Source organism: Plasmodium brasilianum, chromosome 2 (assembly GCF_023973825.1).
Source record: "Plasmodium brasilianum strain Bolivian I chromosome 2, whole genome shotgun sequence".
NCBI classification, from domain to species: Eukaryota; Apicomplexa; class Aconoidasida; order Haemosporida; family Plasmodiidae; genus Plasmodium; species Plasmodium brasilianum.
The window spans coordinates 163107-287822 of NC_090115.1; the positions used below are offsets into that span (position 1 = coordinate 163107).

At 26.5% G+C, this 124716-nt stretch overlaps 22 protein-coding genes and 1 pseudogene across 23 annotated transcripts; 12 read left to right on the forward strand and 11 right to left on the reverse strand.

Annotated features, from left to right (window-relative positions):
- Positions 1-1879: 1879 nt before the first annotated feature.
- MKS88_000640 (PIR protein) lies at positions 1880-4888 on the reverse strand (the record flags this gene model as incomplete). Its single annotated transcript, XM_067217610.1, has 5 exons — positions 1880-2003; positions 3262-3331; positions 3462-3606; positions 3721-4560; positions 4841-4888. 5 exons carry the CDS (start codon positions 4886-4888, stop codon positions 1880-1882), a joined length of 1227 nt encoding a protein of 408 aa, XP_067075426.1.
- Positions 4889-9270: 4382 nt separating this feature from the next.
- MKS88_000641 (PIR protein) lies at positions 9271-10648 on the reverse strand (the record flags this gene model as incomplete). Its single annotated transcript, XM_067217621.1, has 3 exons — positions 9271-9462; positions 9857-10512; positions 10642-10648. The coding sequence occupies 3 exons, from the start codon at positions 10646-10648 to the stop codon at positions 9271-9273; spliced, it is 855 nt and encodes a 284-aa protein (XP_067075427.1).
- Positions 10649-14035: 3387 nt separating this feature from the next.
- On the reverse strand, positions 14036-15341 carry MKS88_000642 (uncharacterized protein; the record flags this gene model as incomplete). Its single annotated transcript, XM_067217631.1, has 3 exons — positions 14036-14217; positions 14841-15097; positions 15328-15341. The coding sequence occupies 3 exons, from the start codon at positions 15339-15341 to the stop codon at positions 14036-14038; spliced, it is 453 nt and encodes a 150-aa protein (XP_067075428.1).
- A 1390-nt stretch (positions 15342-16731) lies between these two features.
- Positions 16732-17457, forward strand: MKS88_000643 (uncharacterized protein; the record flags this gene model as incomplete). The annotated part of the gene is made up of 2 exons (XM_067217642.1): positions 16732-17246; positions 17298-17457. 2 exons carry the CDS (start codon positions 16732-16734, stop codon positions 17455-17457), a joined length of 675 nt encoding a protein of 224 aa, XP_067075429.1.
- A 2272-nt stretch (positions 17458-19729) lies between these two features.
- MKS88_000644 (uncharacterized protein) lies at positions 19730-21019 on the reverse strand (the record flags this gene model as incomplete). Its single annotated transcript, XM_067217652.1, has 2 exons — positions 19730-20575; positions 20888-21019. 2 exons carry the CDS (start codon positions 21017-21019, stop codon positions 19730-19732), a joined length of 978 nt encoding a protein of 325 aa, XP_067075430.1.
- A 1688-nt stretch (positions 21020-22707) lies between these two features.
- MKS88_000645 lies at positions 22708-24007 on the forward strand (annotated as a pseudogene). The gene is made up of 3 exons: positions 22708-22782; positions 23558-23582; positions 23784-24004. Coding segments are annotated over exons 1-3 (321 nt in total).
- A 1541-nt stretch (positions 24008-25548) lies between these two features.
- MKS88_000646 (uncharacterized protein) lies at positions 25549-26646 on the forward strand (the record flags this gene model as incomplete). The annotated part of the gene is made up of 2 exons (XM_067217673.1): positions 25549-25655; positions 26076-26646. The coding sequence occupies 2 exons, from the start codon at positions 25549-25551 to the stop codon at positions 26644-26646; spliced, it is 678 nt and encodes a 225-aa protein (XP_067075431.1).
- A 6061-nt stretch (positions 26647-32707) lies between these two features.
- Positions 32708-33747, forward strand: MKS88_000647 (uncharacterized protein; the record flags this gene model as incomplete). The annotated part of the gene is made up of 2 exons (XM_067217683.1): positions 32708-32911; positions 33118-33747. 2 exons carry the CDS (start codon positions 32708-32710, stop codon positions 33745-33747), a joined length of 834 nt encoding a protein of 277 aa, XP_067075432.1.
- Positions 33748-38171: 4424 nt separating this feature from the next.
- Positions 38172-43421, reverse strand: MKS88_000648 (ABC transporter C family member 1; the record flags this gene model as incomplete). The annotated part of the gene is made up of 1 exon (XM_067217695.1): positions 38172-43421. The coding sequence occupies one exon, from the start codon at positions 43419-43421 to the stop codon at positions 38172-38174; it is 5250 nt and encodes a 1749-aa protein (XP_067075433.1).
- An 8518-nt stretch (positions 43422-51939) lies between these two features.
- Positions 51940-52470, reverse strand: MKS88_000649 (uncharacterized protein; the record flags this gene model as incomplete). The annotated part of the gene is made up of 1 exon (XM_067217705.1): positions 51940-52470. The coding sequence occupies one exon, from the start codon at positions 52468-52470 to the stop codon at positions 51940-51942; it is 531 nt and encodes a 176-aa protein (XP_067075434.1).
- Positions 52471-54354: 1884 nt separating this feature from the next.
- On the forward strand, positions 54355-57084 carry MKS88_000650 (uncharacterized protein; the record flags this gene model as incomplete). The annotated part of the gene is made up of 5 exons (XM_067217716.1): positions 54355-54458; positions 54613-54713; positions 54833-55703; positions 56095-56160; positions 56922-57084. 5 exons carry the CDS (start codon positions 54355-54357, stop codon positions 57082-57084), a joined length of 1305 nt encoding a protein of 434 aa, XP_067075435.1.
- Positions 57085-58551: 1467 nt separating this feature from the next.
- MKS88_000651 (eukaryotic translation initiation factor 4E) lies at positions 58552-62018 on the reverse strand (the record flags this gene model as incomplete). Its single annotated transcript, XM_067217727.1, has 8 exons — positions 58552-58958; positions 59204-59366; positions 59484-59547; positions 59749-59879; positions 60003-60086; positions 60244-60331; positions 60559-60683; positions 60969-62018. 8 exons carry the CDS (start codon positions 62016-62018, stop codon positions 58552-58554), a joined length of 2112 nt encoding a protein of 703 aa, XP_067075436.1.
- A 1673-nt stretch (positions 62019-63691) lies between these two features.
- Positions 63692-64042, forward strand: MKS88_000652 (uncharacterized protein; the record flags this gene model as incomplete). The annotated part of the gene is made up of 1 exon (XM_067217737.1): positions 63692-64042. One exon carries the CDS (start codon positions 63692-63694, stop codon positions 64040-64042), a length of 351 nt encoding a protein of 116 aa, XP_067075437.1.
- Positions 64043-65818: 1776 nt separating this feature from the next.
- On the forward strand, positions 65819-67713 carry MKS88_000653 (UMP-CMP kinase; the record flags this gene model as incomplete). Its single annotated transcript, XM_067217748.1, has 5 exons — positions 65819-66133; positions 66280-66367; positions 66570-66659; positions 66816-67301; positions 67541-67713. 5 exons carry the CDS (start codon positions 65819-65821, stop codon positions 67711-67713), a joined length of 1152 nt encoding a protein of 383 aa, XP_067075438.1.
- A 1592-nt stretch (positions 67714-69305) lies between these two features.
- Positions 69306-70784, reverse strand: MKS88_000654 (uncharacterized protein; the record flags this gene model as incomplete). Its single annotated transcript, XM_067217759.1, has 1 exon — positions 69306-70784. One exon carries the CDS (start codon positions 70782-70784, stop codon positions 69306-69308), a length of 1479 nt encoding a protein of 492 aa, XP_067075439.1.
- Positions 70785-73605: 2821 nt separating this feature from the next.
- MKS88_000655 (P-loop containing nucleoside triphosphate hydrolase) lies at positions 73606-78347 on the forward strand (the record flags this gene model as incomplete). The annotated part of the gene is made up of 4 exons (XM_067217770.1): positions 73606-73618; positions 73900-74084; positions 74245-74299; positions 74479-78347. The coding sequence occupies 4 exons, from the start codon at positions 73606-73608 to the stop codon at positions 78345-78347; spliced, it is 4122 nt and encodes a 1373-aa protein (XP_067075440.1).
- Positions 78348-83943: 5596 nt separating this feature from the next.
- Positions 83944-90436, forward strand: MKS88_000656 (kinesin-8B; the record flags this gene model as incomplete). The annotated part of the gene is made up of 5 exons (XM_067217781.1): positions 83944-88560; positions 89055-89117; positions 89408-89590; positions 89687-89842; positions 90023-90436. 5 exons carry the CDS (start codon positions 83944-83946, stop codon positions 90434-90436), a joined length of 5433 nt encoding a protein of 1810 aa, XP_067075441.1.
- A 1146-nt stretch (positions 90437-91582) lies between these two features.
- On the forward strand, positions 91583-92248 carry MKS88_000657 (adenylate kinase-like protein 1; the record flags this gene model as incomplete). The annotated part of the gene is made up of 1 exon (XM_067217791.1): positions 91583-92248. One exon carries the CDS (start codon positions 91583-91585, stop codon positions 92246-92248), a length of 666 nt encoding a protein of 221 aa, XP_067075442.1.
- Positions 92249-93268: 1020 nt separating this feature from the next.
- On the reverse strand, positions 93269-95439 carry MKS88_000658 (uncharacterized protein; the record flags this gene model as incomplete). Its single annotated transcript, XM_067217803.1, has 4 exons — positions 93269-93844; positions 94322-94905; positions 95078-95123; positions 95344-95439. 4 exons carry the CDS (start codon positions 95437-95439, stop codon positions 93269-93271), a joined length of 1302 nt encoding a protein of 433 aa, XP_067075443.1.
- A 1270-nt stretch (positions 95440-96709) lies between these two features.
- Positions 96710-98093, forward strand: MKS88_000659 (uncharacterized protein; the record flags this gene model as incomplete). The annotated part of the gene is made up of 3 exons (XM_067217814.1): positions 96710-96827; positions 97538-97551; positions 97767-98093. The coding sequence occupies 3 exons, from the start codon at positions 96710-96712 to the stop codon at positions 98091-98093; spliced, it is 459 nt and encodes a 152-aa protein (XP_067075444.1).
- Positions 98094-102503: 4410 nt separating this feature from the next.
- On the forward strand, positions 102504-103841 carry MKS88_000660 (chromatin assembly factor 1 subunit C; the record flags this gene model as incomplete). Its single annotated transcript, XM_067217825.1, has 1 exon — positions 102504-103841. The coding sequence occupies one exon, from the start codon at positions 102504-102506 to the stop codon at positions 103839-103841; it is 1338 nt and encodes a 445-aa protein (XP_067075445.1).
- A 1993-nt stretch (positions 103842-105834) lies between these two features.
- On the reverse strand, positions 105835-112340 carry MKS88_000661 (phosphatidylinositol-4-phosphate 5-kinase; the record flags this gene model as incomplete). Its single annotated transcript, XM_067217836.1, has 8 exons — positions 105835-105872; positions 106081-106130; positions 106317-106355; positions 106561-106640; positions 106797-107194; positions 107376-107508; positions 107660-110097; positions 110177-112340. The coding sequence occupies 8 exons, from the start codon at positions 112338-112340 to the stop codon at positions 105835-105837; spliced, it is 5340 nt and encodes a 1779-aa protein (XP_067075446.1).
- A 3902-nt stretch (positions 112341-116242) lies between these two features.
- On the reverse strand, positions 116243-122912 carry MKS88_000662 (uncharacterized protein; the record flags this gene model as incomplete). Its single annotated transcript, XM_067217847.1, has 3 exons — positions 116243-116326; positions 116512-119108; positions 119195-122912. 3 exons carry the CDS (start codon positions 122910-122912, stop codon positions 116243-116245), a joined length of 6399 nt encoding a protein of 2132 aa, XP_067075447.1.
- Positions 122913-124716: the final 1804 nt, after the last annotated feature.

A 124716-nucleotide genomic window follows, 5' to 3' on the forward strand; every position in this document is an offset into this window, starting at 1 on the left:
ATAATAATAATAATAATGATAATAATAATGATAATAATAATGATAATAATAATGATAATAATAATGATAATAATAATGATAATAATAATGATAATAATAATGATAATAATAATAATGATAATGATATGAAAAAGTATGTAGAACGCTTTCATTTTCGTTATGAGCTACCTCCTAATGGATTAAAAATATTCTTTTGATCGTTGTATATGCACACATGGGGCATAACATTAAAAATCTTTTTTTTATTTTGCATACATTTTATATGTTTTGAAAGTATAATAAGATTGAAAAAAAGTAAATTAATTTTATTTTTGACGAATTTGTTAAATTAATTTTCTTGTTTCTTCCTGATATAATAATTTTAATACCCACACAAATATTACACCAATATTACTTTCTCGTAAAAATTACATAATTATATTTTTACGCATAAAAAGGTACTATTATTAGTGTTACTAAAATATATTAAAAAAGATAAAAAAAGAAGAAAAAAGATAAAAAAAGAAGAAAAAAGATAAAAAAAGAAGAAAAAAGATAAAAAAGAAGAAAAAAGATAAAAGCTAAGAGTATGTTTATACGTATTTTGTGAAAAATTTCGTCGCATTTTTTAAGCGTGGAGTATTTTATTTAACTATAACAAATAAACCCGCAAAAAGGAGATAAAATGCTACGTAAATTAATTAAAGTATTTTTAATATTAATAAGATTACAAACATGATGGTACATTTATATAAATAAATAAACAAATGGACAATAGAACAAAATATAGTATAGTACAATATGGTGTTGATATGATCTGGTGTTATACAATGCAATGCAAAATGAGCTGATAAATTTAAACATTTTTGAACAAAAAAAAGAAAAGAAAAAAAAAAAGAAAAAAAAAAGAAAAGAAAAGAAAAGAAAAGGAATTTTTTTAATTTTAATAAAATACATTAACATATTTTAGAAACGTGTAGTCATAAACATTTTCTAAAAAAATTATTTTTAATGTATTTATTACACACACTGCATTATTTTTATTATTTCCATTTTGCTATGTGTAAATATAGCACTGTCCTTCAGATGAACATGAAAGGGGGGGGGATATAACACTAAAATACGTTGCCACATTTTTGTTGGTATATTAATAAATTTATCAATGTATTTTAACCTCCAATATATTTGAGATAAACACTCTGAAGAACATGCATTTTTACAAAAACAAAAAAAAAAAAAAAAAAAAAATACTTATACACAAATTTTGCTTTTTAATTAATGCGCAAATTATATGTACACAACCTCCACATCTTCATACATTGGTAGCCCTTTCCTTCAAAAGATTCGTCTAAATATTGAACTCTTTCCATTTTATTGTGAAATAACTTACGCAAATTCTCTATCTGCATTACAGTTAAATTTCAATCCTGGTATATAAATTGCATGACTAATTGTATATTTATATAACTTGAAGGCAAATTATAGTACACCAAAAAAAATAAAATAAAATATACAACTTAAGCCACTTTTTTATTTAATTATACATACATATATAAAGTATACATTTATATACTTGCATGTATATATGTATATCACCCAGAGGTAAAACACCACACCACCAACATCACTACCTTTTTTAACAATAAAGATGATAACAGTTAACTACAAATTCTAATTCAACTATTACTTGAACAATTTAACCCCAACATCTTCATTACAATAATATAATACTATTTTTTCTGGTAATCATATATTGTTCAAACAGTTTAAATATGATGAAGAAAATCTAAAAACTCCAATATGTCTTTATATAATCCATTTCGCCGTTACAAAACTCGATGCGTTAACATGAAGCATGTACAATATATATAATATACCACATATAATATACAATATACTATTATATTATGCTGTAAACTCTTAACCTTAACATACGGTAACACCCTAAACCTTCCTTCAAGTATCCTCTACATCTTTTGCCATAATAAAGTAATTCATCATTACTAAGTTGAATTTTCGTGGAGCTAACACATAGGGGGGTAACACATAGGAATAACACATAGGGGTAACACATAGGAATAACACATAGGGGTAACACATAGGAATAACTCATAGGAGTAACACATAGGAATAACACATAGGAATAACTCATAGGAGTAACACATAGGAATAACTCATAGGAGTAACAATTACTCGTCATTTCATTTCATATTTACTCACTTTCACCAAATAATTCCTAGATGGTCCCATATTTAACTTTCCGTATAAACTACAATATAACTTATATTTTGTGCACTTCCCACTTACTTATGTATTCAATTATATAGTCAATACTGCTAAAAAAAAAATTAAAAAAAGCCATTCCCATTCTTTCATATATGCATTATTTCTACGGAGCACTTAGTCATATTCATACACATTCTAGTTTTCCTTAACGTCGACTATATATATATATATATATATATTTATATATTTATATATATATCAGCTGTTTATGTGTTCACTGAACCTCCCCCCATTTGGACAACGCTTTTCTTTAAGTACACAATACTACTGATGAGTTTTTTTATAAAATGCTTTGTGTCTATGAGTGCTATTAGATGAGCTCATAATAAAGCAGCACTGTTCATAAATGGAAGTTTCGTCTTTTTATTTACTCGCCATATGTTATTCCTAATTCACAAAAGACTATAAAAAAAGTTCAGAGAAACCCTTTAGCTTCACTCCATGTATGTACATATATACATGTAAATACTACGTTTGTATTTTTTTTTTTTTTTTTTTTTTTTTTTTTTTTCCATTCCCTCTCCCCGTCTCTGCTCCATTATTAATGTACAACTAGCCGTTTTAGTAACAATCGAATATTTCGCTTATTCTCCATCGACGCATATTTTTAATAAAACAAATCCTATTGGTAAACTTCAAATCTTTAAAATAATAAATATCCTAAATGGCATTTTTTGTTTTCTTAATATTTGATAAAAAATAAATTAAACCTCAACTTATTCAAATCATCGAATTGCTAATCCTAAGAGGACTGTATCCCAAGTTTACATACATATACATATACATATATACACATACATACATATACATATACATATATACACATACATACATATACATATATACACATACATACATATACATATATACACATACATACATATACATATATACACATACATACATATACATATACATATATACACATACATACATAATTCTCATTTTTGCAAAGTAAAAACGACATACTTGATCAACCACATACTTTTTTCTCACTGTCCAACCTCCAAAGCATCCTCATCATCTGAAAATTCTTCGTCCTCATATTCCGACTCTGAATTTCCATCTATTCCTCTTGTTCTGTTTTTTGGAAGGTGTATGTAAGACCCCAGGGGCGTAAACTAAGGATAAACAAAAAAAAAAAAATAAAAAATAAATAAGTAAAAAAAAAATAAAAAAATATAATAAAAAAGTACATTTCAAATTATAGTTACAACCACAACTTCTGCTGTTACAACTGCTGCTATCACAACTGCTGCTATCACAACTGCTGCTATCACAACTGCTGCTATCACAACTGCTGCTATCACAACTGCTGCTATCACAACTGCTGATAACACACTTGAGAACGGGGAAAAACCACGATAAAACATTTCTATCCAAAATAAGATGCAACATAAAGGAAACATCCGCAGAGTACCACTTTCAAATGAGCAGCAGCATGTCTTTACTAACCTTATACAAAATGAAAAAAATGAGTAGTATGCCCAATAATGAATAGCCAATTATCATGGTAACCATAAAAGGGGAAAATCCTTCCGCTTTAACATTATTAACAAAACCACGAACAAGCTTACGGACAAACCCACTATCTTTATATTGAGTTTGCAACACAGAACACTTAACTCGACTTCCTACTAAACCATCCACTTTGATAGTATTACCCCTATAACTTATTTCGGGGAATACCCTATCATCATAATTCTTTTTAAATTTATTTATAACTTCACATACATGTTCTGGAATCTCTTCATCCGTTATATCAGTTGAGCATAAAGCAGGGTAATAGATATCATATATATCTAAACAGTCATTGGTATATTGACAATATGATTTATACTTTGGATCAGTTTCATATCCATTTTTCAATTCTTCTAAAAAATCTCCTAAACTATTTGAAAAATAATGTAACTTCAATACGTTTTTTAAAATTTCATTATCATTATTTAAAATTTCAACATTATCAATATGACCATTTATCTTTTTATGAAATATTCTTCCAAATTTTATCATAAATTCACGTATGTTTTCTAAATTTAAATTATTGGAACCATTATTATTAATTTTTTTGTATGACCAGTTAATAAAATTTGTCCATCTACTATGATTTTTATATATATCATGTCCACTTAAATTTATATTTTCTAAAAAACCAAAAAAGGTTTTACATATATCCTCATTAACTTGGTCCTCTGACGATTTGGCTAATTCCTTGCATAATGAATTGTATTTATTCACATATGAGTCCTCATTAATGTTATCATCCCCAGGCCATTTGTTCAAAAATAATTCGTACTAAAAAAAGAAAAATTGGCAAATTGATAAACTAACAAAATGATATACAGACGAATGATGTACTAACACAGTGATATACTAACAAACGAATAAACTCATAATCAAATAAATACATAAACGCATAAACGAGTATGTATTAATGTGCTAATTATTGCTTCCATATATGAGTTTTATTTTTATTTTATTTTTTTTTTTTTTCTCCTGCTTCTTTAGCAGTAGACTGACGAACAATCCAAACAATAGTGTAAACATATGGAGTTAACAAAAAATGGGAATATACCTGTTGTTTCAATTGATTACGAACTATACTTATTTGATTTTTAGCCATCTTAAATGATTATAATTTAGATTTTTCGTAAGTCTATATTTATCATTATATGTAAGTACCTTCATAATTATATCAATTAAAAAACAAAAAATAAGATAACGTACAATTTTTTATCAACATATATCATCCTGAAATTTTGTTAACTTTAAAATATGAACTACAAATCTTTTTGTTGCTAGATCCACTCCTCAATTTTCCTTATTATATGATGAAAACATTTCAATAAAATATTCAAAATACTAAACAAATATTACAGAAAATACTACGATAAATGATGCAATGAATACAACAATGCATATGATAGTACGTACTATAATAAGTACAATGAATAATACAATGCATATGATAGTACGTACTATAATAAGTACAATGAATAATACAATGAATATGATAGTACGTACTACAATAAGTACAATGAATAATACAATGAATATGATAGTACGTACTACAATAAGTACAATGAATACTACTATAAAAATTAAAATAAATACAATAACAATTAAGAATAATACTTCAATAAATAATACAAATAAAGGCTTTTCATATATACCTATATAAATATATAACGTTATACAAAAAGAACCTTTTTAATTACATAACAAAAAAAAAATTTATTTGGGGCTATATTTATATATATATATTACATATTCTCAGCTTAACTCCTTTTATATATAAATATATATGTATGTATGTATGTATGTATGTATGTATGTATGTATGTATGTATGTATGTATGTATGTATGTATGTATGTATGTATGTATGTATGTATGTATGTATGTATGTATGTATGTATGTATGTATGTATGTATGTATGTATGTATGTATGTATGTATGTATGTATGTATGTATGTATGTATATATATATATATATATAGTATGTATATATTTATGTATGTATGTATGTATGTATGTATGTATGTATGATGTATGTATGTATGTATTGTATTATGATATGATGTATGTATGTATGTATGTATGTATGATGTAATGTTATTGTATTGTATGTATGTATGTATGGAGTATGTATGTATGTATGTATGTATGTATGTATGTATGTTATGTATGTTATGTAAGTATGTATGTATGTTATGTATGTTATGTAAGTATGTATGTATGTTATGTATGTTATGTAAGTATGTATGTATGTTATGTAAGTATGTATGTATGTTATGTATGTATGTTATGTATGTATGTTATGTATGTATGTAATGTATGTATGTATGTATGTTATGTATGTAATGTATGTATGTATATATATATATATATATTATGTATATATTTATTATGTATATATTTATTATGTATATATTTCATCGGAAAATATTATTGCGTACATTTTTCATTTAATAAAATACACATACAAAAATTATATAAGCATAATAAATATATTTATTCCATTTTTCGAAGGCACAACAAAATATAGAACAGCATATATTTTATAACTTGAACATAAAAAATTATATTAAACATATGCATTTATAAGTATATATAAATATATCTACATGTACATGTATATGCAAATATATATAATGTAAATTAGCCCTTACATATATGTACTTTTCACGTAAAAAATATTGTTTTTATCCCTTCAAAAATATCATTCGGGTCATAAATAAAAAATATATTTACATATATATATATATATATAACATTAGGGGAACAAAATTACCCCGTTGTACCATTTTTTAAATGTAAACTACTACTGTATTACTTATTCAATTTTAATTGTTTCATTTTGAAAAAGTCGTAATTAATAAAATGGTATTTTTTTTTTTTTTTTTTTTTTTTTTTATTTCCATGTATTTAAAGAAGCCAAATAAAAGTTCGTACCAGCAAGTATTCTTTTTTCTCATTTAAAAAATTATCTGTTATGTTGAAAAAGAATAAATTTTATTTATTATGAGAATAGTAATAATATAATAGAAATAAATGTCTGACAAATTTTTACAAATTGTTATTAACTAATATAAAAAAAAATATTTCATATATATTATATACTGTCTCAAACAATTTAACGTAAATATTTTTCCAATTGATAAAATGTATATTGAATACCTTTTAGATAAATTTTAATTATCTTAAATGGTCTACGTAAAATTATTGTACATTTATATATGTATATATATATAATATATATATTTTTATATTTATGTATTATGTACTGCTCCCATTTTAAACTCTACCATAATGTGAATATATATTCTTTTTTTTTTTTTTTTTGTTTTCTCCTATATAATAAGCCCTTTAAAATATCGTAATAAATATAGAAAATTTTTGTGTTATTATAGACCCTCGAACTTAAAAAAAAATTTATAGTATATTTATTATAATTTATTTATTTTATAATAAAAAAGGAATAAATAAAAAATACGTTATTTTGGTAGGGGGGGGGGAGCGAAATCCTTCATTTTTAATTATTTTTAAAAGAAAGGGAAAAAAAAACGTAATTGGGAAATTTATCGCACAGTTTTTATTTCAAAAATAATAGATTATCATATATATAATAATAGAAATGATAATTCATTGTGTTATAATAACATATAATGTATGATGTAATAAAATGTACAGAATTAGTATAATTCATAATAATAGCACTCTTTTTTTTTTTTTTCTTTATTTTTTTTTTTTTTTTAACATTCCTTGGTTAAATAAAAATAATAGTTGTTAAAAATAGTAAAAATTGTTTCCTCATTATTTATACCATTTCATTATGTTATTCTTTATTAACCTATTTTTTCTTCAACCTCAATGACAATCATTTCAATAAACATGACGACATTTTGCTTAAAAATAAAAAAATAATAAATTAACTTTAAGTATCAATATTTTTGTCGACATTATTTTTTTTTTTTTTTTTTTTTTTTTTTTTTTCCCCTTCCCTTTTTCGATAATATTAATCATATTATATCATTTCTATAAAAACAAATTAATTTAATCTACTTTGAGAAAATAAAATGGATTAATTTCTTCACAATCAGCACTACAATATGTATATATACACGTACAATGTTAGTGTCCTATGGAAGATATAATAAAACACCATACTAAACAAAATAAATACGAATTTATTCATTTTGTATTTTGTCCAATTTTATGTGGAATGTTCGGATAAGTAAAAATTGTTAATTATATCAAAATAAGGGTACATCATTATACTTACAATGCATTTATAGAATTGGCATACTTTTTTAATTTAACTCAACCAAAAAATTGAAACAAAATTGAGCAAAACGAAACATTGCAAAACGAAACATGGCAAAACGAAACAATGCCATCAAATGAAAAAAAGGACATAATATTTAAGTATGATGAAAACTGTTCCAACATAATTAAATATATATATTTTTTTTTTTGAGCTACAATTAAAATATATATATATATATATATATATATATATATTTTTTTTTTTTTTTTTTTGGCAGCTATATTGTTATATTTACGTGCAAAAATTTTATAAATGATAACGTAAAATATATACAATTTGCTGATATGCGTAAATCGTAACGTGAAAGTTGCTCACGCCGCAAATAAACTATGAAAGAAATAAGCATGTGCATATATGTTTACATATAAACATACGTACATATATGTATATGTATATATATATATATATATATATATATATATGTATGTATACATTAAAAAGTTGAAAGCGAATATCTTAACGACAAAACAAATAGCGTAAAAATGACGCGCTAAATTAATGGGAAGTATAACAAATAAACATAATGAAAATACAAATGAAAACATTTTTTACAAATTATTATGTGCACATAAATATAATCCATTTTAACATTTAATTTTTTTTTTTTTTTTTGCGTATATTTAAGAATATCTTTTTGTTATACTGCAAGGTGCATATATATGTATATATACATATGCATATTTATATTTTTATATTTTTATATTTTTTTTTTTTGCACGACACTATAGCCACATACATATATATAAAGGGATAAAAGTCTAAGCATTATTGGTTTTTTCCACTAAAACAGGAAATTGAAATAAGCATTTTACTCGTAAAGGTATGCTCTCTAATTTGTCCATAAGAATACATTAACGCGCTTCCGTATGTGCATATACTTGTGCATAGGTGCGTATATGTATATATTATTTTCCTTCCACGTTTACACACTATGTATTCACGTTTACTTCTATTTCGGTACCTTTGCATAATTTATAAATACGTTACAGTTACGTGCAAATTACATTAACGGTTCATAATTTGCCAAGGTTTACCAATTTGCCAAGGTTTACCAATTTGCCAAGGTCTACCAATTTGCCAAAATTTACCAGTTTTAGCTTTTTCCCCTTTTCCTCAAAAATACCACTTTTGCGTATATGTCCACTTGGTACTTGTACCAAATGAAACTTAACTAATTATTTATATTCTACCTTCATATAATTACGAGGGAAATAATCCATATCAATGGACATAGTGCTCTCCTGTGGGGGCTCATTATCAGTACCATCTTTAAGCATTTGTTCGGCGTAATCTCTTTCCACCTTGTGCCAGGCCCTTTTTAATTTCCTTCGTAATCTTGGATTAATGTGTTTCCCAAATGGGGTAAACTGATTTTTTCAAAAAAAAAAAAAAAAAAAAGAAAAGAAAAGAAATTTTAACACGAAATTAGATATGACAAAAATGGATAAAAAATGCTAAGATGAAATTAGATATGACAAAAATGGATAAAAAATGATAATAACGAAATTGGATATGACAAAAATGGATAAAAAATGATAATAACGAAATTGGATAAGAACTGCCCAATTTTAAATGTGCAGTCTATGTATGGTAGTACAACTTTTGCTAAAAATTTATATATATACATATATTATATATATATATATATATATATATATATATATATATATATATATATATAGATAGATAGATAGATACACATATATATATATACATTTTCCGCGCAGTATATCCACAATTTGCTGCAAAACTTTCACTTACCTTATACAAAACGAAACCAGCCAAATAAATTCCAAACAAAAAGAGTAATGAGACCACAACATTACCTAAAGGTGTTAATTCAGATGTTTGTTCATTATAAAAACTCCAAACAAATCGTTTATATAATGGATCATCTAGTGAACATCTTACTTGAGCCCCTTCTTCAAATTCTATTAAAGAACCCACTTTATTATGTGATTTCAAAGGTCTATAGAGTGTTTTCTCATATCTATCCGAAAAAATGTACAATTCGTTACACACGGCACTACTTTTATAACCACTTTCCAGTGAATTTTTACAAAATTCTTTTTTAAATTTTCTATATATATCAAGGCAATCATTTACAAATTTACAACTGTCTTTGTAATATTTATTACCCTGATATGATAATATATCTTGAATATAACCAACATTCTTAGAAAAAAAATGTAATTTTAAAAAATCTGTCAAGTTATCATGATTATTTAAAATATCATCTAAATTTTGAGTAACTCTATATTTTTCTAAACCTGAAACAGGTAAATTTTCATTATCTTGGTTTTCGTAAAAATTTACAGAAGTTTTTCCACTATCATAAAACCATTTAACAAAGTCCATCCATGCTTCATGTGTTTCTTCATTTTTAATATTTCCCAACTGAATGGTTTTATTATATACTGAAAAAAAAAAAAAAAAAAAAAAAAAAAATATATATATATATATATATATATATATATAAATTTTTTTTTTTAAATACAAACCCTATAATATTTTGTTCGGCTTATATAACAACAAATTAGTCTTACTAAACATTGTTTGTTACCTGGATACATGGGCCATGCTTTCAAAAAAGGATACTAAAAAATGGTAAAAACAAATAAATAAATGAACATAGAACAAATATATGTATGTACTTGCTTTGCTCATATATACATTTTCCTGTATTACACGGCGATTATATAATCAAATAAACAAACTGTAACAATTTCAATAAAAAATGGAATTATACTTTATTTTTCAAAAGATCAATAGGACTTGGCCCTTTCTTTTCAGACATGTTTAAATAATAAAATAATATGCTTCTTTTTTTTTTTTTTTTTTTTTTTTTTGGGGGGTGTGGGATGGTTTATTAATACATAAAAGTTATAAGATAAGAACTAACAGTATTCCCCTATTTTGGTACTACTTACCTTTTTTCACTATTTAGGCATATAAACGTATGAACACAAATAAACATGTATAAGAATATACATATACATATATATATATATATTTCAAAACAGGAGCTACATCCTAATTATTAATATAGATCTAAGGTGTAACTGTGTCATTCATATTATATTTTATTTCATTATATATCATTATAACTATAAAGAACCTTAATTTAAACAAAAAAAAAAAAAAAATTTTTTTTAATTAACTACTATATATACAAAAGCAATGAATAAATAATGCAGAAGTCAAATATAAGTGCTTCAATTTTTCATTCATAAAATAATTATAATAAATATAATTGCATTAATATATGCATACACGTACATATAAACGTATGCATATATGAATATATGCTACATAACAGTAGAACCAGTTTTTATATTTTTTTTTTTTTTTTTTGTTCTATCTGTTAATTAATATATGATATTTCATCTATTGAAATATGTACATTATTTTTTCCTCCCTTAGGATAAGTTTTAATCAAAATTTACATAAATAAATATATAAAAATATATATAAATACATATATATATATATATATATATATATATATATATATATATGACTAGATTATAAATAAATTATATAAAACATGCTTTATTTAACTATTAATTTTTGTTCTTTTTTTTGTTCAAAAAATTAGTAAGATGAATGAAAATAATATCGTTTCTCCTAATTTTATTTTTCTAAATTATAAATAAATACTACATATTATACTATGCCAGTTTGATTTACCAACGATCAATTTTCCTATATCGTTCAATGCAAAATAAAAAAAAATATAGATTAATAAAAAAATAAAATTAAGAAATAGAATACTATAGAATAATTAAAAAAAAGAATACTATAAAATAATTAAAAAATAGAATAATAAAGAAATTAGAACAATAGAATTATTAAAAAGTAGAATAACAGAATAATTAAAAAATAGAATAATAAAAAAATTAGAACAATAGAATTATTAAAAAGTAAAATAACAGAATAATTAAAAAATAGAACAGGAGAATAATAGAATAATATTAAATTTCGAATAAAAGAAAAGGGGGAGACTTTAACAGTCAAAAAAAAAAAAGTACATAAATAATTATTCAATATTTAAAAACAAGCCCTTGGGGGGCCTAAGTGGAAAAAATATATTTTTATATATATAATAAAATAATGGGAAATGTTCGTTTTTGCCATATCTAAAAAAAGAATACGTAAACGTACATATATTTTCCATATGCATAGTACCATTATATATATATATATATATATATGTATATTTATTTATTTATTTATTTATTAATATATAAGTATGTATGTATGTATGTATGTTATGCACTTATGTCCTAGTAATTTCCTTAATTATATCGAACTTTGTATAATTTAAAAAAATTTCATGGACTTCATAATTGAAGTATTTTATGTACTCACTTTCAAATTATTCTTCAATTTTTCAATTATTACGAGGCAACATACAACTTTTTCTTTTTCTTTTTTTTTTTTTTATTATTATTATATTAACATTTCCACTGCCAGTTTGTTATCCTTGCGAATAGGCGCTGTTTTTACGCCCCCAGTTGCTGTATATATAAGTTTACATTCATATTTTACGTATATACATGAACATGTACATATATATGGGTACTTATATATACATAGATATATATTTATACGTACTTATATGTACATGAACATATATATGAATACTTATAAATGCATACATATATATTTATATATGTATAAGAAAGTTGTGTCAAATTTTTTCATCGAAAAGGTTTTGCATAATGCATTGCCAATTGTCTCAAAGTTATAGTAAAAAAAAAAAAAAAAAGAAAAAGAAAAAGTTAGCAGTTTTTACATTCTGACGTTGCAAATTTAAATAAAAAAATAGCTCCATATAATAAAGTAAAATTAGAATTATATATTTATCGTCAAAATGTGTTAATTAGTTCCTATAACATTTTTTATTATTTTTTTTATTTTTATTTTTATTTTTTTTTCTCACAAAATTGTTTTAAAATGAAACATAAATCATTACCATCTTGCATAAGATATTAAATTTGTTTAATGTATGTTAAATCACACGTCAACAGCTAAGTCTAACTACCTTTTAGTAATGGTTTACACCAAGCGTAGTAGGAAAAGGTCCATAACGAGCTTTTGAAAAAAATATATACCCATATGTAAACATATATATATATACATGTACATATATGCACATATGTACATATGTTTTTATTTTTTTATTTATTTATTTTTTTTTTTTTTTTTGACCTAAAATAGCTAACCCGTATGTAAAAATTTAACACTATAAGTACAACTTCGATGCTATTGCAATATTATAATTAATTTAAAATTTGGGATGTTAAATTGGGTTATACCTTAACAAAAAAAAAAAAAAAAAAAAAGGTAGATGAAATGTACTTCCGATATTAGCACTATCATTATTACTATTGTTGTTACTATTGTTTTACTATTATTGTTACTGTTCATGTATGGAATGATGTTTCCCTTTCTCATGAATGTACGAATAAGAGTGAACATGTGTTAATGTTGCATGTATGTATGCATATATATATATATACACTACTATTTTGAGCTCTTTTTTGATCTCTTTTTTGATCTCTTTTTTGTTGTACTGCCCCAACGTGTGCACTCTGTTTGCTTTCATTATTCCAAGGCAGACGGGGGTTATATACACCACTGATTTTCCATTATTATTCTCGCCATGAAATGATAAAGTTTATTTTAATAGAGTAAAAAAAAAAAAAAAAAAATTAAAATCATACATTTTATTGCACCATAATGCGTTTAATTATTTGCTTATAATTTATATTTGTCCTAAAGTTTATTTATTTTATTTATTTTTTTTTTTAATATAGAATACACAATTCTGTTTATTAGTTAATTTTTATTTTTGTTCATCTCATGTTTCGAATTTATTATAGGGGTAAGGGGGGGGGTTACCATACAGAAGCCCACCATCAAATATCATTAATGCTAAATCCGTTTAATTATTACCTTGACTATTGCATTATCAATAGCTTTATCACTTGCTTTATCAATTACTTTATCACTTGCTTTATCAATTGCTTTATCAATTGCTTTATCATTTGCTTTGTCAATTACTTTTACTCCATTGTCCATTACTTTAATTATCATGTTAGCTGTTTTCTTATTGACTTAAATTCCGTTTTCAAGTTCATTTTATGGTTACATGGTTATACTATTTCACAATAGTGAGGACCCTCAGTAATCCTCTTTTTTTAAGGAACTATCATAATGCCGCTGTTTTAGTAGCTTATATTTCTAATCATAGTTACCATATTAGTGTTAGTGGCTCCTTAATTATTTCTAAAATTAGTATATAAAATATTTTTCTTTTTTCCATTTATTTTTTCATTTATTTTAAATACGTTCAATTTCTTTTGATTAGGCGGTGTGTACAATACACTTATCATCATTTTACCGTTTGTGCAAATAAGAAATATTGCTATATTTTTTTACCCCTTTATTTCGCTATTCTCTAGGAATAGAAACGTTGATATGCTGATTATAATAATTGTACCGATAACGTTAATGTAAGCTTTATTACTGTGCTACTCACGAGTAATAAGAAATACACCACTTTATGTTTTTATTCCAAAAATTTCATTATTTATCTACCTTGTTAATATTATCTTCTATTCCTTTGAAAAATTATAATACCATTAAAGAATAATCAACAAGTTTCTTACTATCATAAGTTTTACTATTTTCTGTGGATATTAATATGTCTAATTTTCACTCACACGCATAATAGTACTCCATTTTGATACATCATTTGATGCAGCATTTGATACATCATTTGATACAGCATTTGATACAGCATTTGATACAGCATTTGATACAGCATTTGATACAGCATTTGATACATCATTTGATACAGCATTTGATACAGCATTTGATACAGCATTTGATACAGCATTTGATACAGCATTTGATACAGCATTTGATACAGCATTTGATACAGCATTTGATACATCATTTGATACAGCATTTGCTGCTGACTTATTTCCAAGACTATAACAAATCCAAAAAAAAAAAAAAAAAAAAAAAAATTATTATTCGCATTGTAGAAAGGTGTTAAAATATGTAAATATTTATATGTCCATGTACATAAATATATGAACACACATAACTAGAATGGTACATACAAACATATATATATATATATATATACATACATGTGTATACATACATGTGTATACATACATGTGTATACATACGGGCGCATATGCGCTTCTTCCCACCTAAATGATAACATTTTCCTTTTTAAAAAAGAAAAGAACAACCACTGCTGAAATGTGCAATACATAAATATCTTTGTTAAAAACGTAATTATAAAAAGACAAAAATTACATGTTCAAAATATATTATGAACTGTGCATAAAAAAAGGGTACACCTTTTTAAATATTCTGTTTTTGCTCTTGTAAATAGAACGAATTGACGAACTGAGGAATTTAATAAAATTGTCAAGCAGAAAACTAAAGGGGGTTACAACCAAATTTTATAGACCGCAAAAAGTAAGTTGCTTGTTATATATACGAGGTTGTAGGCGCGCATAAATATACTATACAAAAGTACTCGTGGATCGGTGAGGAAAGAACAGTAAGCATTGGACAGTGAACAAAACAGGATGATGTTCCTTTACAGCAATTAAACAAATCCTTAACGTTCCAATATGATTATGAGATGCTTAAGTAATTCTGTTTTTTCTATAAGCATATCATATGGTAAATTTACAAAATATAATTATTATTTTCAATCATATAAAATATATGGGGTAGTTCTGTTGACCCAAAAATACATTTATGTAAAAATCGTTTTCTTTAACATACTTATTTTATTTTCATCATAATATGATATATCCTACCTTTTTCCTTTTTAAAATATAACATACGGTTTAGCGGTTAATTTATTATATATATGTACATATACATATATACGTACATATATACATACAGTAATACTGCTACCCTACTTAATTTAATTAATTTATTTCCCCCTTTATTGCATTATAGAAGTATGGTTTATAGAAACTTTATTTGAACTATTATAAAATGATTACTTATCAATTAGCCCCGTTTTATTACTCTGTTATTATTATTTTTTTGCCCATTTCGGTTTGCACATTTCTTAAGGATAAAAAAATAAGGTTAACATGTAAATATGTATACATATATATATGTGTATATATAAATGTATATATATACGACTATATATGGTAATATAAAAGCACCGCGCATGTTGAAATTCTCCACTTAGCAGTTCTTTTTCTTACAATAATATTCATGCATTTTAACCTTTTCACGTATAAATATATGTGCATATATGTATGCACATTTTTATCCATGCATATAATTATGTATGTACATATTTACACATGTACATATTTATGCATGTACATATTTATGCATGTACATATTTATGCATGTACATATATATACATGTACATATATATACATGTACATATATATACATTTATATAATGTGTACTTCGTTTTGTTTACACATAACACTAAGATTGTGTTTCTTCAATTATAAAAGAAAAATAAAATAAGAAAAACGAGAAAAAAAAAAAAAAAAATGTTCAGACCATTATATAACAAAAGGTAATAAAGACAGAAAAAAAAAAAAAAAAAATCCATATGAAATGGAAGAAGATCCAGAATTCAAATTAGAATCATCAGAACAACCGGCGGGGGAAGGAATTTATGACCAACATAAAACCTCATCTAAAAAAATGCCGAATGTATATGAACCATTAATAACTCCTACCGTTGCACAGATGTTGTACACGGGACTACCAAACAAAAATACACAAGGAACGAGTTCTAATATACCAACACAGAAAATACCAGAGAATTCAGGATTAAGCCCGTCGGGAAAACATCAGGGGGGGCAGAGGAATGAACAACAAGAACCCCCCTGTAAGCCACTAAAGGAAGTATATGAACCATTAATAACTCCTAGCGTTGCTCAAATGTTGTATACAGAAAAACCAAACGAAAGCGCGAACCAAAAAGGGGAAGGGGAATGTGAAGAAGAAAGCGAAGAAGAAAGCGAAGAAGAAAGTGAAGAAGACAGCGAAGAAGAAAGTGAAGAAGACAGCGAAAAAAGCGAAAGTACAAGCGAAGATGTAAGTGAAGAAGGGGCCACAGATGGGCAGTGATGCAACAAGGATGAGGAGGACTCTTCCATTGATGATTCTTCCAATAGCGATGAAGAAAATGAAAGAAAAGAAGATGAATACTCAACAAATAAACGGGGAAATTATAAAAACTTACTTGAAAACTATAACGAAAGTGAAAATTTATTTAGTCAACCTATGAACAAAGAAAGTATTTCATACTTAAACGAATTAAAGAATGAACAATAATGAGATGTAAAAGGATAAATATATATATATAGATAGATAGATAGATAACACACAACAAATCAATAGTAGGAAAAATGCACAATATATAGTTTTCCAAAAAACTTTTATTAGGGGATCATATTGCATAACATAAATTTATGCAGCTCTTACGAACCCCGTACCATTTTCATGTTAGTGCAAATTCGAAAAGTGCACACATATACGTATGTACATATTGTATATATACATATATGGAGTATGCTTAATAACATTGGCAATGGATGGAGAGAGGACAACAACTGTATGTTTACGCCCTAAACCTATTTGTTAATCTTGCTTTTTTTCCCCATCATTTTTATTTTGTTTCTGTTCCATTTTTTGTCCCTTCTTGTTTCCTTTTTTTTTTTTTGTTTTTTGTGTTTTACTAAGACTTTCAATATAAGTCAATATTTTCTTATGGAAATATATTTTTTTTTTTTTTTTAGTATTATATTATATATATATATATAATATATATATTATATACAGAAATATATTTTTATGTTCCTTTAAATTTTACATATTTTTGTTATATAATTATTTATTTTATTTATTTATTTTTTTTTTTTTTTTGTCATAATATTTTAAAACATATTGCAATTTTAATTTATATTACATGTTCCTGTGATAATGAACTATGTTCACAAATATATTCTACTACATACACACATAAAATATATTCTTATATGTGTACAGACTTATTTTATTATATGCATATATATGCAAATAACAAAATAACTCATACCATATAATAATAAGCACTTTCAATAAATAAAATCCCTTTTCTTCCGTATTTTATATTAATACTATATACACCTCTCCAAAGTTTTTAACTATCGAGACTGTTATGTTTTATATTTCATATTTTATGTTTTATATTTCATATTTTATGTTTTTATTTTTTTTTTTTTTTGTTTTTATTTTTCTCATAATTGTTAGCTAATATTTTTACTACTCCAAAACGAACGGGCGAAATAAACAGCCACTGGTATAAGTTTACCTCCCTGGGTATTATACAAAAATTGAGAAAACAATTTAATGCATATTATTTGCATACTATATTAATTTTTAAAAAAATAATAATAAAATAAAATAAAATAATCTTATACTTGTAATGTTTATATTTCCAAAGGATGAAAAAACAGTCAAAAGGCATGTGTTATATTGCAGTAGTTGTTTTAATATATATATATATATATATATATATATATATATATATATATGTGTGTATATATGTATGAGTATATATATGCGTATACATATGGGTATACATATATATATTTGTATATGTATGAGTATATGCATATATATAACATACACATGCGCGTTGCATAAATTTTAAGAGTATCACATTTGCCTTACAGTGACAGACAATTTACGTAAAATTTTTGTGAGCACAATAGGAATATGCACAAATTACTTTTATTTTATATATTTTTGAATTTTTTAAAACACATGTATTATTATGCTTTTTTATATTCAGCTTAATAAATATTTTTGATAAATTAAAAAAATATAAAAAATAAAAATGAGTATTTAATTCAAAAAGAGACAAATAAAAAATATGTCCATGTGTAATGAAAGATGGTAATGTATAAATTTTAATAAAATTCTTTAAAATTAAGGAAACCTGGACTCAGTAGGCTCTTTAAAACGCGCACACGTGCATATAGATATATGTATTCATGTATGTACATGTATGTATGCACGTTTTACATACATAAAAAAAAAAAAAAAAAAAAAAAAAAGAAGGAATAAACCACTTTAAAAAAGCAAATATAAAGAGAGAGAAATTCCCCATAACAGTCATACACATATACATACAATACAATTGCCATGTTAATTTAAATTAATTGGTGTGTATGATTAAAACAGATTGCATATTAACAAATAATATTAACGTAATTATATATTCAACAGGTAAATAAAAAGGGTCAAAATTCATACATTCATAAATATGGTATCATGGATATATAATATATTTTTGTGCTATACTGTATTAGAATTATTGAGCATATCCACAACTGTACTTCAAATTTAGAGGTTCTTATAAAGGGGGTACTACCATTACTGCATAGAAAATATATACATATCGGTATAGTACAAACGTACATACATACACAAATACACGCGTACGTACATGTATATATAACCCATACACATATGTGTATGTGGGCAAAACTTTTGGAGGAAAAACTTTTATATTACGGCTTGTTGTATACTCAATTTTTTAATTTCATTCCTCATTCTTTTTTCATTTATTTCTTAAAGATATGAAAATGTACGGATATGCAAATGGGGCAAATATTGCTATGAAAATGGCCTGTAGACTTAAGCCTAACAACAAAGTTGTAAGTGCTGCTGTTATCATAGAAATAACTGGTATAAATGGAATAATAAATTTTATTACTTTCATTGTTTTAGTATTTAATATCCGTTGAGCCTTATCTACAATTTTTCGAAAGAGCTTCTTGTTTTTTATATTATCACATGTGTATTTAAATATTTTATCAATTTTAATGGAATTAATGTTTTTTATATACGATTCAGTAAATGGGTTCATTATATCATCTCTATGGTTGCGCAATTCGTTACTAGACCCCTCACTCGGTGCATAACTCGGTACATTCGATAGATTAACACTAGACCCCTCACTCGGTGCATAACTCAGTACATTCGATAGATTAACACTAGACCCCTCACTCGGTGCATAACTCAGTACATTCGATAGATTAACACTAGACCCCTCACTCGGTGCATAACTCAGTACATTCGATAGATTAACACTAGACCCCTCACTCGGTGCATAACACAATACACTATGTAACTTGTCATTTGACTTTCCATACGTTTTATAGGACCATTCATCATACATTCCATCGAGTAGTTTCGTAGTCAACTTATCACGCGTTCCATCGTACATGTTATCTAATATCCCATCTTGTACCTCCCCATATAATGAATGCATAAAGGGGGTGGTCATTACTTTACCTCCTCCAAATTTAAATGTATTCTTAAGTGCCAATGATCTACCTTTAGATAGGATATCGATTAAATTGTCTTCTTGATTTTCCTTATTCCATATTTTGCAACTAGAACACTGAAAAATTAGGTAAATAAAAATTTATGTATATTTTAATTTGCGCGCATAAACGAGCATTTTAACCGGGAAAAAACATACACATGTATAAGCACATGCGTATGCACGCGTATGAGCACAAGTATAATCCCATACATATGAACATACTTATGTAGTGTAGTAGGGACAAACTCCCCCCCCCCCACACACACACAGTGTTTCATACATATGTGTGTATTTTCCTACATTTTCTTGGTAGAACAATAACCATATTAAATAAGCAAAAATACATATTTTCGTAACAGCAAATAAATGATTTCCTTCTTGAGGCACCTGAGAGTGTTCAAATGAAATAGTCTTAAAATCATCTATGGGATTCAAACCTTTATTTTCATCATCCTCCCCTGTATGATATGTAGAATCAATATATGATGAAGTCATGATGATACTATTTTTCCTTATCATTTTTTTTATTTTTTTCAGAATTAAAAACGTGTAATTTAAAATATGAAGGCAGACGCATTTGATCTTTTCATATCATATTTAATAATTTAAAGGTACACACTGCTTTTTTCTGTACGTACGTCTATACATACACGTACACATGTACACATGTATATATGTATTAACATATGTACATATGCGCATAGTTGTATAACCAAAGTTGATAACTATATATAAATGCTAATAAATAAACAAAAATATATGTATATATATATATATATATATAAAAGAGTAAATCCCACGCTGTAAAAATGGAAAGAATCGCTTAAAATCAAATCCTAATAAAACGCATTATTTTGAAGTTTTTATAATAATATGATAAATTATATGAATACGTAAAATATATTCACTAATCAAAGCTAAACCACAAAGGTATTCGTGCGTTAAATATGTACTTTTGCAGAAGTACGAATATTACGTGCGCATATATATATATATATATATATATATTCATTTATTCATTTATATTTATTCAGTTATATTTTTATATTTTTAATTATTCAGTTATATTTTTATATTTTTAATTATTAAATTATATTTTTATATTTATTCATTTATATTTTTAATTATTCAGTTATATTTTTATTTATTGAGTTATATTTTTATTTATTCATTTATATTTTTTTTTTTTTTTTTATTTATATTTTTATCTATTTTTCTAATGAACGTGGTGATACATATAATTCAGACTCATCTCATCGTCATAATAATGCTCTTCTTTCCAACAAAAAAAAAACAAAATAGAATAAAATAAAATAAAATAAACAAAAATAAAATAAAATAAACAAAAATAAAATAAAATAAACAAAAATAAAATAAAATAAACAAAAATAAAATAAAATAAACAAAAATAAAATAAAAGAACAAGAGAACAAAAGAACAGACCAGAGCAGACCAGAACAGAACAGAACAGAACAGAACAAACGCATAAAAAATATTTAAATGAACATAAAAAAGAATCCAAAATTAAAGAATTCTTTAAAATTATACAAATGACAGTGCTCCATTGTGACTTCACAAAAAGTTTCGTTCCGTTGTAGTGCTTAATGAATAATGTATATTCATTTTTTTATAACAAGAATAGTAGAAAGAAAATAAAACAAAATTAGAAATAAAACAAAATTAGAAATAAAATAAAAGTAAAAAACGAAAAAAAACGAAAAAAAAACATTTGCAATGTTGTAAAATTTAAAGTACAAATATTTTATTCAGTTGGAAGAACATATAATATAGTATATTCACCAATATACACGTATATACATATGTACATTTATACATATATATACAATTCAAACAAATCTTGGGCAGTAGTTTAACTAATCAAAAACACAAAATGCATTAATATATTAATAAATTGCATTTTTTTTTTTTTTTTTTTTTTTTTGAATACTGTAATAATTATATGGGCCAAATATAAATGTCATCGTATTGCCAAATTGTGATTAAGTAAAAATGTAGTAATTATTTATGTTTTTTATAAAAAAAAAAAAAAAAAAAAAAAAAATAGCTATTAAACTTATTATTTTTCATCATTAATTTTATCATTTTATTTTACAAAAACGAATGATAACTTCATATGAGATTATGAAAAACATAAGCATGAAGAACGGAAAAAATTAATTAACGATATATGCCGTAAAAGTGAAATAATGAAAGCGCAAAAAAATGCAACATCAAACGAACAGAACAAACAAGTTGAAGTACAGAACGAAATACTACGTGAAGTAAAACTTTTTTTTACAACAGAACAAAAACTAGATCGACAATACTCCTTAGTATTTTGTTAGAGCATTTAACATTTAATAATTATGGTCTTTGCAATGAAAAAAATACTACCGGAGCACAGCAATACACGGATAAACGAATAAAATTGTTTTCAAAAGATGAAATTAAAAATTAAAAATAGAAGATAAAAGATAAAAAATAAAAGATACATAATAAAAGATAATAAAAGATAAAAAATAAAAGATAATAAAAGATACAAAATAAAAGATAATAAAAGATAAAAAATAAAAGATAATAAAAGATACAAAATAAAAGAGAATAAAAGATAAAAAATAATCATGTACGTTAACCCCTCTGATTTGTCAAAAAGCCTCTTTAAAGTACATTCACTTATTACACATAGCAACATAGACTATTTTATTTCTTTTGAGTTTATTAAATTATCATTACTGTTATTTACTTATGTTTGATGTTCAATCAAAATATAAAATAGTGTTAAAATACCATATAATATAACATGGAAATTTTATTTTTTATATATATACTTTTAAAATAAAAATAATACTATTGTTTTTATTTATACTTTATAACGCGTATTCACATATACATATATATATATATATATATATATATATATATATATATATGTAGCACATATGATATTGCTCCAAAAAATAATAATAAAATATTAGCACATTTAAAGTACACATTTGCATATATGTGTTTATATATATATGTATATATATATGTATATCGTTTTTCCTTTTTCTCCAGGAGGTTCAACTTTTTAAAGACGACTGTAATTACAGTATAATTTATTTACACAGAACTGTTATTCTATTTTTAAAAATTTCTTCCTTTTTTTTGTTAACTTCATTTTAAATGAAAAATAAGGAAAAAGCTGAAGTGTATTTTACTACACCAAATAGTAGATTAAAAGGAATATTCTAAAATTGGCTAATAAAAAAAAAAAAAAAATGGAAAATAAAAAAAGAAATAGAAAACGAAATAGAAAACGAAATAGAAAACGAAATAGAAAACGAAATAGAAAAAGAAATTGAAAAAGAAATTGAAAACAAAATAGAAAAAGAAATTGAAAAAGAAATAGAAAAAGAAATTGAAAAAGAAATTGAAAAAGAAATAGAAAAAGAAAAAGAACTAGAAAAAAAAAACACACCTGATAAATTAATTATGTATAAAACGTACAAACTAATAATCCAGTAACTCTAACCTTTGTACGAATTTTCAAAAATTTAAAAATATAATTACTGCCATTATATGTAGTAATTCGATAAATTATTAGTACGATAAACAAATGTAATTCAAGAGTAAAGAGGCGAACATGTTCTCTTAAGTAAATAATATAAAATATGATTAATAAAAAAAATAAAACAAAATAAAATAATTTCCACTACTTTTTATAATATTATATATATATATATATATATATTGTATACCATTATATTTTTTCCTTTTTCCACGCCATATATAATAATAATATATAAATGTGCGTATCAGAAATACGTTAAAGATTCTTAATTTTCATATTTGTAAAACTCCATAAAAATATAATAATATTATTTTAAAAAAAAAAGTCTTACTATTTTTAATTTTGTACATAATATACATAGCAGCCCATACCAATTTAATACATTATGATGCAGAAGTTATATTATTGTTAATCCCTATAAACTTTACCGGGATAAAATATAATACTTACTAGTTCAGTGAATTGAAATTGGATTAAGATAATAATCGTACTACCACTACTTCTAACAATAATCATAATATTGGTGAGTGTTCTTATTATAATATATATTTATATGTATGAATAAAAATTGAAATTATGGAATATTCTGAAAAATGGCTGTACAAAAAATAAGTACAAGAACGCGATCACTCTAGTTTTGTACTTTTAATGCATGCTTAACGTAATTTATCATGTACTTTATAAATATTTATATATTTTAGTAGTACATAATTTTTAAGTTTATATTCTAAAATATATATAAATCTAGATATATATAGATATAGATATCTATATCTATATATATATAAAAAAAAAAAAAAAAAAATTATAAGATTAAAATTTATATATAATAATATATATATGTATATAGCTACATGTACGCATAAAATTATAACAAATATTTGACGGGAAATACCTTTTTTTTTTTCTTAAAAAAAAATTATATTATTAATGTTCAATTTTAAAACAGTTTCAGCTGAGATGAATAAAATGGTAGCACAACTTTACAATGGCAATTCTTATTTATTAGCTAAAAATATAAATAAATAAATAAATATATCTACATATATATTTACATTTATATATATAGTTATATTTGGTACCTTTATATATTATTAAAAAATTTTAAATGAGAAAATTAAAAAGATTTTTTTCTTTCTAGACCTTTACGTTCTTTTTTTTTTTTTTTTTTCCTTTTCCTTATCTCTAAAAAAATGTAAAAAATTATACATGCATAATAACACAATAAAACAATGATGTAGTGATGCAGTAATATTCTATTTTTATTATTTTATAATATAATTTTTTTTTTTCATTATATATACATTTATACAATTATACACATACATTTTTAAATTTTAAAAATTTCTGTTTTTGAAAAAGAGAGTGTATATATATATTATATATACCTATGTAGATATATATAATTGTTAAAAAAAAAAAAAAAAGGAACAGCGAATGACTTCCATATAGTTAAATAAATCTTTTCAAAATTTTAGAGAAATAATTATTTAAAATGAAGAAATGCAACATTAAAACAAACGATAATTCGACTTCTACAAATAAATATGATCAAGCAAAAAAAGGACAAGTTATAACCATCTTACCTCTAACATTTTTGATGTTAAAATGTAAAAATACAAGAATACACATGATTTTTATTTTATTAAGTATTATAGTTATAAGCTCTATGTATTTGCCTTCCCATTTTTCTTACAACATGAAGTAAAACTTAATAGATATTTGCATCCCCTGTCGTACGTATATATGTGTGTATGGATGTGCGTTTATGGGTATACATATGGGTATTTATGTATGTATGAGTATGCATGTATATATATGGGTACACGTTAAACGCATACGTGTGTTAAGCACACGTAACGAATTTGCGCGCATTTACCTTATTGCCCGTAATTTTTTATATGCAAAAATAAAAAATAAAATAAAATGATAAAATAATGAACACCACTTAACGTAGCATTAATAACGACTACAATTGCAGTTGTAATAATAGTAATGGAAGTAACTTCTTTTTTGTTATAGAAATGCAGTGCAGTATGTGTGTGGAAAAAATGAAACTCCCTATTATAGTAGTAAAAAAGGAAGGCAGATATACGAACGAATATTAGAGGCAGAACGAGTATGTGCATTTGATAAGCTTGGTCGTTTGTACGGCGAAGAAGATGAAGAAATGAATAATACGTTAAATTTATTGGCCAATTACCCAACGGTAGCTTATACAGAACCGGAATCATATGAACTAGCAGAAGAAGTACATAATATTCAACTAGACGATTTAGTTTTTAGAGTAAATCAAATGTGGCATGAGACTGTTGAGAATATGATACAAAGGTATACTGCATATGCTGAGGAACATAACATTGATGAAAGTTGTAGGGATGAAATGTGGAATCAAGGATGGTATAGATATTTATACAGTATACATGGGGATTTGAACTATTTCTTACACGATGAGCATCTCAGTTTAGAAACAAGAGAGCAGTTAGCAGAAGAATTAATTAGAGGTGCTAAGGAAGACTTTTTATGGTTTTTAAATATGGTCAAGGAGGAATGGGATCGAATCCACCAATCGGAAATTATTGTGGAAGTGTAAAAGGTGTAAAAAAAGGGAAAAAGGAAAAACAAAAAAAAAAAAAAAAAATTTTATATTGCATGAAAAGAAGGATAATATTGTAACATGCGTAATGTAAGCATAACGTGAGCGTATTATATGCATAACGTATGTGCATGTATGCACGTACATATGGATATGCAGCAAGAGATCATACTATTTTTACTTTCGACCTTCGGACCTTGAAAATAAATCCCCACACAAATAATATATTTTAAGTTTTTGTTTTTGTTTTTTTTGTGTCTTACTTTTTATCATCTTTTTATGGAATTATTTATCATCTTCATATTATTATAATTATATCACTGTTAACTTTTTTTTTTTTTTTTTTTTTTTTTTTTTTGTAAAATAAGTGAAATAATTATTTATTATTAAACCTTTGAAAATGTTTCATAATTATAAAACGTATATTTTAAAGAATAAATAAAAATAAAATAATATGAAGTAAAAACTTGAAGAAAGACCTAGCTTATTAATGCCCAAAGCTGAATTTTAATCAGTAGAACATGATAAGCGTGCATCATAATGACTGTTATATAAAAACATATTACAAATACAAATATAAATATAATATATATATATATATATATATATATATATATATATATATATATATATATATATATATATATATACTTATGTTCTCGCATACATATGTTGTAGCTTATATTTAAATTATATTATTTTTATATTTATTTTTATTTTCTTAAGTTAAATAGAAATGTACTACCACATAGTTCTTACCCTCCACTATATTATTTTAAAAATTTGGAAAATATTCCTCATAAACATTGAAAAGGAAACCCATATATATATATAATTCAAACTTTCACTTTAAAAAAAAAAAAAAAAAATTATCCAAATAAACAAGAAAATTGCTTTTATTAACACTGCAAATATATACCTGTTTATTTATATACATATATATATGTATATATTTATGTATTATCCAGAATGCCCCGACTTCACTAATTAGTTCGTTCATTTTTGTTTAATTTCCATGATTATCTATTATTCTATAAGAGAATGGACATGTAAATACAGACTTACATTTTTAAATGGAAAAAAAAAAATAAATAAATAAATAAAAAAATAAATAAATAAATAAATAAAAAAATACATTTTTATTATATTTCTCTCAATTTTTAAAAACTTACATTTAATTATGCTAAAACTACCGTTTAACAGTTTTTTATTTTCTATTTGTTCTTGTATACATATTTTTCACAAATTTTAATTTTCTTCAAATAATATAATATATAAAAAAACGTTAATTTTGAAATATATACTTTGTGTTAGTAAATTAAAAGATTATTATTTTGTTAAAACTATAAAAAATATATTAATGGAAATCTAGCATGCATAGAATAATAAAAGGTAGTACATATAATAATGTTATTCCCCTGAACTAGTCAATATACGGCATGAAAAAATAGAACATAATAATAAAATATAAAACTTAATGAAATATAATAAAATATAAAACTTAATGAAATATAATAAAATATAATGAAATGTAATATAATAAAATAACAGAATAAGAAGCTTTTTTTTTTTTTTTTTTGTATTTACCGCTGTAGAATTTTTAAAAAATTTGTATTTTTTTTTTTATATATAATAAAAAAAAAAATTAAAGATACTTTTTTTCTAACATTAATAAATATATTTTAAAATACAATATATAACACAAATTATTTCAAAAATTAGAACTCTCCTTTTTTTTTTTTTTTTTTTTGTAGTTTTACGAATAATATATATATTTAATACGTTTACATATTTATGAACATACACGTGAAAAATTACGTATTTCTTTTAAATTTTAGTCCAAATATATATATATATATATATATATATGTACGTATATTACATCGCCTTTATATTTATTTATCTCACAACGGAAATAAGAATACTTTAAAAATTTATTTCAATGGAGTTGTAAAATTAAATTTTTTCTACACCATAAGAGATTACATTTTTTAATTTATAAGATATATATATTTTTTTTTATTATTATTTTATGTACTCTCCAAAAATATATATAATAGTACATTAAAAAAAAAGGGGCCCGTTGTCATTAACGAAATTTTTTGTTCTAAACATTCAAAAGGGATTCACAAGGTAAATAATAAGTTTATATGTTTGTATAAAATTTTATATATATATATATATATATATATATATATGCGTATGTGTTGTAGAAGTGGTAATTTACTCATTAAATATTAAAAAAAAAAAAAAAAAAAAATTTCTCTCAAAATTGTTACTATAATTTATTGTAATATTATACATAAGACGTATACCATTGTCCTAAATGGGGAATATACCTCTAGAAAAATTAAAAAATACAAATATATAAAAATAAGAATAGAATAAGAATAAAATAAGAATAAAATAAAACTTTCTTTTTTAATATTTTTTTTTTCACTATAATGTTTCATTTTATGTATCACATCTTTATGCTTTATGTACGTTAACGTAGGTACATAGATAATATATGATTATTTTACCAAAAAAAAATCGATGTACATACAGGTTGATAAAAATATAGTATAGATCAGTAGTAGTAATACTGGAAGAAGAACTAGAACGAGAAGTAGGAGTAATAGCTGTAGTAATTGCAGTGTAGCAGAAGCAGTAGTTCGAGCACCCTCGGTAACAGTAGAAGTAGTAATAATATATATTCAAAATGAATGACTTAAGTGCTCTAGAAGAAATGATTGAGGAACTAAACAATGGATCAAGTGAAAGGGAATCCAACACACATAACAATGTTAAGGAACATAAACCATCTTATTTGAGTTTAATAGATAATTCACGTTTTCCTGATGACTTCTTACCACTAATCATGTTATCATTTGCATTATTTCTAATTCTGGGTTGCAAAATTATTAAATTATTTGATGTACCAGGAAACACACCTCACTTAAAAAGCTTATTTTTATTTTTGTGTTTTTATTTATCTTTTTATCAAATGTTAACCTAATTAGATGAAAATTATATTTATCTTGAGCATAAAAAAGTTAATATGGTTTAACACCATATGTAAATTTTAGGGCATATAATGAGCATATCATATACATAATACATAACCCACAAAAGATAGGGAAAAATAGGCATTTGGGATTGAAGCATAGTAGAAGAAACCCATGCAAGTTAATATGACAATCTGTTAATATGTCAATCTGTTAATATGAATTTATGTTAATATGTTAATAACACATGTTGTGTATAGTTATGTATTTATCTTTCCTTATATACACACCTACCTTATACACGTTACAGTACAATTTACATTTCTAAAATATATGATCGCAATACAGTACTCTATACATATTTTCATATTTATCACATTTAAACAATGGTATATATATATATATATATATATGTACGTATATATATAAGTATTTGTATGTAAAATTTTTTTTTTTTGTTAGTTCATGGGAAAATTCTAGCATAACTTTAAACCTCATTTTATTAATATATTGTTAAAACTTCATACTACAATTATTTTTACAGTTACAAAAACGATAATTTTTTTTACCTATTATCCTTTACAATTAAGCGAAACCAATATTATTGCACTATATTATTATTGATTATTCTCATTCACATTATTTAACTATTATAAATAAAATTAAATTAAATTAAATTAATCAAAAAAAAAAAAAAAAAAAAAAAAAAGGACAGTACCTTATAGAGTAGTTGTATTTATCTCATGATAATTTTATGGGACGAAAAGACTTGCAATGAATAACTACAAAAATGCAATATTTCGCATATTGTTCCAAAGCGTCAAGAATCAAGTAGTTAAGTAATGGAATTACACAAACGGGAAAAGAAGTCCTTATATATATGTGCATATATGTATGTATGTATGTATGTATACGTATATACGTTTGTACATACCCATAATAAAGCACATGTACGTATGCTATATAATAATAGTCTTACCAATACCACTACTAATTGCACCTTGTACCACTTCTTTTCCACTTATTATTTATATTACATTTTCCTATTTATGTATTTATGTAAAAAAAAAAAAAAAGAGTTAAATATTATACTTATAATTTATATTCCCCTCTTAATTTTATAGAAATAAAACGGGCATATACACAACGCATCCTTTTCTTAATATTTAATGCATCACTTGGATGCATGGAAATATAACTTACAAGAATACCTCATACAAAGTGTATATTATCTGATGTTTCTTTTTTTTTTTTTTTTTTTTTGGTATATATATAGAACCTTAATGATAATACACATATATACAAAATAAAACTGTTCATACTTACAAAAATAAATAAAAATACAATTAAAAATACAAATGCATATACATATACATATACAAATATATATATATATGTAAATGAAGTTAAATGTAATAACAGTAATTGCTATTGTAGTATAATCCGAACTACATATCAAATTGTTTATTACACATTCAAAATATATTTTAATTCAAAAAATAAAAATAGGAGTACCATACATTTGTTAACAGCTTTTGTTTTCCCTTAGTTTTTCAATAACTTTTCATTTCATTTAAAAACAATAAATTAAAAAATAGCATAATATATATATATATATATAAACACTCATATGTAGGTGTATATATACATACGTACATATATGCATACGTAGATACATGTTAATGTAAAGTTACACTGGTATAAATAGAACATCCGCGTTCTGAACACTGTATACAACAGTCAACCTCATATTATATACATATATATAAGCTGCAGTAAATAACAAAACTGAGTTTAATAAAAAAATATATATTTAAAAAACTACCATATTATTAACTTAAAAGTAGCGCTAACAGCAAAAGAAATAGTAATAGTAACAGTAACAGTAATGGTAGTAAAGCTGACAACCATATTACTATTATTACATGTTTTAATATAAATCGTTTTTAATCTAAAATATTAATTATAATTTTTCGCTATTTTCCTTCCTTTTTAAACCGTTAAATGTTCGTTGTAATAAATAAGACGTAATATTTTTTATGCTAATATAATAACATATTTTAATTAATTCAATACCCTCATTAAGGGGGGAAAAAATGCGTTGCCCATAGTTGTAGTTATATAAAAAGTCAAAATAAAAAGAAAAATACATACAAGTATTTATCTTCTATATATTTATATAAATATATATTATTTTATATATTTTTATGATTAAATATAATATAATAATATATACTAAAAAAAAAAAAAAAATAGAACATTTTTTTTCATTTTAGGTATGCAATTTTTAATCGTAACAATGCACTCTATATATTACTAATAACTATCTATATCCTTACGATGTTGTTATGTGTTTTAATTTATATTCTATGTAAAAAGAAAATTATATACTATATAATTTATTTTAATATATACATATATATATATATTTTTTTTTTTTTACTTAAAACATTTTAGAAATTATTCCTTTTAATGTGATAATAATATTTATAAAGAGAGAAAAAAAAAAAAAAAAAAACTATTTAATTAAAAAAATGCATTGGCTTTAAAACAGAATAATGCATAAATTTAAAAAAAAAAAAAAAAAAAAAAAAGAAAAGAAAAGAAAAGAAAAGAATAGAAAAGAAAAGAAAAGAACTGTTTTTTTTGTATATTATATAACTATAAACCATTAATATTTTATTACTTCTATTTCATAATATATATATATATATATATGTCATAATATATATAAAGCAAATTAATAAGTGCAATAGCACTTCTATTGAACGAAAAAGCAAATTTTTGACAACAGTATACAATATTATTTTATGCTCTTCAGTTGCTTATATATTTTTAAGCTAATATTTATTTTTTGCAACTATTTTTCTCCGTTTATACATATATATGTACATATGTTGTATGTATAGGGTAAAAATATATTAATTAATATAACGTTAAAAATTGAAATTGTTAATGCATTTACACAATACCATATAGAGAGAAAAAAAAAAATAAATAAATAAAATATAATAAAATAATTACAGTATTAACATTTTGCTTTTTAATTTTAAAAATATAACTTTAAGACCATGGCACGTTGTAGCGAATCAACTGCTGTTCAACCTCCAAGGTCATCACTTAACTGTAAAGCAGTATGTAAACATGTCGTTACAAATACACCTGGGTGTAATCAAACAAACTCTAATGAAAACATAAATTTAACGAAATATATACTACGTAATAAAAAGATTTTTATAATATCCATGTGCACACTTTTATGTATTGCCCTACTAGTAAGACATAGTTGAAATTGTAAAAGAACACATAATAAAAAAGTTATACCCACATATGTACGCACATGCACATATGTATATATATACGTATGAGCATTATGAGTGCCCTTTTCCCGCAACATTTTAAATTATTTACTGACTCTTTAGTTTTGTAAAAATTGTCAACATCTTATTATAATATTAAATTTTGTTTTCAAACGTTATAGAATATGTTTATTCCTAAAAATGATGAAGTCTTAAATTTACAATTAAATAGAAGAAGATACTCAAGGTCATTAGCTGGAGAAATGGAAACTCATTCATTAATGAGTAGTAATTTAGTACGTGACAGTTATGCGGTAGATGAAAATGAAAATGATAATCTGTGTTTCCTTACTCATGATGAAGTAGAATCCTTTATTAACGGTTCAGATGTTTATATATTTTTAACAGATGATATAAAGGATAAAATAAAAGATGCAGTTAATTCTAAAACAAAAAAAAACGTGTTCTCTAACATTTTTTATGGTTTATGTGAGCTACATAATAAAAAATATATTAAGGTGGCGGATCTTATGTATCAGAAGGTTATGATGTTATCTAATAATCTTAACATACCAAAAAAAGAACAATTAAAATGTTGGTATTTTGTATATGATGTACTTATTAAAAAATTGTTTAGATTTGACAATGATAACCGTTCTGCTTTTAAAGGTTTTATGCGTAAAAAACCTTCTAATGAGGAATTTACAAAATTCATAAAAGAAAGACTTTATTTGTTCAATGAGTTTTCTAGAGATACAATTTTTATGGCCTTTAATAAATTGCAAGAGCAGTTTGAAAAATTTGTTTCATAAATTTGATTTTTAAATAAACATTCCCAAAAAAAAAAAAAAAATAAAACGCATGTGAACATATGTTATAATGAACAAAACATAAAAAGAGCTTATACTCAAAAAAATATCTTTTTCGATATTTTAAAGGATAAAAACAGAGCAGCAGAAGTAGAAATGAAATATATAATAAAATTCATCTGACAAAATAAAGATTTGAAAAAAAAAAAAAAAAAAAAAAAAAATCAAAAATTAATATGTAAAATAAAGTGTAAAATATTATTTTCTTACAAAGACACAATTATTTAACATAATATGGTATGAGGCTTATTTTTTACTATTAATGATTTTGCATTATTTTTTATTTTTTTTGGACGCATAATATTTAATGAAATTAAATTTTTCATGTATATTTTTCTGTTACACTTTTAAATTATACATTTCCCTTTTTAATAAATTTATGTTTTTTGACTTTACATTTTATTGGTTTTGTATTATTATATATACATATAAATTATCATATTTTAACAAATAATAATAATAAAATGTATGAAGTACCAACGTAAACAACACAAATCAACATAATAATGGTAGCCAAATTGAGTTTCTTATCAACCCTTGATATATTTATATATTTTAATTCATTATTTCCATATATAAAAGATTAATTATTCTTAGACGCTCCAAAAAAAAATTCTTGTATGTTCATAATTATTAATAAAATTTTAAAAATATTTATATATTAAAAAGTACATAATTTGTTTTTTTTTGTTTTTTTGTTTTTTTGTTTTTTTGTTTTTTTGTTTTTTTGTTTTTTTTTTGTTTTTTTGTTTTTTTGTTTTTTTGTTTTTTTTTTGTTTTTTTCGTTCATTAATTTTTTAAGTGTCCCCAAACTTATTATCTCTCAATAATTGTTCTCAAGTACTAATTATTAAAATAAAAATAAACTTATTTATTGCCATCCATTAAGATGAAAAAATGTATTTTTAGTTGAATATAAAAAAATATGGCAATATTGTACATTTAAATTCAATATCTCATTTTGTTTTCACAGCATGATAAATATATATATATATATATATATATATATATATATATAATGAGTTTAAAAATTGTGTGTGCAAACCAACTTTTTGAATATTAATATATTTTTTTTTTAATTAAATTTGTCTGCCTTATTCAATTAGTTCTCCCTTATATTTTTTATAAATTTTGAAGCTGGAAAAAAATATTATTTTTATGAACAAAATATATGTAAAAAAAAAAAAAAAAATATAGCTTTCTCTTTATACATATCCCCATATTGTACATTCCTGAAGCTAGCTTACATTCACACTGGATTATATATGTATGCATATATTATATGCATATTTGACCAAATGTGCTGTAATAGTTTATTGCACACTCTCCAGTTAAATTTTCAGGATTTTTTTAAATTTACTTCATAACATATTTTTACGTATTACGAACAGCACAATATTATGCGTTTATATATAAACAAATACAAACATATTACTATATATGCATATATACTCATATATTAATTATTAAAACTTATACACATTCATAGATATACAAATTTATTAAAAGAATATGAATTTTTTATAAAATAAAATGAACTAGCCTTCGTTATTCCACTTTATAAAAAAAAAAAAAAAAAAACGCCAAATAAAGCTTTTTACACATATATATTTAACAATTTATGTGAGCATTACTAGCGTGCTGCTCTTATACCATACAGACATTTATACATATATACATACATATGTACACACATACATACATATGTACACACATACATACATATGTACACACATACATACATATGTACACACATACATACATATGGACACACATACATACATATATGCATGTACGTTTATATAATTACCGTATATATAGAGTACAAAAAAAAAAAAAAACAATTTAACGAATTCCTTACCAAAAAAAAAATTCACTGTACTTATATATAGGAAAACCTCATTTAAAAATTTACCATTTTGTTATATAATAATAAATTAAAGCTCGAAAAAAAAAAAAAAAAAAAAAAAAAAACTGCATTGCACAACAAAAATTCGTATTAAAAGCTTTTATATGTACACAAGACGACTTATCCAAATTGAATATATAACACGTATATATAATATATAAAAAAAATTTATATTTTAAAATTGCAAGACTTATACTTTTTTATAATACCATAGTTACGTTAGAACTATATATACATAGTATACATATTTTTACTCAAAACAAATGTTATCCAACCAGTTGAGTTGAACCTAAATAAAATGAACAAGTTTACTCTTATGTTTGCTGCACCCAGAGGTTGTTAAGTCACAAACAGGAAAAATTCTTTTTGTTTTTTTCACGCTGTATTACAGTAGTGAATATAACATAAAAATAAATATATACACAACACCAAGCAACAACAAGTGTGTAAATAAATTATATATTCATTGTGTGTATTTAGAAAAAATGTAATTTTTTTCTGAAGTAAATATTTAATAACTTAAAAATGTATCAAAAGCATAATCACACGTAAATAGATAGATACAATAAAATTCATGTTAATAAAAAACACATGTTTCATTTATTTCATACAATTATTATATTGCAACTATTTAATGTAATTTTAAGAGTAACTTTAAAAATGGGGGGGATAAGCCACAACAGACTCTAAAACAAAAGTTTACCTTCATGTTCACAACACCCCACGGAAAATAAAGTCATCTACAATTTGTACAATTATTCCATGTTCTTAAGGAACTATTTCCTAGTTCATATATCACAAAGCTCAACAAAAAGGTCATATAATTATTTAGGTACCCCGGATGGAATATACGTATATATATATATATATATATATATATATATATATATATATGTATAACTATCCATTTCCCCTTAAATGAAAAAAAAAAAAGGAAAAACGAAGGTATATTTCTCGTTTTTCTCAATAAACTGCTTTATCGTTATTATCGTACCTTTCCGTTGTTTCTTTTGAAAAGGACAAAAAAGAACTCTCATAGGTTTTCTACCTCCCCCGCCTTAGATTTTTCCCTTTGTAATCTGCCTGACCCTAACTATTTTTCACGTACCATTTAATTGATTATTAATTTATCATTCCTTTGCACTATTTTATCCTTCCCTCATGGCTTTTATTTTCTCTCCATCAACTACACGCATTTAACCATAATCCTCGTAAATTATGAATTCAAAACCACGGACCTTTCACCCAATCATAAGGGGTATATCCATTATTCGCAGAAATGTCTATTTATTTAAACAAAGTAAAAAAAAGTATTAATAATTTTTTAAATTTTTTGTTTTAATTTTTATCTTATTAAACAAAATACAGAAATAATGGAAAGAAATGAAACATCCTACAAATTTATTTAAAAAAAAAAAAAATAATAAGCACCTCATTGTTGTTTATATAGTAGTATTTGTATATACACACTACAAAAACATGTGTAATAATATATAGTACATAAAAATAAAACTGCCAGATTATCTGCCAAATAAAAAAAATTCTCCCAAACATGTAAAAACAGAAAAAACAAACAAATGGACACGCAGAAAAATAAAGCTCTTATATATGTGAATACCCTTTTATTGTGTTTCATGAACCATCCGGAGGAACAGCTGAATTTTGTATGCGAACATTATTATCTATAAAAATTAGCACTCATATTTTTATTTTATATTATCTTATCATGTGTGCGCAAAACTGCATAATTTGAAATTACTACATATTGTAACTGATAAACTAAGAAAAAAAAAAATTGTTTTTTTGATGCTTATTACTCATATTATGCAAAATAAAAACTGATAATATAAAATAAACTTTCCTTTTAAAGTTAACAATAGTTAAATACAAAACTTCATAGTTCTTTTCACGCAAAAAACATGTTGTATTATACATTTACATACATGTACAATATCAATATATAAGTGTAATAATAGGCCAAGAATTACTATGTATTTATTTTGGCACATTTATAATTTTCGTTATAATGACCCATTTATTCGTATGATTATTATTCATATTTAATGAGTTTTAAGAACTATTCTTTTTTGTTAGATTAATATATAGTAACAGAGAAGAATAAATGAAAACAAAAGAGAATAGAACAAAAAAAAAAAAAAAAAAAAGAGAGGGACAAGGAGAAAAAACTATATCTTTTAAGCCCATAACATTTGAAAGGTACAAAAAATTATAATTCATTTTATTTGTTCATTATGGAAATGGAATGGACACTAAACGAAAGTGATAAATAAATATATATACATATATATAAATGTATACATGTATATATATATATGTATGTATATATGCAAATCATACGATTACAAGATTATTTTTAACATAGTGAAAATTTGCAAACGGCACATACTATTATATATATATATATATAATATATTTGCACATGGATAAAACTCCTTCATCAACAGTCTTTCTCTAATAAGTCCGCTAATTCCGATTGCGTTTTTATATCTTTACAACTACAGCGATAAGTGATTTCCCCGTTTTTTAACACATATATAAAATCACAACAAGACAATGTATTAGTGTCATGAGAAATAATCAAAACTGTGTTATTTGGAAAATAATTTCTTATAATGTAATTGAATGGTTTTGCGTTACTATTCAAAAAATGATTAAAATACGAATCAATATTATTAAAAGCGAAAGTAGGAATTTCATCAATTAATATAAATTTATATTTATTCCTATTCAAATAAAGTCGAACTAACGAAAGATACCGTATGCAACCATCCGTTAAAGGAATAGTATTACTTAAAGCGTTTATCTTTTCTTTCCTTTTTTTTTTTTCTTTTTTTCTTGTCTCATTAACTACATTCTCCTCCTTTTTTATATATATATATTTATCCAAATCGTTGATACTTAAATTTATACCAATTAAATTGAAAGATTCAACAATTTCTTTATCTGTAAAATTTTTATATGGATCAATAAATGTTCTTACATTCCAATTATGAAAAACAAAAGAAGATTGTGGTAATACACTAATTATACTATTTTTCTCCTTTCTATGAATAGTTCTAATATCTCTACCTTCTATTGTTATTTTTCCACTATTAATATCAATTAATCCTAGAATACATAAAATAATTGTGCTTTTTCCTGACCCCGATTTACCTACTATACCAATTTTTTGATTTTTCAAAGCATAAAGATTAATATTTTTTAATGATGGTTCTTCATCTATATAACAGTATTTACAATTGTTTTTGTCTAAAAGGAATTTTTTCTTATAACTAACAAACACATTTTCAAAATAAATACCATACTTTTCTTTTGATTCATCCACATAAGCGGGGATATTAATGATAGGTAAAGATGAATCCTCATCTGAATTGGATATATTTTTCACTTCATTTTGCCCATCCACTTCAATTTTTACTACATTTTTTCTTTTCTCATTACATTTTGCCACTAGTTCTTTTTCTTTATCTAAACAGCTCTTCTCATTAGGCAATTCTGAGAATTCTTCTAATCTTTGCACACAACACATCTCTTTCTCCACAAAAGTGTAGTCAGACAACAAAATTTTTGTAAGGATCCCAAGTCTAGATGAAAATGTTATACAATATCCAACTGTACTTATAAGTTTCTCGTCATTTTTTTCTCCTGGTTGCTTATTTTTTCCATTAAAAAATATTTGAGGATGCATAATGAAGTAAGTAGTCAATATTAGAACGATCAGCCTAATATAAAAAGATGCCCATATAGTTATTGCCCACTTTAAAAGGTAGTAATTTCTGAGTGTGTCTACATAATGTGCATAAACACTTAAATAGTAAGAATTTTTTTCATATAAATTAATTATATTTTTCCCTAATATAGTATTACTATATATATTACATAATGGGGAATGACACCTTAAGTAACCCCTTTGAGCTTCTTTACATCCCTCGGAATATTTTTTAAAAACAAAAAAATAAATTAAAAAAACAATTAAAGGAAATATAATAACAGAATCTTTCATCATAAAAAATAATAAAATTACTGAAAAAAAAAGTCTAAAAAAAAGAAATATAACTTTATAAATTCTCTTTAAAAATCCATTATCTAATGAATATATATCAGTAACAAACCTATTTATAATATTTCCTAAATTACTATTATAATATATATATATAGGTGCGCGTAGAATACAATTTAAAACATCCGTGTGCACTTTCACCGCTGACGTTACTGTACCATAGATTATAAACATGAAGCAAAAAAAAGATGCTATTACTGATATTATTGGTAGGATCACAAATAATTTTAGATACTTAGCTTGCTGTTGTAGAATTTCATTAGAATGTTTTTTATCATTTCTTGAAATTATACTAATCATACTTAAAATGAAAAATTTTATTTCATCTGTGAATATAGATATAAACATAAAAATTAGTATATACAATAGTACAACATACCCAACTTTTCTAAAGTACCATGTGTACGTTTTTAATTGTATGTTTCCTTTAAAAATTGAATCTTCATCACTATCAGAAGCACCAGAAGGGGTTACAGAATCATTATATCTAAATTCTAGTGATGTACTTTTCTTAACATTTCGATTTTCATGTATATAATATTGTTCTCCTACCAATTTTTTAATATTATCACTATTCAACTTTTTATTCATATTAAAAATGTAGGTATTTTTTAAATACAACGAATTGAATGAACAACTTTTTTTCGATTCTACATCACTAACATTATTTATTGTAAAGGAATCATTTTCATTTATCCCTTTTAATGGTATAATACTACATTTTGCATACTCTGTTTCATTATGTTTTTTATTGCACTCTTCTGTTTCATCACCCAACTTCAATTTTGTGTAAGCTATATTTATTTCTGTTTTATTGAAATTATTTTCCTTTTTCATGTTTATATTGTTTCTTTCTATGTATTCTGATATACTTCCTCTATATTTTAGTGTTTCACTCTCCAACTCGTAAATATCTACCGTATACTGAATGTTGTCAATAATGTCATTAGTTAAAAAGTTCGAAAATGTGCTTTCATTCATAGAAACAACAAAACTACAACAATCTTTAAAACTTTTGTTTTCCTCTTTGCAAAATAAATTATAAAAAATATTTTTAGATATGGCTGGGTCTAAAGATGTAAACACATCATCAAGTAAATATAAATAGAAAATATTTTTCTCTATTAAGTAGGTTTTCATTGAGTGTTCACTGAATGGAACGATGTGGTTAAGAAAGGTGCACTCATCATTTAAATCATTTAAAAATTCATTTGCACTGATTTCCTTTTTAATACTTTTATTTACATATATATCTTTTTCACAACAAACACTAAATTTATACATATGCATGTAGTGATGATACAAAGCTCGAGCTAAAGAAATTCTTACCCTTTGTCCTTTACTTAAGTTATGTTCATCGTTAATATATCGCATATCTCCATTTTTAAAGGAAGCTAAATCATTTAGTAGTTCACTCTGTACAATTGTATAACGATAAATTTGTGAATTATATTCATTTCCAAATAATATCATTGATCTGATATGCCCTATTGACAACCAGCAATCCTGAGGGACATATAAAATAGGCATATTATACAAAAAGCTTTTAACATAAAAACAACCATGTATCAATTTAAGTTTCCCTAAAATGGATTGAAAAAAAGAAGTTTTACCTGACCCAACATTTCCAATGATTATTGCTATGGTATTATTTTTTAAATTAAAGTTCGTATTCTTTAAAATGTAGTTAAACTTGTTATCACCCTTTTTAATTTGGCCAAAAGAACAATTTTGTAATTTTATTATTATATCAGTTTCTTTATTCTCAGTTATAATAATATGATTGTTATTTCTTTTCTCTTTTTTCACATATATATTATTATCATTATTTCTCGAATTAAATCTAGTCTGGAAACATATTTTTTTAACATTTTTATCTCTGTTATAATACAAATCTGATAATATTTTTCTATTTATTATATCTATATGTTTACTTCTTTTACTAAAAAAGAGGAAGCAAAGGATTTTCCTAAGCCTCTTTTTTAGTTTCTTATAATATTTTCTGTAAGTAGGATAATATTCTGTGTCACTATGTAAACATGTTGTAACATGTAATATATTAGAACAATTATTGTTTTTTAAAAAATATTTAAAATAATTATTAATATCACTATAATATAAATGGTAATTTACATATTTAGTTATACGTTTAATATTTACTATTCCTTCTATTAGATGATTCATTAAATTTGGAAAATTGGAAACACTTGAAATTAAAGATTTGTACACATATAATGGCATAATAATTGAACTAAAATTAATTTCCTTCTTATTATCTAACTTTTCTCTTATAAAAAAAAAAAATAACACCACTTCAACTATATCAGATGATACTGCATTTATGAAAATTCCTACAGTTCCCAAATAAAGTCTTATTTTACAAAATTTCATTTCTTTTATTCGAAAAAAGTTTATATAATTAAAAGCAAATGATTCCCAATTAAACATTTTTATTAATTTAAATTCTTTCAATACATGGTGCATATTATCAATTCTTTTGTCTCTATACTTTAAATATTTATTCTTAAATAAACTTGGTAAAAATTCGAACAGAATCATTATGCTATATAGTACAATAGAAAGTGAAACTCCAGTTTTTACAGCTTTGGATCCCATCCTTAAATAAAAAACATAAAAAGATATATGAAACTTAACAATTATACTACATAAACTAATAATAGCACCAACAAATAGAACTAACGACGGAACATCTGAAAACATTATGTTATAAATATTTAAATTAGATGCATCCTCTTTTTCTATTTTGTCTTCCTCTCTAATCATATTTTTCTTTTTAAAAAAATTTATTTTGTAAAAATTTTTATTAAACAAAAGATCAATATTTTTTCCATAATATTCATTTATACCACAAAAAGTCTCATTAATTTTATTATAAGAATAATCTCTTTTTATATCATCTGCGAGCACATATAAATAGTCCCCTCCATCTTTATTTATATACTGATTGATCAAATTATTATTATAACTATATAAATTAATTCTGTAGAGGAAATGTATTAGAGATATTTCCATATTTACCAGAAATTCATAATAGTAAAAATTCAAAATAGAATCAAAAAGAAATTCTATAAATAATAAAGCAACGATATATAATCCAAATATAACTTTTGAGCTATTCAAAAAAACGGGATAAGATGCAATAATTTTATCCCTCAAAATGAACATATATTTATCTATACATCCTCCAGTGATAATTATGAAAAAGGTATGTAAAATATTAAAGAAAATTATTAATATTATAGGGACCTTAAACGTTTTAAAGATTGACCATAGAATATTATTGTAATGTATGTTATATTCCTTGTTTTTTTTTATGTCCTTTGAATTAGACGGAATTTTTACATCAACCTCCTTTTTTTTATAGAATTTATTAAAACTATATTTTTTTGCAGTTATTTTTCGTAAATTTTCTTCCAATTTAGATGTATAATATATCACATAACTTTTTTTTCGTAACTCCGGAAATTTAATTTCTTCCTTATTAATATTATATAGCAATCGTGTTACCCAGTGAAAGGTTATAAAACTAAAAAATGACACATATTCAGTTTGTTTTTTCTCATTGTTGTTATTTAAATTCTTTTCTTTTTTTTCATATTTAGTCATATTTTAATTTAATAAATGGTTATTCAATGTTAATTTGCTTTATTTTTCTTACGTAAGTATAATACATAAAAAAAAATTGAGAAGTGTAATACTGATATATATTAAAAATAAAAACTTTTCACCTAACCATTAAATAATAGCACTTTTAAAAAAATATAAACCCCTTTGTTACAAAAAGAAAATCGATAATTTATAAACAAACTGAATAATGTTCATATTGATATATTAAAAATAAAGCTTTAAGCATAAAAAACATAGTTATAGAACCTTCATAATTACCACAAAATGTTCTTACAAGGTTGGTTTTTGTTAATGTTCATGAATACACTAAAAAAATTAATTACTAAAACATATTTATAAAATGGCATTTATTTTACCGAGAACGTCCTTATTATGTACAAAATAATACATATATTAAAAAAAAAAAAATACATATTCTTATGAATCTTTGTAGATGTAATAAGAGAATTAAAATAAAAACAAAAAAGTGAATGTTTATTTTAAAAATAACATAATTTTAAGACTTATATGTAAATATTTACATAAATACTGTACTAAAAGATAAATATCAAATAGAAATTAAACGCCTTCTGTACATTATATCTTATCAAGGTGTAAAATAAGAAGAAAATATAAAACAAAAAAAATGCATTATAAGCTTTTATATTGAGGGATTAACGTGAATATTAAAAAAATTTCAAATATAAAACTGGGGCATTTCAAAAGTTGAAACGATGTTTTGATGAGAAATAATATTTAAAAAAGTTTTATGTGTTAGTATTAATTTTTCCATTTATTGAATAATATAATATATTAATCTTAGAACAAAAAAAATTAAATTGAAAAAGTTTTTTCCTTAAGATAGATGCAGTAATGAACATCTTAACATAGATGATATATTTTTAAAATTACCACATTCCACTGTATTCTTTTGAAAATATAAAATAAAATTTGCGTTTTACATTATTAATGGAAGGAACACCTGAAATTTTTTTGTAAATCATTTCCATTTTCTTTAAGCACAAAATTGACTTTTAAATCCATGTTAACTTCACATATATTTGTTAAGAAATAGAGAAGTCAAATAATTTGTTTTTTATTTTTGTATGAATATTTCATATTGTCCTTTTTCACATTTGCTACATGTGTTTTCTTTAATTTCATAATTTTTCAACTACCCGTGTTAGTTTTATTAGTAGCAGCAATATTAAGTAACAGTTTTTTCATAAAAAATTGTGTTATTTTTAATGTGGAATCCACTGTTAATAATTATTCTTATTATTATGTTCTTGGTATTAACTTTACGTTTGTAATTTATTATTAATCCATTGATTTATTATATTAATTTTTTTTTATTGTTATGTTAATGCATATATATGTCTTTTTATTGCACATATCAACTTATAAGCATTTTTTATAAAAAAAAAAGAGTTTTCTCATTTTAGGAAGTGCAAAATTCCTGTAATTGTAGAATTGACTAAATCTTTATGTTACATATAATTTTCTTCCATTTTTTTTTCCTTTCTATATTATGATTTCCTCTATGTATTGTTTTATTTATTTGTTCGTCGTGTAACTGATTTACTATTTTATTCTAAATTACATTTTATCCTTTCAGAATATCTAAAATGTATAGACTTTATATTCTAACATGAGCGTTAAAGTATTGCTAAGCATGTATATATACATACATTTATCTTATGAAATTTTTAAAGAAGTTTTTAAGCTGTATTTTAAAAAGTTCTACATAAATTACAAAAGTTCAACGATAATGTGTAGGATTAATATCTACTTTTCAGCTTTCTTTCGTTGTAATGCAACCGATATGGCGTTTAAAATAAGAATAAAATATTTTTAAAGTAAATTTTTTCTTTTATTTTTCTTACTTTCTTGTAGTAATAAAAATGGCTAATTAATGACATTATATTACATAATAATTTGCTTGAAGAGTTTTTCTCCTTTTTGAACGCATTGATAAGAATAAAAAAGTAAATTTGCATTGTTCTATGAAATAATATTATTTATTATAATATCAATATAATGGAAAAGTATAATCGACCAACGATTTGTTGAACATTACAGAAATATTCTATGCACATTTTACACATTAGTGTTATAAATTTTTAAGAATATAATATATTATTGTTTAAACATTTTAGGATCAAGTTAATTTTTTAATTAGCATTATTTATTTAAATATAGGAAATGGTTTATACATTTTTTTATACGTTAAAAAATATTTTTTTGCGCATGTTTTTTATTTTTATTCCATAATGTTATTTATTGATCTACATATTTTTCCAATTTTAGTATATTTGCTTTTATTTAAAATAATATATATAAAATTATACAAGGATATAAATATTAATACGAGCAATTGTCTTGTGTAAACCTTGCTAAGTGTGTCTATTTTTTGAAAATCTATAGATCATGTTATAAATGTAAATTTTCAAAAAAAAAAATGCTGCCATTTAAAAACTATTAACTCTGAATTAAATATAAATAAATATTTTTGCCTATACCCTAAAATGAAAAGTTTTTTTTAGATTGAAATATTTCTATGACTTTGCTTTATACTGTTTTTTATAATTTGTATCACCTTGTAGCTTGCATTATTTTTAACTATGAACCTTAATTGTATACAGTTCTTTTCTTTGCTTAATGTATGATATCAATAAGGATTTAATGCTTTATCTTCTTAGAAGCAGGGATTATATAAGCTAAAGTTATTATAATTTTCAACGTTTTATTTTTATATTAATAATGAACATAAATTTTTGGAATGTAATACTCTTCCCTCAAAATATTCATAACACTAAAACTGTGGCTATATGTAAAAAAAAATTAAATATAAATAATTGATTACGAAACCTTTTTTTTTGGGTATATTTCAAAAATGACTTTTATAAATTTGCACATTTATAAAATAAACATTTATTTTTATTTCTATTTCTTTTTCCTTCCCTTAATAAATTTAGTTTTAGATTGAAAAAAAATATAGCTAAGTTAAACCACTACTCAAAATGAACATATATATATGTTTAAATGTTTTCGAATTTCATGACAATACACTTAATGTTTACTCTGCACAGGGTCTAGGCATTTCCTATTTCTATTAATTTTCTTTCATATACCTTAACAAATATTTTAAAAATATGCATAAAATATTTGTTCATATATTTTCCCATTATGTGTTAATATTTTACATTTCTTCTATTATAACGTCCAAAATATAAACAAAAAAGATAAAATTAAAATATTTTTAAAAGAGTATTTGCTTTACACAGAATTATAAAAATTATATGTATACATTATAATATTAATAAAATTTGCATCAAAAATATAAGAATAAGAAGTTCAAACAAACAAATTTATATTAGTACATTAAAAAAACAAGCACTGAAAGTATAAATTAATTTAATATTTTATTAAGTATTGCTAAATAAACATTAAATCGCGAATTCTAAAAATTTTTTATTATTCATTAAAATACAAAATATAAAATAAAAAAAAAAATGTGTATTATATATATATATAGTTAAAAGTAATTATATAAAAAACATTTAATAACAAAGAATATTTTATTTTAATATTACACAATAAAAATAAATACATTAAATAAAATAATTCATAAATTAAATAAAAATACATAATAATTTTACTGAAGATAAATACTTACATACAATATAAATAGAAAAAGGGGATTTTAATAAATATGTAATATAATATGAAGATTAAATATAATAATTAATTAATAAAATAAATTAAGAGGAATAAATAATATAAATTAGAAATAAGTAATAATTTTTAATTATATCAAATATAATATAATTAAATTAAAAGAAAATAATAATATATAATTATATTAAGTATATTAAAATTAAAAGTAAATAATAATGCCTAATTATATTAAATATAATAAAATTAAAAATAAATAATTATATTTAATTAAATATATAATATTATAATTAAATTATATATAAATGATAATATTAAATATAAATTATAATATATATAATCGAATTTTAAAAAATTATAATTAAATATACATAATTAATATTATATTAAACATAAATAATTATAATTTAATTAACAATAAATAAATAAAAATAATTATATTAAAATTATATTATTTATTTTTTAAATTTAACATTAATAATAATAAATTATTACTAATAAATAAAAATATTCAATAACATATATTATGAAATTTATATCATTTTAAAATAATTTATACTTTAACTCTTCATTTTAATTTAGTTTTTAATAATTCGAAAAGAAAGAAAATTTATGATTAATTATTAATTAATAAAATAAAAATATTAATTAAGTAATATAATATTAAGGTTTTTTTTATTTTAATATATTTTAAATTATTAAAATAAAAAAATATATATATAATATAAATTAATTGAATATTTATGTAATTAATTAATAATTCTTTTTATATATAAATATATATTTATTTTGTTTCAATATATTAATTATAAATAAAATAATTTAATTTTATTATTACTACATAAAAAAATATAAATAATTATTCATATTAAATTGAATATAATTAATCTGTATGAAAAATAAATAAAACAATATATATATAATTAAGCAGTTAATTAAAAAAAAATAATAAATAATTAATGTATATAATTAATTAAAATAGATATTATTAATTAAACAAATAAATATTATAGATTAAGATAAAAAATTAATTAATTAATTAAATTGAAATTAAATTAATTAATTTAATAATAATTAATTATTTAAAAAAATAATAAATTAAATTACTAATATAGGCATATATATATATATATATATAGAATTTAAAATAATAAATTTAATTAAGGATACATCAATTAAATATAATTTACTTACATATAAATTTTATTATAATATTATATAATTATAGTGTTATAATTAAATATATAATTTAATTAATAAAAATACTAATAAAAACTGTTTTTATTCGTAATTTTTAAGGAATTTACATTATTAAAATAAAAATTAATATAAACAATTTACTTAAATAAATATAAAATAATGCATTTATAATTTAGTAAATAAAAAACCTACAAATAATTAGTATTACAATTAGTTTAATATATTTTTTAATATTATATGTATATAAAATCCAAATTATATAAAATTGATGTTATATGTTGTTAAAATAAAATAATTATTTATATCACATTAAATAATACAGAAATAATTTCATAATTTATTTAATTTAAACAGTTATTTAAATAAAATATAATTATTATTAACTTAAATAAATTAATTAAATAGTAAATAAATTTAATCAATTACATAAAATAATAAAATTATTTAAAAATTAAATAAATTAATAAATATTTAATTAAATAAACAGATTAAATATATATAATTAATTTATTTGTTAAATTCAAATATATATTTTTTTCTTTTATTGATTTATTAATTATATATAATAATAAAATTAATTAGTTAATTAAATTAATAAATAATTTAATTAATTACTATTTTTAATTAAATGTATAATAATTAATTTATTTATTAAATCAAAAATTAATATACATTTTTTTTTTTTTATTGATGAATTAATTAATATTAAATAATAAAATATAACATGAATTAAATATGAAATTCAAATGTATAACAATAAAACTTATATATATTAGTGAAGAATTTAAGTAATTAATAAAAAGATATATTTTATTTTATATTTTATATTTTAAAAATTAAAGTAACTGTGTTTTTTTTTTTTTTTTAATAAGTAATATTTTATTTAAGTTAAATATTTCTTTAATAATTTATCTTGAATATTATAAATCCATGATAATATGTTAAAATAATTATAATAAATTAATTTTTATAATATTTGAAATTACGAAAATATAAATATATATTAAATATATAATAATTATTTATATATTAAAAAGTTCCACAAATTTATATAATTTATATAATTTGTTAAATTAAAAGTAGGACATAATATAATAATAATAAAATGTAAAACGATAAATATAATAATAATGTATATGATATTACAATATTTTCATATTCAGTGTAATATAAATAAATTTGGTTTAATAGGTTGTTTGACAGTCTCATTAAATATCAATGATATATTTAACTTTGTAGAATGAATATATACATATAAAAAAAATACTAATGGTTTATTATACTGTATTAACATCTTTTTAATGAATAAATAAAAATATGTAATACGAGAACCTTAATTATTATATGTATAATGCCTCTTTTTTTTTTATGAACTTTTTTTTAAATTTAGTAATAATATTTCATATTAAACTGTGAAAAACTGTGTTTAGATGTAAAAAATATTTCATATTTTCTTTTTCAAAAATTTCATTTTAATTATAAAAAAATATATTATAGTGTACAATATGCGAACAAAATCATGTTTACTTATTTCTGATCATACGACTTTGGAAGTGGGACGTGAACTGAGTCTTTAAATAAATAATGTGAATAATAAAAAATATAATTTTTCATTAAATTTACATGTATTATTCCATAACCGTATTCTTATTTTTTTAGGACATTATTACAATTTTTTCTTTAATATATTATGGATGTTGCAAACTATGTATTTTTGTTAAAACTGCTTTAATAGCACGAAAAATATATACAGAAATATATGGCATTATTAATGCATCATTATCCTTACACATGTTTTCTTTTTTTTTCCAATTCAGTGTTTACTATAATATTGAACAAAATTACAATATGTAGATTAAAACATATATAAATAATCAGGATGAAACATCCATTTTATATGCTCTAAGCTTCTACTACAACATTTTATGTGTATATTTTATACTTATTTAGAACTAAAAATTATTTATAAATGGTGACAAGTTGTTATCGAGTTTATATTTAATATTTCAACAATAACTCATTTATGTTCATAGAAATAAATATAGTTTATTTGCAATTGCCGTATAAATATATTATGCACAGCTATTATCATATTAATAGGTTTTCTTATATTCCTCATTAAACTCATTTTAGTGTATTATTGGCGATGAAAAACAATTAAATTCATTATGCTTTTTTATTATTATGTAATTTATGAATATCCTTTTAATCATTAATGTATCCATTACTTTACAGTTTATTTTGCCCATTCATTAATCAGAATAGGACAGGTTCTACTCCTGAAATGTTAGTATGATAAATACATTCCTAAAATAATGAATATACAATGAAATCTCTTTCTCAAACCTATTTATGAGATACTGATGTATTAGTAATTAACAAGAAATGGAATAAAGGAAAATAAATTAAAAAATATAAATTTTCCAAGCTACCCATGTTTTAACGAAAAATATACTATATCTAATCTCACAATTAATTGTAAAAAGAAATTTTTTTTTCAATTGTACACCCCTATTTAACATAATGGAAATGTTACATTGTACCTAGTTGAAATGACTTTTTCTTCAACAGTATTAAATCACTTTAGAAAAATTGAAAAAAAAATTATTTTATAAAATAAAATAATATACATATTTTAAAAGTTTTTCAATTTTATCTTGTTCAACAGAAAATGAAAAGAAGTCTTAAATAAATTATTGAAGGTGAAATTTCCATATAAAAATAGTAAATCCTCATGAAAAATTCAAATAGAAATGAAACATCACCTAATATATAAATATTATTTGTGTATTTCTACTTTTTTTATTAATTTAATAGAAAATAAAAAATATGAAAATTGCATAAGCATTTTATGCAATAGAAAAAATATCATCACTGAATATAGATAATTAAAAATTTTTTTTTTTATTAGAATTAAAATTAAATATTTCCATTTTACACATCTGCGTGTTGTATTACCTATGAGAATGCATCATTTTTTTATGAAAATTTTTTTTAAAATAAGGCTTTTTTTTTCCTTACGTATAGTAGAAGACAATTGTATTTTTGTCTATTTTAGCTTGTTAGGAATTATTGTTCTATGAAATAATTATGTATATGTGAAAATTTTAAGTTGAAAAAGATCGTCAACAACTTATGTGTTGCAAATATGTACATGGAAGTAAAAAATTTTAAAATACATATTTCTTTTAGTAAAGTAGGTTTCAAATAAAATAAAAACGATGAACATAAAATTAAAGCTTTTAAAATAAAAATATATTTTAATATATTTATTTTCATGTATTTTGTATGTTGCAGATTACATGGAACAATATATTTTTGTCATCTTTTTTTATGTTTTTAAATATATATTTATATATGGTATGTAAATGTTAATAAAAATTGTTAAGATTTATGTTAAAAAAAAGTAATATATATTGAATACAAAAAATTATTACATTGAAAACCTTTTTTTGCTATTTACTTTTTAAAATAATATTTATTACTTAGCAATAAGGATGAAAATACAAAAAGAAAAGAAAACATTTTTTTATTGTCTGTATTTTGTGAAACTTCATATGTTACGTGACATTCAAAAACTATTTGTATGCAGTATATGTACAACGATGTGTAAAGTTAAATATATCTATTACTAAAATGTTTAATTATTTATTGATTTAATGATATCTTTAAGGCTTTGCTCAAATGATTCTATTTCAGATTCATGGAATTCATTTTTCCTAGCAAAAACTCGTGCTATGGTTTCAATGCTTTTACTATCTAAAATATAAAAATCTTCCTTACCTTCAGTTATTTTACTTTTAACTTCATTGGATTTTTCCTTTTTTAATGGATTTGTTTTATTAGTTTCTACTTCATAATTGCTTATAAAGGAGTAATTATTGTTATTGTTATTGTTATTATGATTATTATTATCATCATCATCATCATCATCGTATCTTTGATTGTTTTCATGTTTCTCATCGTTTGATCTTATTCTTAGTTCATCCCCATTTTCTAACTTGATAACATTTATATCACCATTTAATAAATTTCTAAATGCTTTAGCTGCATTTTCTGTTTCTGCAAAATTTGGATTACTTTCTTGTATTTCTCCTAGAACGAAAATATTCAACAGCGTAAATAAAAATAATATGTATAGAGCAGGCGTGTACTTTGAAGAAACTTTCATTTTCCTTGAACTGATAAAAGACAATAAATATATAAATTTAATATAGAAAAAATTAGATTGTTTGTCTTTTTAAAAAAAGTTTAAAGAATGTTTTACAAGGTATATATGTGAGAACAATTATGGTTTCGCTTAAAATGGTAAATTATAAAATAAAATTAAAATAACAATTGAGAAATATTACATTTATATTAAAAAAAACAAAAATTGTTAAAACAGATTTTTGCTAAAGGACATTGAATATTAATATTCTTTTTTTTTTTTTTTTTTATCTAGCTAAATAGCTTTTAAGAAAAAGTCTTTTAGGAATAGCTTCTCGTTAAAATACGAAAGCTACATTTATATATATATTTTTTTAAATAATCTTAGCTAGTATAAAAAAAAAATTGCAGCACATTTTGTCTTACTTAAAAAAACCCTCTTAAAGTTTTATAAATACAGCGAATGGAATTATTTAAAACATTAAATCAAAAAAAAAAAAAAAGATATCTGTTATTAGCTGTATTAAAACAACAAAAAATGAGTTAAAAACAAATAAATCTGAAAAAATTTATTCATACTGAAAATAAAAAACAAAAAAACAGGTAGTTCCTAATTTATTTTTGTTAAATATGAAATAGTATATCAAAATATTTGCATAATTTGCTCTAAAGAGTACTTCTGTTAAATATACATTAATGTTAATACTTGAAAGTGTACATAAAACAAATTTACAACTTCTTAACATATATTACACAGACATGTGCATTACATTTTGATGAAATGTGAAAATATATTATTTACTTTTTCTTTAAGTAAATTATAATATAATATATATACACATAAAGCCAACTTGTGAGGAACTTCAGTAAGAGGCATACGTTTTTTATTTCGTTGTTTAACTAAAATTTGGATCTTTTAGTGTCTTTATTCCTTCTACAAACATAGCTTAAAATTGTGATGTACATACTAAACACAATTGGGATTTTTTTAGCGGACTGTTATAAAAAACTTTTAAAATTAAAAATATATATTAGAATTATTAAGAGAGTTCTAAAAACAATCTTTTAATAATCTCTCAACCATCTCTTAATAAAATACTGTAAAAATAAGATCAAAAGAAAGGAACCTTAGGTATAACACAATTTTAGAACAATTCGAAAATGAACTTATGTTCTTCACGATTTACTTTTTCATTATTAGATCGTAAAGTTAAATGTTATTTTTTCTTGTTAATTTGGAATGATATAAGATACCCTAAAAACTTAAATTAAAATAGCGGAACTAAATACACTATGTGGAATGTGAGATTATTTAAATAATTTAATGTAAAATTTGTTTCCTTAAAATATTAAAAAAAAAGTATATTAAAGTAAAATGAGATTACTGTAGAAAAAATTATATATATACTTAAAAATTCATATACATACATATATGTATTTCTCTGTTTAATTTTTATGTAATTATTTTCATTTCATATTAAAAAAAAAAAATTAAGTGTACCAATAAATAGGCAATTTTAACAAATAGAGATTTAACTGTTCATTTATTTATCTTCAGGAGAGAGTAAAAAACAAATGTAAACTGTTTTTAAGCATTTAAGCAAATAAAACACCGTTTATTGAAGTTGCCAGTACTCTATATGTTTTTATTTTTTGATAGGGTATATAAATATAATGTAAAGGGAAAAAAAGAAAAAGATATATATAACGAAAAAAAAATATGAAATTCACTTTTTTTCTAATTAAATTCATTGTTCTTATATTGTGTATATATAAGTTTTTTTTAAAAGCTAATATTGTAAAAATATTTAAAAATATAAGATACTTCATATTCGTTAATAACGGTAGTGTTTTTAACATAGTAAAAAAAATTAACTTGAAAAAGTGTAATAAGAATATAAAGAATATGGATACACAGGAAAATTTATTTATCGATATTGGATCAAATTTAACGGATAAAATGTTTGATGGAATCTACAATAAGAAAAAGCATGAAAATGATTTAAAATAGTAATATAGAAAAATTCACCGCATATTTAAGTTTTTTGTGTGTAGATATGTATATATATGCCTACCTATATGTGCATATGCATTTGTGCACGTATTATATCTTCTTTTTTTTTTTTTTTTTATTTGCTTTGTAAACATTCTGTTCTGAGTGCAGTGTTTTGAATAGGGCAAAGAATAACAACGTTGAGAAAATTATAATAACATGTACCTGCCTGGAAGACATTGATAAATCTCTAGAAATTTGTGAAACATACGGTTCAATTTTACACTTTTAATATAAATAATATATAGCAATTTTTATTAACTTCTTATTAACTTTCTTTTTTCTTTTTTCCTTTTTCCTTTTTCCTTTTTCCTTTTTATTTTCAAAATAGATCCTGAGGGCAAATTTCTTTTTTTAACTGCTGGTGTACACCCAACAAATTGCTTTGAATTTATTGAAAAAAAAACTAGTGAAGAAAAAGACATACTGGCAAAAAAAGAATTTGAAAACTTTATAAAATATTTTAAAAATGAAAAAAACATAATGAACGAAAATTCAAAGTATGGCTCTTCTGCCGATAGCAAGGATAATAATGCAAAATTAGAATGTGCTAAAATATGCCAGGAAAAACAGTGCCCTGACGATACGCTAAAAGACACCTTCATAATTCCAGGTTTTGTTTATAATGAAAAAGATCAGTATTATTTAGAGAAATTAAAAAAAAAAATAGAAAATCATGGCGACAGAATTGTGTGTATTGGCGAAATAGGATTAGATTTCGATAGATTATTTTTTTGCCCTAAATATATACAAATTAAATATTTTATATATCAATTAAAATTAGTTGAAATATTTAAATTGCCCATTTTTTTACATATGAGAAACTGTTCTGATATATTTTTTGAAATTTTGGAAAAATACAAATCATTAATTGAAGATGTTGGAGCAGTTATTCATAGTTTTACGGATAAGGAAGAGATAATTGAAAAAATAAGTAATTACAAAAATTTATATATAGGGGTAAATGGTTGTTCTTTAAAAACAATTGAGAATATAAATGCAGTTAAAAAAATACCCTTAAATCTTTTATTATTAGAAACAGATGCGCCATGGTGTTCAATAAAAAAAACACACGCATCGTATCACTTCATTAAAGACAAATATGAAAAAAGAAATTACATAAACTTGAAAAAAATAAGAAACGTAATTCAGTGCGATGATACAACTATATTCAGGGAGCGAAATGAGCCTTATAATATTGTGTAATTTTAAAAGAAAAAATAAGATGAACATTTTAGATGTTGCATATATATTATATATATATACATATGTACATACGTAATATAGTGTATATATCTTCATAAGCAATTAAAAATATGAATTTTTTTTGAAACTTTAGTATTAACAGTGTACATGAATAATCACCCATAATTTTCAAAAGAAATTGTTTTGTCATATATATATATATATATATATATATATATATATATATAATTTTCATGAAAAAAAAATAGCAACTCTAAAGTTTAAATTTAAAATTGAAATAATTTTCTCTAATCCTCTGTTTACATTTGTAATTTTTTTTTTTCTCACGTGTATATAATTGTATATATACTTATGTGTGCATAAATTTTTAAAATATGTTTTTTGCAGAGATATAGCAGAATTAACATATAAAATAAAGGGGCCCAATATTCCTTTCGATGAATTTTGCAAGAAGTAAAAAACATTAACACAATTTTTCATACATTAATATAAAAATATTTAATATATACATATACATACATATATACATACTAAATACCTACATACATACCTACCTATGTACATACATTCATGCTTAATAGCTGATACATTTTAATTACACTTCGTAATTTTTTATTAATTTACGTGCAGCAATATTTATTAGTAAATTATTAGTTTCACACCAAATATTTTTTCTGCCAATCTTAATATCATTTGTGTTCATTTTTATTTTTCAAAGAATAAATTATGTTTGTATATCTATACATATGCATATACACATACATATACATGGTATATTACAACAGTATGTAGTTCTACATACATAATATATTTTATTTTTATTTCATTTTTTTTTTTTTAATATATGATATAAAAGAGTTAGATGTAACACACTGAATTTGTTCAAGAAGCTAAGGTAGTAAAGTTACATTTCCTAATGGTATATGCAAAATGTATATTATCAAAAAAAAAAAAAAAAGAAATAATTATATAAATATTAAAAGAAAAGTAAATCCTAGACGGCAAAGTAAAATAAGTTATTTCAGTATACGCATATATACATAACATGGATAACACAAAAAAAGAAACTGCAAAAGATACCATAAAGGCACAGTTAGAAGCGGTAAAACATAAATTTTTTTTTTTTTTTTTAATTATTGTTATAATTATTATAATTATTACCTTTTACTTATAATTCATATTTTATTGAGTATGAAAATGTTTTTTTTTTGAAGACAGATTGAAGAATGCAAAGAAAAAAAAGAGAAATATGTAAAATGTTTTAATAATTGGTATAAGAATAATTTTCTCAAGGGTGATTTAACACAAGCGTGTGATGACTATTATGAAGACTATCAAATATGCATATTAGTAATATATACCAAAATCAAAGGATAATCATACATTTAAAATAATATGTATGCGCATGCGTGCTTATATACATATGTGTATATATTGTGTATGTTTATATACATATATATACTTACACGATATATGTGCCGTTGTAAAATAAACAATTTATTCTTTTTTCCATATATAGAATGATCTAAATAAAAAGGGGTTCGGGCACTTAACAAATCTGCAGAAAGAGAAGTAAATGGAAATAGGTACATAACACAAAAGCGAAAACAGAAACAAAAGTTAAAATTGCCATCTAAGTCCTTTAATAATATTCTATGCATTTTGTCGTATTTATTTATTTCGTTTAATTTCATTTTTTATAGCACATTACATCCATATTATTTTCTGCTATACCTAATTTTCTACTTTTATTGGCACATTTTTTTTATTATTTGTTTTATTTTACTTATTCCCATTAACTCTGATAAACCCGTCATTATTAATCTCTCCTTCAAAAATGAAAATATAACCTTTAAAAAAAACAAATAAATTGAATGGCTCTTTTTTTTTTTTTTTTTTTTTTTTTTGTTTATCTATATGCAATTTAATAAAAATTCACCATGTAAAACATATCAATTAATGAACAATATTAAAGTTTAATAGAAACATTTACACAGTATATTATTAAAATTATGTCAATTTAACTTTAAAACTTCATGGATATTTAAAAAATGAAAATATTATATACATAAATAATTAAACATAAAATAACAACAGTTAATAGATGTTAACGGAAATATGTAAATGTAAAGAATAAGTAGACAGATGTAAACAAAAGAAAACAGCAATAAAACTGCAATAAATAGAGGTAGATCGAAATAGGTCAAAATGAGTTGAAATAAGTAGAAACATGTAAAGGTAAATAATTTAAACAAATAAATAGACTGTTCTTTTAAAAAATACAAAATTAAAAAATAATTAATTCTTTATAACAAAAAGGGGAAAATAGAGAACATGGTGCAACAACTTGAAAATATATTCATTTTTTTTCCTTTTCGTAACGTTTTTCCATTCCTTTGTTTCCTATTCCATTTCTTTGCTGTTCCTTTTCTGTTTATAATTATATTTTTTTTTTTTCCTCTTCTCGAAATTTATTTCGCCTACTGTAATATAAAATGGTATTATAACTTTTGTATCATGTTTGCTTCTTACATTTCATGTGAAAAATGTTGATTTGACGTACTTTAAAAATGATTAGTTCTGACGCACAATAATACACCATTTCTTGCTTATATATATGCGTACATATTAATTACAACATACATGTGCATTTCATTTGAGTTCTACTTAGGTAAGGTGCCTAATCGTGTTCATACCTTTTATAACGTATGTGCATTTCATAATAATAATTATTATATTAATAGTAATAATACCATTATTATGTAACATATATAATACAGGGTTATATTCATTTACATTTTTATCATCATCGTAAACATCGCATCATGTCCGCACATTTTCGGACTAGACACATGTACTACTTTTACTGTCTTCAAAAAACTCATTCGAATTGTTCAAATACATAAATTTCTTTTTATAATCTTTGTTCTTTGTTACATAATCAAATTTATTTTTTTTGTCATTAGCTGTTAATGCATTTATTTGATTGTTTGCAAAATTATTTTCTATATGGATTTCATTATTTATAGAATTATTCAAATTTTCAATAGGGTAAGGTAAACTATAGTCGTACATATATTCCGGATAATTACTGTTATAATGATGATTGTAAAAATGGAAAGGGTAATATAAGTACGGGTTGCTTGGAGGGCTTTGATTATTGTATAAATAATACAAGTTCATATCTAAATTGTTTTTATAAAAATTGTAGTTTCCTGCATAAGAAGAATTCAAAACAGAGATTTTTCTGACTATACATGGTACGGAACGTATACAAACGGGAACATAAAACACACCTATAGGCAGTGTGTATATAAATATATACCTATGTACAAACAATACACAAACACACACACACACACACACACATACACACATACACACACACACACATACACACATACACACAACGCATTTATATCTATATAGATATATATATGTAATACATACAACACATATGTCTGTAACCATATTTACTAAAAAATGTTGTACTAACCTATATTGTAGATTGGGGGCACTATGACATTTCCATAATTTTTAATTTTAAAGAAATCCCTTTTCGGGGATGGATACTCAACTGGCTTATTTTTGCTGTAAGTTTTTTTTCCCTTTTCATTTTTATCCTTCACGTTCTGATTTTTTCTGTTATGGTATGCGTTCTAAAGAGGACAAAATAAAAATAAGATGCAGTTTACAATTACGTACATTTATGTACACAAATATATATGTTTACACATGATAAATTTTTTTTTTTTTTTTTTTTTGAGTTATTTTACCGATAGTATCTTTATAATTATGGATGTGTTTAACGGCAAATCTAACAACTCGCTTAATCTTTTTCTAATAATTAAAAATATTAAAAAAAAAAATGAAGTAAAATTTATGAAGGATATATTCGGTATAGCAGTGCATTATATATACAAACAGGTAAGCATATACAAAGAGGACATTTATTAAATGTACTTTATCGCTTTATCGTTTTATCATTATATCACTTCATTTTATAGTTTTTTTTTTTTTTTTTTTTTTTTTTATAGTTACGTTAATATATTCTTTAAATAATTTGAGTAATTTTTCATCCACATTTTAAAGAAAATCTCGTTTTCTCTTATACAAAGTTGTATGCCAGACAGATCAACTAAATTAAATTCTTCGCCAATTGCCAACAAAACCTGATAGGTGAAAATGTGGATTTATTAATGTTTTCTTAACACTAATATATGTAAAAAGTTTACATGGAAAAAAAAATAAAAATATATATATAAATATAAATATATAATACACAAGTAAATTACCATTTTTTCCCATATTAAATCTGCAATATCGTTCCTAAAGCTGTTTGCATTTTTTATGATACAAATAAAGCCATTTGGATATTCCTGCGTTTGTTGCAAAAATAAGCAATTTCGTACATTTTTTTGAATTTTATTTTGTCCAATTTTGTTTTACATATAAATATATATGTAAGTATGTATGTATGCTTGCATGTATATATATATATATATATGTAATATTTTTTTATTTTAAGATGGGTACTTCATAAAGAGGTCTGAAATTATGTTTAAACAGGTAGATATTGTAATACTCCTTAATGCACGAAGGAGACTTCATATATTTGTAGTTCCTGTATAAGGGTGAAGCAAAGTAAAAAAAAAAAAAATGTTGTATGATTTGTCTTTTAAACATTCTTTTCTTCCATTCTACTCTATTCTATTATATTCCACTCTACTCTATTCTATTATGTTCCATTCCATTCTATTATATTCTGTTTTGTTGTGTTCCACTCCATATTCTTTTTTTTTTTTTTTTTTTTTTTTCTAAATGTTGACCTTTCTCATTCGTTCTACTTACTTGTAAAATTTCTCTATCGTGTTGAATGTTTCCAAAGACACTAGACTGTTCACATACTGCTCATAATACTTCCTGTTCTCCTTGTCAAATGAAAATATCCACGAATTCTGCAAATAGTTTTCATTCTAAAAAAATTGACGAAAAAAAAAAAAAGAAATTAATATACATACATATATGTATGTATACATACATATATATTATACACACGTCATATTTTAAAAGTATAGTCAAAAACAGATTCGTTCGTATTGCACGAACAATAAACACTTAGTGACAAATATTACACACTTTCCTACATATATATATTATAATTTACATAATATAATTTTTACAAGAATTCATAATATTATCATCACAATTTTATTTTATATACATATAAATTTGGCGTATGTTTTTTTTTTTCTTTTTACTTTATTCTTGTTCTTTTTTGCGCCTTTTTTCGAGTTTATTTTATTTTTTTGTTCTGTGCTATTTTTCTTCTTTACGTTATTTTCAGTATGCATATTAATTGTTATTTTATTTTCACTTGAATTATTATTACGTAAATTATTTTCATTAGCATTAGCTTCCTTTACATTTTTCTTATGTGTATTATTTTTTTCTTTTGTTATATCACTGTTCTTATTGTTTACCATATTGGTTGTTCCATTCCTTTTTTCTGACGCATTCATTTTAGAATTATCTTTTTGACTTTCTTTATTCATTTCTTTTTTTTTCTTAGCTTCTTTTACGTTATGCGCGCCTATTCTATCCACACCCTTACTGTTATTGCTACTGATATTGTTATTGCTATCGTTGTTATTGCTACTACTGTTGTTATTGCTACTACTGTTGTTATTGCTATCGTTGTTATTGCTACTACTGTTGTTATTGTTATCGTTGTTATTGCTACTACTGTTGTTATTGCTACTACTGTTGTTATTGCTATCGTTGTTATTGCTACTACTGTTGTTATTGTTATCGTTGTTATTGCTACTACTGTTGTTATTGCTATCGTTGTTATTGCTACTACTGTTGTTATTGCTATCGCTGTTATTATTGATACAGTTTCTATTGTTACTAATATTGCTCTTATTGACGCTATCATTAATACCGCTATTATTACTAATGGTTTCATTATTATCGTTGATGCTGCTATTCCTTTTTTCCTCTTTCATTTCTTCTTTTTGCCTTTTGGAGGCTTTTTTATATTTGATCATTGTAGCAGCTTTATTATTTTCATTTACATCGCAGTTAACTACTCCATTGTTACTTTTTAGGTCGACTGTATTATTCTCTTTTAAAAAATTCTTTTTGTTTTTAAAATTTACTTTATTTCCCGCCTTATTATTTTTTATATATTCATTATTATTTTTATTTTTCTTATTTTCATCATTCGTATACGAATCGATATCCTTCTTTTTTTCTGTTCCTGTTTCGACCAAATCAACATTACTAATACATTCTAAATTTTCTTTCATTCTTTTTTCCCTTTCTCTTCTTCTTTATTTATTTTTTTTTTTTCTTATTCCCCCTTTCTTAATTCCTTTTTCTTCTTTTTTTTACTCAAAATAAAACAAGAAAATAAAAGAGAACAACGTAAAAGGAAAATAGAAGAAGCAAATAGTAAGTATAACAATATGGAAGAAAAAAGGAAATTAAAACAATAAAAAAAAAAATAAAATAAATAAAAATAAAACAAAATAATTAAGAAAATGTCGCTTATTAAAACGTTGTTATATATATATATATATATATATAATTTTACAGCATGGTAAAGGGATAGCTAACATGTAAATATATATATATATATATATATGCATATACGGCAAATATTCTCTCCTTTTTCTTATTATTACGAAGAATTCATATACAAATAAACGACATTACAAAAAGAAAAACCTTAACATATTAACACAAAGGTCAAAAGAAGAATTTTATTTTTTTTATATTTTATAAGAACGTTTTTAAAAAAAGGGTTGAAAGAAAAATATTACTTTATTTTTATTTTAACACAAATGAAAGGTTTCAAATATATGAGAAAAAATTTACATTAAAAATGATATTACAATATGTATGCGTAAAAATATATATTCACATATATGGAAATGATGAATGGATTGATTAATGAATTACGTAATAATTAAATAAATACATACATACATACATAAAAATATATAAACTTACGTAAACATACACCTAAATATATACATATGTAAGTACGTACACTTAAATACGTGAGAAGCAAATTTAAATCTTGACATTCTTTAAACAGAAGTATGCGAGGATGAATGATGTTTGCACATACAGTTTGTTCACTTAATACGTACATTTACATAAATGCAAAATATATATATATATATATATATATATGTATATGTATATTTATTACATGTGTAATATGAAAAAATGAATTCTCTTGGGATTAAAAAATTAATTTTTTTAATTTAAAAGTGGTCAAATACACAAAATGGAATATATATTTTATAATATTAGCTTTATTTTTATTCAAAATAAAAAAAAAAATTGTTAAAATGTTAAAAAGATTTAAATACGTTTAGTGTATAAACAAAATCGTGTACCCATGCTTACCTCATTTATTAATATATATATTTATGCATTTACATTTAAACGTGTACATATGAACGTGTACATATATACATGTATAATATCTCGTATAGATATCATCAAAATATAAAAAGTTCTTTTCAAATATTTTGTTATGCTTAGGTATAAAGATTATATAAAATGAAAATTTCTTATGAAAATAAAAATTGTTTTGCACTAGTTTAAAATGTAAGTTTCTTTTTTTAAAAATACCATGGAGAGAACAAAAAAAAAAAAAGAAAAAAACCAAAATTCCTTAACACTTTTTAAGAATAAAAAAAAATAATAGTAATACCTGCTGTACATTTTTTTTTTAAAACGTAGTTAAATAAATGTACTATGTAATAGTTTTGAGTGTTATCTAAATGGAAAAAATAAAATATAGTATTATATATATTGTACATACATTCATACAACATACATGCATACATTTACGTAACATCTAGTTATGCGTAAATACTTGGTACATATAAGTATATGCATAGGGGCGTATAAAATATTTGTAATTTTATATGCACATGTTCATGTTCATTTGTTAGAGTGCAAAATGTTGTTGAAGGGAAACAAAACACTTAATGATTTTCCTTATCACATATGTTGGTTTGGCATGAAACCCAATTTAAAAAATATGATTGATAGTAATTTTACTTTTAGCTGTATAGAGGAATTTTATTTATTTCGATTTTCCAATATTAGCAGTTTTAATTTATTAAATTTAAGCCACTCAAATAATAATTACGTAAATGTTTGGTTTGACAATTTAGACAATTTAATTAAATGCTTTAAAATTAAATATTCCTCAAATAAATCAAAAATTTATTTATATGAAAAATACCTTGATAAGAAATATCCTGTTAATGACACATTTCAATATAAAAACCCACAGCAGTTTTATTAACTTGAAAATGCGTGCACACGTTTTTCTTTAATTCCGCGCAGTACCAACAGCGGTAGATATAATCATAAAAGGATATATACATATATATACGTACAAACGTTACTTATATAATTCATGTATTAAAGCTACTCTTTACTTTTGAGGTATCTCTTTGCACACATTTCAGCTATTATTTCTGCCATCATTTCAACCATTTGGCTGCAAAATATATCACCTGCACAAGTAAGGCAAATATGTTAACAAAATGCATGAACAAGTAAGGCTAGTGGATGTGCACGAGTTAAAGGTACTTTTCATGGAAGGGTATAATGAATATATAAAATTGGTTAAGCATTTAGAATTATATTATCAGAAGTTGCAATTAAATTGGTATAAATTTCATTTATTTTATGAACTCAACAAAAATGACACCAGTTCATATTCTTTAACAAAAAAGAAAAAAAAGGGGGAGAAGAGGAAAAAGTGTACTACTAGCGACAAGAAAAAAAAAAAAAAAAAAAAAAAAGTTATTCCAATTACAAGACTATTGAAGAAGATTTAAAAATTATTCAACAAAAGGAAAAGAAAAATAATTGTTATTATTTTAAAACGTATAATAATAGTTGGAACAACTCTTTCATTTTACATTGTTTAAAGGAGGTCCCAAACTCAGTTGAATTATATATAAACATTAAAATTGAAACGATGAATAAATTAAAAAATAGTGTATTAACTGAATTAAATAATTTTTGTAAATTACAAATAAATAAATTTATTTTTTTAATTTTTTTATGCGAATTAAAGTTAAATAATTTACAAATTAGCCAAAAAGATATAAATCATAAAAACAAGGATGTTAATAGAAACATTGTAAAACATATGATTCTTTTTTGTAAAAATATTATTCAGGAGATAACAAAAAATATAATTCCTTTTTTCTTTGTATTTAATATATTCTCTACTTCAAATTATTTTAATTATCACTTCAAACATTTCTGTAGTTTTATTGAAATGCTGGAAATGTACGCGGTTACATAGGGGGAACGGGCAGCATTCGTGCTACGCACCATATGCTGTAATTGCTGTACTGTGTCAGAGCATTATTGATGTATTCGTATATGCATCCACATATGCTTCCACTATTTCGTATAGGTATTCGTCTGCGTAAGCTTCCAAGTTTTCGTCCATTTATTATCTATTTATTTACCCTTTCATTCTCCCACGTATGCTTTCATTTACTTATTTACTTCTTAACAGTTCAGGAAATGGGAATTTGCATTTTCAGCAATGAGTTTAGTATTAACACATAAAATGGTAGCTATAGAAACACATATTAAATAAATATTTCACTTTTTAAAGTGCAATTTTTTTTTTTTTTTTTTTTTTTTTTTGGTGTACCTTTTTTTTGTTTTGTATTTTAAATATATATATATGAACTTTTTACCTTACTCAATTTATTTTTTGAGGGATACATATATATATGTATATATTTCTTTTTTTTTTTTTTTTAGTATATATTTATATGCATTTAACTATTCCGTTTAATTCAAGATGCGCCTTATAAATATAACAAGGTACATATGCATGCTTGTATATGTATGTTACCATCTCTTAATATTTTCAAAATAATATTTAATTTAAAAAAAAAAAAGAGAAAAATCGCGGAAAATGAAAGTAGTATTTATTTCCATATTTTTAGTAAAAAGAGAAGTAACATAGAATATATAAAGGGAAAGGAAGAAAAAAAGAAAAAAAAAAAAAAAAAAAAAAAAAAAAAAAAAAAAAAAAAAAAAACACATGAATTATAAAAACAATTATGTAATAATTTTTTCTATGATAATAGTAAACTTCTCAAGATTCTTTGTAGAAAATACTAATTATTTAAAAAGGAAGAAAACAATTATTTTATATGCAAATAGAACAAATGTTTATTATTATAGAGGGTTAAACACGTTTGAAAATACCCTCAAAATACAGAAATTATTAAGAGGATATAGTAAACTAAAGAAAAGCATAATTCTTGATAAAAACAAATTTTATATAAATAAAAGTTTAGAAGAAAAGTTTTTTGCCAATAATACTTTTGAGATGAGCAAGGATCAGCCGTTTGTGGTAATACAAAAGTAGTATACTTGAGGAGTAATGAGAAACAAATGAGGAATTTTGAGAAGAACAAACAAAAAACACAAATATAGAAAACAAAAATATTAAATGTTTTTCCCCCATTTTTTTTTTTTTTTTTTTACTTTTTTATTAAGATATTTATGCTTGGAGGCCCAGGTAGTGGAAAGGGAACACAATGCAAATTAATTCAAGACAAATTTGATTTTATTCATATTAGCGCAGGTTGGATTTATTATTATTTTTTTTTTCATCTGAATGGCTCCATGTTTATTTATTTTTTTTTTTTTTTGTATCATCCGTTTAGTACTGCTTATGTGTGCTTCTCACATTGTGAAATTCATGTTGTTCCACTCAATTTATATCGTTCATGTTGTCCTGCTATTTTTTTTTTTAAACTTTTTACCCGTCTACTCTTTGCTCAAAGGTGAATGCTTACGGGAGTATTTAAGGAGGTGTGAAAATAACGAAGTAGATAAGAAGCATCAGTCCATTGTAGAACATTGCATAAACAATGGTAACATAAAAAAGAATATAAGTCAAGTGAATAATGAATGAATATTTATGTATGTAGGTATATATACATACATGCTTATGTCTTCTTCTTTATTTGATGATATACTTGCATGCCCCCTCTATTTTATCCCAATTCTATATAAATTAATTTTTGCAGGAGAAATTGTGCCGGTACATATAACACTCGAATTAATGAAAATAAAAATGGAGAATGAAATTGAAAAAAAGAAAAAAAAAAAAGAGGAGAAGGGACAATCTAAAAAAAGACAAGAAGAGGAAGAATTAAGCCAAAAAAAACAAGATAAAGAGGAGGAAAAAGAAGAAAAAAAAAAAAGCTTTTCATTTAAAATATTGGATGAAAACGTACTATTAAAAAACATAAATATCGAAGAATATAATAAGAAATTAAAATATGAAAATTGTATATATGAAAATAAAGAAGTGTTAAAAATATTAAAAAAAAATAAGATTAATGAAGAAGCAAAATACAAATTTATAATTGATGGCTTTCCAAGGAATTATGATAATTTTGATGGGTGGATGAGTATTATTGGAAATTACGCGTACGTTCACTTATGTTTGTTTCTTTATTGTAATGATGATAATATGATCGAAAGATGCATAAATCGGGGTTTGATCAGCGGTAATAATGGATGTACCACGCACGTACATTTGTGCATACATACATATATATATATGTATACATTCCCATGTGTTACTTGCCCATTTATGCTTTTTTCCTGTGCTTGTCATTTATTTTTTGCTTTATTTTTCCCTACCTTTATCTTTTCCTTTTAGTACTTCTTTACCCGGAATATGTAACATGTAACATGTAACTTGTTTCTTTTTCTTTTTTTTTTTTTTTCCATTCCCCTTTTTTAGGAAGAGTGGATGATAACATGGACACACTGAGAAAAAGATTCGAAACACACAAGAATAGTTGTATTCCTGTAATAAATTTATTTTTAAATGAAAACAAATGTATATTTATTAATGCAAATAGAAATATTCAAGATGTTTGGAATGACATACAGTATGTGTTTACGAATATGTAACTACTTTACACATGCAGGAAAGAAAAGTTTCATTTGTTTCTTAATTCAGTTTGTTTTGCCATTTCGACATTTTGCCAATTTGCCAATTTGCCAATTTGCCAGTTTTATAGTTTTGCTAATATTGCTAATATTGCTATTTTTTCTACATTTGCTATATTTGCTATATATGCTATATTTGCTATTTTTGCTATTTTTTTTTTTTAAACTTTTTCATTACTTTTCATTTTTTCATATTCGTTTTATTGTCTTTAATTGTTAATGTATATTTAAAATATGTTTAAGTGTCAATTTATTAATTTTTCAATATATTCTCATTTTTTTTTAGCTCTTATTTCGCTCTTCGTGAGTTTGATGTATGCATATGTGCACGTTTGCATATATAAATATATACATATATATATACATACATACATAAATATATACATATATATATACATACATACATACATAAATATATACATATATATATACATACATACATAAATATATACATATATATATACATATATAAATATATACATATATAAATATATACATATATATATAGATACCCACAATTATATGTTCTTAATATATTACATATATGCCCACCGTTATTCATATGTTTTTAACATATATATATATATTTATATATATGTGTTTTTCACTTTGGAGAATGTTAATACTTTTCACCTGTACAACTGCGCTGTCATTTTTTTTCTTTTTAATAATAAACATCTACTTTTAATTATTATACATTTGATAATTGTTAAATTTTTGAAAAAAAAAAAAAAAATGCACGCATTCATTTTATGTATATATATATATATATATATATATCTATTTGTACACACATGCATATCAAATATGTATACCTAAATCATTGCATGAAAAAGAGTAAAACGCAGAGGTAAAAATAAAATTATTGAAAACATTCAAAACTAGTACCAACAAAGGAATATATTTAATCCTTCTATTTTTTTTTTTTTTTTTTTATAAAATAACTTCATGAAAAAAGGAAAAAAAATCTTAAAAGAGGATTAATTTGTTGCTTAACATATATATTCACATGTACATGTATTATTTCTTTCCATTTACTTTTATAAGGAAGGAAATTAAGGTCATGCGTAAAAAAAAAAAAAAAAAGAAAGAACAAAGAATTACGACTGAATTATGTAAAAAAACAAAACAAAAAATTAAAATAGTCTCGTAAATATATATATATATAAATGCAAGTGCCTACAGGCATCTTGCAAATATATGAATGTTCTCTCATATGTTTGTATGAGGGATAAAAAACGTTGAGCGGAAATGGCGTATTTTTAAGGAAGGTAAAAATTAGGTAAATAAATAAATATATATATATATGTATCTATGTACATACACACACATGTATATGTAAACACATCCTACGCACACGCACACTTGTCCCAAAATTATATATTTAAATGTATATATATATGCTTGCCCTATTTAAAAATAAGAAAAATTTTAAAAGCAAAGTGCGAAGGAAAAAAAAGGAAGAAGTGCGGCTGGAATATATGTTCTGCATTTTGCTCCGTTACCATATTTTTCTTCCTGACTTTAGCTAAAATTTCCCCTTTTTTACCTTGCTAGTTCATAATACATGATTGTTCATAAAATTTTTGACCAGCTTTGTTCGTTTCCCTCCAATGGTAGAGAAAATTTTTGAAAAGTTCTGTTCTTTGATCATGATTTAAATTTAAGTAATTGTTAAGTTGCTCATTAATTTCTTCATCAGAATTAATTATAAAAGGGTTAATTTCTTTTTCTGTCATTTGAGATTTATTAAAAAAATTATTTCTATTTTTTAGCCCATTTTCCAGTTCATCAATTTTACAATGTAGCAAAGTTTTGTCACTTAACAAAACATTTTTTTCATTTTCAATTTTTGAATTTTCTAATCTTAACCCATCTATCTGATGTACTAAAGAAACTTTTTCATTATTTAATATTTCTATTTCTTTTCTTAAGCTATTAATTTCTTTATTCAACACAAATTCGTTTTGAGCTATTTTTCTTAATTGATGATTTTCGTTGACAACTTTGTTCATTTCTATTTCTAAGTTATTATTCAAATCGATTAGTGTTTGTACATTTTTGTTTAAATTTGTTATTGTCCCTTCAGAGCTATTTTTAACTCGGTCAAACTTTTCATCATAATTAATTATAATATTTCGTAATTCTTCTATTTTTATATGACTGTTCTTTTCTCTTTTTAATGTTTCTTTTAATAAATCTGAAACCTTGTTATAGCTAACTCGAATTTTGTTAATTTCTTCTGTGCTTTTTTTTCTGCTTCTTTTTAAGCACTCGCAATAGCTCAACAATTCTTGAAATAAATAAACGATGTCTTTCTTCTTTTCTAAACCATGTTGTAACGAAATATTTAAATACTCCACATTATTCTCATTATTTACATTACCGTTTATAATATTATTATTTTTCTGCAAAAAGTTCAAACTCTTCATGTTAGACGAGTTTAAATTATTCCCCTGATTAGTTAAGCTGCTGTTTACATTAAAACGTTGTTGTTCATTCCCCATGTTGTTATTATTGTTGTAGTTATTTCCACTGTACCTATTTGCATTGCTACACGTTTCGTTACTACAAGTTGCATTAATGCTGTTCTGGAGATTGCTAACGGTTCCATTAATTAAACCGTTAGCTGATCCGTTCAGTAAACCAGCAGTGGACCCATTAGGTATGGTATTATTTATGTTGTTGTTGTTTTCTCTACCATTATTCGACAGTGTAGTAGTACTATGAGTATTCACACCACTACTATTAAGGTTAGACGTGTTAGTATTAAATGTCAGAATAGTATCTTTTCCTTTCCAAATGGTGCTTGGAATGTTTTCGATTTTCCTTTGATCCTGATTGCCAAACCATCTATTATAGTTATTGAAGTTGTTATTTGAAGGGTAATCATCATTCACATTCTGTAATATCTTATTTTCAATATCCTTTTTTTCATTGCTTGTGTTCATAAGATTTTTTTTGGGTGTAAAAAATATTGCTTGGTTCACAAAGACGTTCTTTTTTTTAATATCGTTATTGTATATATTCATGTTTTTACAACTACGTATGTTTGTAATGTTCTGGTTTGAAGTAATGCGTGCACTATCACTCGGTTGATCTCACTCGGTTGATCTCACTCGGTTGATCTCACTCGGTTGATCTCACTCGGTTGATCTCACTCGATTGATCTCACTCGGTTGATCTCACTCGGTTGATCTCACTCGGTTGATCTCACTCGGTTGATCTCACTCGATTGATCTCACTCGGTTGATCTCACTCGGTTGATCTCACTCGGTTGATCTCACTCAGTTGATCTCACTCGGTTGATCATTCGAATTGACCTCTGCTTATAGCACAAAATAACAATCAAAATACCGTTTGGCTTACTTTTTACGAATATTTTTTACTGATCTTTTTTTCTTATACCTTTTGATTAAACCTTTAGCTTATATTTTGTTTTTCTATTTCCTGGGCTTTTGCTCATGATTTCCTCTGTTAACGAATCAGCGTTAATTTATTTTATTTATTTTTTTTTTTTTTTACTTTTTTAAAAAATGTGTACATATCAGATGAAAATTTTTATATTTTCATCAGCTTTTCAACTATTTTTTTTTTTTTTAATAGGATTCGCTATATAATGGATTATTATAATTCATTCTTTCATTGCTTCATTTTTTCGTTATTTCGTTATTTCTATTTCGTTATTTCTATTTCGTTATTTCTATTTCGTTATTTCTATTTCGTTACTTCGTTATTGTTTTACTTCGCTATTGCGTTACTTGTTTTATTTATTTTTTGTAGTTAAGCTCGTCTTCACTCTTTTTTTTCTCGACTTGTCAAATAGCATTATTTTAAAGTACAAATTAACATGTCCTTTTTTTTCTTTTTCTTTTTTTTCTTTTACTTTTTTTTCTTTTTTTTTTTTATTTTTTAATTTGCATTATGCTATGTAGTAATACTTGAACTAGTAAAGTGTTGAGGAGTGATAGTGCCCCGCAAGTATAGTACTGCATAGTGTTATATTGCTGTAAATATGTTTATGTGTACACGTGTATAAGTTTACATGTGTATGTGCATATATATATATATATATATATATATTTGTATGTATGTAAGTATGTATTTACGCATGGATGTACGTATGTATTTACGTATGTGTGTACGTATGTATGTACGTATGTATGTACGTAAGCGTTTATATATGTATGTACGCATATATCTACGTATGTATGTATACACATGCGTTCTCACAGAAACACGTACAAACGTGTGTGCCGACAGTTGTACCTAAAAATAAATCCTCAGAAAAAGGAAAAATATAATTGCAGAGATTGCGTACCATATACAAAACACTTTAGATTTTTTTTTTTTTTTTTTTTTTTATATTTTTTTGTTACAGTGTAAATAAAATAAAAAATTTCACTTTTTTACTTTTTCAATTTTTCAAATTTGCATTTTTTCCTTCATTTTTCTATAAGCATTTTAACAAAAATTGTTCAGCTGGAAATTATATGTTATTTAGGCTTTATGTGCAAAAATTTTTATTTCTTTTTTTTACAAGAATATAATTTTTGCAATTTTGTTTTTATAAAGGTTTTATATGGAAATTTTATTTTTTTTTTAGTATTCCTAATTTTACCGTCATATGTATATATGTATATATATATATATATATATATATATGTTTGTATGACACTATATTTTTTTCTTTTTTTCTCAACTTGAGGTATGACAAAGGATCTCCAAATTATAAAATGAAACAGTAAATAGAGAGAGGATCATTTTTAAAAGCTCAAAAAAAACAAAAAAAAAAAAAAAAAAAAAAAAATAAAATAAAAACAAAAAAACTAACAAAAAAAATAAGGAAAAAAGGGGGGAAACGTTAAGGGTCCATATGCTCAATTTAAAATTTGAAAGTAGGTGCGCACACATATTCTTTTACATGTATACAATATGCACATATAAAATGTTTGTACGTAACCATGTTTTACTGCTTCAAATATAACATACAAGGCACTGCGAAAATAAAGTAAAATGCGGAGTTTGGTAAAACATTTATTTGTGCATACATACTTATGCATGCAAACTGTGTTTATATTTTCATCCCCACAAAACTGTTTCGACATGGAAATGATAAGTTTTATATGAAAATTATGCGCACTTACAATAAATGTATAATTTTTATGTTTATGTTATTTGACATACTCGAAAGGATAGGGACCTATATGTAATTCGTTCTTACTCTTTTACCCTCCTTGATTTTGGCACACACCCGTATGTGCGTACGTACGTACGTACATGCATGCATACATGCATTAATATGTGAAAACATACATAAATACCAGCATAAATACGAGCATGATTAGGTACATGAATAGGTACAAGATTAGGTACATGATTAGGTACATGATTAGGTACATGAATAGGTACATGAATAGGTACATAAAATATATGCGCGTATTTATGCAAGATAAGAATAACAACTGAACGGTTTAATAATCAGTGTATTTTTTTTTTCTCCTTTTTTTGCCTCATCTTTTTTAATATTTTTCGTCCTTTTTTTGCCGCAATTTTATGATATTTTTCTTTATTTTTCTTTTTCTTTCCTTTATTTTTCTTTTTTTTCCTTTATTTTTCTTTTTTTTTCTTTATTTTTCTTTTTTTTTCTTTATTTTTCTTTTTTTTTCCTTTTTTTTCCTTTTTTTTCTTTTTTTTTTTTTTTTTTTTTTTTTTTTTTTTTTTTTTTTTTTTTTTTTTTTTTTTTTGCGCTCTTTCTTTTTTTTGCACATGTATCACAAAAAATGTAGATGATATTCTTCCTTACTCTTCATGTTTTGAAAAAAGTATGAATTAAAGACAAAACGAAGTATGATGAATGTATGTAGTAACACATATCTTATTAGTCGTTTTATATCAATAATTAAAACGCGTGCAAGGAACGAAAAGTGGAAAAGCAGACAAGAAAAAGGGTAATATTCGAAAAAAAAAAAAAAATAATAATAAAAATATATAAAAGAAAAGAGAAGAAAAAGTAAAAATCAAAAGATAAGGCGAAAACAAAATTAAACTATTTGCCATGACAAATCATATAAAGAATATTTTTTTTTTTCCCCGCACGGTACTTTGTAAGTATCCAGTGCTAATACGCAATAACGAGCACTTTAGTAAACCATTCTTCAACGTTTAAAAAAAAAAAAATAAAAAAAAAAAAAAATAACAATAACGATAACAATAACAATAACGATAACAATAACGATAACAATAACGATAACAATAACAATAACGATAACAATAACGATAACAATATCAACAATAGTAACAATAATAACAGTGGCAGTAACGTAGCAATAGTAATATTTTTGCGGAGGTGTATTTCGAAAAAAAGATTTAAGAGGGATTAATAATAAAGCGCACGCAGTTCCTTTTTTTTTTTTTTTTTTTTTTTTTAAACTTTATAGTAAATGTTTCTTTTAACATTTTTTAGCTGTTCTTGTGTGCATGTACCTTTAGTGTGGTAATAATTCCGTATTTATATTGCCCCTTCCCAGAAAAGGAAAACATAAACGTACACACAAGCCAACATAGGTAAACACAATCCCACAAACACACACACACACATACACCCAGGTATACCAGGTACGTATACCTGTGCGCTCAAATGAGCTCGTCAATTTAGTCGCATCCCTATTTTTGTCAATTTTTTTTTTTTTTTTTTTTTTTTTCCTTTTCCTTTTACTTCTCCAGTCATAATGAATCTCGATCTGAACTATCTGAACGACTTAGAAGGAATAGACAATATTTTGATTGAGGAGATAGAAAAAGAAAAAGATAAAGTAAACAGAGGAGATAAAAGAAAATTCGATATATACGATGAATACGAATTACTGTTAAATAAAAAGAAAAAGAAGAAAAAAGGAAATATAAATAACAGTGAGATAATAAAAAAAGGTACTGATGTAAATAATACAGAACAGAGTGCAAGTAGCAACTGCTTATATGATAGGGTATTTAATAACTACTACATTTTTAATGATTATAATTTTTTAAAAGAGTACGTGTACAGAAATAATTTAAGGAGTGATGATATATTTTTTAAAAAAGAACAAATAGATATAAAGAATAAAAGGGAAGTAAAGAAAATGCTAATGTCCAATGAAGATATAGATGAATACATAAAAATTTACGACGCGAATAATATGTACCCCCCTATGTATGTGAAAAAAAGGATAGAGGAAAATGGTAGAGGTAAAGCAAAAGTAGAGGCCGAGGTGGAAAAGACAAATGAACAATCAACAAAGGAACAAGTTAGACAAAATGATGAAACCATGTTTTTCAAACATGGAATACTAAGAGGAAACAATAAAGAATTTAGAAAAATGATTGAAAGGGTACTGTTAGAAATTAAAGAAGAGGAAAATGTAAAAGCGGAAAGGAAAAAAAGGGATGAGCAATACAAGCAACGGAACAATGACGGAGGGGAGGGATCAATTAATCCCTTTGTCCAGGTAGAACAGGATAGAAGCTCAGAAGCAGCAAAATTAGAGGGAGAGCAGGGGGTAAACGGAAAACGCGTAAGTGTGGTCTATAAACGTGCGCATGGAGTCGATAAATGTACCAATTTTGTTGAAAAATACAGGGCAAGGTTCTTCTCTGAGTTGTTGACAGAGGAATCCATCAATAGAGAAGTGCTCCTATGGCTAAAGCAGTGGAGTGATAGAATAAAAAAAGAAAGAAATATGAGCAGTCAGAATAATGAAATAAAAGAGGAGAGTGAAAAGAAAAATATGGATTTTCACAGAATATTATTACTAGGTGGGTCCGCTGGAAAAGGCAAAACAACATTAGCATATGTCATATCAAATCATTTTAAATTCAACATCATCGAAATAAATGGTAGTGATGATAGAAACAAAGAAACACTTATTCCATTTATAGAATCAATTGTGTGTAACAATTCAATTGGAGGAAATCCTAATATCTGTATTATTGATGAAATAGATGGGTTGTCTAGTACATACCAGAATATAGATAGCATAATGAAATTTTTAAATAAAAAAGATAAAAAAAATAGGAGCATTATTAGAAGACCAATTATATGTATTTGTAACGATATATATCATAAAAGTTTAAAGGAACTTCGAAAAATTAGCAAAGTTGTTATTGTAGAGAATTTAAATATAGAGATGTTGAAAAGTAGAATTACTCATATTTGTGATAAAGAATATATTAAAATAAGTAATGAAGCGGTTAATAAGCTAATTGATATATACAAAGGGGATATAAGGGCAATTCTGAATACCATTTATTTTCTTAGCATAGGTTCTAGAAACATGTCTGCCGACAGTTACAGCGGTGAAACGTCCAGAGCGCCGTGCGCTTCTATACATAGGGGGGAACCCAGTGCTACAAAAAAATATGTTCGTGATAGTAATGAAAATAATATTAGCGGTAATATTAGCGGTGATATTAGCGGTAATATTAGCGGTATCGCTAGTGGTAATGCTAGTGGCAATGTTAGCGGCAGTGTTAGAGGCAATATTAGTGGTAGTAATAATAGGAGCAACTCCTCAGACGCACGCAACCACCAATCTAACTTGTCAAGCGGAAGGGGGGCCTTTGCCTACACTGATGACTACGATAGGTACCATCGCGAAATGGATGGAGAGGAGGAAAACCGCGTGAAGAAAAGGGGAAAGAACAAAGTAGTGAGCATAAGCTTAGAGCTTCTTAACTCATATTTGTTTTATAAAGACGCGAATAATAATTACATTGAATTGTTGAACATGATATATGTAAAAAATAAAAACAAAAAAATTATAAGTAAATTACTAAAAGATTGTCATAATTTTTTTTATATTAATCTAGCGAATGAATATAATTATGTACAAACATATTATTACATATATGATAATCTGTTAAATATTCCTTTTAATGATTATGATTTTTGTAAATTAAGTTACTGCCTTGATTTCTTATCTTTCTGTGATAATATGGAATATAAACAGAAACAAGTTCTCAATTATTCTATGCAAAAAACTCTTTATTTTGTAGTTTTTTTATTTATAATTATTATAAATTTAAATACGAATTCACATATCCATTATGTGTTAATACATAACAGTCATAGTAATTATTATAGGAAAAGACAAATGGATGTCAAACAGATGAAAGAGAATTTTATTAATGAAAAGTTTGCAGTCATCACTTATAAATATGTATATTCAAAGCATTTTTATTATGAAATTTTAAATTATATTTTTTCTTTTTTTTACATGAATGATTTTTTTTTTAAAAATGTACATCTATGGGGAAAGCAGAGTTATTATAGAGATCTTAATCTACCCAAATATATTTTGGTCCCATATGAATATAAAGATAAAGATGCCAATAAGTTAAAACTATTTTGTGTTAAAATTTTATACATGATGACATTGTTTAATATATCCTTTACGAGTTTATCTCTTTCGTCTAGTATGGCACCTTACTATGGTACCTCCTATCCCTCAAGAAGTTCTGTTCAAGGTGCATACCACAGTAGAAGCAGCTTGAATAGTGGGAGTAACGCGAACAGTGGGAATAATATAAATAATGGGAGTAGTGCAAATAATGGGAGTAGTGCAAACAATAGGAGTAATACAAATAATGGGAGTAATGCAAACATTGGGAATAATGCAAACATTGGGAATAATGCAAACATTGGGAATAATGCAAACATTGGGAATAATGCAAACATTGGGAGTAATGCAAACATTGGGAGTAATGCAAACATTGGGAATAATGCAAACATTGGGAGGAATGCAAATAGTGGGAACAATGCGAACAGCACCGCGTTCCAGAGCGAAAAACGTAGTAACAACAATTTTTTGAACAACTACTCTTTTGAGAAGGTTTACGTATTTGATCCCTGTGTTGAGGACCTCCTAATTTATGCAGAAAAAAAAACGAATCTATTTCCATCTTTTCAAAGTTTGCAGAAACAAACTCTAACGAATATAACAACGACTGCATTTCAATTTGAGACGAAAAAAAGTTTGTTAACAGCGAATGTATGTGAAAGGTTGAATGAGTTGAAAAAGTGGGTAAACAACAATTCCATAAATTTCAATGAAAAAAAAAAATATATTCATCAAATGCAAATTGTTAAGGCTTCATCACTGGCAGCATCGTCAATGGCAATATCGACGCGGGTCAATAAGAAGTCCATCTTTGATGTAAGTTATGCTCCAAATTTTAAAGTATCTCTAAGTGATATGATCCTAATTGCACATCAGAGTGGATATGAACAAGCATTCCAAACCTATTTTCTAGATGAACCATCCCAAAGCAAGAATGAACAAAATAACGATACAAAAACAGAAAAGGGAAAAAACAAACTAAAACTTGATCAAAATATTTTAAAAACAAAAATTCTACACAACAGAGATGTATCTACTCTTACCATGTGTGAACTTATTAACGAGGAAAAGAAATATATGGAGCGAATAATAAATAAAGAAAAAAAGATTTATTTTTCTGGCAAATATGTTAAAACAAAGGGTTATTACAAAAACATCGAGGAACGCTGTAATGCAGTCTTGCAGCCCCTAAATTTTTGCGTTTTACAGAGTGGCTAGGCGGTAATCTGTACATTCACGTAAACACATGCATATTAGCACACCTGCGAAGACGTGGAAGTAGACGTTTGATGCATATCTTTTATTTAAAGGGAGAAGGCTTTGCATTTCTCGGTGAACAAAAAAAGTGCGCACATATACATATTTATAAGTATATGCATATGTACGTGTATATTTATATTTTTTTTTTTTTTTTTTTTTTGTGGAGCCTTATTTTGTCCCTTTTTTTCGGCACCTATCTATTTTTGAACTACGTTGTGTACATCCTTTTGAAAAAATCTTAAAAGAGTATCGTTCAATTTTAAAGAAGCTTCAAGAAACTAACACGTACATATACATGCACATATATATATATATATATATCTATGTGGCACATGTATGTGCATGCATATACGTAAATGTATTTCCCTTTTTATGCTCTCAATCGTCTTATCAAATATATGTTTTAACTCATATTTAAAGAAAAAAACAAAATAAACTGACGAATGTAAGCATATAAGCACTTTATTATGAGTTCATGCTGTAAATGTAGCTTATACATGTAACCTTTTGCAATTACGTGTAGTTGGGATGATAAATATACTTTAAGGAAATTTTTCTTAACATAACACATTTATTTTTTACATAGAGAATAACAACTGAAATGTCGGAATAGTACTTGACAAAATGCACTTTTTGAACTTTACATGGAATAATATATATATTAATATTGTTTTAAAAAATATATATTTTTTATGAACAATACAGGTAAAATCAAAAAAAAAAAAACAAATTGTTGGCCAAAAATTTGAAAAAATTTCGGCGAGTTTACTTAAACTTGTGCTTATGGAAGTGGGGCTTAATTATTAGAACACCTTTTTTGATAAATATAAGAGAGTATTAGCATTCCCTTAATTCGTTTTTTTTCCCTTTTCCATCGTTCGTCCATCGCCTATCATTCATCCCTTCGTTATCATAAGGGATAGGTAGAATATCAGTTGAGGGCATTTCAAAATATCCACAAGGGAAAAAATGGAGAATAATAAAATCATAAAAATGACAAAAAAGTTGGGAACCTATGAAATGTTTATGAATCAGTACATTGTAAAATATAAGAATACTAAAGTTTGCTATTTGTGTAAAGTAAAAAAAAAAAAAAAAAAAAAAAAAGCCATTCGCATATAATATATATGTATAAATATATGTACATATACATACATATTAATATATCGTATGTGTACGTATATCAAAAATATCTTTAATTTTTAATTTTTAATTTCTAACTTTCAACTTTTAACTTTTTGTTTTTTATTTTTACAAATTTAAAGAACAAGATTACGAGTAATCATATTGAGAAAATGGAAAATATATGTCCAAAAATGTGGAAATATTTTCATGGCTTAATTAACCAGCCACAGTGCCCTTTGCAAAGGTTGTCACCTCCCCTCCACCCCAAAAAAAAAAAAAAAAAAAAAAAAAAAAAAAAACTACATAGACATATGTAGTTTATATGTATATGTTTGTATATAGTGATTCACAATAACGGAAAATACTGCAGAAGTATGTAAAATATTGTAAACTGCAATAAAAATTAAAAAATAGTATGACCATATACATTATATTTCATTTAATTTCGTTAACAACGCTGTCTTATACAATGAAGTATTCGAGAGGGAAAATTTTGTACATAAACAAGTTGTCGAAATTGTGGTATCCAACTTGGTATTTCGTAAACATGTGCCATTGTACACACATGCATTCGTACATGCATACGTACATGTGAATTTTTTTTTAGCTTTGGAAAAGTTTTAAAGGTGAAGGATTTGAGATTTGACGAACTGGAAAAATACAAGGACGGTCTGCAGAGGAACTGAAGTAAGCATATGCATAATAAGTACCATACCACAGATACATGCGTGTACATATATGCCTATATGCATGTTTAATGTAATATCCATAAGACACCTATCTTTTTTAGTAATTTTTTCATTTATTTGTATGTATGTGTATATGTATGTACGTATGTATGTTTGTCTGTTTTTCCAATGCAAATTTTGCACTCTTTTAAAAATATAATCTTTGGTTGTAAAAATGAACTTCCATGGAGTTGCAAATTTTAAAAAATCCAGCGACCACATAAGTCAAAAAATTTTAATAAGTTTCGGTTGGCACTGCGTATATTTATCGTGCACATATATATATATATATGTATATACAGGCATGGTAAAAGAAAATAATGTACAGGTGTTATAATTATTTGGAAATAATTTTGTTATGACTGAAGCAGTAAAGTATAATTTTTGTCCTCTTATTTTTATTTTTATTTTATTTTAATTTTAATTTTAATTTTAATTTTTTATTTTAATTTTAATTTTTTATTTTAATTTTAATTTTTTATTTTAATTTTAATTTTTTATTTTATTTTATTTTTTTTGAAAAAAAGAGGGATATACCAAAATGTTCCCCCACATGTGAGGGCAACATATTTAAAACCAAGTAACCGTACATGCAATACTTTTATTTATTAGGAAAAAATATAATTGTATATTAAAAAGAAAATTTTTAAATTATGTAATTTTTAGCCCCAAATGAATAGATAACCCTTTTTCTTTTTTTTTTATCTACAAATGGGTTGCTCCGTTTTTCTTGATATATGTTGTTTAAGAAAAATTCAGACATCCGTCATTTCGTTTTTTGCAGTATGCACATATATATATATATGTATATATACGTATCAAATAGTTAGAGGGTGGTGGTTTACATTCCCGCCTCATTTAGGATAACAATATGTGTATATTTTTTTATTTAAATTTTTCAAATATAATGAAAACAGTATACATTTACATACAACCATTACATAAATGATGTATATGTATATATGCATTTGCGTAAACACAAATAAATTTCATTTATTTATGTAAAGAGATTTTACTTCATATTTACGTATAATATATGTATAATTCAACCAGGGGTTGGATTAGTTTTCTTTTCTTTTTTTTTTTCCCCTTTTTTACAATGTGTAGTAACATGTTCGTCTATTTTATACACACATGTATAAATTTTGCTTCATTTTATGTTTAGAATATATTTATATTTGTTTTTGTCTAATTTTCGTATGACAACTTGGTTTTTTATTTTATACTTTATATTTTGTATTTTAAATTTATATATTCATTTTTATGTTCATTTATATATTCATTTTTATGTTCATTTATATATTCATTTTTATGTTCATTTTTTTTTTTTTTTTTTTTCGTTATGTTGTCTATAGTTAGATGACCATGTTCATAATTTTGTCTTTCCCGCCCTTTGGAGAAGAAAAGATGACATAATGAAAATAAACCAAGAGAGAAGAAAACAGGATAATACAAGACTTCTCGTTTTATTTCAAACATTAATCTTAAGATTCTAAGTTAATAAATATAATAAAAATATGCATATGTATGTATATGTGTACATATGTATGTATATATGTACATATGTATGTATTATATATGCGTACATATTTATGTTTTATTTTTTTTAATTTAAAAATCCTTTTTTGCACAAAGAATTGCACCATCACGATGTTTATTTTTTCTTAATTTACAAAAAAAAAAAAAAAAATAAAAAATACATAAAAATACAAAAAAATACATAAAAATACAAAATAATACATAAAAATACAAAAAAATACATAAAAATACAAACAAATACAAACAAATACATAAAAATACATAAAAATACAAACAAATAATAAAAAATAGTGAAATATAGCAAAATGCCACGAAATGGGAGAAATAAAAATTGTGCTTATGTAATAAAATACGCCACTATTTTTATGAGCATGTTAATATACTTTTTATTTTTTTTTGTAATTTCATATTTTTTGTTTATGTAATATGAGTAAGAGTATACTTATTCTTTTAAGATGTAAAGTAATCTTTTAAATATATGCACGTGGGAATGTAAATATTAGCGTAAATGTGCACATAAATGTGAACATAAATGTGTATGCATATAATAAACATGCACTTATATGTGTGGGAATTTCCAAATTTTTACCTGTCTAATTTTGATAATTTTTTTAAGTATTATGTGAGAACATGAGAAATTATTTTATTACTCCGAACTCTTCTCGTATGTACATGTGTATATATACATATATATAAGTACATGTACGAACTTATATGTGCGATACATACTTCATGTAATACATACTTCATGCAATACATACTTCATACAATACATACTTCATGCAATACATACTTCATGCAATACATACACTTATACAATACTACAAGCATACGTAATATTAAATGCACACGTACATATGCGTATTCACGTCCGAATACTTTTGGCCTCATAATTATGTTCCTCAAAGGAGAAAAAGGAATTATATGTTACGTCACAACTAGTAATCCATGTGATACCTTCTTTTAAATTTTTTCTTTTCAACTTTTCCTCTGCGAATTAATGAAACTTACTCCAAAAAGTTTTACACATATAACATGTTTTTTGGTATTTTGATAAATTGTACTAAAAATTACCTGATTAGTGCAGGAAGATTAACGCAACAAGGAAATTTATCGCAAAGAGTGATAACTGAAATGGGGAACTTGTATTTTTTTTTTGTTCATTCTTTTCCCATTTATTAATCTTATACTTCCTTATTTTTGCATTATTTTTGCTTTTTTTTTCTCTTTTTTTCTCTTTTTTTTTTTTTAAATACGCACGTTCCCCATTTTACTTTTCACTTATATATTACCTAATTGGAACGTTTAAACATAAAGAAAATACAAGTGAGCAAATGTTGGAGTATCTAAATATCCACTCTTGCAGTTAATTTTTTCAGTGCAACTTTTAAGTTTTATCTTGTAAGTTTTATTTTAGTTAATTCTCTTTTAAAAAGATGCAAATATAGCATGATGGGGGTCTCGTGCTACGTGTACCCACGCGAGTAGACATAGATATGTAAACGCGCGCATACGCACATATGTAAATAGAAGCATATGTAAATGGAATTATATGTAAATAGACGAATATGTAAATAGACGCATATGTAAGTAGATGCATATGTAAATAGACGCATATGTAAATACACTCATACATAAATACCCTCATATATAAATACTCCCATGCGTACATACCCCCATACGTAAATACACTCATACGTAAATACCTCCATACGTAAATACCTCCATACGTATATACACCCATACGTAAATATATATAATGCGTCCATGCGGTTTTCCCATTCCTTCACTGGGAGAAGCACATGAAACGCTTTACGATTTCCCCCTTTTTACATCCATTTTCTTTTTCCATCTTTATGTACAACAAAAATATTTGAGGTTATAGAATTATTTTCAACAAGGACAACGTGTCTTTATATTTATCTCTAAATCATGAACACTGTATACCTGTATTTTTAGAAGTATTGATATTCAGGAAAAAAGAGCTTCACAATTGGTGTGCTTACTGTGTTTCGGTAAGAGCATCATACATTTATGCTTACTGTGGCATGGTAAGAGTATTCGCTCAATGTTCTCTCTCTTGATTTATTTTTCTACCCCTTTTTAATATGTACTCATTTTTAACCACTTACCATTCTTAAAAGAAAAAAAAAAAAAAAAAGATGGAGGACACAAATGGTAAAAGGATAAACGCATATGATGAAAATGAGTGGATGCAAAAAGAAGAGAGTAATATTAGTAAATCCACAAGCTTTGATATACCTTCAGCTTCTAAATTAGCAGAGGGAATCTGCATTTCAAACCGAACAACGGAAAATGAAAATGAGTACGAGAACAACAATGAAAAGGCTAGCGGAAAGGACAGCATAAATGGCAGTGTAAAGGGGAGCGAACATGGGAGTGAAACTGACGGAGTAAACTACATTGGAGATAATAATACATATAATGATGATGAAGATGACAATATAAATATACATAAACATGAAAGAATCATGGGGGAAAGCTTTCCCTCTTCACACGTTTCTACGAGCGTGAGCAATAGTCATATGACCCCCCTTCAAAGGGTTCACTTGGCCAACATTGTTGAACATTCATTCAATAGAAATGCTTATATTGAGGAAGTAAAGGAAAAGGAATCATGCACCAAATTACAAGATGTAATGACTTATGAAGATAACAATTATTTTGATGAAGGTGCAGTTATAGATAGCTCAAGCTGTGCATACAATAGAGAACAGAAAAAAAAAAAAAGAGAAATAGATGATGAGGATATGATAAAAATATATATTAACAATGTGGGCGGTTCTGATAATGGCTACTTGAACAATAGCAGTTACAATAACAGAATCTGTAACAATAGAAGTTGCAACAACGGTGGTGATATTGACTGTGAGTGTGAACATTCGGATTTCCCAGGGAAGTACTATGACAAGAGCAGGCTGTCCCCTATGTATAGAAACAAAGCAAGCAATATGGAAGATTCCTTTAAAGAAGTCAAAGAAGAACAAAATTTGAGCTCAGTTCAAGATTTATTGGAGGATATAAAACTGTTCAATAGTTCCATGAAGTCCATATCGGACACAAATAATAATATGAGTCTTCAAGATGAGATATCTAAAATGTATTCTCAATTTGCATCTGATAATAATTTACATTCTCTTAGTAATTTTCATATAGATTCTTCCCCATGTAATACTATAGGAAAGGCAAACAATTTTAAAAAATCGTCTTTTCAATATGAGTTGCATGCAGATGCGGAAGCAAAACGGGAAGATCAATGTGAAGACTCACACCAGGGGAGAGAACGACAAGAATTAGAAAAAGGGGAAGAAGTAGAAGTGGAAGAAGCAGAAGTGGAAGAAGCAGAAGTGGAAGAAGCAGAAGTGGAAGAAGCAGAAGTGGAAGAAGCAGAAGTGGAAGAAGTAGAAGTGGAAGAAGTAGAAGTGGAAGAAATAGAAGTGGAAGAAGGAGAAGCGGAAGAAATAGTAGAAGACGTAGAAAAGAGGGATAAGCTAAAAAGCGCGTCTAACAAATATGATAAAAGAGACGACGTGAAAAATGTTAGCGGTGCGAGTAGAGAAAATAAAATGTATTCATCGAAAAGAGGGATTCAAGAATGTATTTCAAACAAAATGACTAACGACTATCTAAATGAAGAGGTAGCGAAATATAGAACGAATGTGCATAATGACCAAGGGAACAATACAAAATTATATATGAGCGATATGAGTCCTTTAAATTTAAAAAAAAGCGAAACAAACGTCATTTCGTCCAATCAGTGGGAAAAAATGAAAAAGAGCTTTTGTGATATCGAAAATAATTTGTTAGGGCTAGGCAAGGAAAAACAGCAGTTTCGTGAGAAAAGCATTGCACAGGCACACGCTTGTGCAAATGGAAATTCAAATACACATGAAAATATACATACACAAACACATGCTTATAATGTGTTCCTGATGAACAAGAATAACGAAGACTCCGCCAGGCATAACACCTTCAGCGGTAGTACCCATGAGGAATACCTGGTGAATGATGCGACTTCCCCTATAAATGGAACAAACTCCCCTATGAATGAGACTAACTCCCCTATGAATGAGACTAACTCCCCTATGAATGAGACTAACTCCCCTATGAATGAGACTAACTCCCCTATGAATGAGAACATCTCCCCTATGAATGAGACTAACTCCCTTATGAATGAGAACATCTCCCCTATGAACGAAGTTTCCCCCTTAAGTGATGTTTCACCGCACTTCAACTACCTAGAAAGTAATGATGCAGAAAGTTTAAGGTACTCTAACGACTTGTTCCCGAGCATAGATTACATATCATTACACACGAAGTGTGTAAGTTTAACAAGAAGGGCCTCCAACAAATCAGAATTAACTCAAGATGATACCCCCAACTTAAGTTATACTAAGTGTGCGTCCCCCAAAGAAACTTCTTATTTCAGTAGTGGTAACTCACCAAATATAAGTTTTGCAAACAATTATGAAACGAAAGCAAATGCACAAATACAGAAAGATGGATTTCCTACAGTTGTACATCCTATGAAAAGTAAACTAACGAATTTAAATTTAGGTAAAAGTAGTTGTAACTCACCTAGTATCAACTACTCAAAAGAGGAGGAACAGGAGGAAGATGAAGAGATATCAACGAACTTAATAAAAATTACAAACAGCGAACTAACAAAAATAGACAACTCAAAAATTAGTTCTTCAGCCAAGGCAAAAACGCCTAAAAATCTAAGTAGACCATCCTCAAACAAAGCTGTAATGATGGGAACTGTTAAAGCGATAAAAATAAAAAGTAAAGGAAACGAGAATGTTAAAACTCCCAAAATGGCGAAGCGGAATAGTAACAGTAGTACTACTACCACCACTACTACTACTACCAGTGCGGTCAAGACTGAGCGTAAGGGGAGTAGCAGCTCTCCTACTGCGGTAGTAACTGCTACTACTCCAGTTAGCTGTGTGAATGCGGCTGGAGGAGGTTCCCCCACGAATATTGCTGGAGTAGTAGGGAAGGCTCAGAAGAACGAGAAAAGTAGTCCATCGGGAGAAAGGGATGTAACATACAATATGAACGTTGTGATAAGGTGCAGACCGATGAGTGTGAGTGAAAAGAATGAGGGTGCGAAAAACATTATAAAAATTTTAGATAACAAAATGGTAGTACTTCTGGATCCTTCGGATAACTCAGATAATGTATTAAGACAAAATAGAAGTAGAGAAAAAAAATACGTGTTTGATTATGTATTCGATGAAAATTGTTCCCAAGAGGATGTATATAATAATAGTGTCAAATGTCTAATAGATGCAGTTATAAAAGGATATAACTCTACAGTTTTTGCATATGGTGCCACAGGTGCAGGTAAGACACACACTATAATAGGATATAAAAATGAACCTGGAATTATGATGATGATACTAAAAGACCTATTTGAAAAAATAAAAAGTTTACAAGTAATGCATGAGTATAAAGTTAAATGTTCATTTATTGAAATATATAATGAGAATATATGTGATCTGTTGAACCCATCAAATGAATATCTAGATTTAAGAGAAGATCCTATAAAAGGAGTAACTGTTTCTAACATATATGAAGTAAGTACTACATCTGTTGAAGAAATTATGGAATTAATTCATACAGGAAATAGAAATAGAACCCAAGAACCCACAGATGCAAATAAAACAAGTTCAAGGAGTCATGGTGTATTACAAGTTATTGTAGAAGAAACAGAAAAAGGACAAGGTGTTTATCAACAAACGAAAAGAGGAAAGTTATGTGTTATTGATTTAGCTGGAAGTGAAAGAGCTAGTCAGACGAATAATAAAGGAATGAGGATGTTAGAAGGTGCTAATATTAATAGATCATTGTTAGCATTAGGAAATGTTATTAATGCATTAGTTTTAAGAAGCAAAGGGACTTCTAAATCAAATTTTATTCCTTTTAGAGATAGTAAATTGACTAGATTATTAAAAGATTCTTTAGGTGGAAATTGTAAAACAGTTATGATAGCTAACATAAGTCCTTCCCATCTATCATATGAAGACACTCATAATACTTTAAAATATGCAAATAGAGCAAAAAATATAAAAAATGTAGTTACTTCGAATGCTATTGTTGTTAAACATCATCTTTCCATGTACATTGATCTTATTGAAAAGTTAAAGAATGAAATTGAATTTTTAAAAGAACAATTAAATGAAAAAGACAAAATGAATGAATATTACATGAGTACTAGCTCCACTAATTATGATTACTATGACCATTTGAAGGAATATGAAAAAAACTGCTCTAAGGAAGAACTTATAAACATTATATCTGTCTTAAAAAGGGAAAATCAAAAGTTGAGGAACTCCGACGGTAACGATGTCCAGAATGGGGGCAATCACAGTGGAGTAGCTCATAATGGAGTAGCTCATAATGGAGTAGCTCGTAATGGAGAGGCTCATAATGGAGAGGCTCATAATGGAGAGGCTCATGGACAAAACTGTAACAACATTACTGCAAACGAATACCAAGAAGAAGAATTATATCGTTACAAAGAAGAAGTGAATAGCTTAAAACTTTTAAATGAAAAATTATTTACAGATAATAAAAGCTTTCAAGCAAAGCTCCAAGAGTACTTGCAAGTTTCCCAAAACTTGAAATCTCTTAATGATGAGTATAAAAAACAAATAGATGGATTCAAAGTTTTGATATACAATCATGATATTAATCATATTCAGATTAAGAAGAAGCTGGACGACTTGAAGAAAAAATACGCTCAGTTGAAGGTTTAAGAGGAAAAAGAGAAAGAAAAGAAAGAAAATAGCATAGGGTAGAGTAGTGCACAGTACTGTGTGGTAGTGCAGAGTAGTTTACAGTAGTGTGCAGCAGTGCAGAGTAGTTTACAGTAGTGTGCAGCAGTGCAGAGTAGTTTACAATAGTGTGCAGTAACGTACAAAGGAGCGATCTTATACTCCAGCTCGTAGTCTTGCAAGCCCTTCGTTTTCATAGGAACGCACAAATGCACGCACCATTGTTCATATGCACGCACCACTGTTCATATGCACGCACCACTGTTCATATGCACGCACCACTGTTCATATGCACGCACCATTGTTCATATGCCCGCACCACTGTTCCTATGCACGCACCACTGTTCCTATGCACTCCATGCTTATATACATATATATACATGTGTATATAACTCCGCGTGCCGTACCCACCCCCATGTATGACAAAACCCACTGTTCATCATTGCTGCCATGTTATTCGCTCATTGTAGGAGAGTACGGAGGACAAAGAAAATGATGATACTTCTGAAAAGTGGAAATATGATTTAACAAAAGTAAAAAAAATATTTCTTTTCATTTTTCGAACAACTCATTTTGTAGTCTTTGTTATCATCATTGTTGTCATTCTCCTATCATTTTTCCTGAGTCTCCTTAAGTGACGAGGGATTTGGGGGAGGGTGGGAGATGGACTTCCACACACATTTCCCTCTTCGTTCCGTAGTAACAAATAGCAGCGTACTAATGTAGTGTTATACCAATGCATCTCGTTGTAGTGATGTAATGTTGTGCCACTGTACCACCGCACTATCACAATTTCCCTTTTGTTTATACCACTCCTTCAAAGCTTTTAAATGAAAGAAAAAAAATTAAAATGATCATTTTGGACCTTGAGCGAAAGCTTATTGAAGACAAGGAAATCAACATAAACAAATACTCGGATGAAGATATTAAGCTGCTGCGCGAAAGTGTAATACTAAACAGAAGTACTAACGCGATATGTATAGTAATGATGGCAATATTAATAGTGGTACCAGTGTCAATAGCGTTTGTAGCAGCAGCGCCACATTAGGTTTACACTTCCGAAGTGCTGACGAAACAAATGCATCTTTTTCCCTCTTCACAGAAAGCAAGCTTGGATCAGCAGCTAAAAATGAACATATCGAAAACAAACGATATAATAAAAGAGCTACCAAATAAAGTAAAAGATGAAAAAATGAAAAATTTTCTCTATCTTTTTTATACTAATAAGGTCTTATTGCAAGATAAGGAGGAGCTCCAGGTAATTTGAAAAAAAAAAAAAAAAAATATAGTTACCTTTAATATTTATGGACATATATGTATGTTTTCATCTTACTATAAACACGGTACCTTTCCGCTATTCCAAGCAGAGATGTCTGCAAACAGTTAGTTCATTTACTACATTATGTAAACTGTATGTGCTGTCAGTGCTACAAATGAGGATAGTGTATGTAATGACGAACATACAAATGAGGATAGTGTATGTAATGACGAACATACAAATGAGGATAGTGTATGTAATGACGAACATACAAATGAGGATAGTGTATGTAATGACGAACATACAAATGAGGATAGTGTATGTAATGACGAACATACAAATGAGGATAGTGTATGTAATGACGAACATACAAATGAGGATAGTGTATGTAATGACGAACATACAAATGAAGATAGTGCATGTAATAATGAACTTAAAAATCCTCTAAAATGCGATACGACTAGCACAGAGATTTGCAGCATGAATAATACAACTGGGTGCTCGATCATAACAAAAATGAAAAAAAAAAAAAAAAAAAAGGAACCAAATAAAAAGAACAAAATGGAGAATAAACTAACCACAAATTTACAATAAAATGCTCGAATCCTTCGCAGGAATTCCTGGAGTTATCCTCTACAATAATAAGCCAGAAGGAAAAGCAAATCAACGAATTGAAACAGCAACTTAAGGCAACTTCTTAACACACAGCAACATCAGATGGATGTTCCTTCTATGACGTCGGAGAAGCGAAGCTTGATGAACAACAAAAAGAAGAAGCACGGACTATCATATACATCAACGTTTATGCCTTTTAAAGTAGTTTACACACGGAGTAGGGACAACAAGAACAACAACAACAATAAAAAAAAAAAAAAAAAATATATATATATATATATATATATATATATAAAAGAATAAATAATTTAATGAATAAAATAGATAGAGAAGGAGGCTTTACCTCTATCAATTTTTTGTTCTCCACTTATGTTTATTACTCGTGTACATGGTTCATGCTTCGAAACGAGTTTATTCTTTTACTCATTTTAATTTTTTTTTTTTTTTTTTTTTTTTTTTTTTTTTTTTTTTGTAGCAGTAATGCTACATTGTTTAATTGTATACATATAAACACGTACAAACCATACGTATCATTCTCATTGTACAAGCATAAAACGCAAATCATCCATATCACGTATTTTACTTGTATTACTTGCTTAACGCACTTTCGAAATGAATACGAGCACGATCCTCCCAAATTTAGGAGCATTATTTTATCTGAAGTAATTTCATATCACCATGTTTTACCTTACCATATCTTACCTTATCTCTTCTTACCATACCTTACCTTTTTATTAATTTGAAAATTCCACATGTGTGAAGTCGCTATGTAATACATGTTATTAAATTATTATTCCTAAACATAACATAATAATAACAGAAAAAAAAAAAAAAAAAAAAAAAAAAAAGAGAAGTTTTTCAGCACTTCTGAACTCTTATTATCACTTCATTACGTGGAAGCAACTCCATCAAAGCAGTAACTACAAACGTAGCACGGGGTCGAGTAAAAGTTAAGATCAATTGTAATCTAGAAAGGGGGGAGGGTGTATCTTACATGAGGAAGTAAGAGACTGGTGGAGATTTGCATTATAGTTAAAAGGTGCGGTAGGAATATACTTAGGAGGTGTAGAAAAGTACGTGCTATAGTACGACTTTGAGGGGATAGTGATAGGAGGCCATATACCCATGCGTAGGCTTCCGAACATTATTGTTACGGGTGTGCCTGGGGTTGGCAAGACGACCTTGTGTGAGGAGCTAGTTGAGGTAATAAATAAAGTAATAAAACAGAAAAATAAGAAATGGAAGAAAGAAGGAATGGAAGGCACTAAAGAAATAGGAGACGCAGAAGGAATGGAGAGAAGGGATTGCATTGATTTGGTTGATGGAGTGGCTAGCGAGGAAGAAGGCAAAATGGTGCACGTCAATTTATCGCATATAATCAAAGAAGAAAGGCTGTACGAAGAGTACGATGATAAACTAGATGCAAGTATCTACAATGAAGAGTTAGTAAATGATAGATTAAAAAAATTAGATATGGAAAAAAAAGGAGGTTATATTATAGATTTTCATGGTGTTAATTTTGTAAGGGACAAACATTTAATTGATCATATATTTCTGTTAACAATATCTACTAATAATTTATATGAACGTTTAGAAAAAAGAAATTATAGAAAAGAAAAAATTACGAATAATATTGAGTGTGAAATATTTCAAGTTATAAAAGAAGATATACTTGAACATTTTGAAGACGAAACAGTATTCACTGAACTGGAAAACAATGATTTGGATCAGTATGAGAAAAACATTAACACGATAAAGACTTGGGTACTCTCAAACATAAGATACTGGTAACTGAAGTGATAATCGAAATGATAACATGAGCAGCAACATGAGTGGTGGGGCGATTGTCGGTATGAGTGTCTGTACAAACAAGCTTGACCAGGATGAAAGACAGCCACTGACAACCACAGAAAAAAAAAAAAAAAAAAAAAAGAAAAAATAATAATTAAATAAAGTAAAATTAAAGATATATACATGCACAATCTTTACACCAACTGTTCATATATTATTTTGTTTTCCCTTCTTCTACTTCGAAAATATAAATATTATAGTGCACGTACAAAAGAAACGAAGGGAAAAATGCCTCTCACGGACACAGGTACGAAGGCATGAACTTCCACATATGTATATATATGTATGTACATATATGCACATGTATGTATATGTTTACACGTGCGCCTACTTTCTTTCCGCTACCATGAATCCACCGGAAAATCTCTTCCCATCATTCACTATAAAAAATTTAGTCCCTAATGCATAATTTACAGTTTACACATCACATAACATATAGCACAGTTTACTGTTTATAATTTTTTTTTTTTTTTTTTTTTTTTTTTTTTGTTGATTCGTGTGTTACCGCTTCAAATGGTATATTTTCACAAATAAAAATGATTAAATTTTGGACGTTCAAAAAAAAAAAAAAAAAAAAAAAAAAAAAAAAGAATCTAATAAAACTAAAGAAGCTAAATTGAACTAAACAAAAGTAAACTAAACTAAATGAACCTTACTAAACGAGTGCTTCACCACAAATGTGTTGTCATTTAAACGGGGAAGAGACACATAAACGGATTCAAATACACATACGAGTGCACACTTATGGAAGTGGGCATGAAAACTAATTTTCGTTATGTGCAAACTGGTAGGTGATAAAATGTATGCTTCTTCTGAGTGAACATGGGCACAGGGGTGTACAACATGTATTAGGAGAGGTCTCTCCCTCAAGTGACTTTGTTGCGCACATTCTTATATGTGTATACGCATTATATGTATAAGTGAACTATGCAGTGTACCTCTTTGCCTCCCATGCTTCTCTTATTTAAGTTTCTTCTTCTTTTCGTCGCTTAGGTATTTATGCTTTAGTAGGGATAACTTAACACTATTATCCTTCAAATAGCACTTAGGGAGTATGTAAGTAGCTGCATTTAATAACTCCTTAAACGTGGTCTTCAAAGTGTTTGTAGTTACACCACACACAGATGCTATTTGCGATAAATTTGGTAATTTCACATTGTTCTCTTCAGTTGTATTTAATTCAACAATTAAATGAATGGATCCTCCACATAATGAATTCAACCTATGAGATGTAGTTATTAACGTGGTAGCCTTTTTAACGACATACTCAATTGCTTCTATAAGTTCTACTGATAATTGTAATCTATTAGACAAGGAATATATAAGATGTGAAATATTTTCATTGTATACAAATGCTCTTGTAGGTAACACCTTTTTTAATTTATTTATAGTTTTTCCCAAATCCTTCTCTTTATAGGACCTATCAAATGTTATCAACTCTTTAATACTTTTTATATGCCCTGCTTCTCTACATGCTAAGTACACCACAGCTAGCATGTTCAAATTGTTTATGCGGTTTTTCAGCTGCTCCATTTCCTAAAAAAAAAAAGTTAGCGGTACATTTAGACATGACGAGATACAAACACAAACAGATACAACTGCAAACGGATATAACCACGAACAGATACAACTGCAAACGGATATAACCACGAACAGATACAACTGCAAACGGATATAACCACGAACAGATACAACTGCAAACGGATATAACCACGAACAGATACAACTGCAAACGGATATAACCACGAACAGATACAACTGCAAACGGATATAACCACAAACAGATACAACTGCAAACGGATATAACCACAAACAGATACAACTGCAAACGGATATATAACCACGGATACAAACACAAACAGATACAACTGCAAACGGATATAACCACGAACAGATACAACTGCAAACGGATATAACCACGAACAGATACAACTGCAAACGGATATAACCACAAACAGATACAACTGCAAACGGATATAACCACAAACAGATACAACTGCAAACGGATATAACCACAAACAGATACAACTGCAAACGGATATAACCACGAACAGATGCAACTACACACGGGTGGGAACACGTGTACACTTGTTTGTTGTTTCTCCTCCTCCTTCCCCTCTCTATCTTGTCATTACTTCCTACCTGCAATTCCTTTGTTATTTCTTTAGCCCGCTCAATAACATTGCTCCTTAGATAAAATGTTTCACATATTAATTTTAAAATGTTAAAAGCTGATAGTAATGTTTGATCATTTTTATTAATTTGCGTCATCATATTCAAATGTTGTAGTTTTTTGCTAGACTTAATAAAAGTAGTACTTGTTATATTATTCTCTAACCATATATCACTTATCTCACCTACTCTATTTCTATCAATACTTTTAGGTTGTCCATCATTGCTAAAGTTGCGCCATTCTTGCTCCTCTGATAAAATATGACTTTCTACTACTAGTCCACAAGCATTGCATATCTGCGTACCTTCACTTGTGTCACATATAACTATTCCTTTTTCCTTGCAATCAGGGCAAAATTCATTTCTGTTAGTCCGAAAAGACTTAAACAACTTTCGTTTTATGATACTCCTTTCGTTGTTTGACTCTATTAAGCGGAAAATATGTGCAATGATTGTTCATGTCGTACGGGTGCTTAACAGAAGAACGCAAGTAAGGGCTTGTATATATATACACCATGCATGATATGCACAATATGCACACTATTTAAGCTTATGCGCCCATGTAACCGGTCGTCTAACACGCAGATGTACACCAACTTGCAAACTCTAGTTTGTACGAACGTAACCCACTTGCTAAGCTCCCCTTCACCCCAAAAAAAAAAAAAAAAAAGGGTAAAAAAAGGGTAAAAAATGGGTAAAAAATGGGTAAAAAATGGGTAAAAAAAGGGTAAAAAATGGGTAAAAAATGGGTAAAAAAAGGGTAAAAAATGGGTAAAAAAAGGGTAAAAAAAGAGAACTACATATTATATACATATTTATGTATGTATATACGTATGTACGTATGCATGTACGCATCGTCGCACAAACTCGGGTAGTAACTGCAAATTACCAACATTCACGGGAATGGGCTTATCTTGGGAAGAACTAATTGCCAATTTTTTATTATAAAACGATGACATTTCTATTTTTTCATTTTTCAATTGTTCCGATTGTTTTGACTGTTCCGATTGTTTTGACTGTTCCTATTGTTTTGACTGTTCCGATTGTTTTGACTGTTCCTATTGTTTTGACTGTTCCGATTGTTTTGACTGTTCCTATTGTTTTGACTGTTCCGATTGTTTTGACTGTTTCGATTATTTCGATTGCTTCAACACTTTTGTTATTTCTGATGTTTTTGATGTTTTTATTTTAAATATTTTCAAATTTTAGGTTCGTCTGACAGTTTGCTAATCCATCAGCGAACTTGTTATGCTGGTTTGAGGGCGCACAGAAAGAATGTACTGTGGCTGCTCATTGGGTATGACGTGCACGGATATACACATGCACACACACATGTATGCATATATATATATATATATATATATAAATGTAGGTATACGAGTATATATTTACGCATATGTATACTTGCGTGTATACACATTCAATATTTTTATATAAACGTCTGGAGAACTCTAAGCTTTTTTTTTTTTTTTTTTTTTTTTTTAATATTCTACTTGGTCTCTGAAGGAATATATTTCTGTTTCGCCTTCAGCCAATAGGCATATTTTTGCGCGCCACGAGGATAAGGGACGTATATATATATGCAAATGTATATATATATGCAAATGTATATATATATGTAAATGTATATATATATGTAAATGTATATATATATGTAAATGTATATATATATGTAAATGTATATATATATGTAAATGTATATATATATGTAAATGTATATATATATGTAAATGTATATATATATGTAAATGTATATATATATGTAAATGTATATATATATGTAAATGTATATATATATGTAAATGTATATATATATGTAAATGTATATATATATGTATACATGTATGTGTACATATGTATACATGTGAGATGTTGTTACTTGAGCCCCGCCATAATACTACACATGTCAAGTTTGCTTAAAAATGGAAAGTTAAATTTTTACTGACCAATTTTGCAGTTATGCGGAGAATAATGTTTGCATAACAGCGTATACGTAATAAAAAATTGAAGATAAAAAACAATAGGTAAGCGGTAAAATAGCAAAAAGGAAAAAAAAAATTTAAATTTAAATTGTTATTGAAATTATTATTGAAATTGAAATTGTTATTGAAATTGAAATTAAAATTGATATTGAAATTAAAATTGAAATTAAAATTTAAATTGTTATTGAAATTAAAATTGAAATTAAAATTGATATTGAAATTAAAATTGATATTGAAATTAAAATCAATGAAAAGCAAAAAAGCATTAAAATACAATGAAGCCATAAAATGCAGTGAAGCAACTGTAAAAACAGAATGCGACAATGATAAGAAGCAAAAGAACCCCAAAAAAATATTGCAGCAAAGTAATGTTCTTCTCCTTATTGCAAAAAAATGTTAATCTGTTTTGTTTTATACAAATAAAATATTAATTTTCTCAAATTAAGTTTCCTATTATTTTAAAATGTTCGGTTAAGTCAAAAATAAACAAATTTGTTTAAAAAAAATGCGGAAAATAGAAAATGAATGGGGTATGGGAACTATATGCGAAGTGGCGTACAGGAAAGTTATAAGTAAAAAGGGAATTAACAAAACAAAGGAATGGTATAAAAAAAAAATGGCGGAACGAATTAGAGGGTAAAAATATATATATATACATACATATATATGGTTAATAAGCTGGCACATAATTTTGTAAAGTTATCTATCGCGCTACTTTTGTGAACTTACTATTATACATATGTACATGGATATGCATACATATATGCATATATGTACGTATATAAATGTTTATATGTGCATGTACAATTATGTGCTAATCTTGTTCGAAAAATGTAACAATTGTTGGGGGGTAAATATATGTACAAATATAAAAAAAAAAAAAAAGAAAAAAAAAAAAAGATAGATGGATAGATAGATAGATAGATAGATAGACAGATAGAACGAAATTTTTGCAATTGTTCCTTATTTCCGTTAAATTGACAAAGCATCCATTTTAACACCTGTTTGAGAATTACTTGGAAGTAATATATTTCGTTAATTTTAAAATTATGCTTTTTAAATCTTTTACGTAAAGATGGACCAAAAGCGGTGAATGAGTAAATAAGCATTTATGTTGTGCATATATATGTATATATGCGTATATGTATATATGCGTATATGTATGTATGCGTATATGTATGTATGCGTATATGTATATACATAAACATGGCTGAGCGTGCATAAAACTCCTTCAAGGCTAACGCTGCACAGAAGGTGGGGTGTTGTCGCTTTAACTTCGATCGTATAATGTTTCCCTTATGAAGGGAAAAAAAAAAGTATGCAGTAGTAGTAGTAGTAGTGGCAGTAGTAGCAGTAGTAGTGGTAGTAGTAGTAGTAGTAGTGGCAGTAGTAGCAGTAGTAGTGGTAGTAGTAGTAGTAGTAGTGGCAGTAGTAGCAGTAGTAGTGGTAGTAGTAGTAGTAGTAGTAGTGGCAGTAGTAGCAGTAGTAGTGGTAGTAGTAGTAGTAGTAGTGGCAGTAGTAGCAGTAGTAGTGGTAGTAGTAGTAGTAGTAGTGGCAGTAGTAGCAGTAGTAGTGGTAGTAGTAGTAGTAGTAGTAGTGGCAGTAGTAGCAGTAGTAGTGGTAGTACATAAGTTAGTACACATGTTGAGTATGTGCAGGATGCACGTTATCAATGTGGCAGTGTATAATGTTTATGTACTATGTGCTATCTTTGTTATGTTTGCCTCTTTTTTTTTTTTTTTTTTTTTTACTCATTATTCTGTAGTGTTACTCATATATATGGACAACAACGTGTTAATAAGACTATTTTACAGAATAAATCGTATTTCTTAGAAAATTAATTTTATCAAATGGCTCCGTATTTATATATACATATGCATGTATATATGTGCATATACATATGCATATATACCAAACATATATACTTGTAACTAGTCAACGAGGTTACATAAACCAAATCTGTTTAATTAGTTACGCTAATAAAATAAAAAAAAAAGAAAAAAAAAAATTTAAGAGAATTTAACACTCTACAGTGAAATCAATTAGCTGTGTATTTGCTAAAATGTGTTAGTAGCTCTAACGAGTATGTGTGTTTAACATTTACACATAATGAAGGTATCCTACCTTATGCTTATATTTTTATCCCCTTTTTTTAATAAAAAAATAAAAGAATGCGTATGCAAAATTGTAAAAAAAAAAAAAAAAAAAAACTTGGATATGTTTTTCCTAGAACAACAAAGTGTATGCGATCAAGTATTATGAGTACGTGTGTGTGCATGATGCAATAAATAAAAAGTGACAATGCGCAAAAGCAGAACTTACTTAGTAATTCAGCAAGATAAGCAGCGGTATATATATTTCTTTGCGAATAACACATGCAAAAATAAGTTAAAAATGTGCATGAATGACTGAAAAAACAAATATGGGCGCAGATAAACAGTGAGTTCAAGTGCACGAATAAAAGAAGCCGCTCAAATAACATACAACTGCACGTACGTGTGCAATACATACATACATACATACATACTTACTTATCTGTATATATGTACGTATCAACCGCTTGCGCATGAATGTATATATGTATATATGCTATGTGAGTATAACACATCATAAAAAGCTAAACTGACATCTACTGTACTCAAAAAGAAAGAAAAAAGAAATATCTCGCAGTGGGGGTAACATAACAGCCTTTTTTTTTTTTTTTTTTTAAGCACTTTCTCCAAGCAAACATGCGTATATAAATATATACATATGAACACGTAAATGTATATATAGAAACACGTAAATGTATATATAGAAACACGTAAATGTATATATAGAAACACGTAAATGTATATATAGAAACACGTAAGTAAATAAATAAATAAATAAATAAATATGTATATATAAAATGACGTGTGCGCGAGGCGTGTCTTCATTTATATGCCTTGCATATGAAAAACAGAAAAAAAATGTGCACACACAATGTACATATAGCAGGGATGAACCCACGGATGTGTGCATACAAGTATGCGTTCATGCGCGTGCTTCTCTGAACATGCCTTACTCGTAAACGGTATATATGTGTGTATGTATGTATATATGTATGTTCGTACGTACATGTGCAGTTCGCTCATATATATGCACATGTACAAGCATTCAATACACGCCCGCAAATGGCAAGAGAAAATTTATTTTTTTTTAAAATGGTACTCTCTGTTACCATTAAATAATATACAGTAAAAATCATATGCCAAATATAATATCATGTTGTAATGATTATTTATTCGTTTTGTTAATTCACTGATGAGCTTCTTTACTAACACAAAGAAATTTTTTGCTTTGTCGAATTTCTTTACATGGTTTGTTCGAACACTGTAGATAATTGCCACTGGCACAGGAATGTAAATCAGAATTTATTTTCTACAATGTTCATTACTTTTTTGTCTTAAAAAATAAAAAAAAAAATATATATATATATATATATATGCATGTAAGTAAGTATATATATATGCATGCATATATATACATAATTAACTGTTAGTCGGGGAAAGAAGCGCGACAAGCGCTAGCAAAAATGTGAACACATGTATGTGCTTAGATATATATATATATATATATGACATATACCTCTCATGCACTTGTGCGTATATATGTGCAATTTGTCATTACATTATATATATATATGCACATATGTAATATATATATCAATATGCGAGCTACATTTTTATGTGTACTAGTAGAGGCGCATTATGTACACATGTGTAGCAAAGAGTGACAAGGAAGAGGAAAAAAAAAAAAAAAAAAAAAAAATGCGCATAGGCAATAAACAAGATATGTATATGCAATAAATAAGATATGTATATGCAATAAATAAGATATGTATATGCAATAAATAAGATATGTATATGCAATAAATAAGATATGTATATGCAATAAATAAGATATGTATATGCAATAAATAAGTATGTAATGCAAAAAATATGATACGCAAACGCAAAAAATATAATAATTGAAAAAGTTAAGATGAGAAAAAAAAAGATATAAACAAAAAGAGCACGTCTTTGTCGCAGTTTTTATAGAACACTTTTTTTAATATCATCCCCCTTTCAATTCATTGTATCTTTCTTCTTTTTAATACTTCCATTTTTAAGAAGTTAAAAAAAAAAAAAAAAAAAAAACTAGAAGAGGTACCATTTTTCAATTTTAATGAACGCTTTCCACTGCCGCTCCTTTTCTCATGCACACACATATATATATATATATGTACACATGCATATATATATATATGCTTATGTGTACATAAAATATATGTGAAAAATTTTAAATTTATACAGCTAATAATTGGAAGAAGTAAATTTATTATTCGTTTATCGTTACGAATTATTTATTATCATTATTTAATATCATTATTTAATATCATTATTTATTATTATTATTTATTATCATTATTTATTATCATTATTTATTATCATTATTTATTATCATTATTTAATATCATTATTTAATATCATTATTTATTATCATTATTTAATATCATTTTTTATTATCATATTTTCTTATCATATATTATTATCGTATTTTATTATCGTATTTTATTAATTTACTCTTTTTTTTATGCCCTTCCAGTTTATCTTTTAACATATAACTATGTGCGCCCTGTGTTAAAAGCCGCGCATACGTTAAAAATTCCATCTACAAGGTTTTCGCTTTTTATATGTTTACGTTATCATACGTACATGCATAGGTATATATTTCTGCATATACGTACATACATATGTGCATACGTTATACACAAAACTACTTCAAAAGTTGAGCTCGCTATCCTATCGATTATATACCCAAATTTACGATCATTTTCCTCCCCTATTCGTGCTTTTGTTTTTGCTTCTTTCTTTTCTTGTTCGTTTAACCGGGTAAAATTTATTAGCCGCTTTATATAAGCAGAATTCATAGCGCAAAAGAAAAAAAAAAAAAAAAAAAAAAAAAAAAAGCAAACAAACAAAAATAAATAAATAAAATAAAGCCCACAAACGAGCTTACACAAAAGAACATACATCACTTACATAACTTAGATAGCACAATATTTTCCCCCTTTTTTGCTGACATTTGTATGTTGCCTAGCGCGCCACAGTGTTCCTGCCTTTTCTTTGTATATCCCCCATTTGATAGTTTTTTTAATACACAAGTAGAGGCCAATCTTTACCTTACTTCTTTTTCTGCATACAGACTCATATTGTTTACCCTTCACCCTTCACCCTTTACCCTTCACCCTTTACCCTTCACCCTTTACCCTTCACCCTTTACCCTTCACCCTTTACCCTTCACCCTTTACCCTTCACCCTTTACCCTTCACCGTATTCGCATCATCCATCACACATAGAGAATTATACGTAGCGAATTATACGTAGCGAATTATACGTAGCGAATTATACGTAGCGAATTATACGTAGCGAATTATACGTAGCGAATTATACGTAGCGAATTATACGTAGCGAATTATACGTAGCGAATTATACGTAGCGAATTATACGTAGCGAATTATACGTAGCGAATTATACGTAGCGAATTATACGTAGCGAATTATACGTAGCGAATTATACGTAGCGAATTATACGTAGCGAATTATACGTAGCGAATTTATACGTAGCGAATTATACGTAGCGAATTATACGTAGCGAATTATACGTAGCGAATTATACGTAGCGAATTATACGTAGCGAATTATACGTAGCGAATTATACGTAGCGAATTATACGTAGCGAATTATACGTAGCGAATTATACGTAGCGAATTATACGTAGCGAATTATACGTAGCGAATTATACGTAGCGAATTATACGTAGCGAATTGTACGTAGCGAATTATACGTAGCGAATTATACGTAGCGAATTATACGTAGCGAATTATACGTAGCGAATTATACGTAGCGAGTTACACATAGCGAGTTACACATAGCGAGTTACACTTGTGAGAATAAAAGGCTATCCCCCTACGACGTGCACACGACCACCCCACATCAGTACTCCACTGACTGCTTCTACGCAACAGCTCCACCACCCATGAGCGCCCCGAAAGAAAGCAAGAAACGCAAGTCGAACGCACTGGACGAAGCATGCCTGGAGTTGAGCGAAGAAATAGAGAACGGGGATGTGCACAAAGAGGAGGAGAAAGAACAAGAAGATGTAGAAACGCAGTTTAGTAACTGGAAAACAAATAGTGGTTTGTTATACGATTTTGTATGTAGAAAGGAGTTGGAGTGGCCATCATTATCTATCGATTTTGGTGATTTCCATAATGAGAATATTGAAGATAATGTATTAAATCAGTTAGTTTGTGTTGGTACTCATACATCAAATAAAGAACCAAATTATTTGTATGTATGTGATGTACTATTTCCATTAGAACAATTAGCACAAGAAAAGTGCATATATAAAATTAACGAAAATTATGAAGGTTTTGATTTTTGCTGTGAGAAAAAAAAATTTACTATAAAATCGAAAATTGCACATACAGGGGAAGTGAATAGAATAAAGTTTTTACCATTAGAAAGAAAAAATATTGTTGTGACAAAAGCAATTGATGGAAATCTTCACTTATTTGATATAAATAAACATAAAATCGAAACAAATGATGATAAGATGAATCCTGAAGTATCTTTTGTTGGTAATAACTCGGATGGTTTTGGACTAGATTTTAATGCTTATAAAAAATTTGCATTAACTTGTAGTAATGATGGAATGATAACAGTATATGATTATAATAATTTATCTTCTAAAACTGTTAATCCATTTTATAAAGTACAATACAAGTCCCCTATAAATGATGTTTCTTCTCTTAATGATCCTAATTTAATTTTAGCTTGTGCAGATAATGGATATATTTTAGTATACGATATTAGAGTAAAAACAACAGAACCTGCTCAACAAGTGTTAGGTCAACAAGTACCTGTTAACTGTATTGCTTTGAATAGATTTACAGGTCATTTTGCTTCAGGTAGTGAAAATGGAAAAATTAAAATATGGGATATTAAAAGATTTAATGAACCACAGCATATTATAAATGCACACAAAGAAGCTGTTATTAGATTAAATTTTTCACCTAATGATTCCTCTCTTCTTGCTTCGGCTAGTAATAATCGTTTTATTAACATATACGACTTAAACAAAATTGGGGAAGAACTTGATGCTATTGATTTATCCGATGGACCTTCTGAACTCATCTTCTCTCATGGTGGACATACACAACCGATTACAGATTTTAATTGGAATCATCACAAGAAATTAAAGATGTTCATAGGATCCACTGGGGAGGATAACACTCTCCAGTTTTGGCAGCTCAAGACCGAATTACTGGACGAGGTCAACACGATACCCACGTCGAACACGGATGTGGAGTAGTGGTGGAAGTGTGTAACGGAGACTCGCACATGCAGTCGTGCAGTCGTGCATATATAGGTATGTATATCTGTGCGATGGCATATGTGGCTGTCGTGCCCCATTTATTATCATTTATTCCAAAATTTTCCCCTACTTATTCCAATTTTTTTCTATTTTTTTTAAACTGCGTACGTTGGACTTCCCACATGTGCACCCGTGCACGTGAAGTGAGGGATGTCAACGCGCATATTCTCCTTTCCCCTATTTACACTTATCACACATTCCCACAAACAAAGGAATACCACCCTTAGATTAATACATGGAGGTAATTTATAATTTTCATAATCCTTATATACACATATACATGTACGCATATAATTCATACACGCCATATACACATATATACCGATGTAGATGATACCCATTTTACACCTCGTTGAATAGACTTTTTTTTTTTTTTTTTTTTTTTTTCCCATATTGAAAAACCGTCCTCTTCTAACCAATGTGTGTTACTTTATACACATTGTGAAAACTTTTTCTAATTTTACAAACGAAAGAGAGATAACAATTTTAAAAAGAGTTATCATTTAAGTAATTCAACTTGATGCGTGAGTAACCAAACCAGAGTACCTACATCACACTGTCAGTTAAATGACAGCAAGACAACAAATCGATGGGGCTTAACTTGCTTTTTTCTTAGCAATGCTTGCATGAAAATCTCTGCTCGTGCGTAATACATATGACTACGGTGTGGATCAATTGTTTCTGGGTTAGCTGCATACATATGCTTATGCCTTACTCTTTGTCTATTCATTCCCGTTCATTTTTAACACATCACTAAGATGAACCATTTGTTCTTTGAAGTTTTATTTTATAAATATATAATAAAATGTACGTATAAACGTGTTTTTATATGTGTGTGGGTCGGAGGGTGTATATATAATTCCCATAATACGTGTCTTAAAAACGTACCCACACTTGCCTATACCAAATTGTTATATTAAAAAGTTGTTAGAATGGAGAGCATGTACTACTACGAATTATACTGTTATTACTTATTTAACAATATTTATATATGTATTAACGATCCCCATTATATCCAAACATCTGTTGTAAATATGAACTAATATTAACGTATATAATTACTTTCTTTTCGTCATCATGTTTAATTTTAAAAAATTTTATGCCGACCAAAAAGTAAAAATAAAATGAAAAAAAATAAAGTAAAATAAAATAAAAAAAAAAAAACAAAAAATAGAATAAAATAAAGTAAAAATAAAGTAAAAACAAGATAAAATAAAGTAAAAACAAGATAAAATAAAGTAAAAATAAGATAAAATAAAGTAAAAACAAGATAAAATAAAGTAAAAAAAGAAAATGAATTCAAATGACGCGAAACAAAATGAAACATTTCCATGTTAAAATGAACTTCTCACGAAAAAAAAAAAAAAGTGTGTGGGAAAAAGACATAAAAATTATGCACACGTGCAGGTAATATATTTATATGTTCATGCACATTTTTTAACATATTATTGGGGGAGGGGGGCACATGTGTAGCATAGGTTAAAAAGACTCGTTACGATTATTTCTTCAGGCATTCATGGAACGTATATTTTCGCATGCCCGTTTACAACTGTACGCACATATACACATATATAGTACTGCTTTGTAAAAAAGATGCTTCGTTCATTCTGATTTTAAAATATTGCGTACTAGCAGCTATAATTAAAAAAAAAGAAAAAGAAAAAAAAAAAAAAAAAGACAATAAAACACAACAGAATACAACACAACAAAATAAAATTCAATACAATGTACAGAAAAATACATGACAAGACCAGATCTGATAAGATAACGCAAATAACATGAGATTAAAAATATTATGAAAAAAGAAATTTTTTTTTTTTTCAAAAATATTGCTTAACAAGGTAAATATCAAAAAAAGCATATTATTAATTATTCTAAATTGTCAAACTAAGGTAAATAAAAAAAAAAAAAAAAAAAAAAAAAAAAAAGACTACTCCATATGATTTTCAATAAAGGTAACAAATCGTTCTGTGGGAAAGAAGCAAAAAAAAAAAAAAAAAAAAGAATTATATGTATATGTATAATCGTGCATACGTATTATATATATATACGTACAGGTACATGTACAAGAGTATATATTTATGTGCACGCGTATATATTTATGCACATATTAAGAGGTCACCATTTACTGAAGTACAGTCAGCATAACAATTTCTTTTGGTTAATAAAAACTTACTTGAATAGGTATCCGGGTGTACACATGAAATGTTTTTTCTATCAAGTTTTCTAAAATGGGAGAAGCACATGCACATATATATAAGTTTGTGAGCGTGGGGGGGCTATATACATCCATGCATATATGCAAACATACGCGCATAAGTAAATATGAACATATGTACACATACGTACTTTTGTGCCCACAAAAATTAATTCCACATTATTTCCACATTTTTTCGCTTCTTTAATACTTACTGTATGGTCCTTAGGGTGTGCTCGAACTTTTTTTTTAAGCTAAAATGGGCAGTTAAAACAAAGTAAAAACAAGTATAGCAGAATAAACAAATATAGCAAAATAAAACCACAAGTAGTGTCCTACGTGTGTGCATTTGCTCTTTTCATGTACACTGCTCTAAACATGAGTACAAAACAAAGTTTCGAATTTTTATGTACTCATTACAAATAACATTAACATCACGTTATTTTATCTTTTTCTTACTTCCACTTAGTAAAGATATCAATAATTCCGAAAAAAAAAATTTTGCTCTTATCAATGTTGATCATACCTCCATGGTCGCACTGAGTAGTTGGAGGTAGCAAAAAAAAAAAAAAAAAAAAAAAAAAAAATTATATCATTTAGTACGAAACGCATATAATATATGTATACACATATATATACCCACATATGCACGTAGGACCACTGACAGAATAAACATACACACACAAGTCGCGTACCTGATGGAAGGGCTTCGATGCAACACAGTTTCCTTCATTGTCGTAAACATGTTGGATCTCATTCGTTCTGCTCTTATTCCAATTGACTATATCCCGGGATAAGTCTTTGTAATGAATACCGAATAGTAGAGAATAATCTAGTAAAGAATTTTCCTTTAAAAAATTTGCATCTGCTTTTAAAACTGTTAATAATTTTTTCTTATTTTCCAATCCAATATTTATTGTATCTCCCAACTCGTCTATGTCTACATCCTTTAGTGCTATAGTATGATCTTCTCTCTTAGCTGGGGGTACTGTTCGTCCTACTAGGCTTCCCTTGATGTCATATCTTCTATGTATTTCAACAGCTGATGAAAAAAAATTGTTCATCACTATGAAGTATATTTTCTTTTTACTCCCTGCAAAGTAAAGAATAAAATCGAAAAGTGCGTAAGCATAAGGGTTGCAAAAAATATATAAACATAAAAGTAAACACATGTATACTTATATAAACAAAATAAATAAACAGATAAATGTAGGAATATACAAATGTATGGACGAACGCATAAAAATACAAATGAGTGCATGAATGGGGCCTACTTCCAGATCGCTTCAGGTACTTAATACAGTGTATGCCGTACAAGCGAGTTAATAGAGAGTCGGGGTTTTTCCTGACATGTTCATAATATTGCGGCAGTAATTTCTGGGACAAGTTGTGTATGTTCTTGCATACCTGCGAAGGGAAAAAAAAAAAAGGGGAGTAGCATTAGTGATGTTACTGATGTCAACAATGTTTAGATATGTTGGTTATGTGTGCACAGTGCACATGATGCACACTTTGTCCTCGCACATGCTCCCTAGAGCCGCAAACATTTTTAACGCACCGTTTTTATTATGTACTTCCCATTGCTGGTGAAGTAAAAGAGCGATCCGCTTTTCCCCTCGGAAAGCAACTCACTGAGGGTCGATAGATTTCCCAAGACCATATTACTTATTACTTGTTCAGGTCCAACGGAAGTAATATATTCTTTTGATTTAATACCATAAAAATTTCTTATATTTTTAAAAATAATAGGTGCATAATTTTTAAAAATAACTTTCTGTTGTGAATTTGTTGTAGGTAACTGAATGATGTCTTTATGTTTAAACAAATTTAAAATATTATCACTATTAAATTCTTTTATAACTGATGTTCGAATACCTATCATCATATTCATAACTAGATCCCATCTCTCATGCCCAAAATATACAGCCAGTATTTTATTAAAATTTCTATTGTCTCTACTTTGACGTAAGGAAACAGAGAGTTTACCTTTTTTTGAAAAATTATAATAATTGGATTTATTTATATAAATTTTTTTATTTTGAAAGTAACCCTTTGAATATTTTCCTAACATATCATTTGCTTGATTTAATAAGACACTCACTTCGTTTAATTTTAATGAATGCATACTGCTTATCATATAATTGTCATCCAGGGAATCATAGGACGACGAATATTTCTGTGATATTGTTATAGTGTGCAAGAAGTACCTTATTATAGATATGACCAACAATATATTTTGGTAGATATGCATTTTCATCTTTTTGGAACTAATTTTGTGTTCTTCCTTCAACAGGTCCGCTTCGATGTCGTAGTGATAGTAGTTATCTCGATGGTTGTAATGATCGTAGTTATCTTGGTGTTCGATGTGATCATACTTGAAGTTACCTTCCCTATCACACGCTACATTGTCATCTCTGCCTCGACCCATCTGTTTTCCTCGTTCTGTATGTTCGCCTCGTTCTATATGTTCGCCTCGTTCTGTATGTTCGCCTCGTTTTGTATGTTCGCCTCGTTTTGTATGTTCGCCTCGTTTTGTATGTTCGCCTCGTTCTGTATGTTCGCCTCGTTCTGTATGTTCGCCTCGTTCTGTATGTTCGCCTCGTTCTGTATGTTCGCCTCGTTCTGTATGTTCACCTCGTTCTGTATGTTCGCCTCGTTCTGTATGTTCGCCTCGTTCTGTATGCTTACCACGTCCTACTACTTCCGTCTGTTCCTCTTCCTTACCATGTGAGCTGTATGCAAATAATGAAAAGAACAAAAAAAAAATTTTATTGTGATAACCGCCGCTCTTCTCCTTCTTCAAGTAGTCCTCCGCTGCTAGAAAGATATTCCTAATAAGATAATACACCTGATCCTTCGTCAAATTTCTTTTTACCATAACGTAGTGCGACTTAACATAAGGAATGTAAAATTTCTTTTTTATTACATCATCGTTTAGTTCTAGTACATTTGAAGGAGAGTCACTTTTACCTCCATATATATAATCGCTCTTAATTCTCGTTCCATTTATATTCTTACTACTATTGTAGTCCCATTCCTTCCTTCGGCTTTCTTCATCATTACAAAATGGCCCTGCATCGTTACAATGTAATATGGACTTCCCAGACAATTTTATAAAATCCTCGTACTCTATAAATTTCCTGCGCAGATATTTTGCGCTTTCTAAAGCGCTGCTTCCACTGTTCCATCCACGGTTACCCCGCTTATCACTACTTTTACGATTGTTGTTACCACTGGGGCTGTTACTGCTATTGTTATTATCTCCATCATTGATGTTATTACCGATCCCGTTAGTAACACGCCCACCCCTGAGACCAAAAAAATAATAATTTTCCTCATTGTCGTGCTCGCTGTAATAGTTGCTTTCGTTATTGCTAAAATCGTCGTCATAGTGAAGGTTGTTTTCTAAAAATTCTTTTTCTTTTAATAAATCATTTTTTCCATCTGAGTACACTTCCTTTTCGAGCAAATACTGTTCTTCTCTTTGTTGCGCAAATTTTTTATATCTTATTATATATTCATTGCACTCTTCTACATACTTTTTGTTTTCATTTTTTCTTTCAAATGCCATTATACCTGAACGCACCTCATATTGTGCAGGTATTTTATTTACGTTTAAAGCATTTTTTTCATTATTCCATTCATTTTTTAAATCATCATTTTTATCATCAATTATATCATCCTTTTCAAATAGTTTTACATTATCACATGATTCACTATACCTATATTTCGTATCCATAAACTTGCATATATTTTCCTGTTCACTTTTATGCTCCTCCGTGTGAATGTACTCCTTCCCCCCTTCGATATCGATACGTCTTTGTTCTTCATCCGCCTGATTGGTAAGCTTTTGATTTACTTCCTTTTTTGTGCATGATACTCCCTCGAACTTTTCAGACACCTCAGTGCTCTTCCGCCGCCTTTTACCCCCCGAGGAGGTATCTGACCCGAACACAGATGCTGAATAAGGTGTCGATTCCACCGCTTCTTCTTCCGCTGCTACTGATGGTGGTGCGACCACGTTCTTTTTTTTTTTTTTTTTTTTTTTCTTCCTCTTTTAACTTTTTTCTAAAACTTATAATTTCTACGTCCGAGTGATACTCGAAAAAATTCTCAGTGCAATCTGAGGAGTCAGCGTTGTTCTCATTTACCCCTTCTTCACTCTTTCTACTACAATGTACACTGTTTTTCTTATCCTTTCCATGGCTCTTCAGGTTGTGCGTAGAGTTACTCTTCTTTGGGAGTCTACCACTTCTATCGCTTCTACTACTGCTGCTTCTTCTTATGGCTCCGTTTACATGATAACACTGGTTATTCCTCTTCCCTTTATCCGCCTTCAGAAGTAAGGGGCACATGCTAAGTATATTACTGTTTGTCGTGAAATACTCCTCTTCTTGCAAATTATACGAATAATATTTCTTATCTGTAGCTACTCCTTCACCATCTTTCAATTTTTTTTTTTTTTTTTTTTTTTTTTTTTTTTCAATTAAATAATCATTGTCATCGGTATAATTATCATCACCATCTTTACTCATTAGGTTGCATTCAAAAAGGTTGTTGTGAATACTCTTCCCCTCTCTGTTGTTGTCTCGATCGGATTTGTTTCTCCATCTATGTTGACGTGCTATACTACTGTTATTACATCTATCATTACCATTATAGATACTATCACTGTTATCGTCTTTCGAATGGGCTTCTTCACTTGAAAAATGCCCACCCTTGAAAGAAGCTTGTTCATGATATAAATTCATATCATGATTGTATATTTTTCTTCTGTGGTTTTTGAAAAGGGAGGAATTATGCACTGGGAGCAAGTTGTTTATATTTTTTTTGGAGTCGATCTTTCCTCCCCCTTTTTCCCTCGTCTTTTCCATAGCCTTTTCTTTTATCTCGTCCTCCTTCAATTTCCTTCCTATGTTTTCCTCTTCATATTTATCAGAATTTTTTCGTTGTATCCCTCCTCTATCATTCCTCTTATCAGACACTCTTTTTTTCCTTCGAATGAATAAATTTGTTGATCCTTTTAGAAGAGAACCCCTAGAGGTGGTATCTTCGGGTAGAGCCATCTTCAACAGATGACTAGAATTGATTTTTCCTCCTATATCCATCTTACTCTTTCCAGTTTTACTCTTTCCAGTTTTACTATTTCCAGTTTTACTATTTCCAGTTTTAGTCTTTCCAGTTTTAGTCTTTCCAGTTTTACTATTTCCAGTTTTACTATTTCCAGTTTTACTTTTTTTTCTTTTCATTGTTTCATTCTGTATAAACGAATCAGCCACTTTCGTGTGTATACCTAACAATTTTAAAAATTCGTTGCATTTCATTGCTTTTTTGTAACATTCCAAATTCATTCTATACTTCCCATCCTCACATAATATACTTAATGACTTGAATGTATATTTTATTTGACTTGTTAGTATCTCCTCTTCTGTTCCTAGTAGCTCTTTTTTTATATCATTTATACTGATTACAATTTTTTCAAAATCTTCATATGGGATATAATGAGAATAATCCTTTTTTTTTGATTTCGCTGTTATTTTGCTTTTTTGATTTTCTCTTTCTTTCTTCTGTTCAAAATTAGGGTGGATCGCGTCGCTCTTCATATTGTTATTTACGCTTTCCTTGTCAGGGGATTCATCCATATGAACTACGTTATCCCTATAAGCTGCGTTATCCATATGAGCTGCGTTATCCCTATAAGCTGCGTTATCCATATGAGCTGCGTTATCCCTATAAGCTGCGTTATCCATATGAGCTGCGTTATCCATATGAGCTGCGTTATCCACCTGCGTGGTGGTACCACTCACTGCTGTTCTTCCTATCTGTGTATCATCACTACCCAAGGAAGCTCTTTTAGGAGAAGCGCTATTACTACTAACCTTTGAAAGGGGATTCGTACCCGAGTGGACTATCCTGTACGACATTTCTAGTTTATCACGTTTACTTCCCTTAAGCATTGTGTTAATAGCAACACAGAATTCGTAGAAGTCTACATAATCATCATTATTTAAATCAAAAGCTTTAAAAATGGACTTGTACAAATATGCATTTTTAATTGTACCGAGTATACCTAGACTCTTTTCAAATTTGTTATAGTTCATCTTACCATTATTACTAATCGAATTAAACCTTTTGTATATAATCATTATCTCATCATCACTTAAATTTGTTTCCTCTTTGATTCTTTTTTTCAAGCTCCATTCTAACACAGTCCTTACGTTGACGTTTGTACATTTCATTTGTTTGGGTACCTATGTTTTGTAGACAAGTCCAGTGATACTTTTGTGGGGATGATAATAGCTCTTGTTGAGAAGGAACAGTAAGGTAGTACTACAATGCGTATGAAGCAACGTCAGAATGAATTAAACAAAAAATATAAGAAGACGTTGAGTTGGCACAATGAACTGGAGAATGTTAAACATATGTATCGTGCATTCTATGGAGGAATACGAGAATGTAGAATTGTAAAATTTAAAAAATGTGGGTAAGTACGGATGTGAAAAAAAAAAAAAAAAAAAAAAAAAAAAAAAAAAGAATAAATAAATAATTAATAAAAAATAAAAAAATAGACAAAAATAAACCAATACACAAACCAATACACAAACCAATACACAAACCAATACACAAACCAATACACAAACCAATACACAAAACAATACACAAACCAATACACAAACCAATACACAAATAAATACACAAACAAATACACAAACCAATACACAAACAAATACACAAACAAATACACAAACCAATACACAAACAAAAACACAAAAAAATACACAAACAAATAAACAAACAAATAAACAAATAAGCAAACAAAAAAACAAACAAAATAGAAAATGCATAAAGTGAAAGAGCGACAATACTACTTATAGTAGCAGTCGCTAGTTGGCTGTTCATAAATGCAATCGAATTAACTGTCAGTTTAAAAGAACAGGCAAACTTCACAAACGAAGTTAAATGCGTATCTGTAGAATGAAAATCACTTCCCTTTAATTAAATTAAATTTGATTTGATTTGATTTAATTTGATTTGATTTGATTTAATTTGATTTGATTTGATTTAATTTGATTTGATTTGATTTGATTTAATTTGATTTAATTTGATTTGATTTAATCTGCTTTGATATAATTCTATATAATTTAGCTTAGTTTAATTTAATTCAACTTAACATTTATTACTTACCCATTTATTTATTTTATTTTATATTTGCTTCAATTGGATAACTATCATATGGCTCACATGGCTAAACTGACTAAACCGATTGATATGATTATCTTTATTTTCTTTTTTTATCATTTCTATGGATATAAATTTAATTTTATAATAAACAAGGAAAAAAGATCATTACGTTATGCAGGTACGATCACATGAACACAACAAGGACATATCATGAGTGTACCTAGGCATATGCTCCTACGGACATACGTATGTACTTCTGTATATATGTATATGTATATATATATACATATATATATTTACGTACGTATGCTTGTATATGCTTGTATATGCTTGAATAATTGGACGTGTAGCTCTACCAATTTTTTAACTCGTAATAATTTGCTCAATTAGGCATCTATTCAACTCGGGTAAGCATTCAAGTAGTTAGCCTGTTAGCCTATCAGCCTGTCAGGTAGTTGTAAAAATAAACTTGAACAGTGGTAGGGGCTTTATTAAAAAATGGAGGCATGCACAATTTATCATTAAGCGGGAAGGCAGTTCGCCTATATGCATACTTATGCATATATATTATATATATGTAGTAAAATGAATAATTGTATAAGTAATTACATAAATAATTGAATGAATAACTGAATGAGTAACTGAATGAGTAACTGAATGAGTAACTGAATGAGTAACTGAATGAGTAACTGAATGAGTAACTGAATGAGTAACTGAATGAATAACTAAATGAGTAACTGAATGAATAACTGAATGAATAACTGAATGAACAATTACATGAGCGATTATATGTAATACGTACGCAAACATATACTTTATTAGCTTTTTTGGCTCTATATTTCATGTAAATTCGTGTTTACGCCACTTGTACAAAATTTATACACATGCATAAGAAATTACAAGCATATAAATTCATAATATATAAATAAATATATATATATTTGTATATATACATATACTTATATATACTTATATACATATATACGTATGTACATATATATTTATATATATATATACTTATTTACATATATACTTATTCACATATATACTTTATATATATTTATATATATTATATATTATATATATATATATATATATATATATATATATATATACTTATTTACTATATAATATATATATATATATATACTTACATATATATTTATATATATATATATATACTATTCACATATATACTTATATATATATATATATACTTATTTACATATATACTTATATATATATATATACTTATTTACATATATACTTATGTACATATATACAAATTTGTATTAACTGCAGCGCGTTTCCTATGTACGATTTTACATATTATGTTCTGTTTACAATAATACATAGGCACTTGAGTTTTCCAAAAAAAAAAAAAAAAAAATTCAAAAAAGCTTAAAATGACCCATCTACGTTATTATGTAAAAATAAAACAAAATGTAAACATAAAAAATTGATTGATAAACCATCTTTTGGTAACGATTATATAAACATAAAAAATTTAACTGAGCGGGTAAATGTACTATAATAAACAAATATATTTTCCGTAATTATGTATATATATATATAATTATGTTATTATTCATATGTATGTATTTATACATTCTTAAGCAATGGTTTGGCAATAGTAAGCTACCAACGTAAAAGAATAAAACGAACGATACAAAGAACGGCCAATTTGATAAAAAAAAAAATATTTTCCTTTCTGATAGGCTTTTTTTTTTTTTTTTTTTTTTCATATTTTTTTCATTTGTTCGTCATTTGTTCGTCATTTGTTCGTCATTTGTTCGTCATTTGTTCGTCATTTGTTCGTCATTTGTTTGTCATTTTTTCGTCAATTTTTCGTTATATTTTCCCTTTTTTTTTTTTTCCCTTTCTTTTTTATTCCAATTTTAAGAAGAAACGATTGAAGAAGAGAAGCATGTTTATTTTTATTCTTTACAATAGTCTTTTTTGAAAAAACAAGTTGACTGAAAATTACGAAGCAAACTTTGCTAACTTGACTAAGCAAAATTCACAGTTAATATATATGCATTTAGCTAAGTGCGAATACATGTACATAAAACACTTGCAATGAGGCAAAGGCTTATTACATCGTTGTAATAAAATAAAAAGGGGGAAAAAAAAATAAAAAATAAATTCTTGTTCAAAAGAGAATTGCGCACATGCTAATAAAGAAATACGTATAAATACATACATATGTGTATTCAAATGTGCATAGATACATACATTCGTAGGTATATGTGTACATTTACTAACTATATGTATATGTTTAAGAATCCTCATTATTGGTTATTCATAACTATGACACGTTTAAAAAAAAAAGAAAAAACGCTCTTCTACGTTTTGCATATTTACAGATTCCTTGACTTTATTCCTTAACTTGCTTTTATTTTATTGTATTTATTTTTATTTTTCTCTTTTTATTATAAACAGAAGTATATATTTATAAAAAAAAAAAAAAAAAAAAATGAAGATTTAAACATCGATAAAGGAATGTCCTTCCAAAAATTGGGGAGGGGGGAGGTTGTTCGTCAGTTCTTTTTGTCAATGTGGAGGGATAAAGAATTAAGGATTAAAGATTTAGAATTATGAAGACTTGTATTTATTTGTATATGCCTTTGTTCAATTATGTTCGTTTGTTTTCTTATGTTTTATCGTGTTTATATGTAAAGGAATCAACCATTGCCTCTTGTATACACGTATGTACATATGTATGTATGTTTATATGTATGAGCACAATTGCATATTTCAAGAAAGTCTTTATATCTCTGTTAGTCTTCTTTCTGCTGGCAAAAATTTGTTACAATCAAAAAAAAAAAAAAAAAAAAAAAATTTAACATGCACATTTTATATACCCGATTTACATGCACATTTTATATACCCGATTTACATGCGCGTTTTGCATATGCTCCTTCCATACAAAGGCTCCATACAGGTGGATCTCCAAATATCACAATAACTTCTTCTTTAAAATACTTATCGTGGTGGTGTGTGTCGTCTTGTCAATGTCTATCCTCAGCAGAATGTCTACCTCCTGTGGTGGTAAATCAAATAAAATGGGTATGTAGTATATGCGTATGTGTACACGTTATGTATGTATACTTATGTATGTGTGGGTAGAGAACTCGGATGCACAAGTCATAAACACGTTAAAAATTAATTGTTCATGCATTTTGAATGAGCTACAAAAACGCTGCAAACACGTGGTAACGCGCATACCCGGATGTACATCCGTATTTGCGATAGGAGGAAGGAAATCTCGTTAGCTGCATCGTACAAGCGCAAGGAACTACCGTTCGAACTTTGCGCATTCAAGTGCTTAAAGCATTTTTCAAGAAAATGGACTAACGTATCTTCACTACTAGCTGAGTAATTACACAAATAAAATTCGATGTCTGTATTCGTTTTGCATTTGTTCATTAGATGGATTTTTAAAAACTCGAAATATATTTCCTGACTAAGTAATATATTTTTCCTTTGAACTTTTATAAATAAATTTAACATGTGACTTGATCTTATAAAAAAGAAAAAATGATCATCAAAATAATAATTGTAAAAATATGTATCACTGACTGGAAAAAAGGACTGATCAAGTAAACTACTGTATTCCATATGTAAGTTTAACAGTAACGTCTTTTCACTAATATGATTTTTCAAAAAAAACTCATCCTTCAACTTTTTATCCTTTTCAAATAAAATGTGGAAATTGTACATATCCTTGTTGCTGATATTGAAGAGAACGGAGTCTTCCAGACTATCTGCGCTTTCCTCAGCTTCCGCTACGTCGGATGTAGCCCCCCTTTCCGCTTCTACCACCTTTGATGTAATTCCCCTTTCCGCTTCTACCACCTTTGATGTAATTCCCCTTTCCGCTTCTACCACCTCTGATGTTGTTCCCTTTTCCGCTTCTACCACCTTTGATGTTGTTCCCTTTTCCGCTTCTACTACTTCTATCACTTCTACCCCTTCTGCCACTGCTTCCTTCTCTGTACTGACACTACCACCCAATTTCCCTAAAATTTCAAGTACTTCATCATCTCGTCCTAAGTCAACTCGTCCACTACTCCACTCGTTCTCTTTATCTCCTACATAAACAGTGCCATTTTCTTGTTTGCATATAAACTCTTCCCAATTATTTACATCCACCGCACCTTCCCTCGAATCATTCTCACACACACGGACAACACTGCTACTACTGTTGCCTGCCACTTCTAACATTCCAATGCCGCTTCCGACGTTATTCACCTCCTTATCAGGTACATCACGGATAATCCCTTCTTCTGGACATAATTTCGTCCAGACCTTGACTTCATGCGGCTGCTCTACCTCCACCCCCACTTCGTACAATGGTTGTGCTACCACTTCCTTACCATCCTTTAGAACTGTTCCTCTCGATAGAACATCATCCTCAGGGGTACTACTACTGTCCTCAGAATGCATCTGAAATTGCTTGCACACAATTTTAGTCGTCCTTCTTTTCCTTTTAAAACTTATACATATCTTTTCATTGCCTAAGAATTTTCTTTTACCATTTCTCATACCACCTTGTAGGGGAAGATCTGTTTGTTCCTGTTGAGAAGATCCTTCCTCAGTCATCCCGCAATTTGCATCGCTGTTTTTATCATAATTTTTATCAAAATTTTTATCATAATTTTTATCATAATTTTTCTCTTCTTTCTCTTTTTTTTTTTTCACGTTCACCGAATTTCCCAAGTTATTTTCCTTCTCGTTGTCACTTTCAATAACATGCACTTCCCTTTCTGCATGGTAAGGTCCACTGCGCGCACCGTTCCACGGTAGCATCTTATGCATTTCATTCAAGTTATCATCTGTCGAGTTTTCATCAATGAAATCATACAAATTTTTGAATATATTTTTATAATAGAAACAGTCTGTAATGAATATATTATTTTCATACTTCATCATACAACTCTTTTTGTTGTCTAAATAATTTTCAAAGATATTCTCTTCAAAGTATATTACCCCGTTATTTTGATTTCCCCTATTACCATTACTACTGCTACTACCATTACTACTACTGCTACCATTACTACTACTGCTACCATTACTACTGCTACTATTACCACTACTACATCCAAAACTACTACCATAAGTACTACTACCATTATTAACACTACTACTAATATTATTATACCCATTTTTTCTTCTATTTCTTTTAAACGCTTTAGAAGACGCTATTTTCTTTTCCTTTCCTTCTCTCACTACTCTCGTATGGTATGCTTTTTTTTCACTCTTCTTATTCCTCAATATTATTTTAATTTCTTCTTTTGAGTTAATGCGACCCGTGTTTATGTCGTCCGTCGTATTATCATTTACTCTTTTACCCGTGGTCTTATTTCCGCTTTTACTGCCTACATGTTTACCCGCATGCTTATCTGCATGCTTATCTTCATGTCTACCCACCTGTTTGACTACCTGTTTGACTACCTGTTTGTCCATCTGTTTGTCCATCTGTTTGTCCATCTGTTTGTCCATCTGTTTGTCCATCTGTTTGCTCTGCTGTTTACCCACCTCTTCACTTACGCTTTCGTTTGCTCCTTTACTTGTCACCACCACCGCAGCATTCGTTCTTCCCCTCTTCAGTTGCAACTCGTAATTCTCATCATAGTTAATAGCCACTCTGTCCTTTTTGTTAATATTTAAAATGTATTCATACTCTTTCTTAAAAACATAAAAAAACAAATTGCTCTTGTTTAAGTTTTTATAATCCTTCAGATTTACATTTTTAAGATTTATCTTCGGTTTGCTTTTTTCATTCAATTCTTTAACATTTATATTTCTAATTTTACAAAATTCTTCAAAATTTATTTTATTGCTTATAAGGTAGTTCATCCATAAGGCATATATAGAACTATATTTTTTTTTTTTTTTTTTTTCATACTATTTTTAAAAAAATCAAAATAGTAATTTACATTAAATACATTATTATTCAAATCCAGGTAGCTATTATGTATTTTATCTTTCCACTTTAACCATAAATTCTCAAATTTATCCGCACTGCTTTTGGCTGCATCTATAATATACTGATTATGTGATATATCTGGATTAAAATCAAGACAATTCTTATAAATTAACTTCATGTCTAAATAAAAATCCTCTGGTTTTTTGTATATCCCTTCTGATAATTTTTTCGAAACTGTTAAATAATCCATAGGTTTCTTTATCTTTTCTTTATACTCTCTCTTTATCGTTTCATTGATGTTTTTGTCCTCCAAAACAGGAATTCGAAAATAAACAGAGTTACTATCACTCTTTAGTAGTTTCAAAACATTATCTCTTAACATTTTTTCCCATTGATTTAATGTCCTTTTGACCTCAGCCTTTCCTCCTATCTTATCACTCGACATGTTGACTACACCAACCCCACTTGTACTCACACCTTTGCGGCTAATTCCATCGCAGCCACTAATCCAATCGAAGCCGCTTATCCCACTAATATCCTCACATTCTTCTTCACCCCTTTTCCCCTTCAAATGATACCTCGTTGTTTCCCCCCACTTGTCTCCACGATCGATATCATCATCCTTCTCATGCTTCTGTTGTACCATCTCCTCTTTCTCTGCTTCCATTTCACTGTTCCTGATACCCTCTCGGATAGAGTCCTTCCTTTCCCTTCTTTTTCTAAGTGGAGCAAAACTGCTATCCACTTGAGTGTTTTGTACAACATCCTTATACACTTCCCCCCTTCCGTAAGCTTTTCCGTTACTGCTATTGCTGCTTATGTTTAGTTGCTCATTTGGGCGTTCGTTTAAACGTTCATCGACATACCAGATCGAATCCTCCATAGCATGCTCAGTAGCATCACCACCCATATGGTTATCATCTTTACTTGCATTTCCAAAGGATACACTGCTCAGTCTTAGTTTCAATCTAAAGGATGACGAACCTACTGTGTTAGATTGTTCACCCCTACATACAGTGCTAACTTCACCTTTAGATAGCACATCTACACCTATAGGTGTTTCCCCTTCGGCAATATCTATGGACATATCTCTTCCTTTGAGCACTTCAAACATTTCACTGTCGAATGGTTCTTCATATATTCCTTCTTTCGATTCAATATCCTCCTGTTCTTCCTCCTCCTTCAGTCTTAACAAAGAAATGCTTTGTTTTAATTTATTGTATCTTGTATTCCTTCCTTCTCTACCTCTACTATCTAAGGTATATCTATCGCCTCCAACTCCGCTTTTAGATTCCGTTTTACCTTCCGCTCTACTTTCACTTCTTCCACTCACCTGCGTGAACATTTTTGCAAAAAATTTTTCCTCCTCACTGTTGTATTCCATTTGCATATTGACAAACTTCTTTGCTTCCTTTGTCCCTCTGATGGACACCAAAAGTTTATAAAATTCATTTTCATAATCTTTTAATGCTTTTGTTCGTAAGTTGAATAAATGCATTTTTTCCTTTTCATCCTCTGTTTGTTCAATGACTTTTTTAATACTATTGAAAATTATAAGCATATCTTCATTAAACTCTTTTTCGTCTTTGTACATATCATAATGAAGTTTATTATACATAATGTCTATATTTATATGATTCATATATGGGGCAATATCCTTTTTTAATTTATATTCATCTGTTTCGCCCTTTCTTTGATCATTTGTCCTACTCTGCATTATACTTTTCGTTTCTTTTTTTTCCTTCTCTCTATCAATGCCTCCTTGGGTATGTTCTATTCCCGCATCGATAGATTCGATTCCCCCTTGGACCAGTACCTCCCCTCCAGCAACTTTTGCCTGAACCCTGTCTGCTTTTGCCTCAATCCCATCCAATTTTGCCTCAATCCCATCCGATTTTGCCTCAATCCCATCCGATTTTGCCTCAATCCCATCCGATTTTGCCTCAATCCCATCCGATTTTGCCTCAATCCCATCCGCTTCTGCCTCTACCCCTCCCTTCCTTCCGAAATAAACATCTGCATAATCGTCGGCATAACTGATTCTATCGAATATCTGCTTTCTCCTCATGTTGTCCAGAACTTGTGATAATCTTCTCTTGATGCTTCTATTTAATGATGATTGATTTTGTTTACCACCTTGTATGTTTATCACTGCGCTTGCCTTACCGCGCCTCATCTGGTAGTTGCTCTTCATTCCGTTACTAATGTTATTGTTACTACTGTAGTTAATACTATTATGGTTAATACTATTGTTAACACCTCTACTGGTGTTACTATTACCACTCCTTTTATTACTTTTATTGCTGTGTTCGTTTATGTCAGAATCCACGAAGGCGCTCATAGTGGGGTTACTGCTGTTTCCATCCTCTCTTTTCTTCCTCAAATCATAGCAATTTTCATCTAACAGCAACACACTACTTTCCTTCAAGATCTCCTCTTCACCTCGTTCAGTTAAATCATTTATACCACAAACTTGAAAGGTGGATACTTCTCCCACCTTTGGAGTTATAACTGGAAATTCCTCATTAGAGACAAGCACATCACTCGGGAGAAGTATATCACTCGGTAGAAGTACATCACTAGGGAGAAGTACATCACTTGGGAGTAGCATAGCATTTGATAGAATATCTTCCTTCGAGAGAATGACTTCATTTTGAATTCCTCCATGTGTGCATTCACTCTTCATTTCGTTTTTCATCTTGGTGTTGTTCCCTTTTTTACTTTTTATTGATACCTCTTCTACCTTTACGTGTTCTATCCTATTCTCTTTACGAGTAGAAATACGTGTAACACTATTTTGTTCTTCATATTTCCCCCCATTTTCTTGTGTTTCATGGGCTATTTCTACACCATCTGTCCTTTTCCCTCTTGTCCTTTTACTACTTTGACTGTATGGATAATAAAGATAATTGCTATCATACGTATTACTACTCTGCCTCCTGAGTAACATACTTGATCTTGTTCTGTTTTCTTTCCTTTTTGTATGTAATAGAACTTCCTCAGTGTTGTCATCTTCGTCATTCCCTTCACCTTGACCCTTCCCATTTCCTCTTTCTTTGTCCTTACACACTTCTACATGCATATCGTCATGAGTTTTATTTATCTGACTATTCTTCTTCTTATATTTAGAATTATTTTTTTTAATGCCTCCTTTTTTAATTGTTTCACTACATTCTATCACCTCGTTTTCTTCTTCAACACAAACTGATAAGATGGCCTTTGAATTCTTTTTACTTTTCCCATCATTGTTCCAGTTGCTGCTTTTTCTTCTACACCTATTGACATCACCTCCATTGCAGTCCCTACTTTCATCTCCATCCCTGTTTCCACTTTTATTCCTATCCCCATTATCCTCCTTCGCATTGTCCCCCTTCCAATTTTCAACTTTCTCTTCTTTTCCATTTTTTCCTAAATTGTTCCATGCCATTTCTTCCTTGTAGTCTTTCCTAAAACCTCTATCACTCTCCCTCCCCCTCTGCTCATTAACTAGTTTTATTGCCTTTTCTTCCTTTTTGTTGTTATATTTCTTTCTCACTACATTATCTTCAACCTTATTCCATGGAAAATCAATACTACAGTTTTCATTTCCACTATTCCTACTTATTCTCCTATCATCATTTTTTCCCTTTGTTTTACTATTGTTCTCTTCGATGTCTTTTTGTTTTGTTTTTTCTCTTAGACTCCTCCTGGTTTCCATGTAGACGTGCTATAGTTGTATGCTACGTATAGATATGCGCATGCGTACATAAGTATACCTATGCGTATATGTATATATACATATATACATACACACATACACACATATATATATATATATATATAAATATATGTAATGAAGAAATTAAAAAAAAAAAAAAAAAAAAAGATACATGCATGCACGTTGGGATGCTCATGTAAATAACTGCACATACGTATACGCAAGTACATAATGTACAATCGTGGACATGTAATTATATAATGTACTGCAAAATTTATTATAACATGACTTGCTACGAATATAAATTCTTCTACTAAGCTATGCTTTTGTGTTATCTTAAAAAAAATATTTTTCACATGAATTGTTCATGCAGAATGTTACAGTTTTTTATTCCTCTTCATCAAATTTTTAAAAGTAAAAAAAGTATATAATGGTAATAAATTTTTCTTTTTTATAATTACAAAAAAATCTGCAAAAAAAATTTATTTTTTTTGTAGTCACCGATGAGATTGTCAGAGTGGGTATAGAAAGAGGGTCTTCATGTGTACGCACGTGTGTATAATCGTACGTACTCACTTATGTATACTTGTACATAATCATTTATGTATACTTGTACATAATCATTTATGTATACTTGTACATAATCATTTATGTATACTTGTACATACTCACTTATGTATACTTGTACATAATCACTTATGTATAATTGTACGTACTTACTTATGTATACTTGTACATACTCACTTATGTATACTTGTACGTACTTACTTATGTATACTTGTACATACTCACTTATGTATACTTGTACGTACTTACTTATGTATACTTGTACATACTTACTTATGTAAGTTTGTATGTACTTCTTCATGCATGTTCCTACCCACGATCGTATGTATTGTAAGCATTAAGGAGTATTCTTGCTGAAACGCGTATTTACATGTATGTATCAAAGAGAACGCATTATGATTAAAAAATTTATTTGAATTAATATCAAAAAGCATGAAAAAAAAAAAAAAAATACTAATAATAATAATAAAGATAAAATGAAAAAAAAAAAAAAAAAATAAATAAAAAAATTAAGTGGAAACTTAAAATGGGGGCATCTTCACATATATTTAAAATGCACAACAGGGGATAAAGGTCAGGTAAAAATACATATTGTTCACAAAACCCTTCCGAATATAGGCACATATAAACATAAACATATGAACAAGTACATGTAAGAGTGCATATATAAATACAGATTTATATATACGTAACCTGCGTGAGCATCAGCATCCATTTAATTACGCAAAAAAAAAAAAAAAAAAAAAAAAAAAAAACTTATTTGTACACGTTCACCTAATCACGATTGCCCATGTGATATGTATATACAAAAATAGATATGAACATATATATATGAGCATATGCATAAACATATACATACATAAAAACATATAAACATATAAACATTTATTTATATATATAAACATATATGTAATATTATCTACATATGCATGTATGCAAATTTTCGTACAGGTGTTTTTCATATCATTTTATGTACATTTATAAGTAATTACGCGTACAAACATTTATATGGATATATAATATATATATATATATATAAATATATATATACATTGATATATACATTTATATATACATTTATATATACATGTAATATACTTCTATATATACATTGATATATACATGTAATATACTTCTATATATACATTGATGTATACATGTAATATACTTCTATATATACATTGATGTATACATGTAATATACTTCTATATATACATTGATATATACATGTAATATA